Source organism: Eumetopias jubatus, unplaced genomic scaffold (genome assembly GCF_037043125.1).
Source record: "Eumetopias jubatus isolate StellerSeaLion01/CBP00866 unplaced genomic scaffold, mEumJub1_p1.0 scaffold_10, whole genome shotgun sequence".
Lineage (NCBI taxonomy): Eukaryota > Metazoa > Chordata > Mammalia > Carnivora > Otariidae > Eumetopias > Eumetopias jubatus.
Window position 1 is genome coordinate 95,654,538 of NW_028274816.1, and position 127,536 is coordinate 95,782,073.

General features: G+C 49.1%; 3 protein-coding genes across 6 annotated transcripts; 2 read left to right on the forward strand and 1 right to left on the reverse strand.

The window, feature by feature from the left end:
* The first annotated feature begins 345 nt into the window (after nucleotides 1-345).
* Nucleotides 346-79,158, forward strand: ERN1 (endoplasmic reticulum to nucleus signaling 1). Of its 2 annotated transcripts, none has more exons than XM_028087404.2 (22): nucleotides 346-508; nucleotides 26,551-26,671; nucleotides 45,523-45,556; nucleotides 46,560-46,632; nucleotides 50,854-50,926; nucleotides 53,424-53,546; nucleotides 54,743-54,844; nucleotides 55,685-55,946; nucleotides 57,220-57,298; nucleotides 58,107-58,272; nucleotides 61,794-61,912; nucleotides 64,406-64,597; nucleotides 66,043-66,307; nucleotides 67,052-67,142; nucleotides 67,422-67,611; nucleotides 68,407-68,506; nucleotides 68,794-68,993; nucleotides 69,448-69,595; nucleotides 70,832-70,959; nucleotides 73,401-73,524; nucleotides 73,954-74,021; nucleotides 74,562-79,158. In XM_028087404.2, exons 1-22 carry the CDS (start codon nucleotides 452-454, stop codon nucleotides 74,772-74,774), a joined length of 2,928 nt encoding a protein of 975 aa, XP_027943205.1. In that variant the 5' UTR covers nucleotides 346-451; the 3' UTR covers nucleotides 74,775-79,158. The 2 variants fall into 2 exon arrangements, with proteins under 2 accessions (XP_027943205.1, XP_027943209.1); XM_028087408.2 differs by lacking the exon at nucleotides 346-508 and adding an exon at nucleotides 46,051-46,433 and having other exon boundaries at nucleotides 26,638-26,671.
* Nucleotides 79,159-90,136: 10,978 nt separating this feature from the next.
* ICAM2 (intercellular adhesion molecule 2) lies at nucleotides 90,137-105,307 on the forward strand. Of its 3 annotated transcripts, none has more exons than XM_028087435.2 (5): nucleotides 90,137-90,240; nucleotides 100,485-100,589; nucleotides 102,374-102,637; nucleotides 104,006-104,326; nucleotides 104,971-105,307. In XM_028087435.2, the coding sequence occupies exons 2-5, from the start codon at nucleotides 100,517-100,519 to the stop codon at nucleotides 105,117-105,119; spliced, it is 807 nt and encodes a 268-aa protein (XP_027943236.1). In that variant the 5' UTR covers nucleotides 90,137-90,240; nucleotides 100,485-100,516; the 3' UTR covers nucleotides 105,120-105,307. The 3 variants fall into 3 exon arrangements, with proteins under 3 accessions (XP_027943236.1, XP_027943237.1, XP_087884316.1); XM_028087436.2 differs by lacking the exon at nucleotides 90,137-90,240 and adding an exon at nucleotides 90,674-90,756; XM_088028190.1 differs by lacking the exon at nucleotides 90,137-90,240 and having other exon boundaries at nucleotides 100,467-100,589; nucleotides 104,904-104,988.
* A 1,088-nt stretch (nucleotides 105,308-106,395) lies between these two features.
* Nucleotides 106,396-108,498, reverse strand: PRR29 (proline rich 29). Its single transcript, XM_088027056.1, has 4 exons — nucleotides 108,439-108,498; nucleotides 108,090-108,165; nucleotides 107,809-107,915; nucleotides 106,396-106,476 (listed from the first exon to the last, which is right to left on the reverse strand). The coding sequence occupies exons 1-4, from the start codon at nucleotides 108,496-108,498 to the stop codon at nucleotides 106,396-106,398; spliced, it is 324 nt and encodes a 107-aa protein (XP_087883182.1).
* Nucleotides 108,499-127,536: the final 19,038 nt, after the last annotated feature.

The window sequence follows — 127,536 nt, forward strand, 5'->3', positions numbered from 1 at the left end:
GTAAAGCTCCCTGCCTCAATCGCTCAGCGCCCCTACACGCCGGACACCCAGGCCTGGTCCTTCTCCCCCAGGAGCGGCGGCCGCCTGACGCTCGGCCAGCGGGAAGCCAGCACCGCCCCGGCCCCGCCCCTCCCCGCCCCGGCCCCGCCCCTCCAGCACGGCCCCGCCCAGACTCCGCCTCCGGGCCCGGCCCCCGCCCAGTTTCGGGGCCGCCCCTAGGTCGGCCCCGCCCCCGGCCCCGCCCCGACCGGAAGAAGCGCCGACACCCGGCGCTTTATAGGGCTGGGCATGGGGGTGCTGCCACCGCCTAGTCAGCTCTGCGTCCGCTGAAGTCCGGCCGCCGCGGCGCTGTCGTCGCGGCGCCCCCGCCCCGTCCTCAGCCCGCCCGCTCGCCCGCACCGCCCCCCCGGAGCCGGCCGGCTGGGCCGGGAGCCAGGCCCGAGTCCTCGCCATGCCGGCCCGGCTACTGCTGGCGCTGCTGGCGCTGCTGCTGCTGCCTGGCCCCGGGGTGAGTGACCGGGGGAGCGTGGGGTGAGGGACGGCGCGAGGCGGACTGGGGTCCGAGCCGGGAGCGCGGCGGCGGTGGCGGCCCAAGGCCCCGCGCGCCCCAGCGGAGGCTCGGGCAGGGCGTAGGAGACGGCGCCGGGCAGGGAGCGAGCACCTCCGGGCCGGTCTGAGTGGCGGCCGCCGTCGGCCGGGCCGAGGCGCACGCCACCCGAGGGGCCTCGCCGGCCAGCGCGGCTGTCACGGGCAGCGTCTCCTGGGGCCCCGTGCGCTCCCGCACAACTTTGCGGCGTCCCGGCGGCACCTTGGGGCCTCTCGAAGGCCCCGGGCGCTTGGGAGGCCGCCCCACCTGCCGGACCCTTCCCACAGGTGGGCGCCCGCTCTGCCTGGCGGTGGCCTCGGGGCAAGGATGGAAGGGGCCCTACAATAGAGGGGAAGGAATGTCTTGCGTTTATAATCCTTGTTTGAACTTTTAAAAATGCGAGAACTTTGGGAAACGAATGCCACGGGGTGCGGGCAAGCATTTTTACCTGCGAGTGTGATTCTGCTTACCTGCCTTGCAGGTTTCTAAGTATTCAGAGGCAGGAGGCTTCCTTTTGTGCACCAAGACTTCGTGAAGCAAGTTAAACTGTGGGATTTACACTCTTTTTAAAAGATCCCATGTGGGACAGCGGTGAAGCCGCTTCAGAACTTTAAATGAAAGACTTGTCTCCTCACGTAAGAGCACTGTGGAGCGGTATGAAACGTCTTTTCATCTTTTCCTGGAGAGAAGCGCCTGGATTACATTTATTTAACTATTTAAGGCCTTTACTCAGGCTGTGGATTTGGGCCCCGTGGCTGGGGAGGACATTTTGTGGACAGACTTGGCTTTTTTCCTTCTAGTTGAAAAAAACCTAAATTAGTGGGTTTTTTTTTTTTTTTTTTTTTTTTTAAACTCCTTGTTCAGGGCGCCTGGGTGGCTCAGTTGGTTAAGCGACTGCCTTCGGCTCAGGTCATGATCCTGTAGTCCCGGGATCGAGTCCCACATCGGGCTCCCTGCTCGGCGGGGAGTCTGTTTCTCCCTCTGACCCTCTTCCCTCTCGTGCTCTCTATCTCTCATTCTCTCTCTCAAATAAATAAAAAAATCTTAAAAAAAAAAAAAACTTGTTCAGGTTGTGGGTATGGTACATTGGTTCAGGTTCTTGTTTAATGACTTCCACTATGTACCTTTTAATATGGTATATCATGTACCAGGTGTCCAGGTGGAGAATTGACATGTGTGTACCTCAGTACCACAGTGTGAAGTCTTCGGAGGTTATGCACTTGGTAAATAATAGTCTGTGCTCTTGGAGTAACAAGAATTTGGAAATAGATGAAGTAAAATATAAGATCACCCTTTTCAAATTGGGTTTTTCTAAGGGGAAAATTTGTACACACTTCGCAGTAGAACTCATGTAAGGTGTTTTTTTTTTTTGAGATTTTATTTATTTTAGAACACAAGCGGGGGAAGGGGGAGGGAGCAGAGGGAGAGGAAGAAGCTGACTCTGGGCTGACCAGGGAGCCCCATGGGGTTTGATCCCAGGACCCTGAGCCCAAGGCAGATGCTTAACAGACTGAGCCACCCAGGTGTTCCAGGTTTTTCTTCTAATTAAAAAAGATAATCCACTTTCACAACTAGGGTCACATTTTGAACTTGAACACTTCACGTTGGTTAACTCTTCCTCGGCATCTATTCATAAATAAGAGTATTAAATAGAATGACCAAACAAATGATATGGAAATCGATCATTTCATATCAGGGCTTAGATATATATGGTTTTCTTTGCCACATCTTTCCATGGGCTGTTATTTCACAGGATTCTAGTATTTTAGTTATTGAGTAACTTAGAGCCAAAAATAACTATTTAGCTTTAGTTGGGACTATAGTTTCAGTTTGTGTAAATATTTCCAAATTGTATTTAGAAATCCAAACTTCTCAAAGTTCATGGTAAAATATTCCAGACCCTTATCAAAAAGTTACATTTTAGTGTAACTGCTTTGTAAGTAAAATGTCAATTTCACTCCCAGAATTATCTACCAGTAAAAATTTTGATCCCCACACATAGAATTATTATTTTAAATTCTAAATGGAACCCATTGCAGAGTTTGCAGTTAAACTAGGCAACAGTGATGTCCCGCAAAACATATTGAGTGTAAAATTGGACAAACTTGAGTTCAAACTGGACACTGGTTAGCTGTGCCCTCAGACGAATTACTTTTTAGAGAGTCTTTCCTGATACGTGAAGCAGGGAGAACTAGCACATGTGAGGGCACCTTGCATATCATAGGTAATAAATGTAACCCCCCCATGTTTTTACTGTCATTATTTTTTTTAACGTTATACTATGCCTCTGCAAAGAATATTTTTCAATGCTCTTTTTTTAAGTTTTAAATTTATTTTAAGTAATCTCTACACCCAGTGTGGAGCTCGAACTCATGACCCTGAGATCAAGAGTCGCGTGCTCTACTGACTGAGCCAGCCAGGTGCCCCAGTGCTGTTTCTTTTTGATTGATGAAATAACTAGGGCGTTGGGAGCAGTACTGTGAGTTTCTTTCAAGAGTGTGTGTCTGATTGAGCCAGACATTGACTCATCCTAGGCTGAGATTCGAGACTATCATATCCAAAATGCAGTAACATCGGTGTTACCTACTTCAGGCTGTCTCTTGTTAATCCAAATTGTGCTTATTTAGTGAGTGTTTTCCCTCCTTCCTGGGCCTGGATCTTGTACCCAGTGTTGGTTTGTGTTACATCATCGCTGTCCTGTAGTTCTCATTTAATGGTGTTTATGTACCATTTCTGTCAAGTACCAAACAGATTTGTAGCATGTGAGGCAAAATGCTTTCTTCAACTATAATATATACGATTTTTTTTATTCAGCCAGTGTTTTGGTTTTAGAGGAGAATAAACAACGTCACTTAGAACTGAGGACCATGTGTGTACGAAAACACACTGAGGATACCATCTGAGACATGAGTCTTAACTAAAAATGTCCTTGCTTATCATTTGCTCTGATAGTTATCATGAGCAGGAATGATCCTACAAGGCAATATCAAGTATTTATACTGCGGCCGTGAGGAGAATGTTTCATTAAGCTCATATCAGGGCTGCTGATCATGAAATTGGACTGTAGTTGTTCACGTGTGTGTGTGTTTAGGTTCATTAACCTGCCTGCCCATTGGGCTTTCCACAGTAGTTTAGCTTCTCAGAGCACAAGAGAAAATGTGTATGAGAGTTCCTCTTGAGAGTGTTCAACAATAGATCATATTCCTGAACATAAAACCAGTGAGCTACGTAAAGGTTTCTTGTCTGGACAGAATAGTGCCACTTGCATGGTCCTGCGGGGGAGAGAGTTCTTTGCCTGCATCAGATTTTGACTCCATTTTTCAGGTTGAGGAATCTTTGGATAAAGATTTCATTTTCACTGGAAACCTCTCTGGTTTGGGGATCCAAAGTAATCTTTAGGTTCAATAGTGTCTATGTTTTATAATGATCAAATGTTCTCTCTAAAGAGATGATATAGGTGAGAAAAATGTAATGTATTATTTTAATGGATTCAGTTTTTATTATGCACAAATAACTAGGGGCCTGTAACCTAGCAATATGATTAGAGTGTGATGCTGGCTTAAAAAATAGGGACAGTGAATCATAGTTTGTGAATAATAAACATGCTGGTTGGCTGTATTTCCCAGGGGTTGGGGATTTTTTTTTTTTTCTATCTTTATCTTTACCTATATCCCCTGTTTGGTTTCAGACTTCCTTGCCTCAGAGCAACACATTCTTAGTGATATTTAAGTGAATGCCACAGACAAGATATGGGCTAGGAAAAGTAGAACTTTTAAAAGTAATCATAAGCTCCCTGCTTGCATTCTTTTTTTTAAAGTTATTTTTAGTTTCTACGTAATTTCTTTCTTTCTTTTTTTTTTTAATGTAAGCTCTATGCCCAATATGGGGCTTGAACTCACAACCCTGAGATCAAGAGTCACATGCTCGACTGAACCAGCCAGGCAGCCCTCTGCATCACTTCTGATTATCATATGATCTTTGTTCATGTACAGACACAGCAAATACAGCAGCATAAAAATAATGTGTTCTGTATTTATGTTTAGTTTCACGGAAGTTTTCTGTAACTGTTAGGAAATTTTCTGAGTATGTTATTGAATTTGTCACTTTGACTAGCACCTTGGTAAACCATCATCCATGCCAAAAGCATTTGAGCCTTCTGTGCCCAGCCTGAGTTTGGAGACGGGTCTTACTGACCAGGATCGGTATGGTAATAAACCATGCTTTGCCTAGTGGCCACCCTACTGGGATCATATGGGTTGTTTCTAGTCTTCTTACTATTATAAGGAAAGGTATATTTCTCTTTCTTCAAATCTTCTCTGTTTGGTGCTTTCTGTGTAACATGGGAAGATTTTCAAAAATCCCTCAAAGTAATCCTATTTTTATAGAAATGTGAAAAAGCTTAGATAAGTAAATTAAAACAATAAACCTGTACTATCCAAACATTATCTCTATTAACATTTTTAAGAGCTTTATTGACATAATTCACATATCCTACAGTTCACCCATTTAAAGTATATAATTCAATGGTTTTTAGTATATTCACAGAACTGTGCAAACATCACAATTTTGTAATATTTTCATCATCCCCAAAAGAAACTCCATACCTATTAGCTGTCACTCCCCATTTCCCACTTACCTCCCAGCCTCTGGCAGCCAGAAATCTTTCTCTATCTATAGATTTGCCCTGGACATTTCATAGAAATAGAATCATGCTGCATATGATCTTTTGTAACTGGCTTCTTTCATTAGCATAATGTTTTCAAGGTTCATTCATGTTGTATTGATGTTTTGTTCTTTTTTTATTGCTGAATAATAGTCCATTATGTGGATATACCACATTTTGTTTATCCATTCATAAGTTGATGGACATTTGGGTTTTTTCCCCTTTTTGGCTGTTATGAATAATGCTGCCATGAACATTTGTTTACAGATTTTTGAATGGCCATGTATTTTCATTTTTCTTGAGTATATACCTAGGCGTGAGATTTCTGGGTCATGTGGTAAGTATGTTTAATCTTTTAAGGGACTGGCAAACAATTTTCCAAAGCACCTGTACTAATTGACATTCCTACTTGCAATGTAGGAGGGTTCTAACTTCACATCCTCACCAACACTTGATATTCTCTTTTTGACTGTAGTCAGCCTAGTGGGTATGAAGTGCTAATTCATTATGGTTTTGATTTGCATTTCCCTGATGGCTGATCTAATGTCTTGATATATATCCTTCCAGACATTTTCTTCTGTGCACATATTTGCATAGATATTTTTCTTCCCCAAACTGGAACATATCCTAGATCTTTCTGTGTCAATAAATTTAATTCTGCAACATTATTCTCACAGTGGCATACTACTTCTCTGAATGGATATACCGTGATTTTTTGGTTTTGTTTTGCTTTTTTGGATGTACCATAATTTGGCCATTCAGCCATTTAGATATTGAGGCTGTTTTTTAATTTTCATTACTATAAGCAATGTGATGGGGTGCCTGGGTGGCTCAGTCGGTTAAGTGCCTTTGGCTCAGGTCATAATCTCAGGGTCCTAGGATCAAGCCCCGCATCAGCTCCCAGCTCAGCGGGGAGTCTGCTTCTCCCTCTACTCTGCTCCTTCCCCTGCTCATTCTCTCTCTCTCGCTCAAATAAATACAATCTTTTTTTTTAAAGATTGTATTTATTTATTTGAGAGAGAGAATAAGAGATAGCACGAGAGGGAAGAGGGTCAGAGGGAGAAGCAGACTCCCTGCTTCACATCGGGAGCCCGATGTGGGACTCGATCCCGGGACTCCAGGATCATGACCTGAGCCGAAGGCAGTCGCTTAACCAACTGAGCCACCCAGGCGCCCTAAATACAATCTTTTTTAAAAACAAAAAACAACAATGTGATAACCCTCTTGTTGCTAAGTGTATCTTTTTTTCCCTTTTTTTTTTTTTAAGATTTTTATTTATTTGACAGAGAGAGAGCAAAGTAGGCAGAGAGACAGGCAGAGGGAGAGGGAGAAGCAGGCTTTGCGCTGAGCAGGGAGCCTGATGGGGGGCTCCATCCAAGGACCCTGAGATCATGACCTGAGCTGAATGAACTGTCTGAGCCTTAACTGACTGAGCCACCCAGGCGCCCCTGTTGCTAAGCATATCTTAACTGCCTAATTATTTCCTTGGAATAAATTCTCAGAACCAGAATTTTCTAATCTTATTTACTCTTGCCCTCTTCCCCAGCCTCCAGGGAATACTCGATGTTTTAAAAAAGCACAAAACTAACCTTTAAATTGGTTTTATAGCAACCGTTTTAAAGTAACCTGTTTTCTTTTAGTAGTGTGGATTTTAGGTCAAGTGAAAATGGAATGTTTAGATCTTGTTTTGTTTATATTTTGAAGATGTAAATAACCTCAGCAGTGTCTTGATGACCCCTTCCATACCTAAAAGCTGCTGAGAAATGTTTTATTCTGATTTGTTAAGTGACTTGTTTGCAGAGTCCTTTGGTCTGCAGTGGTTTCAGATCAGCTTTCTAGCAGATGTGGCTCCCATAAACACCCTGAAATACCTCGGGATAATTCTGCAAGTTTGGTTTTGAGGGTAGCCGACCTTCTGCAGACAAGATTCTTTCTGTAGTTTGTCATGAGGCCATTTAAGTTTTTGCCTCAAGGTTGTTAATAAATCAAGAGTTGGTGCATTGACTGTCCCTTGTAGAGACCATAGTCCTTAAAACATATAGCTTGTCCGGACAGGTGTTTTTCCTGGGAAGATTCAGGTACCACTTGACAATGGAGTGATGCCTTTGGTGGTGTTTTGTCTTTTCCACAAACATACCTAAACTAACTCATCCAAAAGAATGTTGTGTCTTTCCAAATAATCACCCCTTCAAGGGTCAGGGTTCATGTCATACAAATCAGTTGGAAAAAAATTTTTTTTTTTTTTTTTTTACTTTTCAATATTTCATTTAGGAATTTTTTAACCCATTTAATAATTCAGGAACCCTAAAAAATATTTACTCTTAAGCCAATGATACACAATTTAAAACCTTTCCCAATTCCTTCTGGTACTTGCTTGAATATAACTTCTACATGGTTCACACTGAAATTTTGATCAAAACTGTTACTCAACTTGATTGTATAATTTATTGAGGACACTTGTATTTGATTTTTGGTTGTTTTTAAAAACCAACTGAACACTTTCTATCACTTAGGGGATTCAAAAGTATATTCTTTAAGGGGATTTCCAAAAAACTCCAGAAATATTGTGAGCAGTGGGAGCATATACAAATAAATGGATAACCTCCCAAGATAACTAGAGTCAGGGTAGAAGGAGTCTTATTGATCTAGCCCAGTGGCTCTCCGTATTTTCCCCACCCCAAGTAAGGAACAGGACAGTACACATCCATCAGTAACAGTGGGAGCACATTAGAACCTTGGAGGGTGATATTTGGGGCATATACCATGTCCTCCCCTCCCAAGTTGAACAATAGCTGCTCTGCTGTGCTCCCGAGAATGGACAGATGAGGAAGCTGACGCCAGCGAGGGCTGGTGACCTGTCCAAGATCATGCTTCAGTGGTGGAACTGAACTTTGAATCTAATCCTCCTGCTTCCCTTTGAAGAGCAGCTCCTACAGTGCTTATGTCCGGTGGGTTTGTTAGAACATCAGTTTACTCCAGTCACACCCTGAGCAGGTGACCGACCATGTTACAAGGAGAGATTGGCTCTAGAGAAGGACTGGGCAGAGAAGAAAGTAGACTTCCTTGGAAGCTTCAGGAACATGCTCAGAAAATGGTCTTGTTCCTCCCATGAAAGTCATGGCCTCTTACCCTTTGTTCCAGTAGTAGAAAGATGCAGCTTTGAGGTGGAAACATTGCCTTCACCTGAGACTCTCCATCAGCGAGAAAGAGCATTTTCAACTCTGGAGCCAAGTGCGGTGATGGTGGATAGAGTGGAGATTCAGAGGCCCTTAAAACCAGGTCATAGTTGAAGCTCATTTCTTCGCTTAGGTCTAATAATAACCAAGCAGGTGCATGTTTTTCAGTAAGATCTTGCCCAGAAATGTTTCTGAAATAGCAAAACTGAAAGTTCATGTCTTAAAAGCCTTTAACCAGAGTTGCTCTTCCATGGTGCAGTTTTTGGTACAGAATCCTGAAAAGCTAGAACCCTCTAATCATCAGGCTGGGCCTGGGGTGTTGACCTTTGCAGAGGCCCTTACCTCCCAAGCGGTTCTGGCACCAGGACGTGGGTCTGTGGTGACAGGAGAGAGAGCGGCCTTGGCCCTTGGACCATAGTGGAGGGACGAAGGTTAGCTTTGGTGGGTCTCGGGAGAGTGTAATGAGGGAGAGAGGAGACCCCCAAGAAGGTGCCCTGGTGGGGTGGGGGGAGGGCTGTTGCTTCTCTTGCTGGTTTGCCCTAGAAGGAAGGGACCTTGTCTTGCTTATCTGTATCCTCTGTGGCATTTAGCATGGTGAGTTGGCCATACCCATTGCAAGGAGCACTCAGCAGATAATGATTAAATATTCCTTTTTGAAGCTCTTTAAGACCAATAAAACAAGGAGCTGTTTTATCGTCAGGCATGTGGGTTGTGGATTTCTTAGGGGGGAGTTGGGGGGGGAGGAAGATGTTGCTGTACCCTTTAATGGGATCTCATCAGTCGTGTTCCTACAGCGTGAGAGGGGCTTCCAGGATACTTGGTTGGGTGGGCGTCAACCGTGGTATGTGGGACCCTCTTGATGGGCTCCTCACATCAGTAATGAGATTAATTTTTCCATTGCCAAACCCTGCGAGGTAAATGGTCTGTGATTATTCCGAGTCAGTTTCATTTTTCACTCAGCATGGTGTTTCATTGTTAAAAAATGAACCTTGGTATAGGGTTGTCCTCTTATGTATTAAACATGATTTCCCTAGTTAGTAGACTATAATTATAATTCAAAACCAGCGCTTTCTCCAGTGGATTATTTCCTCACCCCCCATTTCAGATGAGGGAATAATTGTTTGTCTAGGCTGCAGAAGTGTTTGTCAGGGAAACCAGATTTTTTCATACGTTTTGTGAACAAACGGTGCTGTCAGAATCCCTGGATATTGTCATTGATCTACATTTGGGTCATAGGAGTTTGTTGACCAAACTGAACCCGATCTCTTTTCTCTTAAACAACCTGTCACTCCTGAGGGGGCCTTTGGGAGTGAGAGAAACACCTGCCTCGAGGGCCACAGCTGCAACTAGGAATGTGTTACTTGAGGCAGTGCCTCTCAGACCTGGCTGAATTAGTCACCTAGAGTCACCTGGGGTGCTCTTTAAAAACCCTCTGTTCAGGCACCACCCAAGGTGACTGAAATTGGAATCTCTAGGAACGGAGCCCAGCACCCTTTAAAAAAAATTTTTTTTTTTCCCCCTAAGCCCCAGATGATTCTAATGTGCTGTCAGGTAATTCTTGTAGTTAATCGTGGACAGAGCAAATGCATCTCCCTGTGCCCTGTCACATCACAGAGCGCTAGACCAGACTGGAGACAGGTTTGGCTCATTCTGTAGAGAAATTGAGATTGATACATTCTGCTAGTTAGTGGCAGAACTAGTAATGGACCAGTTCGCATTGCTTTTTCTAATATATTGTAGTGCCCAACTTTTAATGAACAAGTAATTCCAGGCTGCAAGTACTGACTACTGAAATTCCTTTTTAGGGACGCCTGGGTGGCTCAGTCGGTTAAGCGTCTGCCTTCGGCTCAGGTCATGATCCCAGGGTCCTGGGATCGAGCCCTGCATCGGGCTCCCTGCTCAGCGGGAAGCCTGCTTCTCCCTCTCCCTCTGCCTGCCACCCCGCCTGCTTGTGCTCTCTTTCTCTCTCCCTCTCTATCTCTCCGACAAATAAATAAATAAAATCTTTAAAAAAATTGCTTTTTAAGAAATCAGCTTTAGCTTATAAACTGGCTTTGTATTTTTTTTTAAGATTTTATTTATTCATGAGAAAGAGAGAGCACAAGCAGGGGGAGAGGGAGAGGCCAACTCCCCGCTGAGTTGGGAGCCTGACACTGGGGCTGGATTCCAGGACCTGGAGATCATGACCTGAGCCGAAGGCAGACACTCAGTCATCTGAGCCACCCAGGTGCCCCCAAACTGGCTTTGTATTGAATACACTTAATCATTGAATTATAAGATGTTTAGAATTATTTAAAGTTCTACTTCATTCTTACTTGGTATTTTTGCCTTCTCCATATGTTAAGAGGCCTAAGGAATCAGAATAATTCTGGCTTCCGGGTTCCTTTACAGTACCCTCTCTGAGTTGTTTTTCTTTTAAAGATTTTATTTATTTTTGTGAGAGAATGAGTGAGAGAGCACGCGTGTGCGTGCACAAGTTGGGGAAGGGGCAGAGGGAGAAGCAGACTCCCCATTGAGCAGGGATCCCCATGGGGGCTCGATCCCAGGGCCCTAGGATTGTGACCTGAGCTGAAGGCAGACGCTTCACGGGACTGAGCCACCCAGGCGCCTCCCTCTCTGAGTTAAAAGAGCCTGCTGGAGCCAGAGTGAAGCAGCTAAGGGGAGTGGGTGTGGAAGAAATGTGTGAAAGGAGTAGGTTTGATAAAGTACAAGAATGAAGCATATAAACAAAAAGGAACTATCTTATCAGGGTGAGAATGTGGGTTGGAAGCCAATCGTGGGAGGGTACGGTTTGTGATACTTACCTTCTCCTGGGAGGGCTGGATATCCAGATTATTCATCAGCCCTTGGGGATTTTGCAGCAGGTGCACAGTTGAAGGGACTGACAGTAGAACGCACGTGGGAGCTGGCCAGCTCGTTGTCTCAAGCGACTGGACTAGCCTTGGTTGTTACCCTAGGAATCCAAATGGGTGGTTTAGAAGCAAGGGGAACTTGCTTCTAAGTTTTACGTTGACTGGGCTTCACCAACTCTAACGCCCTGGATTGGGAGGTCACTCTTTGATGACAGCTTCTGCATGGGGCCGGGCATCTGACCTGACAGAGTTGGGTGAACTTCAGGACAGGGGCCATGTTTTCCTGACCGAACTTCATGCTGAAAGCAAATCCCAGTTCTGTACTCCTCAAGTAGACAGATAGGTGTAGTTTGTCATTTTAGCTGTTCTGAAACGTAGTTTTGTAGGCACACTCTCCTGTTTTCATGTGTATTTTGACCCCTATGATACACATGTATTTTTTCAGTGAGCGGGAGATGGGAGGGGAGGGGTTGGGTGCTAGCCAGCAAGGAGACTTTGGACAAATGAGTTATTTCCTTTCTCTTTCCTCATCCATAAAATAAGGCATGAAACTAGAAAATCTAGGCCAGCTATTCCTAAATGTCTTCCCAAATTAGGAACACCATTTAGGTTAAAGTGACTAGCGCCCCCCCCCCCCCCGCCCCCGTACAGCTTTACAGCTTTACATCCACCCTTACCTGGGTGGTCGAAGATGGGAAGGCTGCTTTGGGCCTCCCAGCTTCCCTAGCTCCCGAATGTGGTGAATTCCATCTGTTCATTTATTTATTCACCCATTTTATTGGGTATATATTATATGTAAGCACTATTTGAGGTGCTTGGGGCACATTAATGAACACAACAAGACATGCCCTCACGAAAACCTCTACTTGGTAGAGAGTCAAGCCACAATAGCATGATAAATACATAAACCTATTGTGAAAAATTGATAATAGTTTTATGGAAAGAAAGAAAACCTAGAGCAGAGCAAGGGAGATGAGGGCCTGGGAGTTGCCACAACAGTGGGCCGTGGTTTCATCCAGTGTCGCTCACCTGTCCTGTAAGGTGCAGCACAAGCGTGGGGCCTTCCCTGACCACTTGTCCTCCCTTAGACAAGAGCCCTTCCCCTACTCTGAGTGACATCACATCACACAGTGTTGGCATTAATGTATGGGTTTGTACCCTAGTTTGTTTCTAATCTCCTGAAGGACTGGTATTGACAACTCATGTATGTTTGAAAATGCTGAGCAAATATGAGGTATTGAGTGTAACTGTTGCCAATTTTTAATGACAACATAACAAGAGAAAGTTTAAAATTCTATCAAGGAAATCTTAGAAACCTCCACAATTCAGGGAACAGAGCCAGCAATTCTTTGTTTTTTGTGATGGCTCTGCTCCCAAATATACATGTGGTATGTATATATTTTTTACAAACAAAATTAAATAGTTTTTTTCTATTGTAGAAGTATCTATAAGCTCTCTAGCTAAATTCAAATACTGCAACAAAGATGTAAAGCCAGGTTCGGGGAATCTCTGACTTCAAAGGCACCACCTCTCTCTGAACAATCGAGTGACCTTATCCTATAGTTGTGTTAGGGTTCATTTTCCACTTGCTGTGGTCTGGTTTTGCAAAGCAGAAAACGGTTTCCTTTATGCATAGAGATTAAGAACAAGTTTATCTGAAGTTCTGGCACTCAGCTGACTGGGAACCAAACCACAGTTGCTTCGAAAACCAATCCCAGGTCCTCTTGATCTGTTAGTTCAGTACTAGGAAATCTTTAGGGCTTTTGGTGCCAGGGTAAAGTTCAATCACTTATCTGATTTGTGGTTTGGAGAAGACCAAGATCACCCTTTCAGTTTAGGAGGTAGTTGGTTTTAGTATCTATAGCAAGAATGTGCGCATGGGAGTCACCGATTTCCTCCTACATAACATTAGTTTATTTCTATGGTATTTCTTTTCCCCACCCTGAACCTTAAGTGAATCAGATTATTACTAATTTCCAACGTTGAAATATTTCAAGATAAGTGGAGACAGTGGGATGTTGAAAGACCAGGATTGGGAATGACTCTGCTTAAAGGCATCAAGACTTTAAAACTCTTTCAAATTCTTATGTGGGTTTTGGGCTTTTTTTTTTTTTTTTTAAGGAAGTCATGATAATTTATTGTAGATGATGTCTTTCTGGTGTCTCTGGAACATTTTGGGGGATGTTTTGATTGGTTGGGGCTAGAAGAATCTGCAGTAAAGCCTGAGGAGGGATGAAGGCCTGGTAAATCATGGATCATCACATTTCTGAGCTAACAGGCAGATTCAACCCAGTCGTCTTACTTTGTAGAATCAGAAACTGATACCCAGAGAGATTTAATGACTTGCCGAGAGCCCAAACCCCAATTCATACTCCCATGCCCCATCTCCTTTCCTTTCAGCTTCGTTCACCCAGAAGCATATGTTGAGCATGTTCCAGGCTCATGGGGATACCTGAGGAACTTTGAGGTTTTTTAACTTGGAGTTTTGAGGGCATGATTAATGGGCTTTGGAGTTTACAAGAATGCAGACTAGGCCACAGAGTCAAGAAGAAGGCCTGAGCTGGGAAGTATGGGTTCAGAATCTTAGGGAATTGCTCCAGGCACCGGTCTGCTGTCCAGAGGCATGGATGTGGACCTACCATTGTTTCCTTTTTACTACTTCTCTGCCAGATGGTAAACTCCTTGAAGGCAGGAGCTTTATAGGCCTTGGGACTCCAGTGCCTTATGTATGACAGGACCCCTCTTCCTGTATATCTGTAGGATAAAAGAGTCCAGCCTGGGGGTGGGGTTGAAATGAGTGAACTAGCAAGTAAATTGGGCATGGAAGAGTCAGCCAACAGGAAGAAGTGTGAAACAGGGAGTGCCTGGAAGAGATTGATAAATACTTCATATCCTTGCCAACCTTCTTGAGTAATTTGGGACTGTGATCTGGTGACTTACCTCATTTTATAAGGTTAGTACCCCCGAGATTTCTGCCTGCAGGACAGAAATGGCCCTGGCACTGACAGGTACTGGGGAGATGGAGCACCCCAGAAGTTTAAGAGAACTTCAGAGGGAGCTTTCTGATCCCACGTGTGGGGAGCTAGACAGAGAAGTCCCTCAGGTGCGGGGTCTTGGAAAGCAAGAATCCTTATACTGGGATTCGCTCTATAGCCATATTTCACCACAGCAGTGATTTACTGAACCTGCCCATGAAGTTTTGGTGTGTTTTGCTCATACTCAGCGATAAACCAGTTAGGAAACATTAGTCTAAGATTAGGATAAGTTAAAACACCAGAGAAGACTCACCTGGGGTGTGAACACAGATAGTCTGTGTTTGGTATATCAAATATTTCACCTTAGGGGAGGGTTGTTTTCCCCTCTAGATGTGCTTTACACCAATCAGAATAGTATACCTTCCTATTCTTTCTGTGAGCAGCAAGGGTAACAAACACATGAAGAAGGTTCTGATTTTGTGCCTCACTCTGCATGAATGTGCACTTGGGCTTCTGTCTGCTTTCCCGGCCCCACCTTGGCCCATTCCCCCCAGAGGTCTTCACACACAGTAAATTATCTTTAGTCTTAGGACCTTTGCATAGGCTGCTTCCACTCCCCAGGCTGTTCTGCCCTTCCTTACCCCGCCCCCCCATAGATCTTAATTCAAATGTCACTCCTTTAGGAAAACCTTTGGCACTATGCTCCCGGGCACCCCCATCATGAGACCACAGCAACTTCTTCTAGGCTCTCTTGGTTCCCTGTGTCTTTCACAGCACTCACTGCAATTTGTCATTCTGTTTGTGTGATTATTTACTGTGGTCCATTATTGGACTATAAACGCCACCAGGGCAGGAATAGATCTGTTATGATTAGATCCTATTGCCTTACATAGTTCTTGATTAGTTGTCGTAATAAGAACTGGCACCCACACAGTGCTCACTGTATACCAGGCACGGTTCTAAGAACTTTACATGTACTGACTCATTTAAACCTCCCAACAGCTCTATGAAGTAGGTATTATGACTGTCCCCATTTCCGGGTGAGGAAACCGGAGAGCTGCCCGGGGATGGTCTGGCTCCGGAGTCTGCCCTTCTAGCAGCCACACTGCCAAGCACTATGTTGAAGCATAACAAATGGAAGTTGAATTATCAAGCATCATCAGAGAACGGGGGCTAGGACATGAGTGAGTTTCCAGATAATTCAAATACAGTCCCTGAACTTGAAATGTACCGTTTGGTGAAAATCTCTTCAGCACTTATATTCTCCTTCCTGCTTAAACACCACCAACCAAACATATTTTAACCTTTCCTTAATTATTCAGATTGTCAGCACCGGCTCCTGTCTACTCACTGTCTGCCCACGAGGGTAAATAGGGAGCAGTTGAGCTACTCTGAGACAGAGTAGATAATCAGGTTTTTGAGTGTATTTACTCTCTGATGGCATCTTTGGCTACCACCAATTTCTTTAAATCTTTTTTTTTTTTTTAAGATTTAATTTATTTATTTGACAGAGAGAGACACAGCGAGAGCGGAGAGCAGGAATACAAGCAGGGGGAGCAGGGGAGGGAGAAGCAGGCTTCGCACTGAGCAAGGAGCCTGATGCGGGGCTCGATCCCAGGACCCTGGGACCATGACCTGAGCTGAAGGCAGACGCTTAACGACTGAGCCACCCAGGTGCCCCCACCAATTTCTTTAATAAAACGATCTTCCCTAGTATTTACATAACTCTTGTCTTTGACATTCTTAACATTTATTTTGCTTTCTTAGCATTTAAAGAGATGTTGCTGTTCCTCAGTTTTCAAAAGAAAAAATGGATTTGGGAGCTTTGCGACCTTGCCCCACAATGTGGATGCCCTTGTAAGCCACTTTTCTGACCTGGAGAAATTGGCAGTAAGATTGGATGACCTCCAGACGAGGCAGAAGCCTGACCAGCATGATGACTTTAGGAAGAGGCCTCTGGGAAAACGGAGCCTGTTGGCAGCAGAGTGGCTTTCTCCTCCCATCCCTGGGCCGGATGGTCATTTTTCCTTTGTCAGCAGGGAGTTGTGTTCTTCTTGGTGTCTGGAAGGGCTTCTTCCTTGACCCCAAAGGCTTGGTAACTCCCTGTCGGTAATGCTTTGCTGCTTCTGTTCTCTGCCCACTGCTCAGTAAGCTGGAGAAAGCAGCCTTGTTCCATCCGGGCCAGTCCTCTTGCTTTGCTCTGGTTTCTCAGCCCTCAGTTTTCACACCACAACTCTGTAGACTTGGTTGTGTCAACACAGTCTTCTAAACAGTCTCTTTTGCGTTCCTAGCTCCATCCACATGAGTGAGAATTGCATGGGGTTGTGTACATTTGCCTCTCAGAGAAGCCTAGAACATAGAAACCTACGCTGAAATTATGGATATCTGGTGACGTCAGATTTTTTTTTTTTCCCACACGAAAAACTCAGTATTTTAGATCTGCGTTTCCTTCCCTTTTTTGTGAGCCTCTTATTCCTGCTAAGTGCAGTAGTCACGGCTTCCTACGTGAGGCTCGTCAGCGTATGTTTGGTCATTAAAACGGTTCTCACTGTTCAAAGGAGTTGTCCTGTGCTCATCAGTAATGTGTGTTTCCTTGGCACTGGCATTAAAACAATTACTCGCTTCATCAAAGGATTTGGCAGTGGCTAGTGTATCATCATCATCATCATCAAAGAGCATTTTTTTTAAACCACTGGAACTGGCCTGGATAAATGTGTATTGCAGGAATTTTTTTATGGTGGCCAAGGCTGTGACCTTTAACTTTTTCTGGTGTTATTCCCACCCACTTAGATCTACAGTGGGATCAGGAATTTTTATCCAGAACATTTTTTAAAGACCCCACCCTACATAATTTGTAGTGCCTTTTGGTATATTGGGTGTCTATGTAGAATCCACAAATTACATTTTGGTCTCATCCAAAAGCTCCAGCCCCCATATCAGAGCAGGATGCTTGCTGATCTTCATCTGCCCCAGCAAAATTCAAAGGGGAGCTCCAGGCCTAAAGTAATTTAAGCTTATGGTTGTCAGAGAACCATGATTTAAAGTAGTGAAATTATAGTGTGGTATAGTGAGCAAAGGACCAGACGGAGAGGCGGATGCCTTGGTTCCAGTCCTATGTCTACGGTTAACTGTCTCTGGTGCCTTGGGCAAGTCACTTCACTTCTCTGGGCCTTGACTTCCTCTCTCTTTTTCATCTCTAAAATGGCCTATCCCAGAAGCCGGAAGCAGTCCCCGCTGTTTGATCTGTGTTGTATGGAACCATATGGGCTTCAATGACTATCCGGCTAATCAGAGAGAAGAACGGGGTGTGGTGCACTGGGCCAGTAGGGAAGTAGATAATCCTCAAATGTACTTGAAACAGTGGGGATTCTGTCTAGGGGAGGACAGACTGGCCAGGTATCTATCTCAACTAGAGGTGCGTTTCATAGTGTTTAACTTCTATTATAAAGCTTGGTAACATCTGGCAAGCTTAGGTGGCAGTTAGGTCATAAATACAGTTGTTTGTAGATCATTTTTATTTCACTAGAGCATTTACCCACTTTCTACTTGACCCCAGTTGTTCCCCTCCCTGCAAAAGAAATCTCTAGCCAGTGTAAAGAGTAAAATTGACAGTTTGAAACTAGTTGCAATTATCAGGACTGAAAAATTTGGTATCTAATGGAGTCCCTCCCCCCCCCCCGCCTTGGAGTTTTCATAGGGGGGCTTCCTCATGATATATTTAACTGCAGATGAGTATGCAAACTCAAGTAGATGAAATCGGGCTTCCTGTGAGGCTGGTAGTCCCCCAATGCATTGATGGTTGAAGTCAGACCTTTCTTAGTTTAGTTTACCATGCTGCTCCATTAAGGTAAGTGAGCCTCACAGGGCTCTCAGTTTTTACAGAATCCAAACTGCTGCTATTTCCCTTTAGTGAAGGCAACAAAGTAATAGTGGCAATGCCTGCATTCTGAATCTCAGCCACTGAATGATTGTGAAACCTTGGGTTTTAGTTTTCATGTCCATAAAATGCTTTGGGGGCCTTGGGGCTTTGATAGCACCCGAAACAATAAGAGCTTGTTCCCTCGGCCATGGTGTGCTACAGGGTTTCCCGTAGCACCTTTCATGCCCAAATATATCTCCCCCTCCCATGGTGTCAGTATAAGCTGGCGGCAGAGGGACCATGAAGACCAACAGAACTGCCACCTGCTTGAGCCCAGGCAGTTAGCCTGGGGCCCCAGAACCAGTTTGGGGGAAATATATTCACCTGTTGTGAAAGTAACCTATCTTTGGGCTCAGGAATAAGGACTTATGAGGAACCTTTTATGAGAACCATTAGAAGAGTAGCCTAAACTGAAGAATTGTAACTGTCTTGGGTGGTGGTTAATTACACCACACACAAGAATTGCCACAAATGCAGGTTTAACTCTCTTAGTTCCTTGGTTTGGAAACCACACAGGGCTGTTCAGTTAGGCCTTGCCCTTTTCTGCATCCCAGCCAGACACTTGACTCCCATCCAAAGCAAATGTCATGGTTACCTTTATTGACTTAATATCAGGAAACATAACAGCCTGTAGTCTGGTTAGAAGGAACTATATAGTTGATGGATATTGCTGACCTACCTGCAGCTAAACAAAATATAATAGAGTTAGGGATGATTTTGTAGTAGACTGAGATCACTAAAACAGACACAATTAAACCAGAAAGTCTCTTAATATCACTAATGTCTTAATTCTGTTCTTAATCTTTATCCCAAGTCAGCAGGGATAGTCTGCAGACAGGAGACTAAATACAATGAGTTTTGTGTCACTTTGTACACTTGGCTATATAGAAGCCTCCATGATTGGAATGAGTACTTTATTGTTGGATCAGACATATAAGTAGATGGGGGTTGGGGAGCAGAGTATGATTAGAATAAAAATCTTTGTCTCTCTAATCAGACTTTCACATATGATACCTTCACATGTAGGCCTTTAGGATCTGCTAGTTTAGCCCTCCTCTTTCTGATTAATAGGAGGCTTAAATTCATGTGGCTTTTTTTTGGTCAACAAGAGATCTTTATGTAATGGGTGTGCGCTGACATTTACTTGGCACTGATGTCAGTCTTCTGCTGCTTTGGTGAATTCTTGATAGTTTTTTGGCCATCATCCTGCATGGTCTTCTACAATGGGATCAGTGGTGTTAGAATAACAGTACTCTATTGGGTACTTTTATAAAGCAACCAGAATTGCAAATAGCCAGACTTTGTTGAAGTTTATAGTCTGAAGTAGATGATATTGCTGCAAAAAGAATTATAGATACAGATGCCCTTTTCTTGAATATTGTTCAGTGCCTGCCAGGGAACTGTGTCACAGAATACTATTTTAAGGTACTTTGTGCTGAACTGACCTATTACTGCACAGGCTGACATGTGTGCACACGCGTGTGTGCGAGTGAAGCCCTAGAGGGTTGATATCCCATTATGACATGCCAGAAAGTGTCTTACTGATCTCTCTTAAAATCAGCTCATTCATCCTGTAGCTTTCAGCTAATTATGGCCAGCAGAATAATCCAGTCTGTTAGCCATTACCCCTCCCCTCTGCCTTCTTACCCATCAGACACCACCTCCCCTACCACATCCACACACACACACACACGCAGTCTCTCTTCCCTCCTTTGGCATTGTACATCCCCCACAGAGAATGCCCTTCTCACCTCTGAGCATTATTGCTAAGATTAATAATTATAAGCTCTGATTCCTTAGCACATTCTAATCCATTCGAAATCCCTTATTTTGCATTTGGTGACATGCAGCTTTATCTGTTCTCAAGATTGCATGTATCCTTAAGTAGTAAGACAAAACACCATGGAAATCTTTCTTATCTAATCCTTTCCTCACTTGGGGACTTGTTTTACATCGTACCCATAAAACTGTAATGTGTATATATTAACCAACCAAAATGAACTCGTAAGTCACTTTACCTTCACTTTACCTCTGTTGCCAGCGCCCAGTGGATTTGAGCCCTGGCAAGGCAGAGCCACTGCACTGCATAAGGCAGACTGGTTGTTGATGGCAGGTTGTAGGTTCCAGGAATTTAGATACACGCTATCTTGTGTAATAATATTTTATTGGAAGCATGCCAGTATCCTTGCTGGAGTAATCCAAGTATTGTACTTTTAGTTTGGAGGAATGGTTTTCTTAGCCTTAAAGAAACTAAAGTTTGGGTTATGCAATATAAGAGTAATCCAATGAACACAGAGGAAAAATTAATTTAAAAAAACCCCAACAAAACAAAAAAATAGCCTCTGAACATATCCTGGAAATTGGTGTGGTACTCCTAAAAGAAAAAAAAATCATGTTATTAGCCAGATTATTGTATTCTAATATTATTATGAAGACTGTGGTCTGGTAGAGTGCAAGTAGGAAGTAGAGAAGATTCAGAGAAAAGATTGTAATGATTTTTACTGTTTCTGCTTACCTAAGCTAGTGCTACAGTGTTGCTATATAGATTTAGCTTTTGGAGATGTTCGGTTGCGTTTGACTTGATGGATTTGCACCCACCTGAGAAGTATGTGGCTCTCTTGTTCACAGTGGTGGGTCTTCGAGATGTGTGTGTACACCCCTTTTGTGAGGGTGGGTCATCACCAGTGTTGTAAACAGAACCAGCACTACAACACTTATCATGTACGGATGACTTTGGAAAGCAGTATGAGACACACATGTGCATGGCACTGCTTCTTCCCACTGACTGCAAGATGAAAAGTCTGTGCTATTTTTATTAACTTATTCCAACCCTTGTTATTAGGTAGTCAGTGTGTGTGTGTGGACTGTTTCTTGAAATGTGTGTCTGAAACTTAAGCATTGTGTTTCTTTGGAAAATGCAGCATTTCTGAAAACCCTGATGGGGACCAGTGGGTTCTCCTATGTTCCGAGTCTTGGAGGAGCTTGCGGTATGCTTCCTTGCTGTTCTTCCTCGGGGGGCAGAGGGTGAGTAGAAATGAGCAACCACCTCAGTGGTAGACGTGGCCCCTGAAACCAAGCCCTGGGCTTTGCTGGTTGCTTTCCGGGCACTGGTGAGCTGCCTCCTTGCCTAACCAGTCCCAAGTCCTAGTTCAAGAATGGGTGGGTTTGTAATGTATGGTGATTAACATAACAATAAAAATAAAAAAAAAAGAATGGGTGGGTTTTTGGGAAGGGCGGTTTCATTTGTTTTTGTGCTGTTTCATCACATTCCAATCCCTTGTGTCTGATTCTCTTTAAAGACTTTTTTTTTAAGATTTTATTTATTTGAGGGGTGCCTGGGTGGCTCTGTTGTTAAGCATCTGCCTTCGGCTCAGGTCATGATCCCAGGGTCCTGGGATCGAGTCCCACATCAGGCTCCCTGCTCAGGGAGAAGCTTGCTTCTCTCTCTCCCTCTGCTGCTCCCCCACTGCTTGTGCTTGCTCACTGTCTCTCTCTCAAGGAAATAAAAAAAATCTTAAAAAAAAAAAAGATTTTATTTATTTGAGAGAGTGCGCATGAGCGGACGGGGGTGGGGGGAGGAGGGGCAGAGGAAGAGGGAGAAGCAGATTCCCTGCTGAGCAGGGAGCCCGATGTGGACTCAATCCCTGGACTCCGGGATCATGACCTGAGTCGAAGGTGGACGCTTAACCAACTGAGCCACCGAGACGCCCCTGGAGACATTTTCTTTCTTTCTTTTTTTTTTTTTTTCCTGGATACATTTTCTAAACAAAGTTATTTCAGAACTCATTTTAGGAAAGATTTTTTTCCTACCTGAAATATAAGGGGTTGAGTTAATTAATGCAAGAACAACTAACAAGTAGCTGAGTTTAGAATATTAGAATGAAATTCTAATTTTAATCATCTCTATATAAGTTTTGGTAGTTGCTTCCACATCTTGGTAAGTAAAGGCAAAGTGAGTGGTGTGTTTTATGAAATGGTGTAGATGCTGGGCTTTGCTTTACCATCAGAACCTTGAACATGAGGATGCAGTGCCAGTACTGCCTTTGTTTTCATGGGAGGAAGGCTCTTGTTGGAGTCCTGGCTGAGCAGGGCTGCAGTGAGGGCCGTTCTACCACCACTGAATGAACCTGCATGAAATAAGTTGGTGGTACTAGCAGCCCTTTGCCCAGCATCATCTGCCCTGAATTGCCAGGCTTCATACATAGTTCTCCGGCTGGGTGTTTGCAGCACTGTTACCTCCTGGGAGAGAGCGTGTGTGGTCAGGCTTCCATGAGGACCAGCTGGTTGATGGATGTTTAGTGTTAGGTTAGACTAGGTTACCGGCCACTAGCATTCTCCCCCTCCACAGTGTCATTGTGATAACTTCTTAGGAGTCGCCATCAGGGCACCTGGGTGGCTCAGTCAGTTAAGTGTCTGCCTTCTGGCCCGAATCATGATCCCAGGATCCTGGGATCGAGCCCCATATCAGGCTTTCGGCTCTGCAGAGATTTTGCTTCTCCCTCTGCCCCTCACTGGGCTCATGCTCTCTCTCTCTCAAATAAATAAAAATCTTTAAAAAATTTAAAAAAAAAAATCTCCATCAAAGCCGCCAGGAGTACATATCCCACTCGTTGGAAAAATGAGTCAGATGCCAGGTAGTCAACCTGAAGCAGATCTACAGAATCAGCATTTCATTTCCATTTTCAGGATCTCCAGAAATGAGCGTGTGTGATGGTAGGGCCTCCGGCCATTTCATCCATCGTAGAGAGAAGGGAGCCCCGGCCACTAAAATGGCTGGATGAGGTAACGTGCAAGGTCATTATTGTGAAGCAGCATTTTTAGATGTTCAGGTACAAATGGTTCTCAGCCATGCTCAGTATCCCAGAAGGCTTCTAGAAGCTTATTTAATTCACCTTAGTAATAGCAACTGTATCTGAAGGCAGGCATTTTCATGCTTTCAAAAATGCTGGCAGAGAAAAGCCAGAAATGTTGTCCTGTTAATTTGCCATGTGAAAGCATAACACTGTTCAGAGTGGTTCCCCGGACATTCTCATTGGGAGCCGTCAGCAGCCTCCAAAGAAGCGAGAAGCCTGTTGTGACAGGGTTTGTGACGTCAGTGTGGACACTGTGATTAACCGTCGGTGCTCTCAGTTGCTAAATTCACCTTCTAGCCAAACCTGGTATTTTTGAGATTTTCAGAAGACTATGTTAGTTATGTGATTAGTGTTTTATTTCGATTCACCAACCAACCATAGACAATTGCTCTTCTGTGGTTTCCAAGATGCTCAGACAAGGCAGGTGGCTTTTGTTTCCACACTAGTAATGAAGCAGCACTGATATGTTTTAGTAAATATTGACCCATTTTAATATTAATACTGTGATAAGATGTATTTGGGGGCATTCAGTTCATTAAAATTATACTCTAGGCTTTAATAACAATGACAAAACTCATCTATTTTTGGATACACACTGTCTTACCGAGGGACCTCTTTGTTTCTAAACTTTTGCTTCTGTGTGGTGGGTATTAATGATTAATGATCAAAGGGGGTTGAATTGTCTGAGAATCCTAATATGGAAAGCACTTCATCTGGAACTTAAGGGCTTGCTGAAGCTCCTTTAAATTTGAGCTTCCCTCCTACCTGCTAACTTGTCCATCTCCATTGTATTTTATGAAAAATTCATTGCTGATTACACGATATTTTAGAAAATTTAGAAAATACAGGAGGAAAAAAAAACCTGTTGCTATGATTTTGCAGTATTTCCTTCATCTTTTTTCTATATATATATATATTTACTTATTATTTTTTAATAGGGGTGTTTGTGTTTCTTTTGGGACAGTTTTGGGTTGTGAGGGACAGAAATCTAGTTCCAAGAAACATAAGCAAAGCGGCAATTTCTTGTAAGGCTTTCTGAGCCCAAGGACAGGAAGTTGGCCTGAGGAAGAGTAGAAGCCAGGGCACATGCTCTCCCTCTGTCAGCTGTGTTTCTTCTCACGCGTCTTTCTCCATTTCAGTCTTTGTCTCTCCCCCATCCAGCAAACATTCACGGAAATCTCCCAAGTTTAATTGCTTACCAGTTCAGTGACCCAGAGAGTTCAAAGCAATTCTTGTGTCATCCTAAGACCTATTGTACAAAATGCCTGTTCCTTGGGGAGCCATTTGACAGGTGGAGGGGGGTTCAGCAGGCCTTTCCACCTCTTGGTCCCCAGGTGTGCATACTCTTCCCTTTTTATTTATTCAGTCTTTAGACAGCCCCCACCTGACGTGGTCCCACTGTCCCCCATCAGCTGCAGAGCCATTTGACCTTCTCAGTGGGAGATAGCCCTCAGGCTCACTGAGCTACAGCCCTCAGTGGTCTTGTCCTTGGGCCACTGTTCTGCAGGCCCATGTGCTCTACGCAGTGAGTGTTTCTCTGGTTCAGGTGTGAGCAGGTTCAGATGAAGCGTGTCACCATCTATACCCTATAGGCTAAAAGAATTTCATCCCCAAAACACTGGGTACGCAGGACCTCTGGATTCCCTGCTAGGGCAGGCACCACCCTTGAGGCTTCTGTTTTCCCAGCCAGGTAAAAAGCAGACTCTTCTTCCTCAGACTTGAGGCTTTACACGGAGAATAGACTCAGCAGGCAGTGAGGAAGCTTGCTTTTGGTTCTCCCATTCCAGGTGAGCGGGCCCTGGCTCTGGGCAAAGGAAAGGGTGCAACCTCCTCGCCTCTAGGCCAGGAGCAGGCGAGGGAGGAGAGAGTGAGGTTCTAGCAGCTGCTTTGTCCCCTCTGCCAGTGGGTCTCCACAGTGGAGGAGGAATACAGGGACCAGGTGTTTGTCCTGCTATCTCGGGCTGCTTTGAAGGGAGCCATCGGGTTTTCCTTCTTAAGGGATTAACTAGATGCCATCCTGGTTCTTACCAAGAGTGGGCAGCTATTTTGGGGTCAGGCTGCCATGCACAAGTAAACCCCCAGTCTTGTTTAGTGCTAAAAGCCAGCCATATTCTTGTATTTTAAAAATTTTGTGCCAAAATCCAAACTCTCACAGTATAAGCAAGTTGTGTTGGCCTGTTTTTAATTTAAGACCCACAGGAACCAGATAATTTGTGGGACTATATGGTGACAAGGAGAAAATCTTACTACAAGGTGGCATTGCTGAATGGGCCCAGACTCAAAGGGGAAACCTTACCAGCTGTCACCTGCACATGTGTGCCTTGCACGGGTGTACATGCATGTGCGCACACAGCTGCTTCCATGGAAACCGCGTGGGTGAGGGTACAGTTCTTAGCAAAGCTGGAGGATAAGCAAACCAAAAAAATCTGCCCAGTAGAATCATCATCACAGTGTACACATTGAATTTTGGATTCGATATTTTTCACGTGAAGACCGGTAGAAGCATTTTTGTACCTTGCTGTAAATTTTCCGAAGTGCTATTTTTAATGATTACATAATATTCCACTGAATGTATGTGTCATAATTTATTTCAGTCTTTAAGATATTGGAAATTCAGATCTTTCCAGTTTTTGTGTTTGTAAATGGGATACAATGAGCATCATTGTGCACACGACTTTTTCCATATCTGGAACTGTTTCTTTAGGATATAGAAGTGGAATTATAGGATCAAAAATCTGAGCACTTTTATGCTTTCTAGAAAGAGTGCACCAACTTATAATTTTCATTGCCACCAACAATGGATGAGAAAATAAATTTCACCACCTTTGGCTATTTTCTGTAAAGAGAGTGCGTGTTTTAACTCATTAAGCATAAAAGATACATTTTTATTTCAATTATATTTTGATGATAATGAAGAACAATTTGGGTTATGTTTTTCATATATTTTATAACCTGTCTTTTTTGAAATCTTGGTGTTTTATTGTTACATAAATTTTTTATATAATGAGAGCTGTTTTTTCCTATTTTGCTTTAAATGCTTTCCCCTAATTCTTCGCCTTTTTAAAATTCTGTAAGTGCACGTGGGTATATGCGGGTGTGTTGGCATTCTTCTTTACCATGGAGCCTTGCAAGATGACCAGGTTTTAGAAAGTGAAGTGTAACCAAGAGAAGGAAGTCCATTAGAAAGCTGAGCATACTTTCTTCCTGTTTCAGTGGAGGCTACCCATGGATTATTTCAGAATCCCCATCTTTGTCATACCAGGTTATAAGCCTTTCTGTCTGCAGGAAGGATTGCTTCTTAGATAGTATAAAGAGACCTGGGTCTAGTCCTGACTCGGCTGTTGTCTAGACATGGGCCCTTGGACGTAGGCTCTGTAACCTCGACGTCTTTGTCTGTGAGGTAGTGGATTTTAGAAGGATAACTTTTGGCATGTCCTGGGGGTGGGGGTGGGGTCTGTGTGTGGTTGTACATGCCCAAGATGAAGAATCCTATTGAACATGAAGATTCTTCTACATCTCATTGCAGATTTTTGGAAGTCCCAGCACAGTGACACTTCCTGAAACCTTGTTGTTTGTGTCAACTCTGGATGGAAGTTTGCATGCTGTTAGCAAGAGGACAGGCTCGATCAAATGGACTTTAAAAGAAGGTAATTTGGATTTGGTCCTTGGGTGACAAGGGCATTTGCTCAGCTGCTTCCGAGAAAGCATATGCCAGAAAAAGAGAAAAACAGTTACACATTTTTAATAAAATAAAAAAGGATAGTGGAGTCAAGGAGAGGAGAGAGAATTATACTCAGAGGGTACGTTTACAGCTTGAAGGGATCATTCACCAAATGCATCAACTGAAGAGGCAAGCTTTATCTTTTTTTTTTTTTTTCTTTCCAGATTTCATGTTTAAGTGGCTCTAGGCTTTTCTATTAATAGTTCTGGCTGGTAGGTCTTTCACAAAGACATACTCCATTAAATTTTTTTAAGTTCTACCTAATGATTAGAATCTTATAATAATTATAAGAACTATCTTCTGTAACCTCAAATTACTCATTTGTTTTTATAGAGGCTGAAATACTTGAGGGCTATAAAATTTGATATTCATCCAAGTTAGCCACTTTATTGGGTCTTTACATTGAAGGAAGTGAAAGACTGAGCTTGTTTTCTCATTTAATCTGCCATACCTCCTTTTTTATGATCAGGTCTTCCTGGTGATAGTTAGCAGAGTGGAGTCCGACAGCTAGGAAATTGTATTTGATTTCCAAAGTAGTCTTCGTGGATAAAGCCATGCAAATCCAAGGATTTGGGGCTTTCAGAGTCTCTGTTATTCTGTCCAGTAATAATTCTGATTTGGCTTTAGATAGGGTGTGACCAACATGTTCTCTTTCGTCACTGATCTGTGACTCATTATTTTCATGAGCACAGCAAATGTTTTTCCTTTGATAATAAAATGTTCCAAAACACTGTTTTAGATGGAAAAATATTGGCATATGTCAGAAGGGCACACATCATTTTATTAGTTTGACAGCAAACCTAGTTACCAACCAGAGATAATGGCAGCTGGGGTACCACAGACCACCTGCCTCACCTGTCTGGGTCCTGCTTGGATCAGCAAGAACCATAGGCAGCTGACAGGACCAGCTCTCTCGGGAGTGAGTGGCCACAAGAACACTATAGAGCCGGCATTTGGCATTGCATTACAAGCTCCCGGAATGTTATCCGTACTGTCTCTCCTTCATATTTAAGCCTTTTAACATTTTTTATTTAAAAATTTTTTTAAAAATATATTCATTTGAGAGAGAGAGCATGCGCGAGAGCACAAGCAGTGGGGAGGGTCAGAGGAAGAGAGAGAAGCAGACTCCCTGCTGAGCAGGGAGCCCAACATGGGGCTTGATCCCAGGACCCCAGGATCATGACCTGAGCCTAAACCTTAAGTGCTTAACCGACTAAGGCACCCAGGCAACCCGCCTTTTAGCGTTTTTAAAACAAAAGCACAGTTCTTTAAATTTGCACAATTTCTGATTTTGTCCAAAGGTGAAATCATCAAATCCTCAACACAAGGACTGAGATAAACATTTTTACTGTTCAATGTTAGGGCTGGGCCCTCAGTCTCAGCATTCCCAGGCAGGGCATTTTTGGCCCAGGCTACTTCATTCTTCTGCTTTGTTTTTCCCTGCATGTATTGTTTTAAATTGATCTTCTCGAAGTCTTAATTTCTACAGGTAGCCTTGACTGTATCTGGCAAAACTGTGTCTCACCTCGTTTGTTACTTAGTCAAACATAAAAATCTGTCTCTTCTCGCCCATACTTTATTTTTTATTTTTTTTAAGATTTTATTTATTTATTTGACAGAGAGCACAAGCGGGGGAGCAGCAGGGAGCCCGATGTGGGGCTCGATCCCAGGACTCCCAGGATCATAACCTGAGCCGAAGGCAGCCGCTTAACCGACTGAGCCACCCGGGCGCCCCTCTTCTCTCCCATACTTTAGGACTTAAAGAATTGTTCTCTCTTTTACTTAATTAACGTGTGTTTAGAGAATCTGGTCTGTGAAGGATACTTTATAGGGCACAGAGAAGAAAAAGCCCATCCTTGCCCTCAAGGAGCCTGCAGCCTGATAGGGGGAAATGACAAGTACCACAACTTGAGCACGGAGCCGGGGTTTGTAAGGGAGGTGGTAGGGGCTACAAGGCCTGCAAAAGGAGCGAGGGAGGCAGCAGGTCTGGGGTGTGGGGACAGGTCCTGTTAGGGAGGAGCTTAAGGATAGAGGTGGTGGGAGAGAAGCTGGAGGGGATGTTGAGCCCTATGGTAGCATCAAGGCTTTTGTATTTGAGTGAACAGGAAGCTGGGACCATTAATGTGACTGAGCAGATGAGTGACTCAACAGGTTTAAACCTTTAATCCTGCAGCAGAGTGTGGGAGTGTGGGCTGGCGACAGGGAGGCCAGGGCTGTAGGGCAGACCTGAAAAGGGGGGCAGGGGGAAGGGAAGAGGAAGAGGTGGGACAGAAATATAATCAGTAGAATCTAGCAACAGATTAGGGAGGCAGAGCAGGGAGATGTTAAAAGACACTTAGAGGGAGAACTTGAGAAATCTCAGTAAGGTCTAGTAATTTCAAGTAATTCTTAATATGTTCTAAGTCTCATTGTTTTTCTGAGAATGGACTGGCTTTTTTAGTTCAATTCAGTCCTGGATACCAGTAGCTGTATAAAATATATAATATATATTTCCACACATCTGTGTACTGTGTCTATTACAGTATATATGTATGTATTTCTACACAAAGATTAAAAGTGGTAATGTATAGAGACCCTGAATTTTTAATTTGGTTTTAATCTTGCAGTTGTGACTAAAGATTTCAGAATTGGTATTTCTAAGCCATTAATCTGTAAATCCCCTATAAACGTAACCCCATGCTGTTCTAGGCCCTGAGGATATGGCAAGTGAACAAAACAGACAAAATCGTGCCCTCCTAGAGCTTTCATTCTAGTGGAAAACAGACAAGGAAATAAATTATGTAGTGGTGATAAGAGCGGATTTTATTGAAGAAAAATAAAGCAGGGAAGTGGAATTAGGGAGCACCAGGTGTTGGGGTGGGGAGCTGCAGTTTTAAGCAGGGATGGCCCCACTGAGAAGGCATCATTTGAGCAAGAACTCAAGGTGGCAGGGGAGTCTTTAGGCAGAACATAGAGGTGAGGTGGGAGAGTCCTTGGTATGGTGGAGGAAGCACCTTGGCATGGCTGGAGGGGAGTCAGGAGCAAAGGAGAGGAAGAGTAGTGGGAGATGAGCTCAGAGCACCAGTCACGCAAAGACACAGTGCTGTCTTCACATACTGTTTATTATAAAAATGCCCCCGCTACTGTCCTGGAATGAAATGTATAAGACAGTAACCTACACACACAACTTCAAAAAGAAATGTATGTATTACCCAGCTAGTAATCTAACACTGGGATAATAGAAAAGTAATTTTTACTCACATATATGTGATTTAACACGTAAATGCTCTCACATGGTGACACTCCACTTCTGAGTGAATGTGGTGCCTGTTAATGCAGACTGATCAAAACACCAGGATACTTACGGTGACTGGATTTCCAAGATGGTGGACTGTTCTTGGTAATGCTCCAAACCAAAGCAGTGTGACCTTAACCTAATTTATACAGTAGTTACATTCTGAGAAGATTAGTTGTATAAAATTATGCAAAAAGTGCTTTTGTGCTTTTATACAAGTGAGGTTATAGGCTCAGGGAGTTATTAAGGGTTTTTGGCCTATGGGAGAGCCTGACAGACATCAGGGCAGTGTATAGATTTGGGATGATCTTTGGCTCTGCAGTGCTATCTGCCCCATCCCCCCCACCCCCAGTCCCTGCAACCACTAAGAAATGCCCTCACAGATTTCCTGAGTACCAGCAAGCTGTGCCCTCCTGATAGAGCTCTAGGGCCTGGTGGCTGGTATGAGGATGTTGGCCTTTTTGAAGCCACCATTGGAGATAGCTGAGCAGAGGAGTGACATGTCCTGGTACTACAGACTGATGTTTGTGCCCCTCCAAAATTTACATGGTGAAGCCTTACCCCACCATGTGATAGTATTTGGAGGTGGAGCTTGGGGGATTTAGCTTAGATGAGGTCACGAGGTCGGGGCCCCCCATGATGGGATTAGTGACCTTATGAGAAAAGGAAAAGCCCAGAGCTCTTTTTCTCTCCCACCGTATGAGAACACGGCGAGAAGACTGCCATAAGCAAGCCAGGAACAGGACTCTCACCAGAACCCAACCATGCTGACACCTTGAACTTGGACTTAACAGCCTCCAGGACTGTGAGAAATAAATGTCTGTTGTTGAAGCCACGACGGCTGTGGTATGTTGTTGTGGCAGCCCACGCTGACTAAGACACCTGGCCTCCACTTCACAGGGTCAGCAGGTGCTGTTGAGACTGAGCTGATGAGGCCAGGAGGAAGCTGGACCAGGTGGGGGCTACTGCACCAGTCCAGGCAAGGGAGGCCACGGTTTTGGGCCTGAGTGGCAGTGGGGAATCAGAGTCAAATGGAAGAAACTTGCTAATGCAAACAGAGCCCTGTAACTCCTCAATCTGGGGTTATGCAGAATATATACCTGTTATTCCATTTCATAGTTTCCTGACTGTTTACTCGTTTCAGGGGCCAACAAACTGGGAGAGTTTTGGTCTTTTCTTTCCACAGATTGGTTTTGGCAGGTGCTTTTGTTCTTCGCCCAAACACGTGTTGCTGTTCCCAGAACAGAAGAAATGGAGACTTCTTACACCACAGCAGCAAACTGCACCTAGTGCAGAAAACGGAGTTTTGTTTTCAGAAGCTAATTTGAGTTGTGACATACCAAGTGAGGTGTGATCTTTCTAGGCTGTGATTTTGTGATTGTAGCAACACCAGAAACTGTCTGTCTTTGTCTGAAATTTCACCAGTGAAGACAGTTGAGTGTGTTTCCTTTCTGCACTTTCAGCCCAAATGCAAACAGAAAACATTGCTGCCCTGTTTGGTGTTAGATTGGTTTTCTAAAGCTTGCTTTGGCTTGGTGAGGGCAAAAGGATTTTCTTTGGTGTCTCCAGGGCTGGCTTAAGGCTTCTTGCGTTCACCTTGAAATACTGGTTATTAAAATTAACTAGATAACTAGGATTATTTGAAAGACTAAACTAGACAGAATAGAATAAAAGAAAAACTAGAGTTATAGGGGAAGATTTTCTTCAGATTTCACGTGCATTTGCCTTTCTTACCATGTGCCTCTTCTCATGGTTCCTGCTGGTGCTGACAGCCACGGCCCACCCAGTCTGGAAAGTAGAGTGATGCTTTGCTGCTTGGTCACTGAGTTCTGTCATGTAGACTGAAGTAGTGTCTCTCAAATCTGACTCCTTCTCCCTGCCCTCCTTGCTAGTGCTGTAGCCAGGCTCTCCACATCCCTTTCCTAGATCAGTATAGCAGCATCCTGGCTGTCCTTCAGCCGTCACGCTGCTGTCAGACATGCCCCCTAATGAGACCACGGACCATGCTGCACCCCTGCTGAGATGGCTTTGGTGCCGTCTAAAGCAGTGCTCCAGGTGTGGTCTGCCCACCGGTCTGCCAGAAGCACAGGAGGGATCCTAAGCGTCATCCATGATGGGTTGGAATTTTCAATAGCTGGTCCTTTGCCACAGTTAGAGAAGCACTGGTTTACAGGGTCGAGTTTAAGCTTCTTGGTATACATGCAAGGTCCTTCGCCATCTGGCCCTTACCCACCCCTCTAGGCCTCAGAGACATGGGACCTTTGCTTGTGTTCCCTCCCCACCAGCACCGTGCAGTGTTGGACAGGCTCCTAGTCATCTGTCAAGATCCCCTTCAGAGGCCACCGTTAGGGTGAGCTCCTTCCTCATCTGGATTCTGGGGTACTTTGTGCTTGTGTTGAGAATTTTTGTTTGCATTTGTCTTCCCAATGAATTCTAACTTTTTTAATTTTATTTTTGAGAGAGCGAGAGCACAGGGGTGGGGGAGAGGTAGAGGGAGAGAGACAGTCTTAAGCAGGCTCCCAAGCTTGGCGCAGAGCCTCACACGGGACTTGATGTCATGACCCTGAGATCATGACCTGAGCTGAAATCAGGAGTCGGACACTTAACTGACTGAGCCTCCCAGGTGCCCCCTAAATTCTAACTTCTTGAGGCTGGGCTCTATAGACGACCATGGATGCTCCGCAAATGTCTCAGCCACCTAACGCTGACTCGGGTCCCAGATCCCTTCCCACTAAGATGTCTTTTGGAATCCCTGAGAAACAGATGAGACTGGACTCTGCCCCCTTGGGATGTGTTATCTGTCACTTGGACCATTGTCACAGCAGGTTCCAGTTCCGGTTCCTGATCTTGAGTTGCATGTGGCTTTCTGTGATTTTTTGCGGTTGGTTTTCTCTCCTGTCCCTAAGCAGCATGCATGTTCCTCTGAAAGAGTCTGAGATCTGCCTTCAGAGGTGTGACAGAAAAGGAAGAAAGGAATTGTAAGGAAGGACAGCATTCCGTTAATAGTTCTAATCTGTCTTCTCTTTGGAATTTTCTGAGCTTAAGATATGCATTACTGCCTTTGTACCTCCTTGCTTAAGCACAAAAAAAGTGTTTATTGCCCTCCATTGTTTTGGAGGACTGAAAATCAAGTCGTGAGAGGGGGATAAGAGAGAGGCCTGTTTCTACTTTGGAGTATTGCCAGGTTTGATGGCACTCCCACCGCTCACGAATGAATTCTGTGAAGTTCTGACATCTTGAGAGGCGTTTGGGCGCAGGCCGTAGCATTGAGTTGTCTTCTCTTCTCCTTCCGTTCTTTCACTGTTGATTGTAGTGATCAATGTGCACTTTTACGTCTGAGTTACTTCTGTCAGGGGGAAAGTGAGTAAGAACATGGTAGAATCTGACTGCCTTTAGAAAGGGAGGTTTTTCAGATTACTTTGGTCCCTCCACATGATTGTCTTTGTCAAACATGACATTTGGTGACTTGCAGGGGTTCACCTGCAAGAAACCTTGTTATGTCCTCTTGCAGTTCTGGTGAGATTTGGAATTTGAGGATCAGCTTTTGATTAGATGCTTTAAAATGCTCTCCCCTGGGGCCCCTGGGTGGATCAGTCGGTTAAGCGTTTACCCTCAGCTCAGGTTATGATCCTGGAGTCCTGGGATCGAGCCCCACACTGGGCTCCCTGTTCAGAGGGGAGTCCGCTTCTGCCTCTCCCTCTGCTCCTACCCCCACTTGTACACGCATGCTCTCTCTCAAATAAATAAAATCTTGAAAAAAAATAAAATGCTCTCCCTATGAAAGCTGAACTTTGAGGAACATTTGAGACTTGCTCCCTTACACATTGGACCTTACAACTTTAATGGGAACTTAAGGTTTAATGTTTTTTTTTTAAGATTTTATTTATTTATTTGACAGCGAGAGAGAGAGAGAGATAGCGAGAGCAGGAACACAAGCAGGGGGGAGTGGGAGAGGGAGAAGCAGGTTTCCCACTGAGCAGGGAGCCCGATGTGGGACTCGATCCCAGGACCCTGGGATCATGACGTAAGCCGAAGGCAGACGCTTAACTACTGAGCCACCCAGGCGCCCTGGGAACCTAAGGTTTAGATTACAGAAGTACCTTTCCTTTGAGGGAGGAAATGAGCTGCCACTGGGGAGAAATATTCCCTAATTGGTTCACTTGAGTGCATTGAACATATTTGGGAAACTTACCTTTTGACTTAGTGAGGGTGAATGACCTTGTTTCTACTAATAATTTTTATAAGAAAATAGTATTAGAACCTTAAGCATTTTCTTGAGGAGATGCCAGTGGGTTTATTGCATTCAGACCAGCCAATCTAGCTTCACTATCTGCTAGGATTAAATCTCCACGTCCTCTTTAGGTCCTTTTTCCACTGCATTTTTCTGATCAGGAGGCTTTATTGCTACATTTCCCCCTTTTGTTTGGTTCCTGACCAGCCCTCCTGCCGCCCTTCCTGCCATCCTTCCTCCTGCCCCCACACTGGCACAGGCCATCGGACTGGGGTTACTGGGCCGCCTTCCTCACTGTCCTTTGTGCCTCCTTCCCTTTCTCGTTCACTTTGTGCCCTGATGCCTGCCTAACCTTCCTTCTCACTGGCCGCGGATCACGTCCCTCTTTTGCTCAGAAGCCTCCAGTCAGCCCCTGGTTAGTGCCCACCATGTACCACATCACAGAGTTTCAACAACTTTCTGCTCCACGGCCTCTCTGCCTCCTTTCCAGCCTTACTTGCATTGTTCCTCAGAAGGAACACTTGGCACTTGCCAAGCCTGTGTCCTCACTCCCACGAGTGGGGTGATGGTTCTTCACTCATGCTGTCTGGTCATCCCCGCCCTCTGAGTCATCCTTCTTTATGAAATCTGTCTTCCCCGAGTATACTAGCCCTCAGTGGCTTCCCTCACTTGGGAAATCCTGGGGTATGTACCACAGGTTTCGGCAGTTGATCATTCACTCTTCATGTATATCAGCTTTATAAACTCCTTTCTTTATCCCACACAGCATGGAGCAGAGAACCAAGCTGATGGCAGATTCCCAACATTTGCTTTTGAGATGTATGTGGTAAATCTCAACAGATAATTACTAGTAGTTGGGTTGTCATACTCTTTCTCAGAGAGGAAGGGAGGGAGGAAAGGACAAGGAAGGCTCTTGAATATTTGGTATATGAGGAGGCTTCATTTCTGGGTTTTTTGGTCCATAAATACCTTTCAGAAGGGCCAACCCAGAAGAGTTCATATCATTGCTAGAGATATACTTAGAAGGGGCTGGCTTGGAGAATTTCACATGTTCTGTGACATCTTAGTTGTACCCAGAGAAGTCATCTAGTCCGAGAGGAAGATGGTTTTATTTTTATTTATTTATGTATTTATTTATTTAAAGATTTTATTTATGTGAAAGACTGAGAGAGAGCACAAGCAGGGGGTGCGGCAGATGGAGAGGGAGAAGCAGGCTGCCTGCTGAGCAGGGAGCCTCACATGGGGCTTGATCCCAGGACCCCGAGATCAGGACCTGAGCCAAAGTGAGACACTTAACCATCTGAGCTACCCAGGCGCCCCAGGAAGCTGGTGTTAAATGCCAGGTGTGTAGGGGTCAGCTAGATGGTCGTGCTTTGGAAAGAAGAATTGAGGTGAGGCAGAGTGGAAAAACCTGTGCTCATCTAGATCCCGCCAGAGAAGCAGTGTGTTCCAGAAATATCAGTGCTCATCTGAGAAAGAGAAAAGAATGATCTTGTAACGCTCCTTAAGCTCCAGTCAAATGGGCAACCTGTTCTTGTGGCTTCTGTAATCAAAGGAATCTATTCCTTCCTCCATGGAAGAAAGTCTGCCCAGAGCTACCTCCAGGGAGAGGCCATCAGACCTGAGGTCTGTTTTGAAACACTTATTTAAATTTTGGTTGACTTCATCAGGGACATTTTTTGGTTTTGCTGACTTATCACCCCCATGTTTTCCCACACCCTCACCAATTCTGCTAGGCATGTGTTAAGGAAGCCTGCCATGGTGCTGACAAGGTCCTTGCTCTTTGAGCCGGTTTCCCTGCAGTGCCTTCAAACCCTTCAGGCTTCATTTCAGAAAGGGAAGGTTTAGGCCATGGCTGGCTCAGTCAGTAGAGATCTCAGGATCGTGAGTTTGAATTCCATGTTGAGTATAGACATTACTTTTTTTTTTAAAGTGAAGGTTTATATTGCAGGTGAATGCAGGAAAAAACAGGCTTTTCTTCTGTACATATCGGAAAGGCTTTTCTTAAATGGCTTCTTTTTTTAAGTTTCTCTCTTTTTAAAAATTTTTTCATTTTATAAAAACTTCAACACACACAAAAGTGTGGAATAGTATCATGAGACCCTCATGCACCCAGCGCCCAGCTTCAGTGGCGATAAGCACATGGCAGTCCCCTTCCTCAGCTCCTTTATTTTATAGCGAGGGTCAGATCATTTTTTCCCCATACATTTAAGTTATTTTTAAATGTGAGTGAACATGGGGCCCCTGGGTGGCTCAGTCAGTTAAGCATCTGCCTTTGGCTCAGGTCATGATCCCAGGGTCCTGGGATCGAGCCCCATGCTGGGCTCTGCATCGGGCTCCTTGCTCAGCAGGAAGCCTGCTTCTCCCTCTCCCCCTGCTTGTGCTCTCTCTGTGTCAAATAAGATCCTAAATGTGAGTGAACAAACTGAAGTGGTGTGGGCCAGCTCTCTTTGGCTTTTATTGTATAGGTTTCTGTGTGGAAAACTCCTTTTCCTTAGAAAAAATTTATTGGAATGACTATATCCCGCATACAGTATTGACTATCTTAAATTCCTGACTTCCTTTCATTCTGCAGACAGCATTGTCTACTAAGTACGAGGGGAGCAGAGGCCCCCTGGGCAGCTACCCCGGACGTCATTCTCTGATTACTCATTAAACTGTACTTAAGCTTTATGCACTTTTCCATGTATATTTCACAGTGTACAACATAGATGGTCTCTGTCCTTCAACCTGCTTCAAATTCAATCCAGCCTCCAGATATTTGAGACCCAGAAGGGCCACCTGCCCGTGGGGGAGCATGATCAGTGCCTCCTAAGAACATACCAAGTGCAGTGGACGGTCATTTTCTGATTTCCTGTAGCACAGAGACCAACACGAAAGCATGGGGGTGTTCAGGGAAGAGATGTGATTGAAAGAGAATCCTGGGGAAGAGTTGGGCCCAGGTTTTGCAGAACCTTGAATGCCTAGGCCTCTGGTTCCCAAACCGTGCTGAGGGCCCCCGGGTGCCACAGTAAATTCACAAAGGCACTGCATCTTGTTTTAAATTTTTGAGAGAAGCGTAGCAGTACGCAACAAGTGGCAAACACCATGCTCGAGGTAGTTTCTGGTTTCAGCATTAGGTTGTGCTCTTTTCCTTTCAACAGTATATCTTTGCAAAGCTGAATTTTTGGTGGTTGCTGTAATAAAATTCAAATACCGCGTGATAATCAATGTGGAATGGTAACGAGGGTGGCAGTGTCTAATCGGATTATAAGTTCTGGAATATGTGTGGCACCCAGCAGGCACACATCCCATTAGTAAGTAAGTATGGTTAAGAATGAAATAAATAGTTTTCTTTCCGTTTATGTGTTTTCCTTTTTTTCATGTGGCTTCTAAGTTGCTAGTCCCTAAATACTTAGGTCATATAGAACTAACTGTTTAATAAATGGAACTGTTAAGTATTTCTTTTGGCCTAGAGTGCTATGAAGAAATTACTGAGACACAAAGGGTGCTGTGAACCAAGAAAGTTTGGGATCCTCTGACTGGAGCCACAGAGATGGAAGGTATTCAGTAGGCAGGGGGGAAGCCATCGTAGGGTTTTTTGTGGAGGAAAGACGTGAACAGATTTGCCTTTGCCGAGCCCTTGCAGACAGTAGGTAGAATGCCCAACTGAAGGGCAGAGATCCCAGACAGGGAGCTGGTTAGGAGACTGCTGGGCAGACCCAGTGAGAAATGGTGACTGCCTAATTTGGCCATGGTAAAGGAGGACACAGATTTTGAGAAATGTTTACTGGATTGAATCTTACACAACTCAGGCTCTAATTGAATGGGAGCGGGTTAGAATTAAGGGGAGAATCAAGGACAACTTTGAGTTTCCGGATTGTACAACGAGGTGGAAGTGAGGCCAGCCAATCTGGGAATGTCGAAGACGAACAGGTTCTGGGGGGTATGACATCAGGGGTTGAGATACCCTATAAGCAGCTGGGGCTGAATCATGGACTCCACTGGAGAACGTCATAAGCTGCCATGTGGAAACCTAATAGGAAGGATTTGCAAGTGTTTGTTAGATTTGGTCACTAGAACTTGACGGTGGCAGTTCTGGTCTTATTCTGAGGGTAGGGGCTGGAGCGCAGGGAGTTGAGAAGGGCACAGAAGGCGAGAAGGTGAAACAGGGTCCAGAGCAATGGTTTACTAGTTAAAAGCTCTAATTCCCTGGCCTTACCGACAGAATCTGCTTCTTGGGGGGAAGGACCTGGTACCCAGCATTTTAAAAAGACACTTACACGTCGTTGGTGGGAACCTAAAATAGCACAACCACTTTGAAGAGCTGTTTGGCAGCTCCTTGTCGAGTCAAATGTAAACAAGCCTGGCTCCACATTCCAGGTGTTTTCCCAACAGAAAGGAAAAGCTAGGATCCAACAAAACTTGCACACAGATGTTCATAACTGCTTTAGTCATGTTTTTTTTAAATAATTTTTTATTGTTATGTTAATCACCATACATTACATCATTAGCTTTTGATGTAGTGTTCCATGATTCATTGTTTGTGCATAACACCCAGTGCTCCACGCAGAATGTGCCCTCTTTAATACCCATCACCAGGCTAACCCATCCCCCCACCCCCGTCCCCTCTAGAACCCTCAGTTTGTTTTTCAGAGTCCATCGTCTCTAATGGTCCGTCTCCCCCTCCGACTTACTCCCCTTCATTCTTCCCCTCCTGCTATCTTCTTCTTTTTTTTTTCTTAACATATATTGCATTATTTGTTTCAGAAGTACAGATCCGTGATTCATCAGTCTTGCCCAATTCACAGCGCTCACCATAGCACATACCCTCCCCAGTGTCTATCACCCAGCCACCCCATCCCTCCCACCCCCCACCACTCCAGCAACCCAGAGTTTGTTTCCTGAGATTAAGAATTCCTCCTATCAGTGAGGTCATATGATACATGTCTTTCTCTGATTGTTTAGTCATGTTTTTCCAGCCCCAAACTGGAATGACCCAGTGTCCCTCAGCAGATCCATAAACAAATTGTGGCATATCCATACAGTGGAACACTACTTAGCAATATAAAAGGGGAGCTGGTGGTAGGTGCAACAATGTAGCTGAATTTCAGAAACCTGATGCAGAGAGAAGGAAGCCAGACACACAAGAGAAGCTGATGGGTGAACTGTATTTGTGCAGTTTTGGAACAAACACAACGAATCCATGGGTGGTTATATGGGGTGGGAGTTGGGGATATTGAATCCAAAGGGATGCGAGAAAATGCTTTGGGGTGACAGAAACATTTTAGGGCGTGAGGGTGGTTACATGGGTGTGTAGGTTTCTCAAGATTCCTCGAATTGTGCACTTAAAAGGGGCTGCATTAGGAGAGAAAGGAGAGCCCTTTCTCTTTCTTGGGTGTGTTTGTGGGCTGAGGGGAAGCAGTTAGCCAGCCAGAGGACTGGAAGATCCCTGGAGACATGGTACCACCTGGGGGCTGTGCAGTACCTATGAATATTAAGGTGAACACATTGTCCTTTTATAGAGAAGGGAAGGGTAGAATTGGGCAAACCTGAGGAGAAGGGTAGGAAGTTTGGGAGCGCTCACTCTGCGCCCTTTTCCTCCCCCTGTGCCACAGAAGGTTTGAAATACCAGCTGTGAGGAATAGGGAACAGACACCAACCAGGAAGTAGATAAGCGTACCTCCTATGACTTGGGGCCCAGCTGGAGAATGGTTTCTTCAAGAGTGATTTAGTGTTTTCTTCAGCAGCACTCAGAGCCTGGGTGGAGGAAAGGGGATTGCTAGGTAGATTTTGGGTTGAGGGGTGATAGAGCATAGTTGCTGGATTATTAAAGGTAATTAATGATGGGTGTCTGGACTGGGCAGGAATAGATGTAGGAAAGAGACTAACGTGAATTGATTGCTCCATTCAATCAATGTATTGAGCACTCCTCTGTGCCAGGCACTGTTTTAGGTGTTTGGGATATGGCAGACAACAAAAGATAAATCCCAGCCCTTATGTAGTTAACAGTGGCTAGAGTTGTCTTTTTTTTTTTTTTTTAATAAGTAAAATATACGGTACTTCAGAGGTGGTAAGTGTCGTGGAGAAAAATCAAATAATGAAGAGGGGTAGGGAATCTCTGGGCGGTAGGAGCTGGTCCCGGAAGACCTCTCTGAGATAGTGATATTTGATCAAAGGTATGGGCGCGGGGGGGGGGGGGGGGCGGCAGCAGATGCAAAGGCCCTGAGTCAGGGGCAAGCTAGACCGTATTTGAGGAATACGAAGAGGCCAGCTTGGCTAGAATAAGCAAGGAGGAAATAGTGGGAGAGCATTAGAGGGTGGGAGGGTGGGATTGTATGGGATTTGTAGGCCACTGTGTGACCACTGGCCTTGATGATTGAGATGGGAACCACCAAAAGATTTTGAGTGGTAGAGAAGAATAATCTGACTTCTGCCCTTAAAAGGATCACCATTCTCTGTGTCAAGGCACAGACTTCAAGTCTTGACAAACATTTAGTCCTTATTTAATCCACATAGAGATGCCTTATGAGGTTGGTGTTATTATCTATTTTTTTTCTTTCTTTATTGATGAGGAAATTCAGGCCCAGAGAGATTAGGTAATTTGGCAGTTAGGACTGAAGCATAGACTCATCTGATTCCAAAGGCCACAAAGACCAGAGAAAAAGGAGCCCTTAAAAGGGAAGGGGTTCTGATGATGGAGGGATACTGGGTGTAGGAAACAAACCCTAGAGTTTGGCAGCTGACAGGATGTGTTGGGGAGAAATGAGTGTCAACATTTGGAGCCTGCCCGTCTTCTAAGAGAATAGTGGTACTGTTAATAAAATAGGGTGTCAATAGTAGAAGTAGGTTTGAGCTAAAAGATGGAGGGCATGACTTTGGCGGGTGGTGGCTGAGGTGCTGGTAGGAAGTAGTGGAAATGTCTGGTTGATCCAGAAAGAAGAGCTCAGAAGATGATGGGGATCTGGAATCTCCCATCGTGGTTGTGGTTGAAGCTTCAGGGATGGGTGTGCTCTCTCAGAGCACTCAAGGGAGGACCTGGAAATGTCCCTTCCTGTGGGAATAGGGAGGGAGGGAGGGAGCCAAGGAGGGGGCAGAAATCAGGCCGTGAAGGGCCACAGAGCCCAAGAGGTGAGAGACTCAAGGGGCAGGGAGAGCCATGGAACAGGAAGTGGCCGGCTCCTAGTGGGTGGTCAGAGCAGCAGGTACATGGGCTCGCCAGAGTGGCTGGAAGAGCAGCCAAAAGGGTAGGGCTGTTGGTGCTGCTGGATGGAGCCACAAAGACCCATAGCTCAGGATGGAGCAAAGTCAAGAGTCCACATGTGGCCCAGCACAGAGGGAGAGGGCATGAGGTTCCAGAGAGGATGGGATGGAGAATGAAGGTGGAACAGGTATTCGTGGAAAGATGAAAATTCATGTCTTGTGGAAATAAAAATGTTTAGGTTTTCACCCTTGTGAACTTGGGCAAAGGAAGAATGTGACCATCTGTTTAAGGGATTTCTGTCCCTGGTTAAAAAAGAGGCTTCAATGAGCACAACAGTGGCAGTGAGGTCACACAACCTCACCTGGGTCTCTCTGGATGTAAAGATTATGCCATTTCAAGCCTGAGCTGGACCCATTAGGGGAATCGGGTCCAGTCTGGTGGCTGCTCTCTGGGAAGCAGTGAGCAGGTTTGTGTCTGCCCCTGTCAGTTCCTCCTCTGGTAGCCTTACCTTTACCTTGATTAACCCGTTTTCATACTTGCAAAGCAAGCCCCCCTCTGCCCCCACCCCTTTTTTCCCTTCTGAAAGTAAAACAGCTTTGTGAGATGGCTTTTATCAGTCTCCATATAGATAGAGTGGCTTATTTTGTAGCAGTGTTTGTTTATAGCCTTATATTTAGGCCAGGTTTCTTTTCACATGGCTGAATTTTTTTTTTTTTTTAAGCAAGAACCTTGCCTGATACCAGTTCTCATTATTAAATAAAAACAACCACTTTTCCACGTTGGGCTTTCATTGCACATTTTCAGATGATGCAGTTTGCTTTTATTTTGCTGGCTTTCCAAATATTTTTTTATCTCTAACCTTTTATGTTATGGAGAATTTCAAGCATATGTAGAAGGAATAGCAAAATAACTCCCCAGTGTTACCACTTTCATCTTTAACAGTTATCGGTTGGTTGCCATTTTTCATTTTATCTGCCCTTTTTGTAGTATTTTAAAGATTTTGTTTATTTGAGAGAGAGCGCACGTGCATGCAGGTAGGGGGAGAGGCAGAGGGAGAGGGACAAGCAGATTTTGCGCTGAGCACAGGGCTCAATCTCACCACCCTGAGATCAAGACTGGGTCTTGAAATCAAGAGTTGGACATGTTTTCACCCACTGAGCCCCCCAGGCGCCCCTTTTTTCTAAAGTATTTTAAAGTAGATCACAGATGCAAATGATTGTTTAAGAAAACAAAAATCTAGGGTATAGGTCACCGCTCCCCCTCATAAGCCAAGCAGCACTTTGCTCACCCGTGGGAGGTGACTTAATGGTGGTGCTGTTACATGGCTTCCAGCTCTGCACATGTTCATTCCAGGGACCGTATCTTACTGAGTGGATGGGAATGCTAAGATAACCAGAAGCTCCTCCTGCTGGAGTTCCTGTCCTCCTAAGCCTAGAATTCTAGAAGCACAGTTCTTACACACCCGTATATCTGTCCCACGGGTTGTTTCCTGGCTCCTGCCAGTGGCCTGTGTCTTCCCGGGAACCTCTTGGGTGCAGGACACAAGTTGGGACTTCAGGCCTCGGTGTCAGGTGACCAGCGGATGAGCTCTAGAAAACCAGGAAAACCTGCGCCTGAAGACAGGTGCCCTGAGCGGGCGCAAGCGCTGTCCGGCAAACATGAGCCTCTGACCAGGACTGGAAATCCTGTCGGTCTCTGTGTCTTGTTGCCGGGGAGGAGCGGGAATCCGGCAGCGTCCTCTTCAGCTGTGTTTATCTGCGGTACCTCAAAGCAGCCGAGATGAACAAAAAAAGAGGCCTTCTGACTGCCGTGCTTTGTTCACACCGCATGTGGCATTCTCGCTCCTCCGGGCTTGCACGCCATCCGGGCTGGGTCGCGGGAGCTTGGCTGTGATGGCACTGTGGCCCCTTTCAGCGGGTGAACACCACGCGCTCTTGTTTCCTGTCTCTTGCATCAGTCTGTTTGTGAGAGTGTACTGAGAGGTGACTAATGGGGACGCTAAACAGAGGCTTCCTAACTGAAAGTTCCTCCTGTTTCCTAAAGTGTTTTTGGCTTAATGAATTGTTTGTTTGCTGCCCACAGACCACATGTGCTGTGTGCGCTCCTGTCCCCGTGAACACCGTGTATGTTTTTGCGTAGGAGCTGGGCTTGTAGAGCAGTCAACAGATGCTAAGTCTTGAAAGAGTTCTCTTCATCTGAGGACCCCAGGCGACTGGGAGAATCAGGCAGCCGTCTGTCACGACCGGCACAGCCCCTGGAGCCTGGCACGGTGCATCCAAAACCCTGTGACACTATTTGCCATCCTCAGCCCCGGCTTTGAAGTTGTGGACGCCGTGGCTGTGCGGCCCATGGGGCTTTGGTTGCTGGGAATCGCTCAGGACTGCGCGGTCCTATGCCTGTGGATTTTCACGCTGTGTCGTGTCGGTGCGCCCTCATGCCACCTCCAGGAACCAGGAGCATCCTCTTGCTTCGTGCCTGGGAGAATCTGGGGAGGGAGAAATTCTCCCGGTTTTGACTACTGAAAATATAAAATTGACTTTGAGAAAACGCTTCCCCCCCCAGTTTAAAAAGTAATGCCTGTTTAGATTTTGGGAACTACACAAAAGGTGGGGGAGTTACTTCCAATGAAAATAACTTGGCATTTTTTTTGCCTTTCCATCATTTTTTTTTATGTGCATTGAAGATTTTCTCCTCAGCTGCATTAATACTCTGTATAATGTTATCTTTTCTCCTGAACATCACAATGTAAAGATTTGTACATGTTTTTAAAATTGTATAAGCCCTTTTAGAAGCCTTAATTTTCTGCCAAGTGGACATTCCCTAATTTAACCATATTATTGAATAGTTAATTGTAATTATTGAATAGTCTGTTGTAATGCTACTGTGAGCATCTTTGTACACAAAGCATTTTCTATGTTTCATATTACTTTTATTTTATTTTAAAGATTTTATTTATTTATTTGAGAGAGAAAGAGAGAGAAACAGCATGAGAGGGGAGAAGGTCAGAGGGAGAAGCAGGCTCCCCGCTGAGCCGGGAGCCCGATGTGGGACTCGATCCCAGGACTCCGGGATCATGACCTGAGCCGAAGGCAGTCGCTTAACCAACTGAGCCACCCAGGCACTCTGTTTCATATTACTTTTAATCTAGATTTTTATAGAAAGGGAATAATTTATGGATCAAAGGGAATCAAGGGAAACAAGCCCTTGGAGGCTCTCAGATCGCCATATTGCTGCCCCAGTGGGGTGTATCCATTTACCACCAACCAATTTCTCATCAACAGGAAAATTTATTCTTAAGCCACAGTTTTGTTTTTCCCAATGGGAGTTCCTAGTATCACTCCAGGAATCTGTGACAAGGTGATGGCTTCGGTTTTAAAAGTCCTTGATGTGTCAGAGACACTATGACTCATTGTCCACTGTGGGTTGTGACTGGTTCTTCCTTCGATGTCCATCCCCCAAGTTATGTGCATGTTTCTTTTTTTTTTTTTTTTAAGATTGATTTATCTATTTTAGAGTGGTGGGGGAGAGGGAGAGAGAGAATCCTCAAGCAGACTCTGCGCTGAGCACGGAGCCTGACATGGGGCTTGATCTCATTATACTGAGATCATGACCTGAGCTGAAATCAGAAGTCAGGTGCTCAACCTACTGAGCCACCCAGGCACCCCTGTGTGCACATTTCTTGACATCAGTTCCATTCTGCTATGTTCTCTAGCCAGTCTCGGTGACAATCTGTGTCTTTGGGTGTGTGTTGTCTTTTTTTTTTTTTTTTTTTTTTAAGATTTTTGAGACAGCAAGTACGAGAGGGGGGTAGGAGCAGAGGGAGAGAGAGAGAGGCCAACTCCCCCTGAGCAGGGAGCCCGATGTAGGACTCAATCCCAGGATCCTGGGATCATGACCTGAGCAGAAGGCAGAGGCTTAACTGACTGAGTCACCCAGGCATCCCTGGGTGTGTTTTGCAAAGTGCCTTCATATACATTATCTGGTAAATTTAAGATTTTGATATCACCTGTGAATCTGTCCTGGGGACCTTCTTGGAATCCTGATATTTTATAGTCTGTCTGGTGATGCCTTTGTTGTTCTTTTGCACAGATCCGGTTCTGCAGGTTCCAACACATGTGGAAGAGTAAGTGTTCCCTTTAATTCATTTTCCTTTTTTAAAAAATTCATTTTCTTAATTATTCAATCAATATTTAGGAAGCTAGCTGCTGGGAGTGCATATATGCATACACTTTTATACACTTAAGGTATAATGAGAATGATGGAGACATGAAGTCTTATAGGTGCTATGACCTGTGTTGGGTGGTCAGTTCTTGGGGGGAGGGAGGCAGTGATATTAAAAAGGCTTCCTTGAGATGAAACTCAAGTTGAGTTTTGAGCTTAAGCTGCCAAAGTCCTGCCAGAGGGTTTAGATCTCTCCCTCCTCACTGTGTCGTACCATGGAAAGGAAACATGAACGTGACCTGCTACTAGAGAGTATGTTATGGCCCTTCTAAGAGCTCAAATGATGGGACATCCTAAGCACAGAAAAGATTCAGCAAGGGGTTTTTGAGTTCCTAGTCCTAGTTCAGACTTCACCAGGTTAACCTTACCAAAGACCACCTCGTATCTACTTCACAGGAAGCCACGGACTGGAGACCATCATCCATCTCCTTGGCATGTTTTCTCTGATGTCAAGCTTTCAGAGTCTGCTTTTATTGCTTCCAGTTTAAAAATAAATGTTTGTTGAACACTAAAGGTAGATTTGTCCTACCTGTTTATGTACTGTTCCATGCTATTAAATATTAATTGTTGAAGTTCTATACACAATTGACTTAGAAACTGAAAAGCAGACTTACTGGGTCCTTTTTCACTTATTTATCATCATCCAGAGTGCTTTGATCAAATGATGATTTACTCTTCTATGTTTTTTTACTTTTTTTTTCTTGCAGGTTGCTTTTTTCTGCTCAAATATAGCCTATCACCATAGGGATATTTTATTTGTGGCTAAAAGTGAAAGAGCGGTGGGTGGAATTGTCTTATACACACACATGCCCCCCTCCCCCCAATCATGACTTTGCATGGCTTTGATATTTTGTTCTGTGCCCTGTTCTATAATTTATTACTAATACTTACTGCTCAACCTCTAGGCCTGCCTTCCTCCCAGATCCCAATGATGGCAGCCTGTATACGCTTGGGGGCAAGAATAATGAAGGCCTGACGGTGAGTGTATTTAGATTCTTTGTGTACTTCAGAGGTTCCAGACCAGTGGTCCTCAACTATTGCACACTGAGATCACCTAAGAGCTTAAAAAAAAAAAAAAAAAAAAATTCCTGGAGATTGTGATTCAGGTGGTCTGGAGTGAGATCTGGGCATCAATATCTTTTTTTTTTTAAAGCTTCCCAAGTGAGCTTTAATTTTTTTTATTTTTAAAAATTTTATCTATTTCTTTGAGAGAGAGAGATCACGAGTGGTGGGGAGGGGCAGAGGGAGAGGGAGAAGCAGGCTTCCTGCTGAACAGAGAGCTCGATGTGGGGCTCAATCCCTGGACCTGGGATCATGACCTGAGCCGAAGGCAGACGCTTAACCGACTGGGCCACCCAGGCACCCATCTAAATGAGCTTTTAAATGGCAGCCAGAATTCAGAAACGCTGATCTGGACCAGCAGGTTCCCATGGTCTAGCCAGCACACTGGAGGGGTAGAATACTCCCTTTAACAGCAGGACTTCCTCTAACTAGAGATTCTCAAATTGGGGGTTGAGGGTAGTTTGAAGCATTGCCTACCCCCACCCACCCCAGCAAATGTCCCCTTCTGGCATGAGGAGCTAGTGATATTCCATTCCCATCCCATTGTCATTTGAGAATCTAGACCAGTGGTTCTCAGCCTTAGCTACACATTGTAATACCTGGAGAACTCTAAAAAAAAAAAAAGTCTAGGTCCCAATCCCAAAAGTTTCCACTTAATTGATCTAGGTCATCAGCAATTTTTAAAAGCTCTCCGGATAAGAGAATTTAGAAACAGGTCCACACATACGGTCACCTGATTTATGACAAGGGTGTTGCTGCAGTGCAGTGGGGAAGGGTGGTCTTTCAATAAATGGCATGAGTCAGCTGGGATGTCCATGAAAAAGTATCTTAACTCCTGCCTCACACCAGACACACGAAACTTAGTTTCAGAGAGATGGCATACCTAAGTGTGAAATGTGAAATAAAACTTTAAGAAAAAAAAGTAGCAGAACATCTTCACAACCTTAGAGTAGAAAAGGATTTCTTTCTTTCTTTCTTTCTTTCTTTTCTTTTCTTTTCTTTTTTTTTTTTGACTCGACTCCACGCTGGGCATGGAGCCCAATGCAAGGTTTGAAAACAAAACCGTGAGATCAAGACCTGAGCCCAGACCAAGAGTTGGACACTTAACCAGCTGAGCCACCCAGGTGCCCCAGAAAAGATTTCTTAAGTAGAATGAGATAAACAAAACAGAAACACCCCACACTAACCATAAAGGAAAAAAAACAATATATTGGTTTATATTAAAATTAAGAGTTTTTCTTCATTAAGAGAGGCAGGCCACACTGCACTGGCAATACACATATGACCCCAGCAAAGGATTCGTATTCAGAATATGTGAAGAACTATGGATTATTAAAAAGAGAACCCAACAGAGAAATAGCAGAAGAGGATATCCAAATGGTCATTAAACATACAAAAAGATACTCAGCTTCATTAGTTATTAGGGAAATGCACATAAAAATCACAATGTCCTACTACTACACACTCACTAGAGTGGCTAAGATGAGGAAAATAGACAAAACAGGTGTTGGGGTGGGGAGTGGAGCAACCAGAGCTCTTGGACACTGCTGGAGCAAGGGCAACTTGGCATATCCAGTTTGGAAACCGTTTGGCAGAATCTGTAAAGCTTTATGACCCAGTAAGCCTTCCCAGGTTATTATGTACCCAACAGAAATGCCTGTGTGTGTTCACCAAAGACAGGTACCCAAATGTAGTGCAGCGTTACTGAGAATAACCGAGAGGTGAAAATTGCCCAGACAGCATCAATAGTAGACAGAATAAAGAAATTATGGAACAGTGATACAATTTAATAGTCTATACCTGTGAGAAGCAACAGTCTGCAACTCCACATGATAACATGGATGAACCTCACCAACCAGAGGTTGGACAAAAGATGACAAACAAGAAAGGCTGCACACTGAATGATTCATTGATATAAAGCTCCAAGACAGGAAAAACTAGTCTATGCTGTTTTGAAGTTAGGATAATGATTACTGTGGAGGGTTACGATTGGAAGGGAAGGCAAGAAGAGGGCTTCCAGAGTGCTGGAAATGTCCTGCTGCTTCATGTGGATGCTGGCTATGTGGGTTGGTTCACTTTGCTCAATTTCACTGAGCTGAACTGTACACTTCCGTGTGCCATTTGTATGTTCTGCTTCAATAGAAAGTCTTTTTTTTTTTTTTTAAAGCCTCCAAGTGATTCTAATGTGCAGCCAAGGTTGAGAACCAGTGGTCTAGAATGTAAGTGGCTGTGAGCTCTCATTGGGATTCTTTTTTTTAAAATATTTTATTGATTTATTTGACAGAGAGAGAGAGACACAGCAAGAGAGGGAACACAAGCAGGGGGAGTGGGCGAGGGAGAAGCAGGCTTCCGGCCGAGCAGGGAGCCCGATGTGGGGCTCAATCCCAGGGTCCTGGGATCATGACCTGAGCCGAAGGCACACCCTTAAGGACTGAGCCACCCAGACGCCCCTAATCGGGATATTTTAACCTTATCTTCTGAATACCCATGACTGGAACCGATGGGAGGAAGGCAAGCCTTTCGTACAGGTGTGCTTGCCCCACCGTCAGCATTTCCCTTCATATCCCCAGAGCCTGTTTCTGAGTGCTCTGTTTGCTAGACACTGTGTGCAGCGATTTGTGGAAGTTGTCTCATGTTTCAGCAGCCCTCTGGGATAGAGATGTTATCCTACATAAGAGGCGTGGAAACTTCACCCATAGAGGTGAAGGAATGTGCCCAAGGCCAAAGTGTCAAGTGTTGGAACTTGGGACTTGAGCTCGAACTTCCAAAGGATGCTCTGACCACCACCCCTCACGTCTTCCTATGTTGTGGGTTAACAGTTCTGTGAGCCATGTGTTTCCCAGCTTGGGCCTTGAACAGGAGGCCTGTAGAAATGCTCAGCAGACTATAGGGCTCCAGACTGGAAGCCTTGCAACGACCTTCTGATTCTCCAAAACATCTGGCAAAAACCCAGTCAGCCATGACAGCCTCCTGTGGCATTTCTCCTTTTAAATGTGGGGATAATGGGAAAATCCAAATGATTGATTATTTCAAGTTCTGTTTATTTTTTTAAAGCTTTTATTTATTTGAGATATTATTATTTGAGATTATTTGAGAGATTTATTTATTTATTTGAGAGAGAGAGAATGAGAGATAGAGAGCATGAGAGGGAAGAGGGTCAGAGGGAGAAGCAGACTCCCTGCTAAGCAGGGAGCCCGATGCAGGACTTGATCCCAGGACTCCAGGATCATGACCTGAGCCGAAGGCAGTCGCTTAACCAACTGAGCCACCCAGGCGCCCTCAAGTTCTGTTTATTAAAGCTAGAGAGAAATCTTTTCTTTTTTGGAGAAAAAGATGACAGTGTAGTAGAAGCAGGTATCTATAGAATAGTTTCAAGAACACAGAATGTTCCAAAAATAAAGTATACCGAAACGAACATTAACCAAAGGAACTCGTCACATGTCAGCTGTAGACTCAGAAGACTCAGTTTTATGATGAAATGCAGTTGAAACATGTGAATTCTTCTGAGTTTGAGTTTCTTTTTCTGGTACCTACCATAATTTATTTTTAATACCAAAAGGCTTAATTCTCTTGTTTTTTCAGTAGAGCATTATTCAATGAAAACATCAAAGTGACTTTTTCCACCTCAAACTCCTGGGTCACCCACATAATGACTACTTCTCCTTTCCCTTAAAGCTTCAGCTGGGTACTGAGGTTGCTTTTCTTCAGAATTAATCTCATGGCTCATCCACACTCTGAAAAGCATGTCATTCCACCCAGCCTAGCTGGCTGCGGGTCAATTTTCAAAGACAAGAGAATTCTTTCTGCACCCCCCTCCAAATTTCAAAGATTGTATAACTTCTCCATATTTGTATCAGTCTTCTCAGAAAAGGTTTGTGTTTCCCCCAGAAGTGCTCTGGACAAGACACTTTAAGGGGCTTCTGTCGGGGGGAGGATCAGGGAGCTGGAGGCTTGTTCAAAGTGGTTATGGAAGCCTGGGGCGGCCCTTCTCCTTGGTTTCTAGTTAGGAAAACTCCCATCAGCCATCCACACTGCTTCTGTCTTTTTAGCAGAATTGGGTAATAGAAACAGACTGCAGTAAAATTATAATAATTGCACAAGACTTGGTTATTTTTTCCTTTGCCTCCTTTTTTACAGAAACTTCCTTTTACCATCCCAGAGTTGGTACAGGCATCCCCATGCCGAAGTTCAGACGGAATTCTCTACATGGGTAAGAGTTCTTGTTTTCAACACTGAGACTTTGATCTCTTTGGAAATGAGTCCCAGAATCTGGGAAAGTGGCGCGTCAGAGAGAGAGAGAGGTGTGCGTTGACTCCCCACCAGCCCTTCTGGGAAAGGTCTTCCTTGCCTCGGTTGTGCTTGTTCACGCCAGGATCAGCTGACCAATTAAGAAAGGTTCCCCCCACTTGGGAGCAGACTTGACACCATTAATATGGTTATTCATTTAACAAGCTTTTAGCTGCTGTGTTGACTTACCCTGTGATTTAAAGATTGCAACATACCCAGAAGCAATTGGAGAAATTTAAAGTGAACACAATAGTCTAAGCCAAGAAAGGGAAGCCAGGTTCTGCCTATTAATTATAGGACTTTCTTAGTATTTCCTGCTATCAGAATATTGGATAAACCAGCACTTAACAGCTTGGCTAGATAAGCTGCTTCATACCTATGGGGTCACCTCTTTGAAAGCATCAGATCCCCTGCTTTTCTTTTACCATGTTGCTGCCAAAATGTCAACAAAAATGCATTTGTAATACAAAGGAGAGCTGTGTTTATCTTGAAATCATAGTAGTAATAATATCCTGTATTTACATAGCAGCTTTCCTTCTGAGGAACTGAAAGTGCTTATTGCCTATTCACGCCTCGGGAGCTTTATGTGTATTTCTGGGCCTCAAGTGCAGGCTGGATTTTAATTTTTTGCCTGGACACAGGGGCTGTTGCTTTCTTCCACACTTTCAGGATGAGGAAGCCCCAAGCCTCAAGATTCAGAGGAAGTGATCAACATAGGCTTTCCCTCTCTCTCCTGGGCCATCTTCTTTTTTAAGATTTTATTTATTTATTTGAGAGAGAAAGCGAGCACAAGCAGGGGGAGGGACAGAGGGAGAAGCAGGCTCCCCGTTGAGCAGGGAGCCAGACGTGGGCTTGATCCCAGGACCCCAGGATCATGACATGAGCTGAAGGCAGATGCTTAACCAGAGCCACCCAGGCGTCCCATCCTGACCATCTTCTGACTCTCTGTGTCAGTGTTGTCTGTCTGGGCTTCTAGCTTTTACCAGTGGTTCATCACTTATGTTGCATTTAGGATAGTGTGTTTTCTATTATCTTTGTGTGGTGCCCTCTTAAGTGAGTTCATTAAGCATTTTAAAACTGTGGCAATTGCCCAATCCATCCTTTAAGAGGTAGCTGAGTTACGCAGACTGTAATGGTCCTTGAAGTCACCAGAAGGGTGTCATGCCAGATGGAAAGGGATCATGGGCTGTTTGTTGATGTTTTCACTCTCTCTGCAGATCTTTTTCACATTAAGATTTTGTCGTTGAGAACAGAAAGTTATCATCCATGGACAAGTTTCACATATGTAGACTAGGCATGTATGTTACATCTGTTGAACTAAATGTAGCTCCAGCAAATTCTGATGCCCTGTTCTGTGATCTGTGATCACAGACATGTGATCTTCCTGACATCTCTGTACTCTGCTTCCAAGAGTCCCTTGAAATAGGACCCTTGGCCAATAAGTTAGGAAGATCCCAGTGACCAGAGGCCATGCCTTACAAAACAGAAATGCATACCTTATGGGGAATGTGTTGACTTTTAGATGGGAGGCCCATGCTACTGACCCAACATTAGCGGGTTGCTCTGGTGTATGTACCGTAGACGCATTCATACCTTTTAATCAGCAGACCAAGGTGTGGGGGTGGAGTGTGTGTGCCTGGGGAATAACTTACTGGCTGGAGTCTGGGGCTGAGATAAGTTTGGCCTCATTACCACCAGGTTGCAACCAACTCTACGGCCTAGTCCCAGGCACCAGCTAATTAGAGTTATAAACAGTAACTGTAGATCCTCTTTACATGGGGGCTCCTTAGTAGGGGTGTGGAGATCTATGAATGACGGTTACCAGGGAAGTAAACCCTGGGTGCATTTCTCTATTTATATAGATCCTAGTCTGTGGGAAAAGGGTTGTCCTTCAGAGGCCAGGCTTTTCATATTTAAGGCCACTCATCAAAGCAATGAAATCTGAGTTTTATTAGATTTGAAGACATTTTTAAAGATTTTATTTATTTATTTATTTGACAGAGAGAGACACAGCGAGAGAGGGAACACAAGCAGGGGGAGTGGGAGAGGGAGAAGCAGGCTTCCCGCTGAGCAGGGAGCCCGATGCAGGGCTCGATCCCAGGACCCTGGGATCATGACCTGAGCCGAAGGCAGACGCTTCATGACTGAGCCACCCAGGCACCCCTTGAAGACATTTTTAAACCATCATTAGGCTATTAAGTTATTATAAGACCCAGTGGGCCAAGAAGTTTTATTATCTCTGCAGTAGCATTCACCTTGTCACCCTCGGAGCATCACAGAAATGTCTTCAACACCAGGAGAACTCTGGGCCTCTCAGCACGGAAAACATCTTGGCCTGCTAGTTTGGCAGGGATACATTTTTTTCCATATGGGGTGGGTATGGTGGGTATGGTGGGTCACAAGGACTTGTGACCTTTCAGGTAAAAAGCAGGACATTTGGTACGTTATCGACCTTCTGACCGGGGAGAAGCAGCAGACTCTGTCATCGGCCTTTGCAGACAGCCTCTGCCCATCTACCTCTCTGCTTTATCTCGGGCGAACGGGTAAGAAGGGACCTTCTGTTGTGTACAACCTGCCTGTTTCCAGAAAAGGACGTGACGTAGCCTCTCCCTGGGTCTCTGCTCTGGGCTTCATTCTCTAGAAGGTGGCCAGAGCTGTCTTCTCCAAACACAGATTTTACCACATTGTTCCCCTTTAAAAGCCCCCCTGATGGCTCCCCATGGCCTGAGGGATGAACCCACAGCACCGTAGCCTGCAAAGCCTCCATGATGCAGCTGCGGCCTTTTTTAGCTCCTCCCTGGCTGTTATTTCCCAGACTTAAACATTTTCCAATCAGTTCCCAGAATAAGCATTGCTATTTTTAAAGACGTTCCGCAGTAGGTCCCTCTCCACCAGGTATGCACCTGTTTGGCTTGATTTGATCTTGACCCTGAAGCCTTTTTTACAGTGAGACTCTTCCAGCTGGAGTGTCAGTCCTGACCCCTCTATATTTTCTCTGTATTCAGCTTGAAAACTGAATGGTTTCTTCTTCAGCCCCTCTGTCTCACATTATATCATATGCAGTTAAGAGAAACTGCTTGGCACTTCCTGCGTTCTGCCTGGAGATCTCCTCAGCCAGACCTGCAAGATCCTTAGGTGCTTTCTTGTGCTCTTCCAAGTTACTGTAAGCCATAGTCCTACTAGTAGTGTCACCGTGGTGTAACCTGGGCCACCCCTTTGCAACTTCCAGGAGCAGTTTCCTTACCGTTCCTTCAGTCTCCACGTTGGCCTGCCACCCTCCCCCTGCCACCTTGTCCCGGCCAGTGCCACGCGTCTCCACATGTTGTCGTGGCCCTAGCCCACATCTGGGTGCCAGTTTCTAACATCAGCTAACTGTTGCTGTATACTAAACCACCCGGTCACTTAGGTGGTTTTAAACGACACCGTGATAAATAAAATAGTGATGCACAATAAAAAAAAAAAAAGTAAATAAACACGGTGATATTGATTCTGTGAGTCATGAGTTCAAGGGCACAGCACAAGTGGCTTGTCCCTGCTCCAGTAAACCTGCTGTCGGCCAGGTTTACTCATGTGTCTGGGACTTCGGTTCCCGTCCACATGGCCTTTCTCTTGCCCCATGGATGGCCTGGACACTTTACACACAGTGTAGAGAGGGTCTGTCTGTTGCAATGTAGGTAAGGTCGGCACCCCAGCAGGGGCTGTGGCCCCTGCAGGTAACCGGCTGGTGTGTGTTCTCCAGAGTACACCATCACCATGTACGACACCAAAACCCGTGAGCTCCGGTGGAACGCCACCTACTTTGACTATGCAGCCTCTTTGCCTGAGGACGACGGGGACTATAGTAAGTGCTCCTGGCGGCTCTGCACGGCTGGCTGGGTACGCGTGACCGCTGAGGAAGCCAGACGCTGGGTTTTCTTTTAAGGCACTCTTGGCCACCAGCTTCTGGACTTTCTAAGGCTTCGACAGTCAGTATTGAAGGGGCAGGGGCCTGGGTGAGAAGTGTGGAGGGGAACCTTAGTAGAACGGGTGGGCCATTTAGCCTGAGAGGAGGGAGGATGTGCCTTGTTGAGTCTCTCTGTGTCCCAGAAGGAACGTACCACAAACCCATGGGAAGCAGAACTAAGTACCTGCTGTGATGTGAACAACCCATCCCCTAAATGTGACTCATCCCCTAGTTTATTTCTCTCGTAAACGTTCCCCCAACTCAAATGAAAACTGAAAGCCAGTTTTGCCATCTGAACACTGATACCTGGAAGTTTGACAGAAATCTCCTCTGTGGGGCAGATGTGGGCCGTGTCAGTGGTCAGCTTTGACTTTCCACTCCATCAATTGGTTCAAAATGATTGCTACAAAATATCCAAATCCTAGGCCTCTCCACTGGCTCTTTCTTCCTCACTGTTGACTCGCACTAATTGCATAGAATGCTAAAGAATCTCACCAAGTAAATTGCCTTCCACAGAGTGGTCCTATCTTATGTTTATAAAGCAGGCAGCTCTCACTGTCCTGATGTTGTAGATCCTGCGTGGGTTCATTGGAAACAAGTGAAATTGTCAGGAGGATATCTGAGAATACTCCAGAAGCCTTGTTTCCTCTAGCTGAGTGACTGCCACTTGCCAGGACAGAGAGGATGTGGTCGCAAGATGGGGTGAGACGGCATGCTTTGTTTATTTGATCTGTACAGAGATGTCCCACTTTGTGTCCAACGGCGACGGGCTGGTGGTGACCGTGGACAGTGAATCCGGCGACGTCCTGTGGATCCAAAACTACGCTTCCCCCGTGGTGGCCTTTTATGTCTGGCAGAGGGAGGGTCTGAAGAAGGTGATGCACATCAACGTTGCCGTGGAGACCCTGCGCTACCTGACCTTCATGTCTGGGGAGGTGGGCCGCATCACCAAGTGGAAGTACCCGTTCCCCAAGGAGACAGAGGCCAAGAGCAAGCTGACGTGAGTCAGGGGACCCTGGGCAAAATAGGGCAGCCGTGACCCAGACGTCCCAGTCCTGCTGCAGCGTGGCAGACCATACACAGGATGCCACGGTGCAGGGCACGCCTCTTGGAAGCCACGAGGTGGATAAAGAGCCAGGACTGGCTCAGTCGGAAAGCTTGTAATGCAAAAAGAACCGGGACATCCCTTGACGCGTCAGAGTTCTCAAGTATTGAATAAATCAGAAATATGGACAGGGATAAGAGACTGCTGATTCAGAACCACAGTACAATTTGGATCTATCTCAGCTGATGGGAGGACAAGAGCTATCTTTACCTTTTAACTTTCTAAATTTTCTAAATTTTTTACTGTAAGTTATATTCGTTTCCAAAACCAGGAAAAGAGTATTACCGTGTGTGTGCCGGAGCCTCAGCAGGCTTGTGTTCGCCATCCCCACCTGTTAGCAACCTGTACCTCAGTCCCTTGGCCTTGCCGAATCCCCATTTCCCGCTCTGCAGAGCTGCAGAGAGAGTGGGTGAGACTGGGAGAGTGCTCTAGAAGTTGTACGGCACCTTTCACATGACAGGTATCTGCTGAGAGAGGTTTGAATTTAGTGGACGACCAACCCCAAACTGGCAATGGATGGTAACCACAAGGGGTCTGGAGGTGCAGCCGCTGCCTTTTCATGTTGACCCCCACAGACAAAGCCGGACCCTCCCCCCACCTCACCCCTCGATGCCCTAGGCAGGGACAGCCCACCAGCGGGGGAGCAGAGCCTCACCCAGTTTGGAGCTTTTTGTGTATCCTTTTGCTGTAGTCATCCACCTGAGAGCAGCTAACTATTTCTTAGGGCTTCTGTAGAACCTCTAGACTCCCGAAGAGTCACAATTCAGAATGGCAGCTCGGCTGTCAGAGCGGGCTATGGCCAAGGCCATCTTAGTGGCTCTGCAGTGGCCATGAGCATTCAGTCCTTCCTGGGGGAGACTGTCCGTCGTTGTCTCTGCAGGCAGGCGTGGGGGTGGTCCGGCGCAGCCCTGCCCGTGGCAGGTGAGGAAAGCAAGGCTTGCAGTTAGGTGACTTGTACGTGCCTCTGGAGGCAGTGACAGTCGGGGCCTGCAGTCCAGGTTCCCAGGACAGTAGCCCTGCCTTCACGTCCCCACTGCCCGACTGCCAGGGGTTAATCTGGTTATTCTTAACGTGGCATTTGGGGCTGGGATACTTCTCTCCAGAAAGGCCCCTTTTGTGGGACACAGAAATTAAATGGCTGGAATGCGTATTTCTGCTTGTCTCCTAGGCCCACCCTGTATGTTGGGAAATACTCTACCAGCCTGTATGCCTCCCCCTCCATGGTTCACGAGGGGGTCGCCGTTGTGGTAAGTCTCCTCTGGGCGGCTCACAGGTGCAGCCTCCTCCCAAGCACTCCTCTTCCATTTTGGCAAAGAATGACTCAATTATATTTGAACATCCTGTGGGTAAAGAATGCAAACACTGGTCTTAGATCCTCAGAAACAGTTTCTGCCCATACCACATTCTACTTCTTGAGGGAAGATGCATGACAAGAGCAGCTTCCTAAGGCAAGGGAGCTTGGTCGTTCCACTTTGCTTTCCTGTTCAAGTCTAAACTGCCCAGGCTGCTGTTCATGCCCTCCTCCATCTCCATCCGGGCCCTCAGGGCCCTTCTGCCGCACTCTGGGGGCTCTGTGGGAGTTGTACAGCCCATCTTCTCCCCAGTTCCAGAAGGTTCCTGTTTGCCTTTCTCCACCTTTGTTCAGGCCGTGCCTCATGCATCAAATGCCCTCCCTTCCTTTTTCCTGCTCAAATCCTTTCCATCCTTTGGTGACTTCTCGAGGCCTCCTCAGACCTTACCAGCCTCTTCCAAGTGCGGAGCCAGCACCGGGCTCCTGGCCGGAGCTTCTTCCACCCCTCACTTGCCGCTGCTTCTCACAGTAGCCTCCGGGAACTCCACATGCATTCTTCCCAGGTCCCAGACAGAAGAACTTAGATGTCCCTGATAAAGGTGTCAGCGCAACAGTGTCACATGTTGAGGGAGGAGCTGCTGCCATCTGAGGGCCTTTGTGTCTTGCTCTGACTGTCCTGGAGCAGCCCCACGCTAGAAATCCCTCCCCTTGGGTGCGCGTCTACAAGAGCTGCCCCAGACCTCGCTCCTGTGCTTTATTCACAGCCCCGAGGCAGCACTCTTCCTTTGCTGGAAGGCCCCCAGACCGACGGGGTCACCATTGGGGACAAAGGGGAGTGTGTGATCACGCCCAGCACAGACCTCAAGTTTGACCCTGGGCTCAAAGGGAAGAACAAGCTCAACTACCTGAGGAACTACTGGCTTCTAATTGGTAAGAGCGGGTTTTGCATCCGTTCCGGCCGCTGCGTGCTGCCCCCTGATGGGCAAAGGCGGCCTTGCTAGTGACCGTGGCCAACTTGGCACTGGGCTCAGTTCAGGTCCGAGATAGTTTTTCAGACCTGGAGCCGTTTTTACCCCCAAGGAAAAGAAACAGGGTAACTGTGTTACCAAGTCAATTCTCAAAAGCCATTTAATGTTCCAAAACCCAAGTACTGACTTGCGCAGTTCTCTGGCACACTGACCGTCTGTTACGTGCCAGGCACTGGTACTAAGCACTTGAGAACCCACCTCCTCATTTCTGCCAGTAGACACCCTTATTATTCCACTTAGGGGAAACCAGGGCGATTCCTATGGAAGAGTTCCCTGGGGGTGGGGCTGGGGCAGGGGCTGGGGGGAGGGGAGGGTTGGAGACCCAGGAGGGTTGGAAGCCGTGAATAGATCGAGGCTGGACTTGGGTCAAGGAGCCATGGCAGAAGTCCCTGATGTGTGTATGTGGGGGGGAGTCCCCCCTTTTCCTTTCGCTTCTGTTGTTGCTGTCCTTGCTAATGGCCCTCAGGGGGAATTGGGGGGTCCCGTCAGCCACAGAGATAAGTTGAGATGACACTCGAAGGCAGTGAGTGTGACAAATGAAGGCAGGGTCACGTGAGAGGAGCTATGTCTCTGGCAAGTGTCCCATGTAATTAGAGCGGGGCAGAGTTTTCTCGAGTTTGATTTGCCTTTGTGTGCCCCGTCTCCCCCAGTTCCGCTGCCTCCCGGCCCCAGAGGTGGTGAGAGGCAGGGATGCGGCCTCGTGAGGGGGGCCAGGAGGCAAGTGGGGGCTGGCTGCTGAGTGGAAGGGGGCAGAGAGAGGGCAGCGCTGGAGGCACCGCGAGGGGAGGGGATGTGGAGCAGCTCAGAAGAGTGTGGGCCCAGGAGGCCTCAGGATCGGCCCCGAGGCAGCACCCGGGCTGGTGGGGGGGTGGTAACTGGGTGTTGCAGACAGGAGCCTGAGCCTCCTGGAGTCCTGATCAGTCCCTTTATGGTTGTCCGGGTCTTGTTCTTCCTGACTCCCTGTAGCCACTTTTTCTCTGCTTCTTATTTCTACCAAATAATGGGCAAAGGAGACAACAGTAATTCTGCCTTTTTTTTTTTTCTTTTTTGAACAGTAGTTTCAAGAGCTTGCGTGAGTGGGCCATGTGAGGGGGAAAATAGCTGTGAGCGGAGGCCATTAAAATTATAAGGTCACATAGTTTTCTGTACCAGTTAAGGGATACATAAACTGCTCACCAGTGGCTAAGAAGTGAAAAAATTATTGGAAACTAAGGAAATGTGTATGTAAGACTATAAAAACTATGGGGGAAAAGACTTCATGGCTAGGTCGCAAAATGATACCCTTTTAAAGTGGAAAGGTTGTCCAAGTAAGAAAACGAGAGAAACTCAACAAAGTAAGAAGAAGTAGTTAGGGAATCACCCCACACTTCTGAAGTCCCCTGGAGGGACTCCAGAGCTAGTCATTTTTTAGTCAATTTTAAATAAGGAACTACTTGACAATCTTTGCAGAGACTCGGGGCCACAGGTAAAATGACATGCCCTTTTATGTCCAACTGTGTCCTTTGATTTGGTTTTTGGGGAAGACATTAAGGATATCCCCACTTCCACGTTGGTCTTGAAAATAAAATGAGTCCACTTAGCTTGAGCCGTGTGGTCTCTGGGTTTTCCCAGAGCAGTGGTGCTAACCTGGGGTGCTCTTGGCTTCCCCTGGGAGCTTTGTCAGACAAGCATGTATGACCCCTGGAGATCCTGATTCAGTAGATCCAGACATGATGATGATGATAAATAAATCACGAAGTCCAGGTACTGTTTGTACAAAAATGTGTTGGGATCTCCTGATGATGCTTGTGGAACAGTTGGTTCAGCGTGTGTAGCATGATAGCACCAAAGGCCCAGCTGTGGGAGATGCCTGTCTATGAGCAGAAGTACAGCAGGAAGCGAGGATCCGGGCCAATCCTGTCTGTAGTGGTCTGTGGCTAGGTCACTAGCAGGGAGGCAGGACTTGAAACACCGGGAGCAGGCCCTGGGGGTGCGGGTGGGGCAGGCAGGGCTCTGTAGCACAGGTTGACACATGGGAGAGCAACCCGTTTTCTCCTGGGCGGGGGAGAGGGGAAGGTTTCTTGTTAGTGAGCTTCAGAGGTACCCAGAGAAACTCACATTCAGATCCCCGGGCCCCATCAGCAAGGCCGATTCCAGGGTCTGAAGCAGGTAGACCCCACATGAGGACATCATGCTTCCCAACAAAGCATGTCTCACAGTTCTCACAGACAAGGGGAAACTGGTGATGGTTCAAAACAAGATGAGGGTTCCCTTAAAAAACGATCTTGTAGAGGGGCACCTGGGTGGTTCAGTCAGTTAAGCGTTTGCCTTCAGCTCAGGTCATGAACCCAGGGTCCTAGGGTCAAGCCCCGTGTCAGGTTCCCTGCTCAGTGGGGAGTCTGCTTCTTCCTCTGTTCTCTCTCTCTCTCTCTCTCAAATAAATAAATAAAATCTTTAAAAAAAAAAAAAAGAACGATTTTATAGAGAACTGACCTGAAGATAAAGATTTTTTTCCAGATCAAGAAATGTACATAGTGTGGACTAGTTCTTGTTTATTTTTGTCTTGGAAATATAGACCATAGAATCTCTGATAGGTTTGGGACAGCAGTAGAAAGATCATAGGGTGAGATCCGAATCACAGGGAGAGAACAAAAAGGAAAGTGCGTCCTGGGGCCAACAGCCCAATGAGAGAGTTAACTGGCTCTTCTGGGCAGTATAGGAGTCATTTAATGTTAGAGCTAAATAGATTTTCAAGCCATTATCAAATCCCAGTTGCCTATTTTATTCAACTTTGTCTCTCTTACAGTAATATGCACACAGTAGATGCTCAATAAATGTGTAACATATACTAGGTAGTCTTCAAATAGCGTAGAGAACAGTGAGTGAGCGCTGAGAGAACCATGACCCCCTGCTCCGGTAGCAAATGCATCCTGTTTCTTTCTTGTGAATAATTCACCACTTCCCAGGATGGAAGCTCCCATTTAGATAACAGGAATAGAACTCCACCTGAGCAATTTAAATACCAAGGTGGGAATGTGATAGCCTTAGTATAGTGATATTTATAAGGTAGGCCTTCAAGGGAGAACTGCTTGAATTTTTAATGAAGCTTCAAGATGCTTCAGCAGCCCACAAGGTAAATTAGGAATTACCCACAGAAGTCTTGCTCTGAACATATCCCAAAGATCCTGAATCATCTCTCCTGACAAGGACACTTCTTTGCCCCTCATTGTGAGATCCAGAACACTGTATATCTGCCACTGGGTAATAAAATTTCTGTCTTGATGAGATTTTTCTGGTAACTGCCTCTCCTTTTCTCTTGCTTTACAAATGTGGGTGTTTGCACTCTGGGCCCTGACTCAGTGGGGAGCGACTGTTGCCTAAGCTTAGCATGGAGGGCTCCCACTGTGGGGAACTGGTCTCATGGAAATTTGTTTCCTCTCATAGGACACCATGAAACCCCCCTGTCTGCGTCTACCAAGATGCTGGAGAGATTCCCCAACAACCTGCCCAAACATCGGGAAAACGTGATTCCTGCCGATTCAGAGAAGAAGAGCTTTGAGGAAGTGAGTGGGGATGTGAACAGTTAGTTTCTGGCTCCTCGTGTCAGGTGTTGGGGGAAGGCATTTGTCCTTGCCTTTGGAGCTTGCAGTGGACTCAGGAAGGGAGAGGAATGCTGGGGAACCCATAGCAAACATCACCCAGTGAGGGCCTGGTGGGTAGGAAGACAGAGTGCTTAGTGAGGGCCATGGGAAAGGCAGAGGGACAGGGGAGGGAGTTGGCCTGGTGGGACAGAGGTAGAGGGCACTGGAGGACAGAGAACAGCAGAGTTGAAGGCCTAGAGGTAGGACGAACCCTACGTGTGCAGCTCTGGGGCCAAGACCAGAGCTGAGGCCACCAGGTGGGGGGCATTGGGAAGTGGGACCACGTGCTGCAGAGGAACCATGTTACTGAGCTTTGCTTGCGCCTGGCAGTGGAGCCAACGGTTGATGAGAAGAGGAGGCAGGAGACTGAAGCTTCATGAAGCCACGAGTGGCCCTTTGGAAGCGGCCGGCTTGGCTGCTTGGTCTGGTAGAGGCTTGGTCTGGCAGGGACCCAGCGTGCCCACAGAATGGAGATTTGGGCAGCAGGGAGGCCCACCCAGGTGGTAGCTGCCGTGAGCCTCTGACCTGGGCTGCCCTCCTGCAGCTCTGGAGAGACAGAGTGCCAGGCAGGGTCTCAGCTGGACGCAGATGGCCACCCAGATTAGGATGGTCAGAGGGGAGTTAAGAAAGGGATTATTCGCACAGGTGTGGATAGCCCTAGGGGTTCTTTTAGCATCCTTTAGCCTGAAGTTGGGAGGTGGCAGTGGAAAGCATGGAGATTCAGTTGACATACTCAGCAACCCCAAAGAATTGGACCTCCTTTCCCTCCCCCTGCCCCATCTGCTGGTGTCCCAATCAGGAACCAGAGGGCAGGGAGACTCTGCTGTGCCCATAGGTGGCCGCCTTCTGTGGCACAGAGCAGTTGGAGAAGGTGGGAGGGTGGTTCTGCAGGGGGGGGATTCCAGCATGGCCAGTGGGGTGGGGAGGGGGTCCAGAGAAGCCATTTAGACTTGGCAACTCCTGCAACCCTGCAACAGGGGACTCGAGCCTGAGAGGGGCCTGGACTATGGGCAAGGTCTGAGAAAGACGAGGGGGGCTGGCTGATATGGGGACCGAGATCACTGCAAGTTCACTGTAGGGCTCAGAGAGAAAGGGAAGGAAAATTATGTAGCTGTTTAAGACTCTAGAGCGAAACATCTCGAGTTGCCTGTCGTCTTTGGAGGTAGCCAGTTAGAGAAGCACACTGAGTCCTAAGACAGGTATTTTGGAAAACTTTGGTGCCATAAGGTCTTGATCTGATGTTGATCTTATTAAAATCACTCGTATCTACCACTAAACACGTAGAAAATAAAAGTATAGAGAAGAAAATAAGACAGACCCTTAATCTAATGCCCAGAGATAGCCACAGTTAAGATTTTAATAATCATCCAAACTTGAACAGAGCTTTTAAAAACTCCACTATAATACTCTGAGGTGCATTTATATGGCAACAAGACAACCTTTTTAACAAACACTTGACCGAATATAACCAAGTGTTCCTGGTCACATGCTCAGCAGACATTCCTCAGCTGTCTGCTCCCCACCAGCTGTGCCGCCCCCACCCCATACACCATGGGAGTGAGGCAGCCAGAGGGGAGAGAAGCACAGGCAGAAGTCTGGGGGCGGGGGGCAGGGGGGAGGTGTGTGCAGGGCGGGTGATGCCAAGGTCTGCGCTTGCCAGGAGGCTGTGTGTTCGCCTCACTGGGCAAACGGTGACGGCACTCCTGGGACACTGGATGTTTGAGAACACATCGATGCATTTTTCGAAACTGTTCTTGGAGTCCTAGAGACTCCCGGAAGCTGAGATGGGAGGTCCGCTTTTATCTGGTTTAATTTTAGGCTTCCAAGTAAAATTGTCTTTAACAAAAGCTTCTGATGCTTTTCAGAAACTTTGAAAAATAGTGGGATATGTGAGAAAAATGATTTTGCTTTTGGAGTTGCCCTGAAAGTTTACAAGCAACAGAAGCAAGCTGCTTTATTGTTCTTCAGCCACATGTGTGCACACGCAGGGTTTTCCTTTTTAATGTGAAATGGTTTTATTAAAGTGACTATCAACCTTTTCACCAGACTTTGTCACCGATGACATCAGAGTTTTCCCAAATATCAAATCTATCCTCAAAGGAGGATGTCTTTGCCTTTAGCGAGGCTTTTCAAAAGAATATAGGATCTGAAGGCCCTTCCAAAAGTACTGCTCTTAGAACTGTTTTTGAGTACTGATAACCTCACGGCAATAAAGCCTGGCCTCTCAAGATAGTCACTTTGATAAAGGCAGTGATTATTTGGCCATGTGATCTCTGGTGAGCTTAAGAAAAAAAAAAAACCCAGCACATTCTACAGTATGATCCTTCCCAGTAGTCATGGCTACTCTTGACCATTTGGCTCATTTATATCTGGCCAGAAATTGTTCAGTGACTACATCACTCTGTCCCATACAAGGTTATCAACCTGGTTGACCAGACTTCAGAAAACGCGCCTACCACCGTTTCACAGGATGTGGAAGAGAAATACGAGCATGCCCCTGCCAAGCCCGAGGCCCCCGTGGACTCCATGCTCAAGGACATTGCCACCATCATCCTGAGCACCTTCCTGCTCATCGGCTGGGTGGCCTTCATCATCACCTACCCCTTGGTAAAGCTGTGCCCCTTCACTTTGCCCTCCCGGGTGTTTCTGAACTTCTGTACTGGTCATCTGGTGTCCGTGAGCTCCATGCACAGCGACGCACATGGCAGACAAGCAGATACGTTTCCTTTCACATATCAAAGTTAGTATTTGCTTATCTTCAGAAACATTGTAGTTAAAAAGACACTAGTTTCTCAGGAAAGGACAGTTGTTTTTTTTTTTTAACCTATGTCTTAGAGTTAACTGATTGTAAAAGCTGATTTGTAAACCTTGCTTTTGCAGGTCATTTCGAATAGTCAACTGTATTTTCCTTTTTAAGAATAGGCATGATAGATGAAAATCCACTTACCAGCTAGAGTGAAAAAGGTGGCATTCCTTCCACTTTCTATTGGAAATGAGTCAGCTAAGATTACATAGTTGAATAGGTTGTCAGTTGGATAAAACATTCTAGAATATTCCTTCATCAGGTTGCTCAGAGCACTGAAGTGTCATCACCTTAGAATACTAGTGTCCAGGAAGCTCATGTCCCCTACAGGAATGGGAGTGACTAACTCTTCCATTTGTGCAAATGGGTTCACTTGCATTGTTTTATATTTTACCTCACACAGTTCTATGAAATCATTATTGCTGTGCCCTACCCACAAATGAAGAAGCTAAGCTCTGGGGAAGTTAAATAACTTTCCCAAGGTTACTCAGCTGGTAGGGGGCATTTCCAGGATTTGAACCCAAGTTCAGAGAAAGAGAGTGTGGGGGTGTACATGAGAGCCAGAAAACTCCCAGGGGGGATTGGCTACACAGCCGTCCCTTCAGTGACCTTCCCACACACAGGCAGTGATAATCACGGATCACTGCTACTTCAAATTATGACAACGAATTTTCCAGAATAGATGAGAGGAGTAGGGGAGGTGGGGAAGGCAGCATGGTGAAATGGGGGGATTGGGACTTGGCCAGGCCACGTGTTTCAGCCACATCCAGGCTGTGAGGCTGTGAGCCCCAGCTGCTTCCTCTGCCTGTCTGGATTGGTGACCATCTGTGTGCCAACCTCTATGGAGTACACAACCGTGGTAGACAGCAAGCCCAGGTCTTCCTGTATCCACCATGTTCTGTTTGGTTCCTTGTTTGTAACAACTCCCAGACTTTCATAGAAGTCCCAGAATTTTAGAATTAAATGGACCCCCCCCCGCACCCTTCATCTGGCTTAGCCTCCACCTACAGCAGAGTCCTCCCTCTTGCCCCTGCCGGGCCCCTCCAGCAGGGGAACTGGGCTTTCCTGGGAAATACTAACTGGCAAGAACCCATCCTGCCTCCTGTGCCTTCTCACTGGTCTCGGCCCGCCCTGTGGGGTTCCGTAAAGGGTACCTGCTTCTTCTGCCACAGGGAGCCCTCTCTGCTGGCCTGCCTGTGTCCCTGGGGGAGCAGGCTGCACTTGTCTGGACGTGTCTCTCTCTTCCCAGAGCATGCAGCAGCAGCAGCAGCTCCAGCACCAGCAGTTCCAGAAGGAACTAGAGAAAATCCAGCTCCTGCAACAGCAGCTGCCCTTCCATCCACCTGGAGACATGGCTCAGGATGCTGAGCTCTTGGACTCGTCCGGCCTATACTCCGAGAGCTCGGGTACCAGCAGCCCCAGCACGTCCCCCAGAGCCTCCAACCACTCGCTGCACTCCACTGGCTCGGCCTCCAAGGCTGGCACCAGCCCCTTCCTGGAGCAGGACGATGAGGGTAAAGCAAGTTGCTGTCTTCTCTTTCCTTTGAACACAGTCTGAGAACCATAAAGTACCAGGTCCTCCCGGGGAGTCTGCATGGGATTATGGAGTGCCATTTCTAAGGGTTCACAGTGTTCTCGCCTCATTCCCTGTCACTCTGGCGGCCCCGGGCTTCCATGCCATCCCAGGACCTTTCCCCCTCAGGGGCCCTTTGGGGGACCCATCTTGCTCCATGAGGGCTGGCAGTTGCTGCTGGCCAGAGGTCCACTGGGTGTCTGGCTTGAGAGCGTTCCTGATGCCAGCCAGGGGCCCCGTGTGACAGTGCCATTGTTGACCCACATTCCTCTGGGGGGTTGGCTCAGACCGGCCGTCTGGGCAATATTCTGAGGGGATGGATGCAGAGCTCGTGCAAGAGACCTGAGCCCCAGTCTCAAGCTGGAGGCCGCTTCTGGCCTCTTCATTTGCACATCCACTGCTGCTCCCTGAAGGGTTCAGGTGGTAATCATAGGTGCATCTGTGGGGAACCCGTCTCCTGAGAGTAATGCAGAGGCAGGAATGGAGGGCAGGAGGCAGGGGAGGCCGAGGTCCTGGGCGTCAGTCGGGGAGTGGACCCCGCGGGTTCTTGCCTACCGTGGGCTGGGAACATACAGCCTGAGAGGTCCCGTCTCTGAATCTGAGCTCAGGAAGCTCGCACCATTCTGGCCTCAAGGTGTTTTAGATTGTGTTTGTTTAAAACCACTTCTTCCTGTTTTTGTCCCAGATGAGGAAACCAGCATGGTGATAGTTGGGAAGATTTCATTCTGTCCCAAGGACGTGCTGGGTCACGGAGCTGAGGGTACGATTGTGTACCGGTGAGTGGCCCCGGGAGCTCTGTGACTTCACCGCCTGTCCCAGTACCTGTCAGCTTGCGGGTGGCAGGCCAGGCTCCAGGGGTGCAGTGGGATCACAGCGGTGGTGTGGTGCCAAGACGCAGGAGTTCACCTCCTGGGAGGAAGCGATGGTTGGTCAGGGCTGTGAGGCTCACAAGGCGGCTGCTGGCTCACGGGACAAGGAGCACGGTGGGTCCGTGGGTCTCTCGTCTCCACAGTCTGGCTTGCCCCCCCAACCCAGCCCCTGATCCTTGTCCTCAGGGGCATGTTTGACAACCGTGACGTGGCTGTCAAGAGGATCCTCCCTGAGTGTTTCAGTTTCGCGGACCGCGAAGTCCAGCTACTTCGAGAATCGGATGAGCACCCCAACGTGATCCGTTACTTCTGCACAGAGAGGGACCGGCAGTTCCAGTACATTGCCATCGAGTTGTGTGCGGCCACCCTGCAGGAGGTGGGGGCCCTGGGGGCGGCCTTGCCAGGGCCACTGCAGCCTTCCTCCTCCCGGCGGCAGTGGCTCGAGGGACTGCAATTTCTTTTTCTTTTATTTCTCTATATTTACTTTATTGAAGTTATAACGTAGCCTACTCATTTCAGTGACCAGTTTGGTGCGTTTGACAGGGGCACACGCCCATTTAACCACAAACAATCCAAACAGAGAGCGTTTTCAGCACCTCAGCTTCAGTTGGGTGGGGCAATCTTTGGGTGCAGTTGGTGTCTGTCTCCCTGTGCCTCCAGGAAACCCTGCAGTTGTTCTCACCACTGGTCAGGGCTGGTGTGGGCTTGGAGGATGCTGGTTGAGGAGTCAGGTCTTTGAGATCCTCCAGTGATCTCCTTTTGCTCCGTCACCAGGCTGACTGTGAACCTCTCTTGGTGTTAGCTGGCTGCACGTGCAGGTTTACCTCTATGAGGCCATGAACTTGAATTCCTTGCTCTCTTACCTTTATCACTGTATACTAGTCCACCAGAACTTCTGGTTTTTTAAGTGAGCCTATAGCTTCAGGAGAAAGTCTGTTGGCAAATGTGGATTTGGGCAGAGAATGTTGTCAGTAAAACTTCCCATTTCTTTCTTAAAATAGGAGCAAAGAAAATGAGCTGACCTAATCCCAAATGTTAAAGCAAAAAGCTGCAGGCAGGACTTTTCTAAATAAAATTGAATCACTTGAAAGAAAGAAAGAACATGCTGTGCAGAGGGGCCCCTCTCTGCAGAGGGGCTTTGTACATGACCTGGCCATGGTGTCTCTTGCAGTACGTGGAGCAGAAGGACTTTGCCCACCTCGGCCTGGAGCCCATCACCTTGCTGCAGCAGACCACCTCAGGCCTGGCCCATCTCCACTCCCTCAACATTGGTGAGAAGCTTCCCTTTCCCAGGCCGCACCCCAGCTGAGGGGGTAGGTTGGGGAGGGTGGCCAACTGCTGGCGTGGTGCATCCCTCTGCTGAGAATCTATGCTTCATCGCTGGCATGCACGTGGGGTTTTTAGGTGGCCTTTTGACAATAAGAATTTGAGGAGGAACCTTTCATAGTCACAGACCAGAACCCTTAGAGGTGGCAGCAGGCCTGCTGGGAGTCAGAGAAAGTGCCCTCCCTGACACTACTCATGGTAAATATGGGACTGATCTGGAGCGTTCTATTAGTTCATAGAGACCTGAAGCCCCACAACATTCTCCTCTCCATGCCCAACGCGCATGGCAGGACCAAGGCCATGATCTCGGACTTCGGCCTCTGCAAGAAGCTGGCGGTAGGCCGGCACAGTTTCAGCCGCCGCTCAGGAGTGCCGGGCACGGAAGGCTGGATCGCTCCAGAGATGTTGAGCGAAGACTGCAAGGACAACCCGGTGAGCACTGGACACAACTCTCAGCCTCTTGCCTCTTCAGGAGTGACAGCCTCTGAATTTAAGACTTGGGGGCTGTGGCACATGAAGAATGACATTTCTTTGTCAAAGAGCTTCTGTGTGAACAGCATGCTGCTGGCACTTTCCATATGGTCTGCCATTCAGATGAATGAAAGGGACATATATGGGCAATTACTCTCCCCCCCTCCAACTTTTCCAGTCACTTCCAGCCCCAGCCCATCAGCTCTAGAGCCCACGTTCCCCGCTGTGAACGCCAACATGGCCTCAGCCCTTGCCGGGGGCCGGCGCAGCTTTGGGCACTGCCAACATGCTAGACGAGTCTCCCGGGACCCCTTCAAGGTGGGAGAAGCGGCAGCAACACTCCGGTCCTCACTGCTGCTGAGGCTGAGGATGAGAATTCTCCAGAAGGCCTCTCACACCCTGCCTCTCTTTTCAGACCTACACAGTGGACATCTTCTCTGCAGGCTGTGTCTTTTACTATGTGATCTCGGAAGGCAGCCACCCTTTTGGCAAGTCCCTGCAGCGGCAGGCCAACATCCTCCTGGGTGCCTACAGCCTCGACTGCTTGCACCCCGAGAAGCACGGTGAGCGGGCCGCAGGGCGGGAGGGGTCGGGAGCCACCCCAGCTGCCCAGGTGGACCCTTGGCCTGGAAGGGTGCCGGCTCTGTGCCCCCCGAGGCCCTTCTTTCCAACTGCTTGCCCTGTGGGCCTCCGTGAATTGATGACTCATTCCAAAGCTGGTAGAAGGTTGGGTAGGTTGTCTTTGGAGCACCTCCTCCTAAAGCCCGGCAGCTCTGAGGTTCCTTCAGGTCACCCAATGACCTGTGTGACCTGGGCAAGGCCCCCTTTGGGGACCTCTATTTTCCTGCTTGTGACTTGTGAGGGGTTAAGTAACCTGAGGTCCCTTCCTGCACCGACATTCAGGAAAACAGTCCATGCTCTGTAAACTCTTGTGTGCAGGCCAGTGGTCAGTGGGTGTGGTCTGGGCTGGGGACAGACAGGCTGGGTCTTGCTGTCCGGGTGCAGGGGCAACAAGTCTTTCTTCCTGACTTCAGGGTTTCCTGTGTTATAATTGACCCATGACACCCAGTGCCACCTTTTTCAAAAATTAAAACTGGGGCACCTGGGTGGTTCAGTCGGTTAACCGTCTGACTCTTGATTTCGGCTCAGGTCATGATCTCAGGATCATGAGATCGAGCCCCACATCAGGCTCTGCACTCAGCATGGAGTCTGCTTGGGACTCTCTCTCCATCTCCCTCTGACCCTCCCCTGCGCGCATGTGTGTGCACTCTCTCAGTCAAAATCTTTAAAAAAAAATTAAAACTAACTTACTGTTTTGCTCATGGATTAATTTTCCTTATTCCCTGTAGAAACAAAAGGTTAGCATAAAGACCCACAACTCCTTTACACCGTGATGAATTCCTGCTATTAATACCTTTGTGTATCTTATTCCAGTCTTCTAATTAGACAGGGGTGCGTCCTTTTGTAAAACATGGAGGTAAATCGTACATGCCATCGAACCCCTCTCCCTGTTGATCGGTGCTCCACAGGTGCTCCACAGGGCATCATCATTTTAAGAGCACAGCCCAGGGCCTGGAGGCAGCATTACCAGAGCCTCCACTAGTGGGTATCTCCAATTACTTGTTTTCCCAGACCCGACCCCCGCATCAGCTGACGTTTGTTCTTAATTCCATTATTGCAGTGAGCTCCAGTCGGTAGAATCTTGAGTCAAAAGGCACACGTGCTGTTAAGGTTCAGGTATTTCACGGCGACTGTGGGCCAGTGATAATGAGTTCCTTGCTTGTTTTCCTCCTTTGTAGAAGATGTCATTGCCCGGGAATTAATAGAGAAGATGATCGCAATGGATCCTCAGAAACGCCCGTCCGCGAAGCACGTGCTGAAACATCCGTTCTTCTGGAGCCTGGAAAAGCAGCTGCAGTTCTTTCAGGTCAGTCTCTTGGGTTTTTGGTTTTTTAATCAAAAGCCTTCATTTAACTTCTCCCAGATTTTAAAAAACAGAGCAAAAGACAATGAAACAAATGACTCCTAATCCCATAACTTGCTTTATTCTTGTTCTACATCTTGTCATCATCAAAGGAACCTGGCTACTTTCCAGAAGTCCCTTGAGGACACCTGACCTCAGAACTGTAATGTTATGACCCATGGAACACAGTGAACAATCCTAATGTCCCTGGAAAATGTCCCTGGAAAGCAAGAGATAACCATGGTTGGCGTTTTAACATATTTTCTTCATATAGCTAAAAGTGTGATTAGGGTCAAACTGTATATACAATTTTGTATCCTTTTCTTTTCTCAGTACCTAATATTTTGATACAGTATTTCATTACAGTATTAATAGCATTAGTAGTATTTGCAGTAGTAAATGTAGTTTTTTTTGTTTTGTTTTTTAAAAGATTTTATTTATTTATTTGAGAGAGAGAATGAGAGATAGAAAGCACGAGAGGGAAGAGGATCAGAGGGAGAAGCAGACTCCCCGCTGAGCAGGGAGCCCGATGTGGGACTCGATCCCGGGACTCCAGGATCATGACCTGAGCCGAAGACAGTCGCTTAACCAACTGAGCCACCCAGGCGCCCCTGTAAATGTAGTGTTTTAACATACTCTTTTTCCATGTTAAAGTTCTAAATTTTTAATGACTCTGGTACTTCATCCTATGGATGTGCCATAAATTAAAAACCTTAGGTTATGGGAACTTTCAAATACACACAAAAGTAGAGGGAATACTATCATGAACTCCCCTTTATCCATTCTCCCGCTCCAGCAATTAATAACTGAACCTCTACTCCCTCCTCGAATCTCCACCTCAGATTACTGTGAAGCAAATCTTAGGCATTATATAATTTCATTCGAGTCTCCTAAATCTAAACATTTACTTACATTGGATTCTTTCTATCCTCTTTTACCTAATCTTTGTCCAGATCTCTTTTTGCTTACGTTGGATTCTGAGACGTGAAATTAATAGGATCAGTAGAGATGAGCTCTGTCGGTGGTTTGGCTGTTTTAAGGCTTTGTGGTATTGCCCGCCCAGTGGCTTTTGTAGAAATGGAACGTGTTTCTCAGAGTCTTCCCCGGTGTCAGTTCAGCATAGCTCGTCAGAACACATCGTACCCAGCACACCAGCTCTGGAAAGCAAGCACACGGGCTCAGTGCTTTTCTTCCCGGGGCTGGGTCAGAGTGAAGCTTGGGTTTAGGAGTGACCATCGCCCTGTCCTGGAATCTGACTAGAGACTTAGCCCCCAGTGTTGAAGCTCCTTGAGGGCAGCAGTGGTTGGCTTCCGGTTCATTGCTGTGTCTGCACTGCCTGGCATGTAGCAGGTGCTTACTAAGTGTTTGGATGGATTGGGAAAGCGAGGGTTTCGTGCCATTTTCCAGGGACATTAGGATTGTTCACTGTGTTCCATGGGTCATAACATTACAGTTCTGAGGTCAGGTGTCCTCAAGGGACTTCTGGAAAGTAGCCAGGTTCCTTTGATGATGACAAGATGTAGAACAAGAATAAAGCTCACACAAAGGGACCTCCAGCCTACCGTGGGTTAAGATTTAAACTCTTCATTTTTCCAAGCCTTCTCTCATGTGAACACACATGTCTCGAGTTGTCTCAACTAGCCACCCCGGCTCTGCAGCAGAAGTGTGTGTCTACAGGGCGTCCAGGGCTTTCCTCTAGCCACTGTAAATTTGAGAGTCAGCCAGTCTGGCTTCATCTTCATCAAAGAAAGAAAAGACTATGGCCAGTGAGTCTGTGCTGCATCAAAACATGTGGGGCTCCTCGCTCCGTTTCCTCAGCTGCTGGACCTCGAGCTCGGCTTGGGCTGTGGCCCTCAGACACAAGGCAGGGTGTGAGGCTAGGGCAGGGCCTCCGGAGCCCACACGCTTGTCAGCAACTTTCTTCCTCTCAAAGAGGCCTTCATCCGTCTTTTCTAACTCTTTGTATGAGGAGTGCGGACCGGCTGTGGATCTGAGCATGTCCTGTTTCCCTGCATTGACAGAAAAGCCCAAGATGCAAATCAAAATTGAGCTGCTGTTGTTGTTCATTGATGAACGTTGATTGCACTACGGCTCCGTGTGAGATGCGGTGTGTGTGCACAGGGGTGAGACGTGGGTGCGGCATTAGGGTTCGTGGAGAGGTGTGACACCTCCCCCTGTCACGGGGTGGTCTGTGTGGGTCTCTCCCCAGTGAGCCACAGACGGGGCTACTCGTGGGGGAGAGGGTGACTGATTGGGAGGGACCGAGGCACAACACTTCCTGTCAGTCCTGAGGCCCGAGGCTCATGTGGCAGTGACCAATCTGTGACTTGTGTGTGTGTGTCGCTCCTCCAGCTTCCAGTCCTCCACACCCTGACCATCATCTGCTGCCCTTGTCACCCTCACAGGACGTGAGTGACCGAATAGAAAAGGAGTCCCTGGACGGCCCGATAGTGAAGCAGCTGGAGCGAGGCGGGAGAGCTGTGGTGAAGATGGATTGGAGGGAGAACATCACCGTCCCCCTGCAAACAGGTGACCACGCCGACGCCCCAGCCATGCATGTTGGCGGAAACGTTTCAAGAGTAGTAGCCGTTTCTAAGAAGCTCTGCTGGTAGTTCCAGGCAGTCTGGGCTCCAGATCCTCCTCTCAGGGTTGAGGCTTTTGTGGGTGTGTCCTCTGGGGTTTGTTACGCTGATGTGGGTTTCATTTTCGTCTCTTTGAATGACAGGTTAGTGACGGGTGCCGTGCTCTTAATGGTTGTTTGTACTTGTGGGTGCAACCCAGAGGTGGCATTCATAGCGCTGCCCTCGGTCAGGCTGACTCTGGGGGACACACTCCTTTAACCCCGAGCGTGGCATAGTTCTGTTGTGTTTCAGTCTGATCGCTCGTCCCCAGGAGCCCTGGGAATTTTTTTTCTTTAGAAATGGGTTTGTTACATTGCATTCCTTGTTTTTTCCCTAGATCTGCGGAAATTCAGAACCTATAAAGGTGGCTCCGTTCGAGACCTCCTCCGAGCCATGAGAAACAAGGTAAGGGGCGTGAACCCCCGGTGGTCCCGGTGACAGGGGTTACAGCCATCTTTCTCCTTTCTGTTCTCTGTGGGTCCTTCCATTCGTACTAGAATTCTGACCTCGCAGGGCCAACTTGTTCCCTTAGACGGGTTTTCTCTTCCGGATGTTGAGGTGAGGAGTTTCGCTCTGGGAAGCGGGCTGTCTGGTGTCATCTGTGGTCTCTGCTGACTTGTGTGTGCCCTGTTCCTGTCTGAGACAGCACGGCATAAACTCCCTTGATGGGGACCTTTCCACACGGATCTGGCCAGTGGGCCACTCTGGTAGGGCAGCTCCTTCCTGCCTCCCCAGCCCTGGGCCTGACTCAGCTCTGAGGCGCCCTCCTGAATGAGGGGAAGCAGGGAAGGTAGGCGGATGGACCGTTGAGTATCTGAGTCTTTTCTCTTTGACAGAGAACCAACTGACGTTCTATCTTCCTTGACTAGCGAGAGAATCTTTTACCCATGCTTCCTGGGCTTTCCAGCTGCTAACCCCTGTGTCTGTGTGTCCGCCTGTTTGCAGAAGCACCACTACCGGGAGCTCCCTGCGGAGGTGCAGGAGACGCTGGGTTCCCTCCCTGACGACTTCGTGCGCTACTTCACGTCCCGCTTCCCCTACCTCCTCTCCCATACCTACCGGGCCATGGAGCCGTGCGGCCACGAGCGGCTCTTCCAGCCCTACTACTTCCACGAGCCCCCAGAGCCCCGGCCTCCAGTGACTCCAGACACCCTTTGAGCCAGGGTGGTCCTCCGTTCTGGTGGCCCCAGCTGTGACTGTGGGCCTGGTCTCTACAAGCCCGAGCCTGACGCCTCCCAGCTTGGCAAGGAGACCAGGCTCCCCAAACCAAGTGCCTTGAGCTGTCCACAGTGCAGCCAGCAGGGGATGATGCCGACCCCAGGAAGCAGGAACCATGACCCGTTCTGACCTGTAGGGAGCTGGGAAGATGTTGACCACGAAAGTTCAGCAGTCGGGGGTCCTCTGCCAAGGAGGGCCCATTCCAGAGGCAGCAACAGAAGCATCCTCCGCCTTCTCCTGGATGCACTTGCTTCAGACTTACACTTTTTTTTTTCAACTTCCTGTTTGATGTCAGCCTGTGGGCCTGTAAGGAAGAGAGAGGAGGGAATCCCACGTTTTGCCTGTGTCCGGGACCAGGAGCATCTCTCTCCCCGGCCAGCGAGCCTAAGAAGCACTAAGCGCAGCTTCTGCTTGAAGTGGGGCTCCAGAGGTGAGGGGTGTTACGGAGGAGGAAGTCGTTCACAGCGTGTCGTTCCTGGGGACCGGAGATGCCTCACTCATCACGAACGCGCCCAGAGTTTCCCAGTTCACTCTGACCAGTGTTCCTTGGGGGCAGCAAGAGTCTTGAGTGTGAGGCGCAGCGTTGGGACAGGTGAGCACCGCACACTGGAACATGAGGCCGTGTCTGCAGACCTCTTAGAAACGAAGAGGACGCTCTGTCCTGAGTCCACGGTAGCCCAGCACATCGGTGACCTTTGGTGGATTTGGGGGATGTTTAGGAGCATTTGGGGGCAAGAGGTGATAAGTTCCCCATCAAGAAGAGCAGCACCCAGGCAGGAACAGGCCTTTGGGACCAGAAGGGAGCAGGCCAAATGGGACACTCACGGCCACCCTGGGGGAGTCCTCGGCCAGCAGGTGGGCAATGAGGCTCCTCCATCCCTGGAGCCAGCAGGACGGCCCAGGGGGTCGGGAGAAGAGGCCAGGGTCGCCCCCGGCTCCATGGGCAGACTTTAATGTTTCTCTTGGCAGATTTTAATAACTTTATATTTTGATCATACTGTAGAATGCTATGTTAGCATAAGTAAGCTGAACTTGAAGCTTCCTTGTGAAGAAGATAAATGCAAGATACATAATTCAGTTTTTATTTTGTGGGTACCAAAAGTCTCCACCCCCTCCAGAGAGAGCATTCACGTTCAGAACATGCTCTGCTGCGGGAGTAAAACAGTATAGCAGGGTTATATACATCCATTAAACAACTTCAAAGTAATATTCCCTAAATTATGTCAATATCTTTTTTTGCTAAAATTAGTGTAGTTTTTAACTTTAGTTTCGGTCAGAAATTCCTGTCTTTTCCTCTACCGAGAGCCTTAGCAGTTAAATGTGAGCAGGCTACAGTGTGGAGGTGTTCCCCGTGTCCTTTGTCCAGCCAGGGGAGTGGGTCCCCGTGCTTCATTCAGGGCTGGGGAGCTCGAAGACTCCACTCGGGAGTGAGGATGTTCCTGACGGACCGAGAACTCACTGTTTCTTCTGTGAAATGCTTCCTGATGGTAGATTGGACTGAGGGCCACTCCTCAAAAGCTCTCCTTCTGTCTTCGTAGAATTCAGTTCCCTTCCTTTCATAATGCCCAGAGTCACTTTTTTCCTTAAATTCACATTATCCTCCATCTGCGTTATCCTCCACCCTCACCGGTTACCTCATCTAGACCTGGGAACCCCAGTGTTCTGGACTGGCATTGTGGTGAGTCTTCTGCCATACCGCCCGTTTTTCAGGAACCCGGCCAGATGCCTGCCCTCTTCCTGCTCTGCTGCATCCATGCCATTGTCCCTGTGGCCCTGTGGTCACTTTGCGGCCAGGCCTGAGCGGCGATGCCCCACCCCCCCTCACCAGGCAATCAGGTGGAGAAGGTGCAACAAGTGACAGGCAGGCTGTTGGCTCTCTGTGCTGCTTCTGTCTTGTGGCCGAACGGTGTCGTTGGGGGAGTAGCCAGTCACTTCTGGCTGCCCAGGGTTTGTGTCGTCTCGCTGTTCGGGCCCAGCTTGTCTCCAGGACAACTGTTTTTCACATGCCTTTTCTGCTTCTCTTCATTTCTAGCCACCCACCTTCTCAAATTCATGTATTCGATGTGTTGGATTCTGGGTACTTGCGGGGTGAGCCAGGCTGGATCCGAGGGGCTGGGGACGCAGAGGTGAACAAGATAGGCAAAACCTCTGCTTTTGTGAGAGCGTAGAGGGAGAGAGACGACAAACAGTAAAGATCAGGGCTCCAGGAGAAGCTGTCCTCCATCAGCCTTCTCTCCGTCACTTTTAGGAACCTGGTCACTCCTCAGCCCCTCAGGTGGCTTGAAGAGGTCTCATGTGGACCCCGGTCGTGCAAACTGCTCGGGCATCCTCCGCCACATCTCTCTCTCGTCTCTAGAATCCTGGTTTCCTGTTGTGCTCTGCACAATGAGAAGGTGTCTGTCCTTTGCTAGAACAGGGCTCTGCAGCCTTGTGCATCCTGTCACAGCGGAGCTATTTGATCTTTAGCACGATTCCTGGAAGGCTGTTTAACTTTTTAGAAGTACACTATCTTCATTGTCATGACAGAATTTAGTCATATATGTTGGGAATCCCAGGGACACTCTCATTAAATCCTGTGTTGAATCTGTCTTTGGCACGCCTGCCGGAATTTCTCCGGTTGCTTCTTGAGTCTTTTAACTGCAGTTTATCGAGAGCTCCCATGTCACTAGGCATCAGAGCACTTGCACTTTGGGGGATCATTGGTGTCCGTGGTAAGTCTCTGAAACCCTGGGTGCAGAGGGGCTCTCCCTCAACCCTCCCCCTCCGTGCAGTAGCCGTCCTAGGCTCTTCCCAGTGAGACCTCACTCTGACCCATTACACGGATTAGAAGATCCACAGGTCAGTGGGCCCCGCAAAGTATTTTCTTTCTACCAACTCTAGAAGAAAAGGCCTTGCTCAGAATCAACTTTGGGCAAGGTTTTGTGTGAATGTGATTTGTTGACCATTGCACTTCTTTCACACCACGGTGAAAGATGCAGTGGCTGCTGATCGGCCTCTCGCAGATGTGGGGGGCCTCTGGGTTGTAGGCCTTTCTGTTCTTGGCCGCTGTCTCTTCAGAAGTTGGGCTCCGGCTGGGTTTGGGTTTCCTGAGTGCTTTCGCTCTCCCGCTCTGTGTATTGGGTCCTCAGCCTGGAGGTCCTCGCAGAAGGTAGGCTGGTTCGCCTTCTGCTGCCTTCTGTGCCGCGAGCCCTGGAAGAGCCAGCACAGCACACCTGGACAGAGCCTCTCTACATCCTCTGCTCTTGTAGCGTCTGAACTCCTTCTTCTTCATATATCCCAGTGTCTCTTCCTTGCTGATTCCTTCACCGTCCTGGAGTTGTCCTTGCAGCTGAGTGTGGCCCGGCATTGGCCTTTCCTGGAAGAAAGTCACTGGGTGTCCCATACAGATGAGCCAAAATGCCACCTTCCCAGGTTGGACTATGATCTTTTAAACCAAAGTGTCTCCTCATCCTGTACTTTGTTTTCTTGATGAAACAGTGATTTCCCCCACAAGTAACCCTGGTTCCAGTTTTTTGTATCTGCGCGTAAATCCTTTCTGTATTCATTGGGAAACCACAAAGAGCGCATCTGCAATGAGCCTCCCCCTGGGGCAGCCTTAACCTCCACTTCCGGCCAAAGTCCCCACCCCACTCGCCTCACCCTGTGCTCTGTATGTGTTTGGCGGGTACAGTGTTCCTTTTCAGTATCCCAAAAGCTGTGACGGGGGCATCCCCACTTACCTAGAGAGCATTACCAGTCAACCATGCAGCATTCTCAAATGCAAACCTTACGTAGTGTTCTTTTTGCCAGGACCTATTTATTTAACCTATTTATATTTATTTAATTTTTACTCTGACGTATATCCAGCTATAATTGCACTTGCTTTTAAAGCATATCCGATTTGTTTTGGACAACACACCCCTGACCATTTTAAAACTGGAAAAAGAAAAGTTATACTGTGTCCTTCCATGGGATGGACGCCTCACAGTAGTTTTATCATTAAAGGGTGAGAAATTTGGTCAGTGTAAAAATTTTATTTTTTGAGTGATTTTTTTAAAAAAATTCTGTGCCATTGTGTCTTCTCTGTGGACAGTTGTTTAATGGGTATGTGTTAATTGTGTGATAGAATCCTCTCTGTGAACCTACAATCCTCTTTTTAGCTTTATATTTTATAAACTGCCAGATTGTACAATTTTTATGTGTATTTTTAAAGCTTGATGTGAGGGTAATTACCTAAGTTAAACAGCCTATTTTTGTACCTCCTGTACAGTTTTATAATTCTGCTGATTGATAAAGGCGTCTTACGCAGCGCCAACCACAAATAAAGGTAGTTTTAGACCTGGAAGTCGGCTTCATCTTCTTAAAAACTTGACCCCTACTCTCAGGCCTGGGGTCATTCCTGGCTGTTTTCCTGGCTGTAGGGATGGTGAGGGTGAGCAGCTGACTTGGGGGGTAAGAGGGGTGCAGTTGCCCACCAGTGTCCGAGGCACATTCCAGGGGGCTGGAACGTCCTCCTTGGTGACTACAGGGAAAGGTTCTTTGAAACCCTGCAGGGAGTCCGCAAAAGTATTGGTTTGGGCTGAATTCCAGGAAGCTGGCCAGGTTGGGACCAAAGTGCCCCATGGTGAGAATGAGACTCCAGCAGAGTTTGGGGGTGGGGGGTGTAGAGTGAGGAGGAACCGGGACCAAGAAGCCCATGAAGGGGTTAAAACCACTTCAGTAACTCGGCCGGTGCCGTGCCGGGAAAGCAGTGACCTGAGTGTGTCAGGGGCACATACTCCATCTACCCACATGCCAAGGAATGAGCCAGCGGCCAGTCTGGAATTTAGAATCCTGCCAGTGCGCTTCTTCCTTTCCATCTGGTGAAAAAGCAGAGGAGATTCCTCTCTCTTGGATCACAGGAAGGGACAGCTCACAAAGCCCCAGGACTGGCTCCTTCTGCTCTGCCCGCCAACGTCCCATCCCTCTGGCTCGGCAAGGCCCCAGGAGCGTGCCTGACAACCATGGACACAGGCTCTGAAGCTCTGGATCACGGACACACCCAAACCCAAGGGAGCTGCAGGATGCTGTTGATGCCCACTCACTGCCTCCTGCCACTCAATGGAGCAGCAGAAATAGCTCTTGGAGTCCCCAGAGGGCTGCGAGGCCGGAGCAGGGGCCACATTTGGAATTGGCCCAGGCCAGGGAGGGGGGCCTCTGGTAGCACCCTTAGCTGCCTCTGAGAACAGAGACAGGCGCGGGTCCTCAAGAGGGAGGCCAGCACGTGGTTGAGACACTGGCATGGCCAGGGCGACAGTTCTGGGCCACTGAGGCAGGGTTTGCTGTTTGGCATGCTGAATCGGTGTTGGGCTGCAAAGAGGGTGCTTTTTTCTGAGTGTTGGATACATTTCATTAGGTAAATGTGTATATTTACACAACAGCGTTTCATCAGCAAAGGCACCGACTTGTACTCTTTCTATTATTTGTCCCATCTGTCATTTGTGCTGGGTGCATGCCTGAGCTACAAGAGCTCATGAAAAGAGCCAACTGACAGCCCCACCTGTCTGCCCTTCCCACTGGGCCAGGCACGGTGCCTGACCTTATTCCTCTCCCCCTGCAGACCAGCATTTCCCTTCAGATCAAAAACATACATCTCATTTTAGCGAGACACTGACTGGACCCTTCGCCAAGGCCAAAGATCGGGAGATGATCTCGCATCTGGGCCACTTAGCTGGGGGCAGAGGAAGCAGGGCTGGTAAGGATGTGGCAGCCCCTGGGAAACCATAATAAAAGATGGCGGGGGGTAGAGGGAGCAGTTTCCAGAAACAGGAGGGGCTGGGCTGGCGGACAGTAGCTGAGTGAACTTGGCCTCTGAGAGGGTTGGCAGGTGAGCCCAGTAGGTGTTCTTTCCTGCCCTCCCCAACCTTTGCCTCCCCCGGTTCAGCCAGGCCTGCTCAGCAACTTGGATGAAGCCACAGAAGTGTGCTCATTGGGTTTGCCTGCCGGCAACACAAACCTGGAAAGGGTTACTAATCACGAATGTGATTCATGACCCAGTCAAAATTCCAGAAGGTTATCAAGAAGCTGGAATGCGGAGCCCAAACCCAAAGGATGATCGGAAGCCCTTTGACATTACAATGGGGTTGGGGGCGGAGGGCAGGGCCGTGAGGGGCTTGGGAACTGCCACAGACACTTGAAAGCAGAGCTGTTGGGGCCTCAGCCATCTGTCATGTGACGAGGGGCTGGCTTTGCCCCTTGTGCCGGAGGGTTTCAGCTAGCCTAGTGGGGAGCAGGGTCCAGGCGGGAGCCTGAGCTGCCCCACAGTGCCAGAGGAGGCTGGGCAAGGGAGGGAGAGCTGGGTCTCTGGAGGAATCCAGCAGAGGGGACAGGTCCCATCCTACATCCCCAGCAGATCAGGAAGAAATTCTTCCTTGGGTCAGAGGTTGCACTCAGGGCCCTTGCAAATAAGCATCTGTGGCTGAGGCCTGCTCCTCACCTCAGTGAGTTCCTGGAAAAGGCTGCCTGGCTGGGTGTGAATCACAGGAAGCTGGGAGGGGGAGGGCCACCTCGAAGGAGCTATTGATGATTGGAGGGGGCTGGGCTGGTGTTCTCTGAGATTCTGCCGGGGGTGTCCGCTGTTCCAGACACAGGTGCTCTAAGTGGTTATATAAGCCGAAGTTGACTCATTTGGGACAAGTGTTCACCTCAGAATGCCAGTTCCAAGGAATACTGCACTTAGGAAAAAGCACTTGATGACCAAATAAACTTGGGAAATGGTGGATTAAAGACAGATTTCCTATTGACGGCAACACCATTCAGAGGCTTTTCATATACCAGTAGGAAGGGCGCCTGGCTGGCTCAGTCGGTGGAGTGTGTGACTCTTAATCTCAGGGTCATGAGTTCAAGCCCCACATTGGGTGTGGAGCCTACTTAAAAAAAAAAAAAAAAACCACCATATACTAATAGGATATCTTGAATTATTGCCTTTAATTCTTCTTCTTTTTTTTAAAGGATGTTTGGAGTGGCAGAGATAATGTTTTCATCAAATCTTATTTTCCTCTTTCTGGATTCCTAGGTAGACAGCATTCCCAGCCTTGCCGGAAGTTAGGTTGAGGCACGTGACTAACTCTGGCCAACAGGCGGGAGGGGAGGTAATCGGTACCTCCAGCTCTCTCTTCCTCTGACGTGGCGACCGGCCATCGTGGAGGCCACAGATGGAGATGACACAAAATGGAAGCCACCTGAATCATGCAGGCACCACACAGAAGGCAGGCTGCCCTGAAAAGTCACCTGATTCAGAACAGACTTCTCATCAGTAAAATAAAGAAACAAACCAACCCTTGTGTTAAGCCACTGAGGCGTCTGGGTTAAACACTGCAGCCCAGCTGAGCCCATCTTGACTAACCGTTTAGGTAGAAAATATCCCAGAAAAAGACTGCTACACGTGCCCTGGAAGGTGAAGGACAGTGCTGGGTCACTGGTGACTTTAACCGGCTAGAAAGTTTGTGCTGTCAACAATCTGAGGGGGCAAAGGAGATGGATTCTCTGCCTGCTGCTCTGTCTTTTGTCCACCCACCTCCCCTCATCACTGAATGCCCCACTTGGCTTCTATGGTTACCTGGGGTCACCTGATGGTTTGGTGGTTAGCTGTGCTCATGGTGAACCCTGATGAGAAGTGGCTGAACCCAGCAGGGGAAGGGGGAGGGGCAGGGCAATAACACCTCCCCCCGACACACACACACACACAGACACACACACACACACACACACACACACACACACACTGCCTTCCCTTGGCCCCACACGACCTGCTGGGCTCACGGTGGTCTCTCCCAGGGCTTGGGACATCCAGTTGGTGGGGACCAGAGGAGGTGAAGATGGGAAGGAGAGTTCCTCTCGTTGGCACCCACTCTCCCCAGAACAATTTTAGGGGAGAAACAAAATGGGGACTAAGGGGCAGAAGGTGGATAATTTACATTAGGCCCCATGAAGCATGGAGCTGAGGGTCTGACCTCCATTCTGGGCAGCTCAGAAGCCCCCCTTCTTGCTCTTGTGCTGCAGAGGAAGGGGACAGAGATAGGACAGTCAACCACAGCTATCGCTGAGCAAATACTGCTTTCCCTTTTGACACCCTCCGCGGCTGGGTGGCTGTCATAGGGAGTGGGGGGCAGACAGAGAGTGGAGAACTTGTTGGTTGAAAAGGAAGCCCTCTTAGATAGGATTTGCTGTAACCAGGATGACAAAACCCAGTGTCATTGTCTGTAGGTATTAGAATTTTTAGCTAGGTCAGGGGTTTTTGAACTTTGATCGTATCAGCATCATGGTGTGGGAAACAGGAAACTTGCCCAGGCCCCGGTCCTATCCTGCTTCAGCAAGCCTGGGTCTCTGCATTCTTTGATTCCCAGGTGATTCTGGCACAACCCAAAGTGTGAGAACCATCGATCTAGGCCGTAGTGCTTATCAGAGAAAGGAAGTTCACAAGATAAGTACCGTTAACACTTTGGTGTGTCTCACCTATTACAACTAAATGTATACCAGTTTTTAAATCCAATGATACTGTACATACTTCTAAAAAGTCCTGGTTTCCACAAGCCAGTCCCCAGGGCTGAGAAATAGCTGGTCATCTCATTCCTTGGGAGGGTGGGTGAGAGCAAGAGCTCATCATCTGGTTTCCTCAGCTACTGGCTTCCTGAAGGAATGGGGTCAAGCCCTCAGTCAGAGACCCCCAGCACCCACCCCTGGCCCCCAGGAGAGTGCGTTCCATGGAAACTTTGGGGAGGAATCTCGTTATTGCTTGTTCCCGAAGACATGTCTGCATGTGGGTCTTATTTCCTTGTGCTGGACACTGGCGAGTCCTTTCAACCCAAAGGCTTGTGTCTTTCCACCAGGAGAAATTGGCTTGTCTAACTTTTAAATCATTGTATCCCCTCCATTTTCTCTGTTTTTATTTTCTGGAACTTTCAACAGTAGAATGTTAGAACTCTGGGTTTGATCCTCCGTGACACTTACAGTTTATTTCTTATATTGCATTTGTTGACTTTGTTCCTTCTGGAAAATATCCTGGCTTTATTTCCCAAATTTGCCATGACACTTTTCTTAGTTTCGGCAATCATTTTTCATTTCCAAGAGCTCTTGATCCTTGTCCCTTTCTTATGGGGAAATTAGTATTTAAGGATACTAATTAGACTTTTTTTTTTTTTTTTTTAAGGCTTTCTTCGGTTCCCTGTATCATCTCTGTATCCTTTTGGGTAGTTTTTGCTTATCTTGATCTCTCTTTTCCAAGTTGCAGATTTTCCTAAGTGTTGGTGATGCTTGATGGGTTATACATACCAAAAAAAGGCAACAAAAAGCTGATTGAGGCCCTGTGTTGGTGAGTAGAGCTTGTCAGCTGGTAAGCCTTGTTTTTTAGATTATTATATGGGGAATCCTTAAATGCCAGAAGGCAGAGGTCTCTGCTCTGGGGTCTTAAATGTCTTTGGAGAAGAGTCTTCTGATTGTTGGCCTGGGGATTAACTGCTACTATCTGTCCTGCATCAGGCATCAAATGTTTTGTGAACCAACTTCTTAGTTCATTCCAGTTCTAACATGTCACTCCCAGCCTCCACCACCCTTCCCCTGAATCTCCAAGGGGAAGCCTCTCTCTGGTTCTGTTGGCCAGATCTGCCCCTCCTCAGCTCCATCTCATTCATGTGTAGGCTGAGGCAACTGCCCTTGGCTAGGCTGCAGCCTGTAGAGGAGACCTAGCCTATTGGGGGTGGGGGTACTGAGTGGGCACAGCAAGTGCAAAGAAGGGACATTGAGGGAGTGGATGGGAAAGTGGTTGACCTTGGGGTCCAGGCTGATGGAGGGAGACAGGAATGTGGTCAGGAGAGGTTCTGGAGATATGGAGGTGGAGCAGTATCGCATGGTGACAAAGTAAGATTTGGCTGCAGGAGTGGGTGGTGGAGTGAAGGTGAAGAAGACTCTTACAGCTTGAGGAAGCGAGCAGATGTTGAGGCTTAGGTGTAGCTGGGTCTTCTGGTAGACACTGGGGTTGACCATGGTGGCAGCAAGAGTCAGGGGGCAGGGGAGGTAGAGGTAGACTGGAAGACAGAGCCGAAGTCCTCCAAGAATCCCAGGTTGGGCAATGGCCTTGAGACGGGGAGTTGGCATGGGTGGGCTTGCTTCCAAAACGCTGAAGCCATGAGGAGCCAGCCAGTGCTCAAAGCCCACCCAGCTCAGAGGTACGGGAAGTCCCCACTCAGGAAGAATGGGGGGAAATGAGGCATCCTCAGAGGAGGGCCAGGCTCCAGCCAGGGCGATGAAATGGAGGGTCTATGAAGCAGTGAGGGGTGTGGGCAAATTTCTCTCCCATGAAACAGGTTTCAGAGGGCAAATGGGAGGTTTGAGCTAAAAGAAGCAGTAGCCTGAATATGGGTGGAACCTCAGGAGCTGGTGGGGGCCGAGCACAGTCCTTCAGACTGACAAGGCCCAGGACCATTCACGCGGGTGGGTTAACACGCCTTCAGGTTGTGATCTGAATGGACAGAAAGTTGTTCAGCAGCCAGAAGGGACATGGGGCCCCCAGGAGGTTGTGGGGCCTTGACTTTATCAGCTGCTGAGGCTGTCTTCTACACCAGCAGAGGAACTGAGGCAGTTCTCTGCTGTTACAACAGAACCTGACTGGCTGGGTGGCCTTGTTGTGGCTGGAGAGCCCATGCAGCCGTGAGGGGAGCAGGGAAGCCAGATCCAAGCCCCAGCACCAGCCCCCTGGGGTCCTATCCCTGCTGCTGGGCCCAGACCCTGTAGTGGGTCCCACGTACATTAAAGAATATGCAATCAGAACCACTGAAAAAACACAAACACCTGGTAGTATCTAATTTTTAAAAAATAATCTTTATCCACATTCAAATATCTTTTAATCTAACATTCAGGCCTCAAAAGAGAACAGTCGCACAGTAAAACCAAAAACTAACCTCTTACACGCTTGAATTTTGCCTTTGCTTTTCCAACAAGCCGAGGAGCTGCCTTTGGTGTCTTTCCTAAGGACGCAGTTCGTTTCCCCATCTGGGTTCCTAGTCGAGCATCTCAGTTATTCTCTCCCTTGCAGTAAAGGTGAAAGGAAGAAAAGGACAGCAAGTGCTGACATCCATGTTTTCCAGAGAAAAGGCCGTCTTCCTTCTGTGAGAGACCCTCTCAGCTCGTCCTCCGTCAGCTCTTTGGCTGTTGGGTGGTTCTGGGTAAATTTGCTGCATCTATATAGATCACCTTCCTTAAAAACAGCCTCTCAGGATCCCAGCCCATTTCCAACCTCCTTGTGATTGCAAAGAAATGTGATCCCCCACTGCCACGCCATCAGGAGAACTTAATCGTGCCTTTCAGACCGAGCGGCAGGACCCCGTCACTTTGACCACTAGGTGGCACCCGTGTGCAGCCTTGTTTCCGGCTGGGCCAGCAGCGTCTGGCGTTGTCCCCTGTCCTGGGTGTGGCTCCTATTCCTCCTCCCAAGTCTACGGGGCCGCCCCCCATGAGATGCGACTGGGATCCAAAAAGAAGGCCAAAGGACCTGGTGTTGTAAACAACTCAAGTCCTTCATGAAAGTAATGCATATTCACAAGTTCTTCTCACTCGAGCATTAACATGCAACATACTATGGACCAGCCCTTCCTTCTCTGGGGATGATCTTGGGGTCTGACATTCTCTGGATCCACGCGGTAGTCAAGACAGGTACTAGGGTGTCCTTGAGCTCAACTACAGGGACACGGATAGGTGCATGTCCAGGCACCAGTGGTAACAAGTACCATAAACATGGTCCAGTGCTTATCATGTCCCAGACTCTGAGTCAGTGTTTTACAAATCATCAAATTTATTCCACCCAGAAGCCCTTCGAGGGGGCTCTAAGGTGGGCAAGAGGACCTTAGAGCTTAGATGTGGCATCCCAATTGCCTGGAATAACCTTTGTGTGGCCTCTTGTTACCACTGCATGCCAGCTCAAAGGACCACCCACCGACTACTCAGCTCAACATCCATATAGAGTAAGCACAGCAGAAATGTTGGCTGTCAGTATTTTCTGCATGTTACAGATAGGCAAAATGAAGCTCGGAGAAGTTAGGCAACTTGCCCAATGTCACACAGCCGGCAGGGAGCTGTGCAGAGAATCAAACACAGGTCCTTGTAAATGTACTCCGCCAGAATGACCCCACAGTCTCCACCCTTCGGCCTGTAGGCCGCTGAGTCTATGAAGAAATGCCGTCCAAGGACTTGGTCAGCATTTCTACTCTGAATCTGTTTCTACCTATAGTTGCAACTCCCTTGACTTTATTTAAATGGAGAGCATTTTCTCATTCTTGCTAAAACAGTGTGGTCTCGGCACCAGCAGCATCAGCATCACCCGGGAACTTTTAGGAATACAAATTCTCAGGCCTCATGCCAGACCAGCTGACTCAGCAACTCTGGGCATGGGATCCTCCATGCTTATGCATGCTAAAATTTGAGGGCACTCGCTCTTGTCTCATAAAACCAAGTCCCTAAGCTTAATTAAGTCCAACAAGCATTTCCCGAGCATGTTCTTGGTGGCTCAGAGAAGAGGGCACCAGAAACCTAGCAGTGAAGGGAAGGAAATAGACACGAAATGGGACCTGCCCCAGAAGCTACAAAATGGTGGGGGGCAGAGACAGGGGTTGGGGGGTTGCAGGTCAGGGATGGACCCAAATGAGGCATCAGAACTGTCTGCACAGCTCTTAACACAGGCACACGGGGTTATAATCAGACAGTTCTGAGGTGGGTTCAGCATCTCTACTGCTAAAAGCTGCCTTATCTGAGATGGCTTTGGGGGCTTCACAGCCAGGCTTCAGTCAAGCTTGGCATTGAGGTGGAGTCTGATACTGTTTGCAGTACAAAAGATGTCACCCACCCTTCTGGAGGGACTGCCTTGGCCTTTCCCTTCCTCGGCTCATTTTTGGGGACTTGCAGAACACTTTGTTGCCTCTTCATGCACCTTCTGTGCTCTGTGCCCCCAACTGACCCCTGCACTTCCCAATGCACCAAACGGGACCATGCCTTCATGCCTCTGCTCCTGCTTTCTTGTGGACTTTTCACCCACGTTTCTGCTTTTCCACCCCGTGTGCTGGTGGCTCAGCATTGTGCACCTTGGAATTACCTGGAGAGCTTAAAAAACAGAGTATATACATACACCAGATGCAACTGTTACAATGTGCAATGTTTGAGACATACTAAAAATAATGTATCTGAAATTCCAATTTCACTGTATTTTAGGAGAGTCAGAAGCAGGACTGGGGACCAACCAGGTCTAGATGCCCCCTGGACAGCGGATGGGTTGATAAGAGCCTGTAAATGCCGGGGCTCAAGCCTACTTCCCAAGCCCTTTCTCTCATTAACTCCCCCTCTGAAAGCAAGCTTGGGTCCTCAAGGTCGCACTCAGCCATCAGGGAAGTCTTGCCGGCCTCCCGCCCTCCCCCCAGTACCAGGTTATTACAGTTATTTCAGTCCTGGTTCTGATTAGTGATTCTGGGGCCTGATGCCTCGTGAGCCACAGACCCCACATATCAGACAACCCATGCATTCCCCCTCTTTACTCCCCTGGCCCAGGGAATGCCCAAACGCAGCAAGATGCTGTCTCTGACAAAACAAAGCAAGTCTGAATTAGGAAGGAACCATATGTGACGCACAGCAATCTATAGTGAACTGCTTACACGCTTGTATTTTCCTCAGTACAATGCGATTTCACTTTCACCAACTGAGAATTTGAAAAGCAATTACCAAAATGCTGTATTACTTCCCAAAGCTCGAACCAAAATGCATGTGGAGATGTTCTCAAACATTGATGTCTTTTCACCCGCCCTCTTTTTGTGGAAACCCAGCACCAAATTAAGCCACTGGTACCAGAGCCAATCCAAGCAATGGGCAATTTTATTCTGGAACATTTCTTGGTTGACTGATCAGTTTCTCTGGCATGATTCATGGTTTCTTATTCTGCACTCTGGTTGCACAGGGCAGAAACCAGCTGAAACTGGCTTAAGCAAAAATGGCAAAAGGATAGGCTCATGGAAACCAATCTTCAGGAATAGGCTTCAGGAATGGCTGGAACCAGGGGCTGGAACACCATCAGAACGTTTTCACCTCTTCTCTGTGCATTTTGACCTCTTCACCTTCTGCAGATCCCCCTTCTCCTTTGACTGGGGGGATAGCCTCAGGTAGCATCTGTCCTCCGACTTCTGCAACCAGGCAGAAAAAAGGCTCTTCCCCCAACTTGTTAAACACCACCACCACGACAAACCCTCAAGGTAAGACCTGAAGGTGGGGTACCATGATGCCAATCTTGGACCAATCATTTGGCAGGAAAGTGTGGTCGAGTTGGAGGACAGAAGTTCCCTAGAAAACCTTCCAAAGTAGAGAAAGAAGGGGTTCCGCTCAAAAAGGACCAAGTCCAGCATAACTCCTGGGGAAATTGCAAGTGGGACATGCATCCTAATTTGTGTCTATGACAGATGCCATCAAAAGTTTCAAGTCACATGGGCTCCTCCAAGCTTTGGGCCTTGATGCCCTCCCACCCAACATCCCACATTGGCTTTGTTTCCGCCAGCAGTATGACAGAGAGATTCCAAAAAGAACTTTTGTGAAGATGCTGATGCACAAAAATACCAAGAGAGATTGTTCCAGAAGCAGCAGACCCTCAGTGTTTGTGGCCTTGACTGCCCTGTGGTCTCTCACGTGGTCTAATTTGTGACTTTGCTAAGCCAGGAATTTAAATGGTATGTGGGGCTGGCTTGTGGAAGCAAGATCCCCTGCCTGTGTGTGAGCCGAGCTGGCTGCCCAGCACCCACCTCTGCACCTGGCTTTGATACTTTCTGCCTATTGGTACAAAACCACTCTGCTAGAGTAGGGTTTTTTTGTTTTTTTGTTTTTTTTTAATTGCTGGGCGAGGTGGCAAATGTGGCAAGATCTGAGAAAGCAATGGTTCTTAGTCACAAATAGAAGTTTCTCATGGCAGGGCATGTCAGGGGAAAACCCAGCTCTGTGACAGTGACTAGCCTCCTGCAGGGGGACAATAGGGGATTCTTCCTGGAACTGTCCATCAAAGGCCCCCAGCAGTGTAGACGCTGCATATCCAAAGAGAGTAGGGGGACAGCATACGGCAGTTCCTCAGAAACTTGCACCTAGAACTATCCTATGACTCGGTAATTCCGCTTATGGGGGCTACACCTTGCAGAGCTGAAAGCAGGGCCTCGAGGATGTATCTGTGCCCACGCTCATAGCAGCCTGATGCACAGTAGCCAAAAGGCGGGAGGAACGCAGGTGTCCATCAACCAATGAATGGATAAAGAACGACTGCACAGGCGGCCAAGTGTTACTCAGCCTTAAAAAGGAAGCAGATTCTGACACCAACTCTGACCCGGATGGTCCTTGAGGACATCCGGTGAAGTGAAGCAAGCCAGTCACAAAAGGACAGGTACTGTAGGCTCCTATTGCTATGTGGTTCCTGGTGTAATGGGATTTGTACAGAGGGAACAGTGGTTGCCAGGGGCTGGGAGGGGGCAGGAACCAGGAGTTAGTGTTTAATGGGACAGAGTTTCGCTTTGGGAAGATGACAATGCTTTGGAGGTGGGCGGCGGTGATGGTGGCAGGACAGTGCGAATGTACCCGAAGGCCACAGCACAGTGCCCTAAAAGTGGTTAGCATGGTACCTTTTCTGTTGTGTGGATTTTGCCACCGTTTAAAAAAAATACAAACAGGAGTGGTCTGAAAGTGAGGTTCGTCTGAGTGGGGAGCCTGCCACAGGAAAGCACATGACTTGGGCGTGAGGAGGGAGGGAGGAGTCTGAATTCACACACGCAGAGAGAGCCACACGACCACAGAAGTGGGAGCACCTTGTCCCCTTCGCCGCTCCGGCCGCAGGACCCCAGCTGCCCTGCGTCCCCGCCCCCCGCCCCACCCAGCACGGTCCTCCCATCCGCAGCGACTACGGGTAAGGTCACGCCTCTCCCTTCCCTCTCGGCAGCCTGGAAGGGGTTTCCCACGGACTGTCAAGGCCCGACTTCTAGTTCCTTCCCCTTTCTTGGCCTGTTTCCCTGGCTAAAGCGGGCAGAGACCCCCAGAGTTCCTTCTGGGCCGCTGTTCCCTGCCGGGTAAAGCTCCCCCCTGTCATCTCTGAGTTCACGAGTTTATTGACCTTGCTTTTATGGTTGTTTCCTGTGTTTGTCCTGTTTCCTCTCCTGTTCTGTCATCAGGTGACAGATTTAGAAGCAAGGGGCTGCCTTCTGGCCCATGGGCCCACGTGGATAAGGCCTGAGCCATCTGCGCTGTGCTCTGAGCGGATGCAGAGAGAAAGGGATGGTCCCCTTCCTCTGAGGATTGCATCTGGGATTCCTGATGAATCTCTCTTCTAACTTTCTTACTATAGGTCACACAGGTTTTGCTAGTTTATTCCTCTTTTACTGCTACTGTAAATGGTGTGCTTTTAAAATTTCATTATTGTATGTTACTGATAGACATAAAAGCAACTTATTTTTTGGATCTTGATCTGATAGCTAGTTGCCTTGCTAAAGTCCCTTGTTGTTTTGAATCATTTGTCTGGTCATTCTTTTGGGTTTTCTACCCAGGCAGTCATATCATATGGAAATACTGATAGTTTATCTAGGACCTCTGGAGCAATGTTAAAAATAGCAGAGATAGTGGGCATCCCCATCTTGTTCCTGCTTTTATAGAAAATGCTCCTAAGATTTACTCATTAAATATAATATATGCATAGCCTTTTTGTAAATTCTCTTTACCAGTTTAAAGAAGTTTCCTTGGGGCGCCTGGGTGTCTCGGATGGTTAAGCGTCTGCCTTCAGCTCAGCTCATGATCCCGGGGTCGTGGGATCGAGCCCCGCATCGGGCTCCTGGCTCTGCAGGAAGCCTGCTTCTCCCTCTCCCTCTCCCCCTGCTCATGCTCTCTCTCTCTCTGTACCTCTGTGTCTCAAATGAATTAATAATAAAAAAAAATCTTTAAACATAAGAAAAATAAAAAAATAAAGAAGTTTCCTTCTAGGGGTGCCTGGCGGGCTCAGTCAATGGAGCATGTGACTCTTGATCTCCAGGGTTTCCTTCCAATCTGCTAAGATCTTTTTCATGAAACGATATTGAATGTTCTCTTTTTTTTTCTGGATGATCCTATGTTTTTCTTCTTAAATCTGTTAATATAAGTTTTTAGTTTGAGCTCCTCTAAAGGCAGAGCCTGGAACAAGGACTTGGGTTCAGGTAGGTTATTTAAGAGGTGATTCCAGAAAGCTGGCAGTGAAAGAGCAGGGGGATCTGAGAGGGGAAGGAAGAAAAGCCTATTAAAGGTGCTTGACTGAGGTCATGGATGCAGGCAAAGGGCGCTTGACTCTCTGCAACCTTGTAGAATCCTGCTAGATGCCTCCTATAGGTGCCCAAGGGGAAGGAAGAGGCTGGAGCTCACATCCTGCAGCTCCTGTCCTTCACTGATTGAGGGCTGCATCTTAGGGAACTTCTCTCCCACTTTTGGGAAACACTTAGCAGGCTGATAAGTGGCTTCTAAAGCATTGAAGAAGACCCTGAGGCAAGAAGCAAAAAGAAACATGGTATAAAGTTGAGGTGGGACACTGCAGGGTAAGGTAAGTCTAAGCTTGCATGAAATTATCTGCATTAATTTCTGCTGATATCAGAGAAGGGCAGAAGTGATGTGACATAGAGCACCAAAGTCTTCTATTACCAACATAATAAATGATATCTGTAGGTTCTCTTCTATTTTTTTTAAAGATTTTGTTTATTTATTCATGAGAGACAGAGAGAGAGAGAGAGAGAGAGAGGCAGATGGAGAAGCAGGCTCCCAAGGAGCAGGGAGCCCCATGCGGGACTCGATCCCAGGACCCTGGGATCATAACCTGAGCTGAAGGCAGACACTTAACCATCTGAGCCACCCAGGCGCCTGGTTCCCTTCTATTGTTAAACAACTTTTGCATACCCAAGATAAGCTCAATTTGGATGTGATATATATATATTTACACACTGCTAGATTTGGTTGGCTAGCATTTTTCGTATAATTGTTGCATCTATATTCATGAGTGAGTTTGGCCTCTAATCTTTCCTTCTCATCCTGTACTGGTCTCATTTTGATGTTAAGGTTAAGGTTACCCTGGCCTCATAGAAAGAGTTAGCGTTCCTGCTTTTTCCATTCTCAGGGAGAGTTTTCATAAAATTAGAACCATCTTTACTTAAACTTGCATAACACTATCTGGACCAGGTATTTTCTTTGTGGGAAGATTTTAAATTATGGATTCAGTTTCTTTAATAGTTATAGAACCATTTCGGACTTTTTATTTCTTCTCAAATCAAGTTTGGTAAGTTATATTTTTCTAAGATTTGGTCTGCTTTGTTTCATTTTTTTGGCATAAGTCATTTATAGTCTTTTAAAATTTTTAATTGTGGTAAAATACACATACCATAAAATTTACCATCTTAACCATTTTTCAGTGTAGAATTGGTTGTGTTAAGTGTATTCACATTGTTTGGCAGCCAACCCCAGAGTGTTTTCATCTTGCAAAACTGAAACTATGCCGATGAAGCAGTTCACTTCCCCTCCCCTAATCACTGGCAACCACGCCGACCTTCTGTTTCTATAAATTTGTACTGTCTTCATTGTAATCCTGTAGCTATGTTCCCATTGTCATTCCTAATACTGGTGACTTGTACCTTCTTTTGTTTATAAGTAGATTTCACCAGAGATTTGCCTATACTATTAGTTTCTCCAAAGAACTTTTGGTTTTATTAATCCTGTCTACCACATCTTTGTTTTCTATTTTGTTGGGTTTTGCTCTTTATTACTCCATTTTGTATTTACTTTGCTGTTCTGTTTACATTGATTTCTGCTCTGATCTTTACTCCCTTTTGAGTCACTTTCAGGTTTTCTTTGCTGTTCTTTTTCTAACTTCTTGACTACATACTAAGATTGAATACTTATTTCTGACTTTTTTTCTAATACAAGCATTCAAGCCTATCCATTTCCTTTGAAGTGCCATTTTTGATGTATCCCAGGCATTTTAATATATCACTCAATGCGAAGATTTTTTTTAAAGATTTTATTTATTTACTTGAGAGGGAGAGAATGAGAGATAGAGAGCACGAGAGGGAAGAGGGTCAGAGGGAGAAGCAGACTCCCCGCTGAGCAGGGAGCCCGACTCAGGACTCGATCCCGGGACTCCAGGATCATGACCTGAGCTGAACGCAGTTGCTTAACCAACTGAGCCACCCAGGCGCCCAATGCGAAGATTTTTAAAACATGCCATTACAATTTCTTCTCTGACCCATGTGTCAGAGGATGTTTTCACATTACCGAGTATATGGGGCTGTAAAGCCTTTTTTTTTTTTTTAAGATTTTATTTATTTATTTGAGAGAGACAGAGATAGCGAGAGAGAGCACGGGTGGGGAGGAGAGGGAGAAGCAGCCTCCCCACCGAGCGAGGAGCTCGATGCAGGACTCGATCCTAGGACCCTGGGATCATGACCTGAGCCCAAGGCAGATGCTTAACCTACTGTGCCACCCAGGCTCCCTAAAGCCTATCTTTTTGAAGAGTTTGTGTTCTCTAATTTAGAGGTGCAGATCGAGCTTTTTTAAATTATGTGTTTCATCTCATCCACTTATTTACACTCTTGTTTGGTGGCTTCATTATTCCTAATTGAGAGACATGTATTATAATTCCTTGCTATAATGATGGTTTTATCTCTTTGTGGTTCTTGCAAGGCAGATGCTTACAAATTTAGAAGAATTATAACTTTCTGGTGATCTGTCCCTTTAATCCAGGCATTCATGCTATCCCTCATAATATTTTTGTCTTAGAAGTTCTCTTTCTCTGATATGAACAGAACTTTCCCAGCTTTCTTTTGGTTAGTGTTTGCCGGGTATATTCTTTCCCATCCTTTGACTTTCAACCATTCCATACTCTTATGCCTTAGGTGTGTCTCATAAATACCAGAGAACTGGGTTTTGTGGGTTTAAGATTTTATTTATTTGTTTGAGAGAGAGAGAGAGAGAGCATGAGCAGGGGGAGGGGGAGAGGGAGAGGGAGAGGAAGACGCAGACTCCCTGCTGAGCAGGGAGCCCAATGCAGGACTCGATCCCAGGACTCTGGGATCATGACCTGAGCCAAAGGCAGACAGACGCTCAACAGACTGAGCCACCCAGGCACCCTGGGTTTTGTGTTTTCATGTTTTAAAAATCCAATCTGAGATGAGAATTTAGGAATGACCGAGTCCACAACTTCCACTACGCTCTACTGAGTAAGAATTGAGTTTAAAAACCTGCATTTTCAACAAGTTGACAAGAACCTTAATCCAGAAGTTTCTCTTTTGAGGTTGTGTGTTTGAGCTACTTATAGAAATAGACTTTATTTTTTTAGAGTAGTTTTATCTTCATAACAAAACATAAAACAGCCCCCACGCATGCACAGCCTCCCCTGTTGTCAACACCTCCCACCAGAGTGGTCCACCTGTTACGTTCAGTGATGCTACATGGACACACCCTTAGCACCCGAAGTCCACAGTTACATTAGCGTTCACTCTTGGTGTTGTACATTCTATGCCCTAAAAATCCTCTGTTCTCTGCCTATTCACCCTTCCCTCTGCCCCAACCCCCGGCAACCACTGATCTTGCCTAAGTTCTCATCTCGCTCTATCACTTAATAGCTCCATGACCTGTGTACATGAGTAATTCACCTAAGCCCCACTTCTCAAATGCATAATCAGAATGCAGAATGGTTCCTTATTTTTGTGGTTCATTATTTTTGTATGAAAATTAAATAAAACAATGTATTAAAACCTCACTTCAGTCCCTAACAGAGAATACACATCAATGAAATGTTCGTTTCCCATTCCTTCCCCCCACCCCCTTCACTTAGTAATTGGAAATCAAGTTTTGCTGAGAAAAGGCAAAGGGATGTTCCCTTGTGACAGGGTGTATCACCAGAAATCTAAGCAGGGGAGGACACAAGAGGTTACTGCCTCCCAAACCCTCTCTCTCCAACTTGGAAAGTCCCTCCCTTTCTGCTTCCTGTCAGGAGGGTTCCCATCCATACGTTATCTGTCTTCTCCATCCAACACCCCTGACCTACATCTGACAAACGTGCAGGTGTGCTCGGTCTTTAAGCTGTCCAGGAGCTAAAGTGACTCAGAACCAAGTTGTGTGTGCAGGAAGAGCATGGCACCAGGGGGAATCGTGATCCAGGTCATGCAAGTCACATGAGATCTTGTCGTTTCCAAGGGAATCACCCTGAATCCCATTAAAAGTTTGAGGATTTATAAAGGTAGCAGGCCCATGCACTATTCCTCTTCATGGTTGTTCTCTTGTGACTGATTTATGAGTACAAGGCATTGTCTTCGCATTAAATCCAGACACCAGGCAGGAATAGATTCACACAGGGCAAGGATTTTTTTTAATTTTTCTTTTAAGATTTTATTCATAAGTAATCTCTACACCCAATATAGGGCTTGAACTAATGACCCTGAGATTAAGAGTCGCATGCTTCCACTGACTGAGCCAGCCCCCTCAGGGCAAGGATTAAAAAAAAAAAAAAATCTATCTGAAAATCTCTTTTTTTTAACCATAGTTAAGTTTTTCAGCTTTATTGTGATTATTATAAATTTGGACTTCTTAATACCATCTTCTTAAAAATTTACATTTGCCCCTCTTCTTCCATGCTTTTCTCCTTTAATTCTTTTAATTGAAGGTTGCTTGTTTTCATGCCATTTAACCTTCTCTAGTGGTTTAGAACTTAAAAACTCTCTCTGCTGGTTTTTCTTGAAATTTTACCATGCTCATTATAACTTAAAGTACACCCTCCCTCCTGAACAACGCAGAGTTTAGAAAGTTTTTTTTCCCTTTAAATTTTTTGTTATGTTAATCACTATACATTACATCATTAGTTTTTGATGTGATGTTCCATGATTCATTGTTTGTGCATAACACCCAGTGCTCCACGCAGAACGTGCCCTCTTTAATACCCATCACCAGGCTAACCCATCCCCCCACACCCCTCCCCTCTAGAACCCTCAGTTTGTTTTTCAGAGTCCATCGTCTCTCATGGTTCATCTCCCCCTCCGATTTACCCCCCTTCATTCTGCCCCTAGAAACATTGCCAAAGGCAAGGGAAGCAAGGGCAAAAATGAACTTTTGGGATTTCATCAAGATAAAAGCTTTTGCACAGCAAAAGAAACAGTCAACAAAACCAAAAGACAACCGACAGAATGGGAGAAAATATTTGCAAATGACATATCAGATAAAGGGCCAGTACCCAAAATCTATAAAGAACTTATCAAACTCAACACCCAAAGAACAAATAATCCAATCGAGTTTAGAAAGTTTTTAACTATAATCCTCTCTTAAATATTATTGCCCAGTATTTTAGTTTTGAACTTTTTAAGACTTCTCAAATTAAATATGATAAATATTACATATTTATCTTCCATATCTGTTTGCTGTTTTGTTTTCTCATGCTTCCTTCTTGCATAGAAAACTCTCCTGTAATCATTTTTCTTCTGGATGCACATCTTTAAAAATTCCTTTAGTGGAGGTATCTTGGGGGTAAACTCTCTCAGTCTCTGTTTATCTGTCTTTCTCTCACTTTGGTTCTTGAAAGACGGTTTTGTTGGGAACATGAAAGAAGTCACTGGGTTAAGACCCAGACATGACAAAACCCTTCCCCAGCCCTGTGAAGACATGAGTTCACTCTCCAAACCGACACACCGATCTCCATTCCCCTCAAATCCTCTTGTATCTTCCAGAGCAGAGCATCTTAACTCTTCCAGCTTTATTGTCCCCTTCACTGGAGAACTCAGAGACCTAAAGAACAAGGCAGGGAGTATTTGGTGGTAGAACAGCACTCCAAGAAGGAGCACCCGAATTTCTTCTCTCGTCTACATGATAGTCGGTTTCCTCTCATCCCTAGGCAGCTTCTTGGTGACAGGAAGCGTTGGTCTTCCCTCTTCGTTTGGAAGCATCCATCTGGCCTTCTAGGGTCTGATTATCAGGCCCCTGAATCCACCTCATTCCCTCTCCCAGAAGGCCTTGCAGCCTCATGCCAGGACAGCACCCCCGCCCCCCACACTACCTTCCCATTCTGCCCCAAAAGTTCTGTGAGGCAGAACAGGTCTCCAAGTAACTCCCGGTTCACAAGGACCCTGACTCCCACGGGCAGGTTTGAAGGGCCAGGACCTTCCACCCTGGAAAGCACAGAGTCATCACCAGCCCCTCCGCCCAGAGGCCACCCCGTAGCCAGCACGTGACCTGGGACAATTCTGGGTCACCTTCCCTCCATCACTGAGTCAAGTTCCTTTCTATCAGCTTCCTCACTTGCCGGGGGCATAAGTGCGGGCAGCTGCTGGCTCATGGGTGCCCACTGTTAGGATCAGAAAGGGAAGGGCTTGTTCCTACTAGTTCTGGTTCAGAAAGTCCCAGGAAAACCACTGCCCGGGCTTCACTCTGAGGGCCCATCTTTGTGGGGTAAGGGGCCCTGGTTGGCCTTGTTAGGTGTTCAGCCAAGCTCCAAGGCCTGGGGATCAGCAGAGACATCAGCAGGAGAAAGGTACACCGGGCAGACCCAAAAAGAAAGACCCCATCCAATCTTATCTGGGTTGTACACCAAAACAAACTGCTTCTATTCATCTACTCAACCATCCCTCCATCCCTCCATCCATCCTCTTACTGAACAGCTACTCAGCATCAACAAGTTCACCAGGTAGTACCTACCATACCCGCAGTAGAACAGTAAACAGATCTAGAATCAGCTTCTGCTCTGCTGGACAGGCCAATAGGGAGGGAGGGCAAGTTGATGTGTAAGCTATCAGATGCACAGCCACATTCCCATGCCTGGAGATCAAAGAGGAAGTGGTGGGTGGGAACTGGGGCTGAGGGCTTACAGGAGGACCTTGGGCCCCAGAAGCTTCACTTGAACACTGGTGGGGATTGAGTCAGGCTGGCCCAGCTGTGTGTGCAGTTGGGATTCACAGGCACAGACCCTTCCAGAAGATGTTTGGAGAGCTCCCTGGGCATGAGCCACACACGCACACACACACACACACACCACCACCACCACCACCACCATTACCCCTGCCTAGCCCCTTATGGCAAGCCCCTTATACCCCCAGCAATTTCCTTTGACCTTCTGCTGTCTTGCATTTCTCTCACAAGGGTCTCCTGGGCGTGTAGCTTCTAAGAATCCATCCCTTACCCCTGCCCTGTGGGCTTCCTCTCACTCATAAAGACTTCACTCTCTCCTAGGGATGTGACCTTGGCAAGTCAATCACTCTGTGCCTCAGTTTCCCCATTGGTAAGATAGGGACAGTGAGAGTACCTACCTGACAGAGGTAGAGCGCTTCTGACAGTGCTGAGCTGTGGTCAGTTTACTATTGCATTATTTTTGTTATGATTTTTGCTGTTATCGCTCTTATCATCATTATTATTCTGACCCAGTGAAGACCACAGAGTCTCCAGCACAGTAGTGTCTGCTGTCGGAGCCCCGGGGCCGCACCTCAGCCTCCCTGTGGGCTCGAGGAGTGTTCCCTGCAGCGCCACACGGATCAGGTCCCAGGCTGGGGTTACGGCTCGTGCTTTCCTCCATCTTCCGTCTACATCACTCCGAAGCAGTGCCATCCAGGGACGTGCCTGGCTCCAGGCTGACCAGCAGCCCTTGCCCACAGCACACGGTGGTGACAGCCTTTGGCCTCAGTAGCCAAAGAGAAGGGGACAACTTTATTCCACCCTCGTAACCCAGGAACCGAGCTAGGCCTGAGCCCTGAAAATGCTGGGGCACCCCTTGATAAAGCAAGGAGACCCACTCTTCTCCTGCCTCTCCCAGGCCCTGCTGGCCCCCGGGGACTCCTGCCTCTGGGGATTCCCTCAGTAGGTGACAAAGCCTTTCTAGAAACTCACTGCAATGCCTCAGGCCCTGAGCCCCCCTCCCCAGACCAAGGCTCCCTGCCTGGAAGGGTTGGGGGGAGATACCATAAGCCACGCCCTGGAAATGGAGGCTGGGGGTTTGGGCTACAGCCAGACTGACCCCCATTACTCTGTGCCTGGGCTGCTGGGCACTGTCGTGGGAGCTCTTCCCTCAAGTTGTCCCTATCAGCTGAGTCCAGGCGGGATGAGGTTGCAAGCTGGGTGGGTGTTGAGCTTTCAGTAGCCGTGCCAAGGGTGGGGGGCTGTCCACCGGAGCACCTCCACTGCCTGCCCGGGTCTGCTTAGAGAAGCCCAGCTCCCGGCCTGCTTTGCGAAAGAGACAGCATGTCCTGGACAGGCCTGACTTCTGATATTCTCTCCCCAGAAGGGAACTCGATAATGTGTCCTGTGGGATTGGGGGTTCTCAGGTCTGGGGCTTGTAGGCATCATGGTCCTTTGTGCACACACACTGCCCTGAACCCCATGTGCATGCACATCACACATGCATACCCGCCGCTTGCGCTGACCCCTGGAACAGTGGCATGGCGGGAGGCCAGATCATACTCCGGCTTATCAGCTACCTCCCAGCTTCCTCTGCCTGCGTTCCTGCAGGCCTGGAGCTCTGAGAGCTGGCCTTCCACGTGGCTTCCAGAAGACCTCTCAGATAATGAGAGGAAATGTGGTCATCAGCTCATAGAAGACTGGGGTTCCGGGCTACAGCTCCAGGCCACCACTCCCTGACCTGGGTCCACCATCTCCCTCCAGGAGGCCCTCAGCTGTTCCCAGTGAGCCTGTGGATGCCACTCGAGATGTCCCCTTTTGGCTGCTGGGGACTGCCCACCGCCCTTCTTGTCCTGTTCTGCTGCCCAGGTGAGCTGGTACCTGGGGATCCTGACTTGGCATGTGCCAGCCTAGGGGGGGGTGCTGCCTGTCCCCCTGGCTTCAGGCGTGGGAGGTGGGGCTGGTCCTGAAGTCACCGAGGCTTTGAACACAGGGGCAGCCCACCCTGGGCACAGGATGCTCTACCAGCCTGGCTCCCCCATGATCCTGGATGGGGACGTGGGGGGTGGGGAAGCTGGTCTTTTCGACAGCAGGTTGAACAGGCCCCACGGCTGCATGGCCTGTAGAAGTAGCAGGTTGTGGAGGCTGAATGGTGGACTGCGTGGGGGCCTGAGGCAGGAGGGGATGCTGGGGTTCCAGGGAAGGTGAGGGAATGCCCCAGCTGTTCTTCAGATGTGGCCCAGGGACAGCAGGGGGCAGCAGAGGACATGGCCTTTTGACTACTGTCAAAGGGAAGCGAAAACCTCCAGGGAGTCAGGGGACTGTGAAGGGAAACGCTACCATGTGCTCAGCACTCCGTTTTGGACAACCTGCCAGGTGCTTTTCAAGGGCTAGCTCACCACAGCCCTGCAGGAAAGGGATTACTACTCTGTTTGACAGGTGAAGAAAGAGGCTCAGAGGGAGAAAGCACCTCGCCCAGGGTCACCCAGCTGGTACATGGCAAACTCAGGATTCAAATCCAGCTCTGTCTACCTGCAAGGCTCCTTTCTTGCCACTTCATTATATGCCACTCACTGAGCGCTGAGTGGGGACTTGCGGGTGTGGGGGAAGCGCGGGATTGGACCCGCTGTTTGAGATCAAGGACCTTCCGAGTGGGAGCTGGGCTCTGAGGACTCAATCTTGAGGCATCACATACTTGTGGATGTCTGTCACACACAGGGCATTGTGCTAAGCACTGAGGGAAACCTATAAAATCTCAGCCCTGCCTTCTAGAAGCTCTAAAACATCTAAGGGAGAGTTGGCAGGGATATCAATCATTTGCAAAGTGGTCCCATTATCTTCCTGAACTCCTCTCCCCCTGCCTTCCTCCTCACTGAGCTCTAGCTGCCCTGATCTTGCTGTTCCTCAAGCACACCAAGCATGCCCTTGACCCAGGGTCTGAAGGCTGGGAACACCCCCGCTAGCCAGATATCTGCAGGGCTCACACCCACCTCTTTTCGTGCCTGTGCTCAAATGTCAATGCCTTGGTGAGGCCCGTGCTGACCACCCTATTAAAATGGCAACTCCACCCCATTCCTGTTTCCTGCCCCAGGCACTGATCACCGTCAGACAGGGCTGGGTATTTCACTTGTTGATTATTGTCTGTCCCCTTCATGATCAAGGGAGCTCTGCAAGGGCAGGGTTTGGTCTGCTTTGGTCACTGCTGTGTCGTCAGAGCCTACAACAGGGCCCGGCACACAACAGGTACTCAAAAAGTGTTTGCAGAAGAAAGGAAAGGAGAGAGGAAAAGGTTGAACCCAGGGCCACGGGGGCCCAGAGCACCCAGTCCACCTCCGTCTCTGAGAGGCCTTCATGGAGGAGGGGACATTTGGACTGGGCTTTGAAGGTCGCATAGGATCCCTCTGCATGGAGATGGAAGACATGCACGGAGGAGACTCATCTGAAGGTGGTGGGCTGGAGGAAGAGCTGTGGGGTCGCCTCCGCGGTTTGGACATGGGGCGATACATAAGGCCTGACCAACGGGACAGTAGCAGACGGGCCATCTCTGGCCTATCTTCTTGGGCACCTGCCCCGTGATCAGACTGCCGGCGGTGGGCAGGCCCACTGGGCAGGGCAGCAGACACGTTTGCTGCCCAGTCTTTCTGGTCTTCCAGGGTCTGGTGAGGGGTTTGAGGTGCACATGTATCCGGAGCAGCTTGTGGTGGAGCCCGGAGGGTCCAAGTTGATCAACTGTAGCACCAGCTGTGCCCAGCCACAGACCGGTGGCCTGGAGACCGCCCTAACCAAGACCCTGCTGGAGTCGGGAGCTCAGTGGAAGCAGTACTTGATCTCCAACATCTCCCGGGACACAGTCATCCACTGCTACTTCACCTGCTTCGGGAATCAGAAGTTAAAGAGTCTCAACATCAGCGTGGTCTGTGAGTGCCGCCCTGCGGGGCCCTCCTCCCCAGGGCCGAGCCCGTGTCTACTGACTGTTTGCAGAGCAGCTCTGGTACTGCTCCTGGGCACTCGCTTTGGCCCCCACCTCCCTGGGCTCCTGGGGGGGGACGCCGGCCATGGGCTCAGAGTCTGCTCACACCCTTCATTGGACTCCGTGAGCCTGCTGGCCACACCACCTCCGAGGCTTGCTCAGAGGACAGTCCAAGCAAGGTTTGCACCAACTGACAAGTCATTTTCCCGGCAATGCTCACAGTCTCCTCCCCGCTCAGTAGCAGCCCGTCACTGGACAGTCCCCACCCCACCACAAATAGTGGGGCGCCAACAGAAGGGCCGCCATGCTCTCCGGTCGCCCCTTCACCTCATGGAGAGAAGGTTAAGGCATGACTGGTGCTTTTATATTCCTTTTTTTTTTTTTTAAGATTTATTTATTTGAGAGAGCTGGGGAGGGAAGGAAAGGAGAGGGAAAGAGAACATGAGCAGACACAGAGCCGGACACAAGCCTTGCTCTCATAGGCCTGAGATCACAACCTGAGCTGAAACAGAGGGCTGGGTGCTTAACCGACTGAGCCAGCCAGGCACCCCTGCTTTTATATTCCTGAGGGCCCCTGGCAAATGTGTGACCATCACCCATACACACCTGTGCACGGGTCATGGAGACCTTCCCATAGGGCAGGATTCTCTCAACGTCTCGGCACCAAGGGTATGGCTGGGGTCCTCCCCATGACCAGCACAGTGGATCAAGTGAATAGAAAGATGTTCTAAATCCAACATATTACCTTGGGATGATGGGGGCAAGGTATTCTAGTTCGAAAGGGAATCCATGGTACCACTGAGGGCCCTGTCTAATAGATAAGGGATGGCCGGTCTAATTAAGCAAGGCAGGTCTGACTCCAGCCCCCACCCCTTAAGTGGGGACCCCGCAACTCTTGGCCCAGTTCCAGTGAGCACCCCCTTCTTGGTCTCAATACAGTTATCCAGCTGTTTAATACGGAAATTTGTGTTTGATTTCTGGAGACGGAGACAGATCCATTTTTTTTTGTTTGTTTCTGGTTGGCTGTACAATTTCTAGACCTCCGCTTTGTAGACCCCTGGCCACCTCCATTTTGTCGATTCCAGAAAACGTCATGTTGATAACGCTCCCAGCCAATCCATCTTTCACCCTGACCTGCTTCCTCTGTCCTCTCCCTATGCTCTAGAGCAGGCCAGGCCCCAGCCCGCTTCCTCCCCCTGTCCAGCCAAGGCCCCGAGAACGCTGCGGTGCCAGGGGGTGGGCCAGGCCAGAGGGTGGGGGGAACCGCTGGGACTGCACCCCCATCTGACCCGCCCTCCCCTCTCCTTCCCTGCAGACCCTCCACAGCAAGTGCTGCTGAAGCTGCAGCCCGCGTGGGTGGCTGTGGGGAGATCCTTCATCATCGAGTGCCACGTGCCGGCCGTGAAACCCCTTGAGAGCCTCACTCTCACCCTGCTCCATGGCCAGGAGGCCCTGTGCAACAAGACCTTTGCAAGGGGGGACGATAGCATCCGAGAGGCCACGGCCACGCACAACAGCACGGCTCACAGGGAAGACGACCACCACAACTTCTCGTGCCACGCCCACCTGGATCTGCGGTCTCTCGGCGGGGGCATCGTTCACCGTGTCTCTGAGCCCCAGATGCTCAAGGTCTATGGTGAGGGGCGCCCCCCGGATTGGAGGGGTGGGAGAGGGCATTCACTTTCAGTTCCTTAGGGGAAGAAAAAGCCCTCAGCACGCCCGCTGCCAGCCCAGGGGCCAGGCACCCAGGGACCCCACGCTGAATCCCGGGGCTTCCCTCTTGCTCTTCCGGACCTTGACCGAGTCACCCGCCACCCCCGCCCCCTCTGGCCATGGCCCCTCTCTACATTCAGAGGTTGGGCCCAAAGGTCCCCTGGAGCTCTGCTGTTCTGTGACTCTTGATGGCCAAGGTGTTCCCTGTCTTCAGTGAGTTTGGTGGAAGCTCACTCAGCTCTGCCCAGGGCGGGGCTGGGCTGGGACGGCGCCAGGGTGCAGGCCACGGTGGCCAGCATACCTACGCTGGTGCCAAGGGCCGGTGGCCTGGGCCCTGGCCTGCCTTTCCCCGAGATCCTACACCATTAGCCCTTCATCTCTGCAGCCCAGGTGGCTGCAAGGTGGACGGGGCGTGGGTGGGTGACACGCGGACCCTTCCCCCTTGGGCCCTGGCCTGGAGCACGGGCAGGCTCCTGAGACCGCTGCCCCCTCCTGCCCAGAGCCCAGGCCAGACAGCCTGAGACCGCTGCCCCTCCCCCGCTGAGACCGCTGCCCCTCCCCCCTCAGAGCCCAGGCCAGACAACCAGATGGTCGTCATCATCTCCGTCGCGTCGGTGCTGCTGCTCTTGTTCGTGACGTCTGTCCTCCTGTGCTTCGTCTTGGGCCAGCACTGGCGCCAGAGGCGGATGGGCGCCTACGGGGTTCAGGATGCTTAAGTAGGGCCAAAGTTGGGGCCGACTGAGCACAGCCAACATGAGTGGCACGGCCACCGCCGCCGCAGCCCCTGGAACTCAGCGTGACTCCTCGGGACTGTGGTCCGGCCCTGGCTGCAGGACTATAACGAGCAGCCGAGGACATCGGGGTCATTTCCTTTTCTAGTCTGCACATAAACACCTGGACTCAACCCTGTGCCTCCATGTCTTCTCCTGGGATAGAACTCCACGGCCAGGAAAGGCACCCACCGGGCCTGGACTTCTCCCCAGAGGTCTCCCAAGCCTCCCTCCCCCCTCGCCTTCACAGGGGCCTTCCAGAGCCCCAGCCAGCCCAGGCCCTGGGGCGCCCCCGTGCTGACAAGCCCAGGCCCTGGGGTGCCCCCATGCTGACCAGCCCAGGCACCAGACACCCCTCCTCATGGAGCCCTGAGTGACTAATTTCTCCCAAGGGACAGGGACATGGGGGAGACACGCCCTGGCCCAGGAGAGCAGAGAGACGTTCTGTTCCTACTTGGCGCTTGGGGACCTCAGGCCACTCCCAAGCAGGACATGGCTCTGACTTCTTTCTGCCAAAAGAGCCAGCTTCCTTGGGCAAGGGTGGGGCCCAAGGGAACTGGCTCAGCTCCAGGACCCTCTGAGCCAGGCCTCTATCCCATCACTTTAGGCCTTCAGAGAGCCTTGGACAACAAAAGCAGTCCTCCCCTCACCTCCTGCTCTGTCATTAGGCCACCAAGACCCCACCGCACTGGCCCTCCCACACAGGGGTGAGTGGAGGAGGTCGAGCAAGGGAGGGCTCTAGACCCCTAGGCCCCCCCACCGGCGGCTTCCCAGCCCTGGATGATGTTTAGAGGGGTCTGTGCTCCAGGGCAGAGATGAGGCCAGTTCAAGGTCTCCATGTGGTGAAGAAGGTTTTGATTCACCCAGGAGAGGGCCTGGCTGTGGTTGAGGGAGAGGGGGAGGGCTGTCAGGCATGGGTGCAGAGTCGTAGGCACTAGAGGGGCACCTAGGGGCTCCAGGGCTCTTTCCAGCTCTGCGGTGAAGCTGGCAGGGTCCCAGGGCTGGTGTCTGTCCTCACGGTAGGCTCTCAGCATCATAGTAGTCTGGGGAGAGACAGTACCCGTATCTTGGCTCCCTCCTGCATCCCTAGACCCCAAGGAGTGAAAGGGAAACGGACAGGCCAGTTGCCTGCAGCAGTGATGATAGGCACTCCCCCACCCCCAACATGGCCCTCCTGGCCTCCTGACCCATCCCTGGGCCCCACTGCCCCCCTACCCTGCCCCTACCTGAAGCCGGGGGTACATCCGCACCCACAGTGCCTGTGGCACTGGGGGGTGGGGGTGGGGGCACGGTTATGGTTCTTCTGACATAGAGAAAAGAAAAGAAAGACCCCCCCAATCAGAAGTGGTCTCTGGGGTCTCACCCAGAAGTATCTCCAACCCCCCCCCGCCCCCCAGCTCCTGGTGAGCTCTTCCAGCCCAACCCCAGAGCAGGACTCTGGCAATGCCCAGATCCCCCAGCCTCACTTACCCCCCCCTTTTCCCAGAGGCAGGAGGGCAGTGCTGAATCCTGGATGTGTTCTGCAAGTGAGGCTGATGTGAGGGGAGGGAAAGGAAAGGGCCTGGCCAGGGTAGCGAGGGGCCCAGCATGGGCATCGGGCAGGGCAGGTAGTGGTGATGAAACACCAAAGGCCCTTCCTCCTGGGCTTGCATCTCCTCCTCCTCCTCCTGTTGACCCTCCAGGTAGACCTGGGGATTGTGGGAAAGGGGGAGGAGGGATGATGATATGGGAGCCAACGTCCCTACCCCCACTTCTCTGTTCCTCTAATTTCTCCAGAGGAACATCATAAATTGGCTTCCCTGTATTGAGCAGCTAGGTACTTTGGAGATGTCTATTCCTTATTTTGCAGGAGGGAAAACTGAGGCTCAAAGAGGTTGAGCAACTTGTCTAAGGTCATCCAGGTAATAAGTGGCTGAGCAGGGACTGGAAGAATCCAGGTATGACTCCAGAGCAGGTCAGGAGTCCAGTGACCTGCGTCTGGCCTCGCCCCCAGGCCCTGGACCCACCCGTGCCCCATCGGGGAGGTGGGGTGCTCATCCCAGGGGCCCCCCTGAGGGCCATGGTGTGAGGAGTGGTGGCAGCCCCTGCCAGCCTGGATGGTGTACACAACCTGGCCTCCTCCAAGCGGCAAAATCCTACCTGGCTTCCAAGGGCTGATTCTAAGGTCACCTGCTCCTCCAAGGAGCCTTTCCTCATTCCCCAGTGAGTGTGCGCTCATGCCTTGCCCCTCTCCCCGTGCCAGGCGGGTAGAAGTTGCCTTGCATTCATAGTCATTGATTTATTTTTTCACTTGTTCAACAAATATCACTTGAGCCCCTAATAAGTATCGGGCACCCTGCAGACTCCAGGTACATTGGTGCCTGTCCTCCTGGGCCTGCAGTCTAGTAGGGGATGCACTGCAGGGAGACCTCCTTGAAAACACGACCTGAGTGCTCTGGATTTGGGGACTCCCACCCCATGGAGGCTGCTGACTTGGGAGCCTGGCACATAATAGATGCCAAAGGGACCCAGCTGGGTGCCTGCACTGTTGCCTGGTTCGTTTTCTCCAGGATCCACCCCAGATGGATCCCTGCCCTTGGACCTGCAGGCCGGTGGCCCTGGTGGCACACCTCCACCCCACCCCTAGCTGACGCACCTGCGGGTGGCAAGAGGCTGGCCCCGGGTGGAGCGCTGCTGCCACCAGGCCACTCAGCAGCAGCTGGTGCATCTGCGCGTTCTGCAGCAACATCAGTTCCAGCAGGTCTAGGGCGGGGGAGTTAAGCAGGCCCACGCCAGTCCTCCCACTGCCCACCGCTCCACCCCCACCGGCCCCCCCAAAGCCCAGCCCGGGACCCCGCGGAAGGGACGTGCAGCGAGGACGCCCAGAGAATGTGCGAAGCAGAGTGGGGTACAAGGCGGGTGAGCCCCGAGTCTCACCTTCCTTCACTCGGCCCGGCTGCGGGGGCGGCGGTGGGACGGCCCATGTGACAGGCTGCAGGACGGTCACCCAGGGCTGGGGGGAGCCGGAGACTCAGGCGAGGCGGACAAGGGATCAGGACCAACCTCTCCCCAACATCCCCCCGCTGCACCCCGCGAGTGGCCTCCCTCACCCCGCTGGGGCCTCATTTTCCTCCCCGCCAGCCCCGGTTCCCCGAGTCTCCTCCTCTGCGGCTGGGGTCGCTCTCTGCTCCCACTCCACTTCCTCCAGGGGTCGGCCCCTCCACGGACGGCTCCCCAATCTGCCAAGCCCCCAGGCCTCGCCGGTAAAAGCCGGCTCAGCCCTCACCGTCCGGGCTGCACTCTGCGGTTGGGGCTGACCACAGCTCCCTCCAGGGCCGGAGGCCATGCGGGCTCCTGCGGGTCGGGGTTACCTAGGCGACGTGGGCGACGCCAAAGTCTCCTCCCACGCATGCGCAGGTCCCTCCCCGCCTCCGGTGCTCCGGGCTTGCTCTGCTGCGAGGACTCCCTTCCCCAGGAGGCGGGTCGCTCTGCCAGATATCCACCTCCAGCTCCCAGGCCAGGCATCGCGTCTTGCTCCTCGCTGTACCTTCCACCCTTGCGCACCTCCGGGACGAAGCCCTGGGGCGGGGGGCGGCTCATGTTTGTTGAGTGAATGAGTGAGGAGCTGGGGAGACCAGCCCCAAAGCAAACACTTGGTTTTCAGGCCCCAGACTTGGCTAGGGTGATGAGTTAAGCAGGAATAGAACATTCTGTAGGAGCGGACTTGGCGGGGAAAGGCAGGTGAGTGAGGAGGGCAGAAGGTATGTTCTCGGTCATTCTGAATCAGAGGGATGTCCTTTGGGCCAGGAGTGTTTTCTGGAGCAGACCAAGGACAGTTCACAGAAAAGTCTGGGCCCTGGCCAGAAACAGGTGGCTGGCCCCTTGACGCCCCCCTCATGGCCGTTGGCTCCCTCATTCCCGGCTGCCGCTTTGCAGAGGTGGAGAGGCCTGGGGAGATCAGCACCAGGGCCCCCATTATTGTCCCACAGCTGGGAAAAATCACCAAAGCAGGCATTCTTTTGACAGGAAGTTATCAAGGTCTTCCTTGCCTCAGAACAGGTGAGGGAAGAGATCTATTTCGGCAGCTGTGACCATCCTAAGATAGGCCCTGAGCAGCAGTCAAGGAAAATCCAGACAGGAAACTGGGATTAGCACCTGTGAGTTACCCTTCCCCCACCCTCTACTTCTGTTCAGCTCCTCTTCCTGGCAGTCCTGGTATCTAGAACCACAAAGACCATTCCCACCTCCTCTTTTGTGCCTTAGTCCCTGGGAGGGGGCCCGTGGGCTGAGCATTAGCTGTGAGTCTTATAGCTTCAGTGGCCATCAACAAGCTGACATCGGGCAATGCGGTGACAGGCCCTGGGGGGGAGTGGGATTAGCACAGAGGTGCGTCTTTCTGTCTGCATCCTCATTGCAGTAAGAGGGGCAAAACCAGGGGCGCCTGGGTGGCTCAGTTGTTAAGCGTCTGCCTTCGGCTCAGGTCATGATCCCAGGGTCCTGGGATCCGTGGTGGCAGTGGCAGGGAGTGGGCTTCTCCTTCTCCCGCTGCCCCTCCCCCGGCTTGTGCACGCTCTCCCCCCCCCAAAAAGAAAATCTTAAAAAAATAAAAATAAAAACAGCCCAGAGCAGGTTGGAGGCGGCTGTGAAAAACAGACAGGGATTGGTGATTACTTCACTACCTCAGATATAAGCCCGCATGTTGAGCCCACATGTGTTTGGGAAGACAGGGCCGAGGTAAAAACTGCCTGGCTTCTGTGTGCAAGCAGAGTTCCTTGTCGAAGGAAACTAAAGCATTTGCCCTTTGAAGAATGGAAAAACCACACGCGCTTATCTGCCGGAGCTCTTTTGCTTATAGAAGATCTAACGTTAGTCCCACAGTGGAGGAGGTGACTTTCCGGCCACTTGCCTGGCCCACTATTATTTTCTTTGAGGCACTGAACACTCCACCTATTTCCTTTTCATGTTGTCTCCTCCGTGAGGACTCTGGTTCGCATCTTTGTTTTTTTGTTTTACCGGGGTTTTCGTTTGTTTCTGGGTGCCCCACAGCGATATATATTAAAAGTCCTCCCTGTTGCCTCGGTAAATCTATTTCTGGGAATAAACTAAACACCGCAAACGATTTCTCCTCAAGTGTGTTCATCACAGTGTTATTTTTAAGGGTTGAAAATTGAACATACCCAGGGTCCTCTAATAAGGGAATGGTTGTGTAACTGAAGGCAAGTCACTCAAAGAAAGAGTGTGCAGTCATTAAAAAAAAAAAACAAACCCACAAAAAATGAGCTCCTTCCTCTCCTCCTCACATGGGAACGGAGAGAAAAGAAAAGAACTTGGGTGGAAATTTCAGTGTTTCTTCTTGGTACAGATAGGAAGTGCCGAGCAGAGACGGACAACCCGACAGCAGGCCTTTCTCTTGGGCCCAGGTCCTAAGGAGACACTAATGGGAAGGAGGTAGTTACATGACTGACTGGCTATGTTGGGGAGGCCTTGAAAATACCACAGTAAAGAAATTCCATTTTTCTGCTTGGAGGCTCTGACTATGTTGTTTCTCCAAATCGTGACTCTCCTTGTGAGGTGTGTGTGTGTGGTTTTGCCTGACAGGTCCCTGGTGGTACTTTGGGGACTTATAAAGTGTAGATGGAACCAGTGGGGTGCACGGTGGTGCGGACTCAGTTTCAAGGTCCCCCCCAGCCGCCACCAGAATAGAGCTGTGGTATGGAGCCCTAAGCCCCTCCTCTCCCCCACTCCCTGGAATCGGGGTGCCGCCAACCACGGGGGAGCACCGGCTGAAACTCCCAGGAAGTCCCCCTGAGTGAGTGGCTCAGGAAGGAAACTGAGGCCCAGGCGGGGGTGAGGAGCGGGCGGTAGTGGCCAGGACAGGGTACGACAGGGCCAGTTCCTGCAGGTCAGGGTGGGATTTTCTGAAAGGTGGTTCTATTCTGCAGAATTCTTGTGTCTGTGGGCAACTGAAACTCACCCTAAACTAGCCTAAGGAAAAGGGATGCTTTTTGGCTCATGTGATGGGAGAGGACGGTGATGGGGTTTCTCTGTAGTCCCACTGATTCAGGGGTCAAGCAGGGTTTTCTGGTCCCTCTCTCATCTCCCCCCACCTGTGTGTGGTGTTCTCATTCCCTCGTCCTACAGACAGACGCTTTCACTTGGTGGGAGACACACCTCAGGCACCTGCAGACCTACTTCAGTTACTCTACACAAACTCAGAGGATCCTGAGGAGAGATTATCTTTCTTTTGTATGGATATACCTATACCCCCAGGAAGGACGATTGACCCCACCTGTACCACATATCCAGCTTTGGGACCAACCACTGTGGCCAAGAGCATTGGCCAGACCTGGGTGACATGGCCATCTCCATGGCCGAGGTGGGGGTGGGGGAATCAGCAGCCACACCAGAATGACATATTTGGGGTAGGGAAGGAGCAGTTTCCCCAGAGGAAGGATATTGTCATCAAGAGAGGGAGGCATTCCTTCCCCTTGGGCTGTGGGAAAAAGTCATATTTCACATACAGCTTTGGTTTTCCAATCAGCCTTATTCCTAGTCCCAATGACACCTTGTGCAAATGAGAAAAATTAGCCCTGTCCTCTAGACAGTTTGCTACCATCTGCTACACAATTATCATCTTAAATACACGAATCTATAATGATTACAAATGTGATGGGTGCCCAGAACTGTACAGTGTACAACCCAGACAACCGAATGCAACAGCCCTCCACCCCCTTCATATGTTACAATTCCCTTCAATTACTTCAACCCCTCATTAAAGAAATTCTTACCCCATAGAGCTCTAGGCAGTGCCCAGGTAGAGACCATAAATGGGAATGACGGCTGCCTGCCCACCTCCCTCCTCTGGTGCCCACAGACAGGGAGGAGTGAGCTACCAAGGGGACAGTAACTAGCAGCAAAGCAAACTGGAGCCACAGCAGGGCCCTGAGTGGTGACAGGGGCCCCAGGGAACAGTTCCAGGGAGACAGCTTGGGAAGGAAGACACAAAATGTGTGCTTTCCCTCTGAGAGCTAGAAGAAGATCCTTACACAGAGGAGGCAGGGGTGCGCGGACACCTGGATCACATCAGCAGTAAAACCATATGGAAAGTGTGTGTCAGAAAGGTGTGTGAGCCAAGCAGCATAAGAACTGTGCACAGAGAACACCAGCTTCACATCTGTAGGTTTGGGAGACCCACCTCTGAGGGTGTGAAGTGACTCACCTGGGGTGAGCTGTGGGCAGTTGCAGGCAGAGCAGAAACTTCTCAGACCACAGCCAGGCCTGGCCGCCGAGGAGGTGCTCGACAAGACTGAGGCTGGGTCCACCGAGGGTCGCTGGGAGGACAGATGCCATCCAGCCTCACACTGAGGGCGACCACTCCCCAGGCCTCCCTGGGTCCCTCACAAAGGCCACTCTGTCCTGGGCCCAGCTCAGCTGGAGCTCTGGCTACCAGAAAAGATGGCATCAGGGACGGGCGTGGGACACTGGGGGGAGCAACGCAGGGAGCTTTGGGGCACAGTGACTCTGGGTTCAGCCCGGGTTTCTCTTGTCTGCCTGGGGCAAGCTCGGTGGGCGAGCTGGGAGATGGGTCATTTCACAACAGCTCCACTAGGGGTCATCACAGCCCCTGAATGGAGGGGGGCAGGGGGCTAAACCCACCTCATCCTCCCCCCCCACTCCAGCCCACCCTCCCCTCCCCAAGCTCTGAGGGACAGATATCTAGCCAGTGGGATGGTGGCAGGGGCCGGGGGGGGAGTGGTGGTGGAGAAATAACTCTTGAGACTTCTGTGTTGTCCCTTGACAGTTGGGTGTGTGTAGGGGTGTGTGTGTGTGTACAGGCAGGCATACACTTAATGAAAATCCAGTGACCATAGGTACACACAGATGGCCCTGTGCGTGTGTGAGCGGGAACGTGGACAGAGACTCAGACAACGGTACAGATATAAGGAACGTGCACGGACATGCGTGAATGCCTGAGCGTGACCGTGGGTATGGGTGTGTGCACACACAGACACGCGTGCGATAAAACTCTAGCATTCGTGCTCCCCTGGGCAGGAGAGTAGCTACGCCTGTATGTATATAATAATACAAGTATACACACGAGCTGATGTGAGTGTGGGAGTGTGTTTGCGCGAGCAATAAGCATGTGTGGGAACGGGGGTAAGGCACAGTGGAAGGGTTTGTGTGGATGTATGAAGGGTGACGTATGCGTATGGCTGAGCATGTGTGAGTGTGGCATTTGTAGGGAGACGCGTCCGTGAGTGTGCACCGGAGCGAGTGTGAGTGTGCGAGCTGGCACGTGCCGCCGGGGCTCCCCGGGGGTGAGTGTGAAAGGAGACTGGCGTGTAGAACGAGCCTGCGGAAGCTCCTCGAGGGTGGGAGAGGGGCGTGTGGCCCGCTGTGCGTGCGTGTGCGCGTGCGCGTGCGTGCGAGCAGGCGAGTGTGTGCTGGCGGCCCCCCCAGCCCTGGCGGTCCTGGGCTGAGCCCGAGCACACCCGGTGAGGGAAGCGCGGCCCAGGCTCCCACCTGAAGATTGGCCCAGTCCTCAGGTTTCACTCATGACCCTGTGACATCAGCAGCAGCAGCTGTCCCCGCCGGCCGGCCCCCCGGCCAAGTCCCCCAGAGTCCCAGCCCCAGCCCGAGGTGGGCACGGCGCTCCAGGCTCGGCCGCAAGCACTCCGCTCCTGTCCAGCAGTGAGTACCGCACCCCTGCCCCGGACGGCACCCCGAGGGCCGGCCACCCCGAGGAGCAGGGCACCCTGGCCCCACGCCCAGCCTGGCTTCAAGGAAGCCACCACTTTGCTCCGGGCACCGCTGTCCTCCTGCCCACACCAGGCCCTGCTCTGCCCCGGCCGCGCCGAGCTCCTTGTGCCTTGACCCTCCCCGTCCCCAAACCCGCCTCGTACGGGGCCCACCCCCATCAGCTGCCCTCGGTGCCCCTGGCTGGCCGTCTTTGCCCCCAGCAAGGGTCCTCGCCCTGGTCACCAATGGCCCGGTGGCGAAGGCTCGGCTCCAGGCGAGCGCAGGGTGACCCCGGGGACGGACGGGGCTGAGTGTCTTCGGGAGAGGAGAGCAGAGGAGCCAGAAGCCTGTTCCCAGGGGCGGCTCAGCCTGTTCCGTGGCTCCAGTGGCTCGGCTCTCTCGGAAGGCAGGGCTGTGGGGGGAGGAGAGCGGCGGGAGGCCGGGTGGGGGGTGGCGGCGGCTCCTTTGCTCTGCTGAAACAGGAATCTTCCAGATGCCAGCAGAGGACACATCTCGGGCTGCACGGCCCAGGCTCTGCCCACCGCCCCTGCCTCTCCCTGGGCAGCTTGGGGCAAGGCCGGGCTCCTTTCTTGGACGAGTGGGGAAGGCAGAAAGCCTGGCCAGAGGGGCAGAAGATGGGCCCAGGGCCCTGAGGGGCCGCTGGGGGCTTCAGGAGGGGACTCAGGGCCAGGCTGTGGGGCCGGGAGCACGGTGCCAGGGCAGAGCGCAGCCCCCCACCCCCTCCCTGCTGGCAGAGCCGGGTCCTGGGTCCCAGGGCTGGGGCGGGGAGGGTCGGGCAGCGGCTAGGGCAAGAAGCGGAAAGGTCTGAGCGGAGGTAGGAGACGGGGTTTGGGAGGAGCATGATGTTGCTTATCAGAGGGAGGCATTTGTTTAAAAGATTGGGGAGTCCCCATCTAGAGGGCCCTGAGGGTGGGATGGGGGCTTTTGAGGCTTTCCAGGAAGGCACTGGTGTGGCACAGAGGGCCTGGGCACCTTCCCAAACTCCTAGCGGTGAAGTACCGTGTCTCGCGGCCCCTCCCCCTGCCCGGGGTGCAGGGCCCGCCTGAGAGGGCTCACACTGCCCCAGGGTGGGGAGGGGGCCCTCCAGGTGGACACTAAACATGTCCCCTCCCACCCATACCACCTGCAGCGGGGGACCGGCCTGAAAATAAATCACCCCAGAGCCTGGGATGGGCAGAGCCCGAAGCAGCCTTGAAGGCCCTTGAGTTTAGCCTCAATGGAGGAGCCAGCTTGAGGAGAGTAGCTCCAGACCAGTTTGGGGCCAGTCTGGCTAGTCTGGAGAGGGGAAGGGGCTGACAGAGAGGTAGGGAAGAGCCAATGGTGGGCACTATTGTCATTCCTCTGTGACCAAGGCTGTGACTGCCCCTCGGGGCCCTGAGCTGAGCTAAGGAGACCCCTGGGGTGGCAATGGGGGGCCCCGGAGGAGGACTGGTTCTCCCAGGACCCTCCAGATTCTTCTGGGCTCGTCCCCAGTCCCCTGGCCGTGGCTGGCGGCCTCACCCTGTGTGGCAGTGTTGTGGAGAGTTGTGGTTAACACACACGTCTTTGGAGCCACTCACCTGTTTGGGCGATGCAGGGTCCCAGACATAACCCAAGGGCCCACTCCCGTGTCCATCCCAGGCATCTCTCAGGGGATCAGCTGGGATTTTTAGTGGGGTTTGGGGAAGATAATTAAGGGCCCTTCCTAGGTGCCCCTGTTCTAGCCTGGCTCTGCTTGTCATTTCTGGTTAGGAACTTGCCTGATGTGGGGGCTCAAGACGCAGAATCATCTTCCCAGCTCTAGGCTGGCCTGAGCGTCAAGGCCTGCCTACTGGCTTCCCTCGCCAGGGCGTCTGGGTCCCACCCCGGGCCCAGGCCACGGGGAAGCCCTGAGTTCAATGCTGAAAGCATACATCTCCTGGCCAGACAATGGGGGTGGTCCTGACAAGGTCCCTGCCTTCGGAGGCAATTCTGGCCCCCAGAACAGAGAAAAGTGTAGAGAGTGGCAGGGATGGGGTAGGGGGAGTCCAGCTGGGGATGGAGTACAGAGAAGTCTCCCAGGGCCAGGCACAGCCAGAGAGGAGACAAGGTATTGGACCTTACCGAGAGGAGCAGAAAGGCTCTCTCCAGGTGACAGGAGAGAGATGCATTGACCGGAAATGAAAAATCTGAGGCCTGAGTTCCCAGAGAGCAGGTAGGGAGAAGGGAGGGGATGTCAACACCCAGGTTGTGCAAGCCTTCCTTCCTTGACTCGTCTTAAAGGAGGGTTCAGGCTCAGAGGGTCCTGTCACTTGCCCGAGGCAAGTGCAAGGCAGATGCTGCTGCAGGGCTGGGGGGTGTGGAGTTCGCCCCTGAGATTTGGGGGCACAACAGGGGGCTTCCATGGGCAGCCCAAGGGCTGGGGCAGGTGCCAGGCGTCCTGCAGGGGTCCCCAACTCTGCAGCAGCAGAGACAGGCCATGGTTCCCAGGGGCTCCTTCGGGAGGTGCTTATGGGGCTGGGGGAACCCCAGGTTCCCTCTACCTCCACCACCCCTGCCCCAGGCCTTTCATGTGCTCTGGCCCCCCTTCTGCCTCATCAGCAACAGCTATTTTTATTCCCCGAGGTTTTCAGTCAACAGCCATCCTTGGGGGGATGGGGCAGCGGGAGGAGCAGGAGGGGCTCAAGGAGCAGACAGGGAGGGGGTGGCAGGGAGCTGTTCCCCTCGAAGGGCAGGCTGCCCCTTCCCCCAGGCCTTGCTGCCCTCTGCCAGGAGCCCTAGCATAAATGCGAAGTACAGAACCACAATGGTCACCAGACCCCACTCCGCCTGCCCCGCTCCCCCTGCCCCCGCCACCAGATAGGTGCTAGAAGGACATGGTCCATGTAGACTTGGGTGGTGGTGGTATAGTTTAGTGCTTAAGTGCCAGGGGCTCTTTCGAGAGGCCCGAGGGCCGGGTTTCCAGCCCCAGTCTACTATACACATCACCTCCGGCAAGTGACTTACCTTCTCTGTGCCTCAGTTTCCTTCTCTGTCGAATGGAGTGATAATACTAGGATCATGGTGAGGATTAAAAGAGCTCATGAATGTGAGGTGCCCAGAACAATGCTTGGCAAGTAGTCAGTTCTACGTAAGTGTTAACTAGTAGTTAATTATCGTGCCTCTTGCCAGGCTGTGACTCTGAAATCAAGGGCTCATCTTGGGGGGGAGGGGGCGACGGAAGGAGGGAGAGGAGTTACAGAAGGAGGGTCTGCCTGGCAGGAAGCAGGACGAACTTATCCAGCTCCGGGCACCCTGCATAGCTGGGAGGAGGGCTGTGTTTTTTTCCTGTCTGGTCTCCCTCAGGTGAGGGAGAGCCTTGTATAAAGTGGACGGCAGACCCCCTTCCATGAGGGTCCGCGGTTGACACATGTTTGCTGTGAGGACAGTGATGCCAAAAGCCAAGCAGAATCCCTCCGGCTTCCATTTCAGTAAGATCTGCTTGTGACCCCAGTCTCTTTTGAGGCTTGTAAGTTCTTGATTGGCCTTAGTCGGGGAGAAAGGACTTTTACCAGGGTTGTTGGTGGGAAAACATCCCTGGAGCAGTTTCTGGGGTAGAGCGAAATTCTCAGAGGTAGTGGCAGGGCCCAGCTGGCTGAAGGGGCAGAAAGAGTCTGCCAGCCTCCCTTGTTGGTTCCCGGTGATGGGGCTGGAGCTCCACAGGCAGCAAGAGGGCCACTCTTCCTGGGGCTGGTGACTGTGATCCCCAGCTCCCAGGACCTGGCAGGCATGGGGGGCCCAAGCGGGGAGGGCTCAAAGCCCACCTTACCTGGATGGTTGGGCGTTGATGGAGAGAATGGGGAGCCAGGTGGGCTCTCATCGGTTTTGAACAGCCTTCCTGTCGCCCTCTTGGTGGACCCATGGCAGGGAAGGAGCCTGTCTGCCATGGTCTGGGAGACCATAAGAAGAGCACAGAGGCAGAGGTATCTCCCGGGGCAGACTGGAGGTAAGAACAGGCAAGGCAGGGGAAGCAGCCCTGTGTGCAGGGGGTGGATCTGCCCAAAGGCGTGTGAGGTGGGCCCAGATGTGTACAGGAGAGGGAGTGCATGCACAAGTTTGAGGGGTGGCATCCATAGAACCCTGGTGGTCATGGCTGGGGACTCCTTAGAGAGAGCCAAGCTATAGCAGAGGGCAGGAAGCCTCAGGCCTGCGTGGAACTAATCAGCCTCCCCACCCTTTGGAGCAGCTGGGAAATGACTCATAGAAGCAGCGTGTGTGTGTGTGTGTGTGTGTGTGTGTGTGTGTACAAGTGGGCTGCAGAGGGCCTTAGGGGGTACATGAGGGTCGACTGGTATAAAAGAAAGTCTCTTTACCGAGCTGTTGACTTGCAGCCCCCACTCCCACGATTCTCAACACACACGGCCCCGGGAGGCCCAAGTCTAGTCCTGCCAGGACCTGCCAGATGCCCACCTCAGCTGGTGTGTTTTAGGGGTTTGGCCCAAGGACCCTGGTCTGCCCTTTGAAGAGGACAGACAGGTGAGGGTCAGGCCAGCCCAGTCCCCCAGAGGGCTGGGGGGGCAGCATTTGTAGGAGTAGGCATGTGGATTTGCCTCAGAGAACTGCATTCAAATCCTGCCTCGGCCACTTGTCCACTGGGAGGCCGAGCCTGGAACGGTGCCAGGCACTCAGTAAGCACCAAATGAATATATCCATGACTGCTTTGCTTCAAGAAATAATTCTTCAGCCTCCGCCTCAAGGGCCTTATGCATATCAGCATGCCGGGTGAAGGGGTGAAATTTGGGGGCCGGAGGAACCAACCTCCTTCACTCCTAATAGACTCTTCCCCATGCTGACTGAGGTCGGAATTCCACATCTTAAGATGAATCCTTTGATTTGAGGCTCAGTCTTGGGAGGGGAAAGCCACTCGTGCGTGGGCCTTTGCTTCTAGGGAGGAAAGGCTTCCAGGGCTGTCGACAGATGAGCTGAGGGGGGTTGGAAGGAAGGGGGCACAGTTCACAAAACCCAAACACAGCCCATTTGAGGATTTAGTTTCCATTTGTGGGGTTTTTATTTCATCGGGCCCCAAGCCAACAAGAAACACTCTGGGTGAAGGCAAAGAGTCAGGTTTGAGAGGAGGAGGCAGGTTGGCGAAAACTAATTGATGTTTTTTGAGAGCCGTTGGGGTTTGGCAGAGAATGGATCTGATTGTGGGGGGAGGGGCTGCTGATATATCCTGAACAAGAAAACAAACGTGGCATACAGTAAATACAAAATAAATGTGGTCACCACTATCATACTTACCCCTTGCGGCGGACACATTATTAGGCTGGTTGATTCAGGTTGATTCATGCCTAAAAAAGGGGGAGGCATGTTTTGGTCCAGTGAGCCCCAAATGGAAAATGCAGTCATCATTAGCCCACCCCTCACCCTGGAGCACCCCTCATGTGCCCCTGATTGTTTCCGGAACTCTGGGGGCTCCTGAGTGTCCGGAGGTTTCCACTCCCGGCTCTAGGCCTCCCTCCAAGACCTCTTGGAGCAGATTTCCTCTGCAGAGTGTTAGATCAGGAGGGGAGGGCACCCGGGGTGACTTCCTCCAGGGCCCTGGCCTGCCAACACCTCAGCCCTAAGTGCTGGCAGAGAAACAATGCAGCTACCCCTTTCCCATCCCCACCCCCAGACTGCCCCAGCTGAGAAAAAGCTGTGGCTTGGGATTTATAACCAGGGGGCATGGGGATCCATTTTGCATTCTTGGAGCTGGGCCACAATGGGAATGCAGGAATTTGGGAAGTAGGCCACCCGGATGCCCGGTGCTGTCTTTGGCCAGGATAGAAAAGGTTTGATCTCTTCCAGTCTCCCAGAAACTTCTGAGTCTGAGCCCCCACTGCAGGTGAAGCTTAAGGAGGGGTCTCCACTGGCCACATGGAGCTCTGAAGTGATCTTGCTTCCAATCCACAGAGAACCAAAACAGCCTGACCCTGGACTGCAGCTCTGCTGCAGATGAATGGCATGCTTGGTTGGCAAGAGGTCCGATGATTGGGACCTGAGCAAGGCCAGAAAGCTACCTCTGCGTCCAGAAAAATGGGCCCTAGAGTGAGCAGGGAAGGCTGCGAGGGACAGGTCACATCCATTCTCAATCTTCCAGGAGAGTTTCTTATAGTGGCTTTTATATCTCAGGCTGGTATGGCATGGCTGACATTTCTTGGAGGATTCCAGCCCCATGCAAGTGCAGTTAGGTGGGTTTCTGGATGTTTAAAGGACCGTCTTTGAGAGCATGGTTTCCTAGGAGAGAAGGTTCTAGAAGCATGTGGTGGTGGGGGATGGTGGTAGTGACGTCTATCCTGAGCCATGTTTGGCCAATAATTTGGGACAGTCATGATCACAGACACCCAGCTGTGAGGGTGTTGAACTGAGAGGAAAAAATCAAGATCCAACAGGCTTTCACAAAAGACTAGAAGTGAAGAGGTGCAATGAACGAGAGGAACTTGTAGAATGTAAAGTCCAACACCTGGATTTATATTAACCTTGCATCCTGAAACCATTATTAGTTTCAAGTTTGGTTTGTTTTTGTTTTTTGTTTTTTAGTCAATTCTTTTGGATTTTGTACATAGATAATCATGTCATCTGTGAACAAAGACAGTTTTATTTCTTCCTTTCCAATCAGTATACCTTGTATTTCCTTTTCTTATCTTATTGCATTAGCTAGGACTTCCAATACGATTTTGGAAAGGAGTTGTAAGAGGCAACACCCTTGCCTTGTTCCTGATCTTAGTGGAAAGCTTCTAGTTTCTCATCATTAAGTACTATGTTAGCTGTAGGTTTTTTGTAAAAAAAATCTTTATCAGGCTGAGGAAACTGTCTACTAATCCTAGTTTACTGAATTGTTGTTATTGTTGTTGTTTTATCATGAATGGGTATTGGGTTTTGTCAAATTCTTTTTCTGCATCTCTTGATATGATCATATGATTTTTCTTCTTTAACCTTTTGATGTGATGGACTACGTTAACTGATTTTCTAATGTTGAACCTGCCTTGCATACTTGGGATAAATCCCACTTGGTTGTAGTTATACTGCTTTTTATACACTGTTAGATTTGATTTGCTAATATTTTGTTTGGGGTCCACCTGGATTTAAAAGGGAAAAACCAATTGCACAATTTATAGGATAGCGAAGGTCCAATTTGACTATAGTTCGTGAGGAAAAGATCCAGGAGTGATTGCAAATTTCACCTTATGAGTAGGCTGCTGAAAGAGTGAATACTATCTTGGGATGAATGAATACAAAGGGTGTCTAGGCCAGGGAGAAAAGGCCTCTCTCTGGTCAGACTATGTCTGGAATTGGGTGTTCCAATCTGGCGGCCCCACAGAGAAAGACAATGCTGGGCTGGACCTGCTCCAGAGAGGAGCCGCCTCACCCTCCAGCGTCCTTACTCTCGGCTCCCTGCCTATGGACAGCTGGCCCCAGCCTGGCTCCCCGACTCCTGACCCTCCTTCCCCCACCCTCATCTCTGTCTGCTCACCACCTCCAGGCCCCCAAGATGGCCTGACTTTACTCACCACTTCCGCCCAAAGTTCCGTTTCAATGCAGGTTCCGTTGGGGCTTCTCACTTACTAAATGGGCTCTGGCCCTGGCGCTCAGGGAGCTGGGTTTTATTCTTGGCATGGTCTCTCATTTATCACTCTCTAAAATTATCTTATTTGCTTCCCTATTTATTATCTGCCTCCTCCCTCTGGAATGCAAGCTCAGTGAGGACAGGGAGTTTGCCACTGCTATATTGTGGCTCCTAGAACAGAGCCCAGCGCAGAGCAAATGCTCAAGAAATGTTTGTTGAATGAATAAATGTATGACCTGGGGCGAGTTGCTGCTCCTCTCTGGGCCTCAGGTTCCCCATCCGTGAAATGAGGGAGTTGGACTCCTTGATCTCTTGAGTCCCTGCAACTCCAACATTCTTCAATTCAGTGGGAAGAGGTTGCCTCAGCTGCCACATCTGAAGAACAGACTGAGGGTGGAGGCCAGAGTCTGATCTCTGGCTGGTGGAAGGAATGTTCAAGCCGTCACGTTGGCCCCCATTACTCCAGGCTATAGCTGGAAGAGCCACGTGGAGAGGTGCCAGCATGACACCTAACCCATGATATGGGGTATTGTTGTGCTTGTCCCGGCCAGGAAGCCACCATGCACACATCCCCAACAACCTTTCACTCCTCCACTGGTGTCCACTCTAAAAAATATAGCTTGTCCTGTCTATTCTAAACACATTGAAAAGGTGGGCAGAAGGCACACACATGCCAACTAACTGTGGTCTTATCTCAACCCACTGCCCCTGTGAGGGGCTCTCCAAGGCTGCAGGGTGAAGTCCAGACTCCCAGGCCTGCCAATCAAGGCTACGGCCAGTCACCCAACCCACCTTCCCCAAATCCCTGAATAGATTCTGTGCCCCAGAAAGACTGTCATAACTGCAGCTCCCTATGTCCTGCCTCTGTCTTTGCTCTGGCTGCCCCCTCTCGTTGGAGTGTTCTTCCCCTCCATTTTGCTGTGTTTATAACTTAAGCATCCTTTGAGGCCCAACTGAAAAGCCACATCTTTCCTTCTCTGACCTGGAAGTAGCCATTCATCCATCTGAACTCCCATAGCACAATGACCTCCCCTCTTTAGGGCAAGCATCGCTTTCTCCTCGTGTCATAGTTACGTGTGTCCATGTCCACCTTCCCCCAACCACCAAGCTCTCAGAAAGCAGGATGACCAGCTGGTGCATCTTTGTGTCCTATTCAGGGCTAGCTCAGCTTCTGGCTTATAAACAGGATGGATGGATGGATGGATGGATGGATGGATGGATGGATGGATGGTTGGATGAATGAAATGTATAGGAATCCATTTTATCCCTGGAAAGGTCTGTATCCAAGTCTTCATCCACTCATTCTTTCAGCAAACACATATTGAGTGCCTACTCTGTGCCCAGTCCTAGGACTGGCTATAGTGAGCTAGACAGACAGCTCCTGTCCTCTTGGCATTTCAGTCTAGTGGAGGACACAGACAAATAAATTAGGCAATTACTTGTTTAAGTAATTACCAATGATGACATATGATATCAAGGAAAACACAGGGGACTGTGATAGAGAGTAAAGAAGGAGAAAGCCGCTTGGAGAAGAGACATTTGAGCCTAGACTGGGGGGTGAGATGGAAGAGCCAGGTGAAGAGGGAGGGGAGCAGAGGGCCGGGTAAAGGCCAAAGGCAGGCATGAGCCCAGTGGTCCAGGAGCTGGGAAGAGGTCAGCGGGCCTGGGGCAGAGGGAACAGGGAGGAATCAGGAGACAAGGGTATAGAGGGAGGCAGGGACTAGATCGCTTGGGCCTTGTAGGTCACAGTAAGACATTTAGGTTTTGTTCTAAGCACAACAGGAAATTGCTGGAGAAATTTAAGCAGGAGAAACAACATGATTAGTTTCTTGTTTTTAAAAGATCACTGGCTGCTCTATGGAGCGGATTTGCAGAGGGCAGGGCAAAAACAGTTAGCAGGAAACAGGCTATTGCAAGAGATTATTGTGATATGGTCCAGGGGGAAAAGGTGGAGGTCATGTATATTTTAGAGATGGTATTAATGGAACTTTGGATGGGCTGGATGTAGAAGGTGAGGGAAAAGAGCATTCAGGGAGGCACCCTGATATTTGACTGGAGCAACCAGATGGATGGATGGACATTTTCTGGGTTGAGGAAGACTATGGGTTGGAACAATTGAAGAGCGCAAATGCTTCATCCCAGATACTGTAGGTTGGGATACCTCTTAGCTATCCACATGGAGTGGTCCAGTTGGCAATTGCATACATCAGTCTGGAGTTCAAAAGAGGAGTGATGCTATTCCTGTAACACTATTTCCAGTCCTAGGAATGATGCCATCCAGACGCAGATTGAGCCCTGAGAAACTTTAGAGATTGGGGAGAGAAAGAGGAACAAGCAAAGAAAATGAGAAGCAGCAGCCAGAGGGGCAGGAGGGAAACCATGGACGTGCTCTCATGGAGGCTGAGCGAATAGAGCCTTTCCAGAAGGGGGCTGCGGCCAACTGGGTTGAATGCTTCTGAGAGGTTGAGGGAGGTGAAGACAGAAACGTGTTTGGCAGACTTGGCAGCAGAGAGGGTGCTAGTGACTTGACAAAAGCTGTTTCACTTGAGTGGGGGGATGGAAGCCAGGTTGGAATGGGCTGGAGAGTGAACAAAAGGTAAGGAAGTAAAGACAGCTGGTGTAGACACTTTCTAAGAAGCTTCTCCATGAAGGGGAACAGAAAAATGGAGCAACAGATGAAGGGAGGTGTGAGGCCGGGAGGGCGCTTTCTGTCACCGCCGCCATTATTATTACGATGGGAGAGCCCGGTCATAGACAGGAAGAAGTTCCCGGTGGTAGAGAGAGTAACTAGAGAACGAGATCCTTGGGAAGGCAACAGGGGTCAGGGCCGAGCCCACGTGGAAGGCCTGGCCTTTGGTGATTCCTCGAATTCCGTTCAGCAGGATGGCGGGAGCAGGGGGCCGCGAAGATGGTTTTGTCAGTGAAATGGGGAGCGATGCTAGGTTCTTGTCGAAGCCTGAGGCAGAGTCACTGGCCGGGAGCACCCTGGGGAGGAGTGTGGGGGGTTTGAGGAAAGAAGAGAGGGAATGGGATGGTTTTGTCACAAAGTGGAAGAGTGAAGCCACCAGAGAAGCCTGCACCCCCAGGGCAAAGAGTGAGGGCACACATGGCGTTTGTAACCGCGACGTCAACTGTGAACCCAGCCCGGCCCGGCCTTTGTTCCCGCAGCAGCCAGCCGCGCAGGGGCTGACCCAGGAACAGCATGACTGGGCGGGCGGGCTGGGGTTTCCCCAGGTGCGTGGGATGGAAGGAGAGAGGAGGCCGGAGCTGAGAGTCTTTTCGAGGAGGGATTGTGATGATGGTGCTTATAGTTGAGCTGGGCAAGTCAGAGGGTTCTGTTGGAGAGGGAGAAAATGCAGGGACAAGGGGTGAAGGCCAGAGGACGCCCAAGGATCACAGCAACGGGCACTTGACTGTGAGCTGAGAGGTAGGAAGGGCGGGGAGGGGATATCAGAGGAGATGTGGTCTCTGGTCATGATTTAGATTCAGGGTGTGCTTACAGGAGAGAGGGGCAAAGGTGGAGGGCTCCCCTAATTCGTTCATTCACTCATCCATTCATTCAGTAACCTTTTATGGGGCGTCTGGCTGGCTCAGTCGGTAGAGCGTGCGATTTGTGATCTCAGGGTTGTGAGCTCGAGCCCCACGTTGGGGGTAAAGTTACTTAAAATCTTAAAACAAAACCTTTTGTTCAGTATTAGGTACATGGGTAGTACAAAGGAGAAATCCACTCAGCCAGGGTGCCCAGGGAGGGCTTCCTAGAAGTAGTGGTTCTTGTGTAGGTTGAGTCTAGAAAGACAAATTAAAGTTCTCTGGGGTGACAAAAAGGAGGGGTGCCCCGGCAGGCAAGCAGACCATAAGCAAAGGCCTGGGTGAGGGGGTTGTAAAACAGCTTGGCCCATTTGTGAGGATGGAGATGGCACGGCCAGAGGGTGGGTACGTGCGGGGCAGGGGAGGGTGCTAAAGTAGGGATGGGGTCGTGGCGAGCCTGGGGAGCCAGGTGGAAGGGTGTGGACGTGCTACTAAGCAGTAAGAAGCCACTGAAGGAGTACGCAGGTTTGATCAGATTTGTGATTTCAGAAATGTGGATGGTGGATTACCGGGGAGCCCAGTGGGAAGTAGGGAGGCAGGTGAGGGGTTTCTGGACAGAGCAGGTGAGGGGTGATGAAGGAGCAAGAGCCTGAAGGGCGGAGAGCCTTGTGGGTGCTGGACCTGGGAATGGACCAGGTGTACCACCAGCCAAAACCATGCCTCAACTGGCCTAGCCAGGGACAGCACTTTCTCCCTCTCATAACAAGACATCCAGACATGAAGGGGCTTCAGGGCTAGTGAAAAGGGTGGGGGAGGAATTTAGGATGAAGTGCAGATTTTGAAGGGGGAGATGCAGAGTCTGCCTGGGGCCGGCTGGGTTCAGCAGGAGGAGGCGCCAGGCCAAGTGTGCCGTCTGTGGGTCTGGAGCCCGAGGGGAGAGCCCAGGGGAGGGAAGAGAGGCAGGAGCCGGGCAGCCGTCTCTAAACAGACCTGTGCCAACGTGCCAGGCACCAGATTCAGTGGTGACCCCAAACCCCAGGCTGTGTGGAGTCTGGCGGGGGAGATGGATACCAACAGACCCTCACGCAAGCGGGGCATGAATTACTGCTGACCTTAGAGCTTTGAAGACTCTGGCTGCATGAAAGGAGCCATGACCTCACTGGTCCGGGGCCATCGAGGAAGTGGGACTGATTCTTAAAAAAAAAAAAAAGGTTTAAAAAAGGAGAAGAAAGACAGCAACAGTATGAGGTGCCTGGGGGTGGGGGGGAGCCGGAGGAAACCATTAGGTCTGTGCGCTGGGGGCCTCTAGGGACTAGAGCCAGTGTAGCTTCCATGAGTGCTGGGGGGGAGCCAGACTGTCTCTGGTTCTCCGTCATCCCACTTGGGCCCCCGTGAAGGGCAGAGTGGGCAGCATCAGGCCAGAGGATTGTTGCCAAGCGAAGCCTGTGAACTGGGAGGGCGCCCAGCAGCCATGGGGTCTCTGCAGGGCCATCTTCTGTATGGGCGTGTCTGTGGGGCGGGGGATGGGATGAAGGCGGGAAGGTGTGTGGCCAGTGGCAGGGTAGGATGCAGGGTGTGTGCTCGCACACATGCGCTCCCACGCCCACGACGGGGCTGGGCAGAGGAGCAGCTGAGGGACGGGGTCAGCAGGGATGAGCAGAGTCATCCCCGTGGAAACACGACTCCCTGGGTGATGGTAGGGAGCAGCTGGGCCGGCAGGCAGGGGGGCGTGGCCGGCTCTGCCCAATGGCTCTGGCCTCCCCCTGGGCCGCCCTCCCCACCTGTTGACCAAGCCGGGGAAGTGCTGTGCTGGCCGGGGCAGGGACACCGCGCAGGCATCTGCGGCCGGCCGAGAAAGGGCCGCTCTCCAGTGTAGCTCTGGGAGCCTCTGACGGGGTCTGCCTGTGCCCCTTTGGTGGAGAGGTGGCTCTGGGGTGTCTATGTGGGCAGGCCTTGCAGTGGCTCAGGTGACTGGGCTGCCATGGTCCCCCTGTGCCTGCCTGCTGATGTGGGTCATTCCCCAGGGCCTTGTGGATAAGTGACCCACCACCTCCACAGGGAATGGGCTCAGGAGGGCTGGGCAGCAGCGGGGCCATCAGGAGAGGCCAAGGGACAGTCCACACTGTTCTCACAGGCCTCTAAAGCTCCGGGTTGGTGTGCCTTTATCCACCCAGTCCACAAGGGACCACCAGCCAAAACCAGTCCCTGGGACCTCTAGCCCTGCCCCACCATTGAAACTCCCATGCCTTTGTCCCCTTGACCTTGCCTTTGTGTCCTCCTCTTCCACAGTGGCATCTGTAGGCTCTCCTGGCATGCCCCCCGCCGCCCCCCACAGCTTGCATCCTTTTGCTCCAGCCCCTCTGCTTGCGCATGGGTTAGAGCCCACAAGTTCCACGGGAGGGAGCTGGTGGGACCCTCTGCAGAGCCTGGGTCCCTTCCTTCTTCCCTCTCCTAGCCCAACATCATGCTTCCCCAAGGCTCAGGACAGGGTTGCCCTCACCCCACATCTTTCTTTCCCCTTCCCTCCAGGCCAGGGATGGCGAATACAGG

Excerpts from the sequence above, each read along its gene's own strand:
- PRR29 (XM_088027056.1), bottom strand. The coding sequence starts at position 108,498 with ATGGCCTCCGGCCCTGGAGGGAGCTGTGGTCAGCCCCAACCGCAGAGT. Across the intron at positions 107,916-108,089 it reads GCCGGGCCGAGTGAAGGAAG|ACCTGCTGGAACTGATGTTG; the intron begins GTGAGACTCGGG and ends CCCCCGCCCTAG. Across the intron at positions 106,477-107,808 it reads CAGCCTCTTGCCACCCGCAG|AAGAACCATAACCGTGCCCC; the intron begins GTGCGTCAGCTA and ends TCTCTATGTCAG.
- ERN1 (XM_028087404.2), top strand. The coding sequence starts at position 452 with ATGCCGGCCCGGCTACTGCTGGCGCTGCTGGCGCTGCTGCTGCTGCCT. Across the intron at positions 26,672-45,522 it reads CAAATGGACTTTAAAAGAAG|ATCCGGTTCTGCAGGTTCCA; the intron begins GTAATTTGGATT and ends TCTTTTGCACAG. Across the intron at positions 58,273-61,793 it reads GAACTACTGGCTTCTAATTG|GACACCATGAAACCCCCCTG; the intron begins GTAAGAGCGGGT and ends TTCCTCTCATAG.
- ICAM2 (XM_028087435.2), top strand. The coding sequence starts at position 100,517 with ATGCCACTCGAGATGTCCCCTTTTGGCTGCTGGGGACTGCCCACCGCC. Across the intron at positions 100,590-102,373 it reads TGTCCTGTTCTGCTGCCCAG|GGTCTGGTGAGGGGTTTGAG; the intron begins GTGAGCTGGTAC and ends CTGGTCTTCCAG. Across the intron at positions 104,327-104,970 it reads CCAGATGCTCAAGGTCTATG|AGCCCAGGCCAGACAACCAG; the intron begins GTGAGGGGCGCC and ends CTCCCCCCTCAG.